Source organism: Gymnoscopelus braueri, assembly GCF_963280865.1.
Source record: "Gymnoscopelus braueri genome assembly, chromosome: 19".
NCBI lineage: Eukaryota > Metazoa > Chordata > Actinopteri > Myctophiformes > Myctophidae > Gymnoscopelus > Gymnoscopelus braueri.
The window spans coordinates 20,060,632-20,173,426 of record NC_137621.1 but is presented as its reverse complement, the minus strand read 5'-3'; the positions used below and the strand labels follow the sequence as shown (position 1 = coordinate 20,173,426).

At 43.9% G+C, this 112,795-nt stretch overlaps 5 protein-coding genes across 8 annotated transcripts; 2 read left to right on the top strand and 3 right to left on the bottom strand.

The window, feature by feature from the left end:
• Nucleotides 1-749: 749 nt before the first annotated feature.
• Nucleotides 750-2,606, bottom strand: six1a (SIX homeobox 1a). The gene is made up of 2 exons (XM_080414016.1): nt 1,861-2,606; nt 750-1,079 (listed from the first exon to the last, which is right to left on the bottom strand). Exons 1-2 carry the CDS (start codon nt 2,418-2,420, stop codon nt 785-787), a joined length of 855 nt encoding a protein of 284 aa, XP_080270142.1. The 5' UTR covers nt 2,421-2,606; the 3' UTR covers nt 750-784.
• A 6,373-nt stretch (nt 2,607-8,979) lies between these two features.
• Nucleotides 8,980-15,762, bottom strand: six4a (SIX homeobox 4a). The gene is made up of 3 exons (XM_080413728.1): nt 14,895-15,762; nt 12,388-13,058; nt 8,980-11,474 (listed from the first exon to the last, which is right to left on the bottom strand). The coding sequence occupies exons 1-3, from the start codon at nt 15,617-15,619 to the stop codon at nt 10,879-10,881; spliced, it is 1,992 nt and encodes a 663-aa protein (XP_080269854.1). The 5' UTR covers nt 15,620-15,762; the 3' UTR covers nt 8,980-10,878.
• Nucleotides 15,763-17,157: 1,395 nt separating this feature from the next.
• mnat1 (MNAT1 component of CDK activating kinase) lies at nt 17,158-67,781 on the top strand. Its single transcript, XM_080413245.1, has 8 exons — nt 17,158-17,326; nt 24,512-24,664; nt 25,147-25,220; nt 26,907-27,010; nt 28,591-28,731; nt 32,998-33,129; nt 49,740-49,861; nt 67,439-67,781. The coding sequence occupies exons 1-8, from the start codon at nt 17,238-17,240 to the stop codon at nt 67,557-67,559; spliced, it is 936 nt and encodes a 311-aa protein (XP_080269371.1). The 5' UTR covers nt 17,158-17,237; the 3' UTR covers nt 67,560-67,781.
• Nucleotides 67,782-72,508: 4,727 nt separating this feature from the next.
• On the bottom strand, nt 72,509-75,788 carry trmt5 (tRNA methyltransferase 5). The gene is made up of 5 exons (XM_080413657.1): nt 75,777-75,788; nt 74,316-74,941; nt 73,724-73,848; nt 72,923-73,562; nt 72,509-72,820 (listed from the first exon to the last, which is right to left on the bottom strand). Exons 1-5 carry the CDS (start codon nt 75,782-75,784, stop codon nt 72,765-72,767), a joined length of 1,455 nt encoding a protein of 484 aa, XP_080269783.1. The 5' UTR covers nt 75,785-75,788; the 3' UTR covers nt 72,509-72,764.
• A 1,690-nt stretch (nt 75,789-77,478) lies between these two features.
• slc38a6 (solute carrier family 38 member 6) lies at nt 77,479-102,552 on the top strand. 4 transcript variants are annotated; one of them, XR_013932160.1, is made up of 18 exons: nt 77,479-77,699; nt 81,663-81,793; nt 81,935-82,008; nt 86,089-86,141; nt 86,263-86,302; nt 90,607-90,685; nt 93,575-93,660; nt 93,786-93,844; nt 95,622-95,693; nt 96,348-96,404; nt 97,589-97,668; nt 97,795-97,895; nt 98,004-98,128; nt 98,548-98,692; nt 98,828-98,922; nt 100,793-100,882; nt 102,084-102,142; nt 102,331-102,552. XR_013932160.1 is itself a non-coding variant. In XM_080414743.1 (17 exons), the coding sequence occupies exons 1-16, from the start codon at nt 77,613-77,615 to the stop codon at nt 100,874-100,876; spliced, it is 1,368 nt and encodes a 455-aa protein (XP_080270869.1). In that variant the 5' UTR covers nt 77,479-77,612; the 3' UTR covers nt 100,877-100,882; nt 102,084-102,552. The 4 variants fall into 4 exon arrangements, 2 of the variants coding, with proteins under 2 accessions (XP_080270869.1, XP_080270868.1); XR_013932161.1 differs by having other exon boundaries at nt 100,793-101,198; nt 101,328-102,552; XM_080414743.1 differs by having other exon boundaries at nt 102,084-102,552.
• Nucleotides 102,553-112,795: the final 10,243 nt, after the last annotated feature.

Genomic DNA, 112,795 nt, shown 5'->3' with positions numbered 1-112,795 from the left:
CTTAGTTTCCATAGCCAGGAAGTTGCTATAAATTTTTTATCTTAACAAAATATCATAAATTAAGCAAATGGGCAGTCCAGTTAAGTGTTTCGTTGAGTTCAGAGTTTCATAAGGGAAGGGGCGGTTGTATTTTCACGGGAAGGTGGATCAGAGAGAACCTCCTATAGACAGCTATAGGATAGGTTAAGCGCTTAAAAAGAAACTGTGTTATATTTCTATCCAAATTTAACGACAGACAAGTCAGTCTATTATAATAGTGGTTCTCAACCTTTTCAGGCCGCGACCCCCCAAAATAATCATATCTGAACTGGGGACCCCCACCCTGATAAGCACTTGGAAAAGGAGTTGAGGCATTACATTTTGTTTGACTTGGTTCCACATATAAATATTGTGGCTCACAACGGCTGGCAACGTCAGGCGTTGTGAACTTGTAGATTGGCTATTTTTTGCCTCTTTCTTATATTATTTGTTGACAATTTGGCCAATGTTTGACAATTTTTATAGTGTAGTGTGTTGGTTACTTTGGATGCAGTAATGTTCTTTTTTTATTTTCTTTCTTTTTTTTAAGGTATTAAAAAGATCTTAAAAGTCCTTAAATAGTCACTTCACTGTTATCATGGGGACCCCCCAAAATCATGTGGGGACCCCCCTGGGGGATCCCGACCCACAGGTTGAGAACCACTGTATTATAAGGTACCATAGTGTTATTTCATATATGTAGTCAATCTGATACAGTCATCAGTCTCTGGGGGGGGGGGGGGGGGGGGGTATAACCGAGAAGCCTTTAAGAACCTAGATCCACAAGACTGGACGTTAGAGGTCCCAGCAACGAGTCCTGCAGTTGGTGCGGGTGTCCATGCATTCCGTGCACCGACTGCTGGGCGCCGAGGCCCGACATGGGGTAAGACGAGGCGCCGGGGTGACTCATGTTCCCCTGGAGCAAAAGCACAGAGTTCTGATCGGGACTTTGCGGAGGGGAGAACTCGTCCTCCGAGCTCGACATGAGCGACTTGCCTCCGTCGAGGGGAGACAGCTGGTTCTGTTTGTTGTTGCCGGAGTTGTTGTTTTCGCTGTTCTCCCTGGCGAGGGGAAAATACAGAACAAAAAAATTAGATAAACATTTAAACCTTTAAATATCCCATACATCACCAGTGACTTCGGTGAATTCGAAATGATGCATGAAACATTTGAAATTTAACAAATTCGCCAACAGATAGAAGATAGATAATCATACACTGTTTTATAATAACAAGCAATCGTGCTCTCGTATAATAATAAAAAATAGGATGCGATGTTGTTCCTTAGAAAACTTTCCTATTTATTGGCTATAATTCGTACAAGTGCCATTTTAGAAAGGCGTTGTGGTTCACACAGCCCTTATTAAATCAATTGCGTTCAGATAATTAATTGTGACCCATAATGTTATTATTGCTTACCAGTGTAACCTAATTTAACCTTTAATATTATAGGCCTATACGTAACATGTCAATCTATTCAGCATGGGTGTCATGAAATTGATACAGGCATATGGCCAAATTGTGGCCACATAAGTGTAGAAATTAAACATTTAAAGTGATTGATTTACTTTTAAACTAGGATTGTGTATTCATATAGGCCTACATTTTGAATTATAGCTAATTCAGCTTAGGTCATGGCTGAATAGAAATCCTTTATCAATTGTCAACAGTAGCCTATGACAGTGGTGTTTACGGTTCATTCACTGAAATCAGTTAAGGCCTGTTTTAGGATATAATTCCATAATTGTTAAATAATACCGATTTCGCATTTTATATGATTATATATAGGCCTATACTGTCTGATTTGAGATCACGTAGAAACAATCATGTGAACACAGCCTACCTCTCTTTAGCTTCTGCGGCTCTGTCTCTCTGGCGTCTGTTTTTGAACCAGTTGCTGACCTGCGTAGTGGTCAATCCCGTGGCCTCGGCTAGCTCTCTCTTTTCCCGTGGGGACGGATATGGATTGTGCGTGTACCATTCTCTCAGAACACCCCTGGACTTCTCCTTAAAGCAGTAGCTGGTCTCCTCGCCGTCCCATATCGTGCGAGGCAGCGGGAATTTCCTCCGTACCCTGTATTTCCCCACGGCTCCGAGCGGCCGGCCGCGCAGCTTCTCGGCTTCCACGTAGTGCGCTTTCAGCCACAGCTGCTGGAGCTTCGGGTGGTTGTGCGGCGAAAACTGGTGGCTCTCCAGTAGCTTGTAGAGCTCTCTGAAGTTCCCCCGGTGGAAGGCCACCACCGCCTTGGCTTTGAGGACGCTTTCGTTCTTGTGGAGGTGGTCGCACGCCGGCAGGGACCACAGGAAGCGACCGAGTCTCTCCAGGTTCCCTCCCTGTTGCAGCACCTCGCAGACGCAGGCCACTTGCTCCTGGGTAAACCCGAACGACGGCAGTATGGACATGATGTCTGTCTGATCTCGCTCCTCCTGCCCCGGCGATGCTATCCCAAAATGATGCCCGGGACTCTTCTCGTATCTTCACGGTGGTTTGTTGTTGTGCTCCGGGACACGGCGCAATCCGTCCGTGCGATATCCACTCCACCCCTGATGCGCACGGGAGATTCGGATGTTGATTGTTGGGACAATTTGTTCCTGTTGGAGATATGTCAGGCTTAAAGGGAGCCTGTGCGATTCGTTGATTGGCTCTCCCCCTGCCCTATACCCTGGCAGCCGAGCACAACTGAGTCTGCAGCTCCGTTTCCTCCCTAGAGGGAGTACGTCAGGGGCTGAAATAGGAGCGCTCCCACCCCCAAACCCTCTCCACCGTTAGCCGGGGGTGCAGAGGAACACCTCAATGCTAATCAATTATTACAGAACTCTTAAAGGCCTTTTTTTTTACGTGTTCTGATATTTAAATAAATGTCCAATATCATTGCATTGCAGATTTCATATATGCAGAGTTGAGACCATTGACGGCTGCATCTCCATACATTATCAATTATCATCGTCAACGCCCACAGTGTTAATCACATGCAGATTGCAGGCTAGGTGTATCTCTCATTTCATAGACTATTCATTATGAAGTAGTTTACTTTATGAGGTGTTATAATTTAATTACTTCCTATAACGGTTATAGGCCTACACGTGCCATTCAGGGTTCCAGTAGGACTTTATGCAAGTTATCTACCTGCCTGAAATGCTATGGACCATGCCAGTAGTAAGTACCTTAAGAGAGAGACTGAGAGACAGAGAGTGAGAGAGAGCGAGAGAGAGCGAGAGAGAGAGAGAGAGAGAGAGAGAGAGAGAGAGAGAGAGAGAGAGAGAGAGAGAGAGAGAGAGAGAGAGAGAGTGTGTGTGTGTGTGTGTGTGTGTGTGTGTGTGTGTGTGTGTGTGTGTGTGTGCGCGCGCGCGCGCACATGCACATGCGTGTGTGCGTGCGTGCGTGCGTGTGTGTGTGTAAGTGATGACTTAATATCTGCTGGTTGGAATTAGCCTATTATTTCGGCGAGAGAAAGTCGAGAGAAAGTCTAGTAAATAAAAATTATACCGCTATGTTCTTCCCATCATTTAGGCCTACAGTTAATTGCCCCATTTGTGCACGATTATAGCGAAATAAGACATTATGTCAAATGTAAGCCCAATATAGGCAAATTCTCTAGCAACAGGCACCAATTAACCCCCACACATAATAAACCTGTTTTAATTTTCATCCTTCAAACCCGTTAGTCTTTAGGAAATTAATAATTTAAAAAGTACATTGGAATAGTCCATTAATAACATAACACGGTGTGCCACACTATATCTCCATGCACAGTAGCCTACAATCCTCAAAGTGAATTGAGCTCTGAGTGTGTAAAATGGTCCCAAAATGGGCATGTCCGTTTGGATCCATGTTTAGGCATGCACTCGAAGATAAATTAACACTGTCTTTTATTATTTTCTTTTTTCTTTTACCGTGCACGCTGTTTTGTTTATTTTATACCCAGGCTATGGGCTATGATCATCATCAATAGACATCAGAAGTTTAGAATTCACGTGGCCCAGGCTATAGCCTACATTTATATTTCAGGGAACTCGCGGCTTAGATGGGCACCGTACTGTCTCGAATGTTTTGTGTGGGTGAAACACAAAACCAATCCATTAGTAAATGAGTTGTGTGTGTCAGTGGTTCTTGGGCGTCGAGTTGTGTTTTGAGGCATAGATCACGTTTCCTTATCTTCACCAGGATTTGCAACTTGATTCCCATGCAATATGTAAAGGAACAGGGTTAAGCCCAGAAAATATTATTTACTGAAAATTCCCTGAAAGCGTTTTAAATGGTTGACCTGCAGCCTATGCTATTTTGATTTTTTTCACGGGTTATGATGTTCAATGGAGCACTGGTTATTCCCAACCGCTGTTTTGTGACTTCAGACACCTGTAAAAACAAAGAGTTGGCTATATTCAAGTTGAAATCAGAGGCAGCTCTGGATAATTCTGATATATATATATATATATATATATATATATATATATATAGTAAAAGAAAAGAAAAAAAGAAAAAAAACTATCTTGTAAAATATCAGAAAACCAAAACAACTGGATGATGTTTTCAATTGAGTTTATAAGCCAGGGAAAATGAAATCATTTAGAAGTGGCCATTCCTTAGCATTTCAACATTATTTCACGTTTGGGAATTTCACATTTGGCAGTTGGCTGTGTGACTTCATGGAGTTAAATTTGCATAAGAATTTATGGAGCTGCTTTTTACATAAATATTACAGACTAGTCTATATAGGCTGCCTGGCCTACACATTTATGCTTAAATGGATTGGCTGCGGTTCGCAATGCGTATAATACGTGCTCACAGAAATGTTATAGTCAATAAAAGCTTTGTATTTCGGCAGAAGTACATTGTTTATTTGAATTTATTAGTATTTTTGGTGGACACGATTCACACGAACTATAAGCTATAGCCTATAGGCTATTATAGGCCAACATATCTCTCTCTCTCTCTCTCTCTCTCTCTCTCTCTCTCTCTCTCTCTCTCTCTCTCTCTCTCTCTCTCTCTCTCTCTCTCTCTCTCTGTCTGTCTCTCTCTCTCCCTCTCCCTCTCCCTCTCTCAGTTCTCTAAACCTCAATGTTTCAGCAAATGAGCTGTCTGATGAGCGGGTCTCGGGTTTCTCTAATATCTCTACCACATTGCACTGCGCCTCCTCCTTTAACCCGAGAAGCCAGGGGACGTGGCTGGAGCTCAGGTCGTGATTATTTCAAGATGTTGGTCTCCCTTCACTCTGCCCCCGGGCAACGATGACGAGTGGCGTGGCGACAACGTCTCTGCAACTGCACACAACTCCAGAGGAAAAAAAGAAAAAGAAAAGATAGACTCAAAAACACCTGAAAACACTTCATAAAAATGTCACCATCGAAAAGACTATGTTTGCCATTGGTGGGTTTAGTTTAAAAAAAAAAAAAAAAAAGAAAGGAAAAGAAATGGGAGAAAATAATGTGAAAGTCAACCAAGGGTGGGCCCGCTGGAACTTGGCTATAGCAGATGGTTTTCGCTATATCTAAATCAAAAGTGCTATTTCAGCTGTGCGCTGAAACAATGCCGATACTGTTTAAATTGACTAAAAAATGTCGAATGTAGTCCCGCGGCTTTCCTCTGGATTTCTGGACTTTGGCGAAACTCAAACTAATAATGTTACCAAAGACTAAAAATAAATAAAAATGCAGAGAAATAATTGTTGTAAATAAAGTAGGTAATTCATTTCTGTTAGTTAACTTAATTGATTTGTATTGTTATATCAATGTCAAAATTGGTTGAACATATATATAGGCTATCAGGCTATAGCTTAATTACCTACACATTAATTAACTTAGATAAATAATTGTCACTCACATACAGGCCTTTGGCCTTTTTAAATTGCCTATCTGAAACGTGCTTTTAATGTAGGCAAGAGTTAAAAGGGGTTTAGGCCTATAGCTACCGGCAAAAGGCACTGAAAAACTCTTCTCCTTCTCTCAAAACAAAACACAACTGTTGACATGAGTGAGTTAAATGAAATTGGAGCTGCAATTATCAGCTTAACAGAGTTTCCTGTCATGTTGGAAAATTAGGCCTCGTACAAGTGCGCTGGGGTCACCCCCCATCAAAATCATTACGCATTTCCTCAGAGGACCACCTCTACAAATATGCAATTATGGCCTCGGTTTTTACAGTTGTCTTTTTCGTAAACATGCCTGGGGCTTATGGAACTATTTGTAGTATAGGAAAATTATTTTTGCTCTGTGGCCGAAATAAGTAAACAACCCCAAGCCACCAAACAAATTAATAAACACAAACAAATCCTACAGGCTTCTCCTTGTGTGCCTTTCGGCAGGGAGGGGGCGCCAGGATATTAGCAACGTCATGATGTCATGAAAATATGATGAGCCGCAGAACACAGCCTAACATGAAGTAAAACTCGTGAAATGATCATGTAGCCCACGTCTTTAGGAGTCTTTGCAAACCACACTTTTAATCGAAAGTGAAGTTTGACATAATTAAATTAACTTTCGTGTTGATGGCAGTCGAACTATAAGCTTTTCAATGGTCATCATGCTATGAGCTGTATTGCTGCATTGCTCCTGTTACAAAGTGGTGTGTTTCTCCCTGGGAAATACCATTTGACCAGTGCGGTGTGGACATGATGCAGCCTTCCAGCTGGTGCCTCTCTCTCTCTCTCTCCTATATCCCATTTCAACTGTGTGTTTCAAACTGTGTGGCGCACGCACACACACACACACACACACACACACACACACACACACACACACACACACACACACACACACACACACACACACACACACACACACACACACACAAACAGTAAAACATGTATAGTGAGGGTAGCTCCAGTCCAATATGGGCTTAGAACATTATCCCACATATGGTAAACGTTGTCCTTATTGTCCAGAACCAAGCAGTGAATCGCAGTGGGTCACACCTTATACCCTTCCCATCCTAGATGATGGACTGGACATGTGCACAGTAGATTTTTCCTGCCCAACAACAACTCAATTATCTGAGGCCGAGGTGGAAAGGGAAAAAAAGTATATTTTTGAAGCTGCAACAAATCACGTAAATTGCTATTTATTCGACTACATTGTGGCCCATAGGAGCCTAATTAAAGTAAAATCCATTTGTAACTCTGAGTGCACAAATATAACCAGTTGCATTTGTACTCTCAAAGTTAAAGGAACACTGAGGATTTTACTATTGACGCTGAGAATGCCTCACCCTGTGTATTATGGGGCGACTAGTGGTGGGTCTGTGTGAGCCACTCGGTACCCGGCGACCCCTGCCCTCTCATTAGTGGGACGTGGAGCAACGGAGTACCGTGCTCCCCAGGTCATGTTACATATGGCTTGCAGTCTGCTGCGCCACATTAAATGTCAGCTTTGAAACCATCCAAAAGATCAGAGGTCAGCGTTTTTAATAAGGCCCGGGTTCTGGGTGGGGGTTCCCTCTTTTTTACTGCCTGCCCACGTATGTTTTATGTTGCACGTTTGAAATTGTGGACGAAATGATACATCTACTTGTTCCACCGTTTGGATATGGAAGGGCGGCCGTGTTTTTTTTTGGGGGGGGGGGGGGGTTTGCACCCCCCCCCCATTGTGTGATTTGCTCAATTTACTTTAAATTCAGTTGAATGCAGCATACCGAAAATAAACCTTAACGGATATATTATTTTAATTCATAGCCCATAAATAATATTGCTAATAAAACGTACTGCATAAAAGCAACTTCTGCTCCCCCCTCCCCCAACGTCTAATTTATGGGCACAATACACAGGTGGAATTTGGGGGTTTCTGTGCATGGGCCCCTCCCCGTGAGACCAACAGAATATGGGCTCCTGTTGCGAAAGGGACATTGTTCTGGGTTCCAACAAAGCTGTTTTCACCCTCTTCAATATTACAGGAGAAGTTACCCGATACCTAACAATCAGCTAATCCAATGCCCATGGCGACAAGGTCACCTGTGCACAGGTAACTCTATCCCGGTTGCCTGCCTCTCCTGCTAGTCTCTCCCATTTTTTTTTCTTCTTTCTGTCCTGCACAGTGAGCACAGACAAACACTCTCTGTTTATTTAGGTCACCGTTGGATCACATAAGTCCTCCGGCCAAGATTCACGTAGAGGGCAACTCCTATACCCCAGTCCAGAGATATTATTGTGTATGAAATCCCCTGCTGTTCTGCCATTTGTCCAGCTCGCTTCTCCATCTTATCTGTCCTTCCTGGTTTACTTGTTGGGGGGCCTGCTGAGTGAGACAATATTGGATGGAAATTCATGGATAGTCCCCCAAAGCTAGGAAAAGAGTGCCCTAAGTGAAATACTGTGTTAATTTAATGTAAAACGTGTAGTGTAAGTGAGAATTTAGTGTTCAAAATGGACCAAATGGGCTTTATAGGGGTAATTTTTGACACTCTCAGAGTTGAATTAAGACTTTACCGTGCAGGTTCTTTCTAGACAGAGACCCAGTGTCTGTGAGTGACAGTGCTTCAGATTCATTCTTCCACATGCTGGAACGGGGGGTCGAGGGAGGACTTGTTCAGCATTAGCCCAGGGAAAAGGCCCTTGGACTGGGGCTGTGGAGAGATGCAGACCCCCCACCCTTAAGAGCTCTACCTCTGGAAATCTCATTGCTGTTTATTTGAATTACAGGGGCTGAGATGAGAAAAGGAGGGCTAATGAACTCCAGGTTTCCAGGCATGTGCAAACGATCACTAGATTTCTGCAGAGAGCAGTTCTAGGCTTGCTGGATTACTGCATGCCGGGTTTTCCCCCATCCTTGCACAGTTTGGCTGCATAAGCCTCTTAAATGTTGGGAAGACGTACAGTATACTTTCATGAATTTAGATGCATTTAAGACATATTGTATGACTAGAGACTGAATGGATTAAGATGTCATTGTGCAGTTTTATCATCGCCAGGCACCATGTGTGGAGAGAAACTTGGGTTGGAAGAAGGAATGAAATATGCCAGTTTTATGTTTTTATAAATATAAACTTTTATTGCAGTATGTAGATTTAGAAAAATACATTCACATCATTTCAGATAACAAACGTTCAATTCAAACTAAGATAAAAAACAAAAACAAAAAAAACATCAACAACAATATGTTTTACTATTTGCCCATGGCTCATTTTTGGTATGATATCTGAGCTGAAGATATTTTCCAATGTTATGTTCATCCTATTCATTAACGAGGGTTAGGTCATGAAAACTGTTGAAGGAGAAAATAAATGCTACCATCGCTCCATGTTTGTAGACCTGTGTTGCACTGAAAAACGTGCATGTGTATTTCTTGGACATGAGGTTGAAATGCAATATTATGGTCATGTATGTCAGTGTAGATTTCAAACTTCTATTGTGAGAAGCACCAAATGCATTTTAGACAAATAGGCTTGGTGTTCTCTTGTCTGTCTCTCATCCGACAACTAACAACTGTGCCTTTGGTGCCTTTGAAATTGTTATGTGACTGCCAACACAAATCCAAGAGCAATGACAGAACTTACATTCAAGTTATTATTTAGAAGACAACTAAAGTACAAGGCACTAGGTTCCAGAACATTGTGATGTCATGCACAGGGACATTACTGGAATCCCCTCTGTTTATAGGACCATGAAGTACACACACTGTGTGTGTGTGTGTGTGTGTGTGTGTGTGTGTGTGTGTGTGTGTGTGTGTGTGTGTGTGTGTGTGTGTGTGTGAGCCAGCAAGCAAGCGCTTGTGTTTTCACTGTGAGCTCACTTCTATCCCTGTTATCCCATATGTTTGCATTCTGACATTGTATAAAAATATCCTTTGTGTTCATGGGCGTTTCGAGAGACAAATCAAAATGAAACATGATCTACTGTAGCATTGTCACGTACTGTGATACTATGAGCTGCAGCAGGGTTATAAGCAATGTAGGATGAATGTGTGAAAAGACAGCGTGACTTTTTGTTCATTTCCCTTGGTCTCACTACTTCCTAGTTATATCAGCTCAAACTTCATCAAGTGAAATAGTGTACATTTGTGGAGGTTTGCCCCCCTGATAGCCCTGTCAAAATCAACGCTGTTTGAAACATACAATTTAATGTTGTAGTGTTGTTATTGGTAGTGCAAACACCAATTCAGACAATTGCCGTCTGACATTCTACATAGCAGAAAGGCACGTTCATTAAAGTCCCATTAACAGCATTTGATATATAGTGTCGATAGAGGGTTTAGTAATGACTTGAGAAGCATTCAGAGAATTCATTGTGCCTATGAAGGACAGCTTTTGCATAAATCAGCAACCTTGTATGTCTAATGAGAGAGCGATTACTGTATGTGTGTGCAGTCCTTCAATAAAGCTATAGTGGTTTAAGTGGCCATTTTCACAGACACACGTTCCATCTTCCCCCTACTGAATGACCTTTTTGGTTCGACCCAGATGACGCATTTAGTTTGGAGGAACATCCTGGTCACATGACTTGGGGCATTCCAACACCTGCCTCTGTGGATCAAATCCACTCAACAGGAAGTAGCAGGTGTTGTCTATAAAAATGCACATTTAAACATGGCTCAAATGCATACAGGGACTTCTTCTATTTGCACGTAACAGTTGTAAATGTTTTGCTTCATGTCGAGGGCTTTTGAAAGACAGTGGAATTTGGTTTATGACAAATTGATAGCGGCAAGCAAAAAAAGGTCTTGTATCTGGATAGAGTGCATTGTAAAAGTCAAATGAACACAACGTTTGCAAATAATTTAACATTTAGAAGAAATGAATGGTAAAAAAAACACAACAACACACACACACACACGCACACACACACACACACGCACGCACACACAAGAGTAAAAAGATTCACCATATCGCTGCTTGGGAGGACATGAGTGCTTGTAAAAGTAGATTAGTCTCAGGTTAAAGATCAGCCATGTCCTCGTCCATCTGCACTGTCTGTAGTTTGGCCAGCTCCTTTCCTTCTACAGCCTCCATCTCCCCACACATTGCCCGCACCATCTCATTCACCCCACCCGAGCTAGAGCCATCCACCTTGTCCTCTGACATGCTCAGGTAGCTGCTGTTCATGCTGGGACCCAGCAGGTGTGCGGAGGGAGCTGACTGGGCCTCGTGGCCACGGAGATACTCTGCGGACTGGATGCGATGGTTGTTTGGGTCCGTGTGGGCCATCAGGGGCGTGCTGACAGTGAGGGTGGTGTAGACCTCCGGCTCGGGGCTAGACGAGCTGATGGTGGCTACGTCGGAACCAGAGGCGGGGCCATGGCTCGAGGGGACCTCTTCTGAGCTGGAGGTGTAGCTGATCTGGCTGCCGGGATCCAGGTGGAGCCCGTGATGATATGAGGAGTAGATGCCCCCCTCCATGGGCTCCTTCTTGACGCTCCCCATGCTGTAGAGAACCGTGCTGTGGTGCATGGGTGTCATTGTCAGCTTGTCCTGCTGATGGAAGGAGTCTTCACTGGATGAGCTGACTGCTACGTTGTTTAATGGCATGGTACCTGAGAAAACAAAACAACAATCAAAACTTACGTCTCAAACTCAATTCACATCCCTGTATACAAACATTGTACAGCCAAATCAATCCACCTAGAATAGAAGGGTCCAATTTCTTACACCTTCAGAATTAAATGAACGCTCAGGAGTTTACCGCACACGTGCTCCAAGTACAGCAGGATCTCTGCTATGTGTCTCATACACTTCATGCTTTTTAGGCATGGCCCTGTTGCACCCCAGAGACCAGAAGACTGATGTAAAAGCCAAACAAAGGGAAAAAAGCAAGCTTCTTTTCTTTTTTCAGTTTTTCCTTATTATTCATCCTGGTGTAGATTTTCTGCTTCATGTCAGAGTAAGTGGTGTAATGGCTCCTTTCTTGTTAGTGCATTTCTTGGCTCTCTGATTGTCTGAAACATATTCCCCCTCCTCCCTGCTGTGGAGATCAAGAGTGTAATGATGATGAGTGATGCTGACTTCAGAACCTGTGCTCTATTCATCTCCTGGGTTTGCAGAGGACTACCAAATTGTGTGTGTGCGCACGCATGTGGCGTGCACACCGTGCATGCATGCATGTGTGTGCATGTCTGTGTAGCCCTGCACTACTTTTATTTCTCTGTGTTATGTGCAGTATCACTCCTTTGGGCTAATGCTCAAAACACAGACATGTCAAGAATTCAGCAGCAAATTGATTACAATATATATATATATATATATATATATATATATATATATACTGGTCACTGGTATTCTAAATGTCTCATTAAAGTAGCCTCATAAGCCACAATCAAAAATGTGGCAACAAACTGTTCAATCTTACAAGCAGAAAATGGGGCCAAGAAGAACTCAGGTCAACACAGAGGAAGAAGACTGTTAACTTCCGGGTTCCTGTTTAGCAAACTAACATTTTGGTGAACCTACCTTGTGAGGCAGAGAGCTGCAGGGAAGGCAGACCCACATGATTGCCGAGTAGTGAGCTCCCATCACCATCGGAAACTCCACTGGGTACCTGGACCAGGCTATAGCCGCCCAGCTGGAGCGTCCCCGACGGCGAGCTGAACGTCAGCACGGAGGAGCCGCCATTTTGGCCAGCAATGCTGTGCACCCCCTCCAACTTCACCTCCGCCCCATTCACACAGCCAGAGTAGTACTGCAGGCCTGAGTCCTCAGCAGAACTGCCCAGTCCCTTCTCCTGTCCTTGATGCATAATGTCCATTCCAGAGCCCCCCAGCAGGATTCCCCCAGATGACCTCAGAGGGTTAAAGGCCAGGGGCTGGATGCCCAAATTCAACCCGTTGAAGAGGATGTTGCTAGGGGCCTGAAGGTACGATGAGCCACCGTTGTGGAAGACAGTTGAGGAGGTGTTACTGGTCACTAGGCTTCCATTGTAGAGCCCCCCACCGTTGGATCCAGGAGGCATCTTGATGTCCCCGATCTGCTGGATGACCACCCCACTGTCCAGATGCCCCGTCTGAAGAGGGAGGCTCCCATGGGTTATCGTCCCATCAGAGGAGTTGGAGAGGGGACGAGGAGACAACTCCTCCTGCCCTTTGCTAGACTCATCCTCTGTACTGTGGTTTCCATCTGATTCACTGTGAAAATCAATTTGACAGAAAGTGAGATGCTGTGAAATACAACAAGTAGTTTTGTGATGATGTCATATTCTGAAAGCAGAGGTCAAATATTGTATGTAATTAGATACCATAAAAATCACATTTCTTCAAAAATCATTAAAGTAAATAATTCAATTTATTTGAAACACATTAAAGATTTAATTCTGTCCCCAAATTGTGAAAATAAACGCTGGTGAATCTGCTATAAATTATATACTATAGCCTACTTTTTTAAAAACATTTTTTTCTACATCAGGCTCACTGGTTTGTGCGTTATTCCACAGCACTGGAGAGTAGGCAGTAGTTTGTGTATGTGTTGACCTGTTACCCCATGCAGAGCCCTCCCTCTGTTCATGGGAGGCCGCACTGAAAACAACCGGCCAACAACAGCGGAGGAGCGACCATTTGGCGCAATAAATTCCGGCTGGCGTGACAAATGCCAGCAGTGCTGGTGTGACAACTGACAACGCAAATGGCCAAAACACGTTTCCCCGTGCGAATTCATACAGTATAGTTTAAAATCTATATTTGTCTTTAGGCTAGGCTACTACAAAGCTGTAGATGCATTACTAGCGATGGACGTCGACAGCTATATAACTGTAACCCTCGGTTTCAAGAGTGATTCAAACAGCTGCATTTCCCCCCTTTCTTCAGCCCTCTCTTGTAGGAATAGAAAAATACATAACCCTGGGTTGACAAACATATTACTCCAGTTGTCTTTTTTCTTCTGCTTTTCTTTCTTTCTTTTCATTTTACAATTGTAGTTCATTATTCTTGTAGTCAAAGCAATAGGCCCTAACCATAAGCATTTCGGACTTATAGGCTAAATAATGTGTTTTTGTTTGTGTGTGTGTGAGAGAGAGAGAGAGAGAGAGAGAGAGAGAGAGAGAGAGAGAGAGAGAGAGAGAGAGAGAGAGAGAGAGAGAGAGAGAGAGAGAGAGAGAGAGAGAGAGAGAAAGAGAGAGAGAGAGAGGTCACCTCCACCAGGTGCACGTGAGCTTTGTTCACAAAGAAGGAAACATGAAAGGAGACAAGGATTATCAAATGCACCTCTGAAAGGGGCTTTTGAAATCCTTCATTGGATCTAACAAAAAAAAGGTTTGGACTAAATGATTTATGTGCTGCTGTGCACAACACACACACGCACGCACGCGCACACACACACACACACACACACACACACACACACACACACACACACACACACACACACACACACACACACACACACACACTACGCACGCGCGCACATACTGTACACAGGCCTAATCAAATAACAAGAATGGGATTGATTATTCTGGTCACCCTCCCAGACATTTATCTAAAATGTTTAATTACCCTACAGTTGCTCAAGTCCGTTTGCTTGACAAAGAATTCTCAACAATACGCATATCACGCTGTATAAGTTGTTTTGTTTCATATGGTTTCCATGCCCTTAGGACTAACGCACTTGAAATCCGATCTGAATGGCAACCGCTTCATATTTCAAAACATTAAAAGCGTGCTCCTAAGCCTTTTTACGCACACCTTTAATTCAAATATTATCAACAGTTAATCATTAACGCTGTCAAGTCACATTTCAAGTAAACTCGACGGGCTATTATGAAATAAGCATAGTGGCAGAGTAGAGCCATTGTGTATGCAACCTAGAACCAAACCAGCTCCACGCAAAATCCTTCAAAACGATTCCTGGCGCTTTAAACAAAAACAAAAAAAGAAGAACGCTGCATTTCAATGCGCCTTTACGCACAAAACCCCTAAGGAGGAAAGTTTGTAAAATGAATGAATTCTAAAGTTGCGACCCTCTCGCCTCACCTTTTCGACTGCGCTTCGGACGGATTCCTGTCCCTCTGTCTCCGGTTTTTAAACCAGTTGCTGACCTGGGTCAAGGAGAGTCCTGTGATCTTAGCGAGGTTTCTTTTCTCAGCCGGCGAGGGGTATCTGTTGTGTTTGTACAGATCCTTCAGCGCGTTGCGGGACCTCTCCTTGAAACAATACACCGTCTCTTCGCCGTCCCAGATAGTCCGCGGGAGAGGGTACTTCCTCCGCAGACGGTACTTGTCCACGGCGCCCAGGGGTCTCCCCCGCGCCTTCTCCGCCTCGGTGTAGCGCGCCTTGTACCAGAGCTCCTGTAGCGACGGGTGGTTGGACGGACTGAAGCTGTGGTTCTCCAGAATGCTGTAGAGCTCCTGATACCGAGCCTGGTGGAAAGCCACCAGAGCCTGGGCTTTCAGGATGCTCTCGTTGCCACGTAGCAGGTCACTTTGCGGCAGGGACCACAAGAACCTGGCCAACCGGTCCACATTGCCTCCCTGCTGCAGCGCCTCGCACACGCACGCCACTTGCTCCGGGGAGAATGCCAGCGAGGAGGTCGCGCTCACCAGTAGCTCCGTGTGGACCGCGTCGGAGGTTGCGCGCTCCATAGACGACAACTCCGCGGTGTCCAGCGCCAGAAGCCTGATGCACTCCCTCTTGTCCGTCTTCACATTTTCCTTCTTGATGTCTATTGCTGTTGTGACTTCTCCAGAAGCAGAAGACATTTTTTCAAGCCTTCCTGGTAAGTCACTCCTCCCCTGGTTTCGGCAAGCCTTTTTGGCCGATCAGGTTACCCCCTCGCCATGCGAACGCGATCGAATATCTGACAGCAGCTGTAAGTGGATAGCTCTCCCCTTTCGTTCCAACGTGACTTTTACTCTGCGGGAAGGGAGCTGTGGCACGGAGACACTGGGCTCTGTCTGCAGGAGAGCCACGCCATTGGTCGCAGAGGCTCCACATGGGAGGAGCGAGTGCGATTCTGTTTGGCTTCCAGCTGTCAATCATATAACCTGCCGTATATTTTATTGGCTCACCTGTGCAAGGTGAGTGCCTTTAGGATCCTGGGAACGGGATATCCTTATTGTCAGGAGCTCAGCCAAAAGTGGAATATGCATGCACATGAGGTTTTTTTAATTGGGGGTAAAAACCAAAAATGTGTTTAGCCAGATTTAAAAAAAAAGATTCTGACGACATGTAATTTAATCATGACTGAATTCAATTCAATTGAATTTAATAAGGAGGTAATTCCTTTGATGTTGTCGGTGGTGGAACACAGAAGCCAAAGGAGCCGTTTAATGTGAAAACCCCTCCCCCTTAACACTCAGACTACTTTCCTATTATAGCTCATACTTGCTACAAACTTCAACCTCATACTCTTTTTCAGCTTCTTGACCTCTAGAAAACCCACGGTTCAAAATGTCATATTGATAGAAATTACCCTGAGGGTGTCAGTTCATGTTGTAAGCATGAAAAAACATTTGAGTCCCTTTACCTTTAATTTTGACCACTTCTTTTTACATTTCGTTCAAAAGCTTTAGAATATTGAGTCAAGCAATACTGATGAATTGAATACACAGGACCTCAATGGAAACAAGCCCTTAGGGCTTTTTGTTTGATCCTTTTAGCATCATTGTATAATCATACCACTGTAGCCTATAGAAACCTGTTAATAAAGTATTCAATCAATTACAAAGCAATCCAGTACAATCTTTCACAACCCCAATAAATATAAAATCAAATATCACATGCCTAGATTCATAATTGATCATGGTAAAGCTTTCATTGAATTTTGTGAAATGATACGCCTACAGCAGATTTACCCCCCCCCCCACACACACACACATTTGTGGATATAATTAATTATTAATTCATTAATAATTATGCAATTTTTTTGATTGAATTATCAAGCAGACAAAGAAAAAAAGACAAAAAACTGGGAACCAGACATAATTTCAGATACTTTACAGCAACTCGGAAGATTATTGGTTTCAACTGGAATTTAGGATCATACAACATGATGGAAACGTAAAATAGCAATGGAGAGGGTGAAGACTACAGTGTTTAAAACAACAACAACAACAACAACAACAACAACAACATCATTTATTTTGATCATGTAGCCGAGCATATCCTGCACCCACACCGGAACCTCCACCACAATTTACCACTTTCTGAGCGTTGCAGCCTTGGCAGAACCAATTAAGTAGGAACAATTCTCATCAGCAGCGGTTTTGTCCGGGCCATATTCAGTGTGACGCAGTAGCATATCGCTGTGAACTGTCAAGAAACCGCCTGTTGTTGACATTTTTGTGCAGCTTTACAGTTTATGTTGTAGATGCAGAGATGGACGACCAAGGATGTCCAAGGTGCAAAACAACCAAGTACAGGAATCCGTCCCTGAAACTAATGGTGAACGTCTGCGGTCACACGCTGTAAGTAGTACACACATTTATTTATCACAACTCAGGAAGTCACGAGAAGTTTCCAGTTCTCTTCTTGCGTCTGCCGCGCCGGGTTGGTATTAAGATCATCAGCCAACAAGTTATGTATATCCTTCCTCCTGCGACGAGAAACCTAGATAACTGTACATTTTGTCCAGAAGGTGAACTGTTTGAGCTACATGTAGTAGCATAACATTAACTACCTGTGCGTCACACAGGAATTCACACAGTACTGAAAACATCAAATAGGAAGGGGGCACTGTGTGTAGCAGTACTCACATGTTTTACTTAAGTATAAGTATCAATACCGCAATGTAGAAATACTCCGGTGTCCGTTACAAGTAAGTCTGGTATTAAGAATTTACTTAAGTAAAGGTGCAAAAGTATTGACATCAAAATATACTTAAAGTACTGTACCAAAAGTAAAAGTACTCATTATGCAGAATGTCCCATTTCGAGTTTTCAAATCTTTTGAAAATAGCAGATTGCATTCTGAGCTTGTAGATTGGCTATTTTCAAATAGGCGAAATTTATCTGTATAGAGCTTAAGTGGTAATGTATGTTTTTTAATAATAATCAAAATCTACAAAGTAACTAGTAACTAAAGTTATCAAATAATTGTAGTGGAGTAAAAGTACAGTATTTGTCTGTGAGGTGTAGTGGAGTAGAAGTGAAAGTATAGAAAATTGGAAATACTCCAGTAAAGTAAAAGTACCTCAAAATTGTACTTAAGTACAGTACTTGAGTACATGTATGTAGTTACTTTACACCACTGGTTATACCTATGTGTCGCACAGGAATCCTCACAGTACAGAAAACATCATCAAATAGGAAGGGGGCACTGTGTAGTACTAAGTAGAATGATGTCCGTTATGTTGCATGATCCCACTTTTTAAGTTGGTGGGAAGAGCAAGTGAATCTATGCTAAGCAGCTAAAATGGGTCCAAGGCAATGCCGCCATGGACCCTCACTTTATATGTTTTTTTTTTTTACATTATCTCTGGGACTCCAATACAATCCTCAGTGTTACTTTAACTCTGAGGGTGTACAAAGAGAGCCCATAAGGTCCATTTGACAATTGTACATGCTAAAGAGTTACAGTGGTGTAAAGGTGCATTTGGTTCCTAATTATTAGTCATTGAGCAGGGGACCCCCTGGAACCCACCAAGGATCCGTGGGGGTCCCCGGACCCCACGCTGAGAACCACTGCCCTTATTTATGGCATTTGCTACAGTTTAACATTGGAAACACGAAAACAGACAATTGAGCTTGTAGATCTGCTATTTTTGGCGCATGACAGCAGTGTACGATGAAGCAGTGGTTCTCATCCTGTGGGTCGGCATCCCCAGGGGGGTCCCCACATGATTTGGGTGGGGTCCCCAGATGACAGTGAAGTGACAATTTAAGGACTTTTAATACCTAAAATAAGAAGGAAATAAGACCATTACTGAATCAAAAGTAATCAACAAACTACACTATAAAAACTGGTCAAACATTGACCAAATTGTCAAATAATATAAGAAAGACGCAATTATTTTTGAAAATAGCCGCTGTGAGCTTGTAGATTGGCTATTTTCACAATAGTTATCTGTCAAACTAAATTGAATGCCTCCTCAACTCCTATTCCAAGTTCAAATATGATTATTTTGGAGGGTCGTGGCCTGAAGGGGTTAAGAACCACTGCGATGAAGCATGAATCAGGCTATTGAGGGGGACCGTGATGAGACCATACGGAATGTTTGACCCTGTCCGTTTATTGACTGTATCATCAGGAAGTGGCTGTGCTTTGTCATCAGGTCAGCATGCTCATAACTCACTGTCTCTGCCCTGATGTGGGGGCACATGCAGAGAAAATTAAAATGATTTTGCAATGAAGCAATTTAGAGAGATGCCCTACTAGAGGAGGTCACCTTGGCGTTGATTCTTCTTAGAGCCCGTCTGTGAATAAATCTGTGGGCCTTTTTTTTGGCAACTGCTGCCCTCAGATTATATTGCACCTTTCTCACTGGCATCTTTTTAGCTTTTAGCTCTTTGTATGCAGCAAGGCTGTTTGAACATTTTATGGATATGTTTATACAATATGCTCTAAGTTCATTTCCCATTTGGTGCAACCGTGCAATCAATAGCACTATGCAAGTAATTGTTTTCCGTGTGCCTCCCGTCCATCCCGTTTCAGAGCTTTGTTGCTGTTTGATGTTATTAGCCACTTTGTGTTGGTTAAACCACTATTACGCCTTCTGTGCACTGACCCAGTGTCTTGCTGACAGCTGATGACACTGAGTAGCCATTCTAGTCTGGGGCTGAGTAGGCTCCCCCTGCCCGGGCAATGCAATGCAATATGGGACAGCTCCACCTCCGGTCTGGATCTAAATTTAAACCTCACCACAGCACATTTTGTGTCCCTGTCACCGGGGATGTTTGCTTTCCGTTATTTATTACACGCGCACAATGACGCAGGACCCCTGTCCTTTGGCATTTGACACAGGCTTCAAGGCACACAATTGACAGTAGGCTGCTGAGCACAGGCTTGGAAGGAGGAGTAGGATATAAAGGAGTTGATTGACTAAATTAACAAGTAGAAGCAAATCTGCCTACTTGTCGTTTTCCAGTGATAAATACAGCTAGTTGCATGACTGCAAGACTTTGTTTTATTCAACATAGATAGTGTAGTCTAACCTTGCATATAACTTCCTCTGCATTACAATTAGAAACACGTTATTGTCAAGTATGAGATTCAAGGAATTAACTTGGCACCTAGATGCATTGACAACCCACCATAATTAATTAATTCACAATGCATTGCGATGCACATAATCGCATATAGATCTATCACTATTTTAGAAGATTTTAGAAAAAAAATCGCCTATAATGAATTACCCAAAATAGGAATTCCCGGTTGAAAGTGGTTAATTCATTAATGTGTGGCGACTACACAAAGTAAATGGGCACTCTCAGGACTTGCAGAGTAACCACCTACATTACAGAGCCTGCATGGTAGACAATAGAATATACTGTACAGCACAGCCTGTGCAAATGGTAAAAATTGTCAGAGTTTTCCTGGCTGTGCTGTTGCTAACAGGTAATAGGTCACATGGCAGCAGGACATAGTCACTGCAGCAGGTTAGCAGTTGACACAAAGGCCGTTCCTGTCTCTCTGCGCTCAGGTGTGACTGTATGAGAGCGGCGAAGAAGGCAAAGGGCTCTATGAGAGAAACAGGTGAATCCAGACCCAATATGCGGTATTGTTCCTGCTTTCTCTTGCATAGGGAGAAGGAGGCAAAGCTGAAGGCAATGTCATGAAAAGGGGAGGGGGTTGGGGGGCGGAGGGGTTCTTTGCTGAGCCAGGCCCCTGTTTACCCTTCCTCTGCTCTGCCACCCCCTTCCCTGACCTGCTGACAGCTGCAGATGGGAGAGATATGAGCTAGGAGCTCTGGGCAGGACAGGTGAGAGAGAGGGAGAGGGTGAGAGAGAGGGGGGCGAGGGGGAGCGGATGAGAGAGGGAGGGGTCAGAAGGGCTCATTCAGTCACCACCCTACTGCAGAGACATCAGCAGCATCAGCCTTGGCAGAGATAGCAAGTTTAGAAGAGCTTTGTTTTTTTTGCCTGCTCAAGGAAGAGTGTACACTGTCACTGTTATATGTAGGAGATTCACAGCCCCCCCCCCCCCCCCCCCCATTCAGAGAGCTATACCGTGCAGAAGGCACACTCAAGAAGAAAGGTGGCAAGTTCACTCCCAGAGTCTCCTCCTTCCCAGTAGATTTTAGTAGTTCACCTCCATGCTCTAGAATTACACAGGATTTCCCCCCATGGAGAGTTTCTGTTGTGTGGTCCATTTATGGGCCAGGGGGCAAGCTACGCCCCTATCCTAGCCCTGCGTTGATGAATGAGGGGCTTTGTGGGCCTGTGGAAACAAGCCGAATCCCCCCATCCACCTCCATATGGTCAGGCCTATACATCTCCTGTAGCCTGGGGCCACAGTGAACATCTGCCCCTTCCAGGGTGCACTTGAGCAGGCACTCGTCTCGCTCCCAAGAACCAAATGGACAGCGCAGATGTTTTGTCTCTGATTCAGTTTTCGGGTTTATGTCGTCAAATCGAGGCGCAGCCAAAGTAGTGTGTGTGTGTGTGTGTGTGTGTGTGTGTGTGTGTGTGCACTGTGCACGCGGTTGTGTTGCTGTAGATGTTTGTGTTCATCGTCTTTGGCAGGTTGTACTTGTTTGACCCATATCTGAGACACTAAGCATAAACAGCCAAAGTCCACGACTCTGCAGTTTCTCCCATATCTGCTTTTCTTCTTTTTTTGAAACCTGCTGATTCAGTGAAAGTCTTCCTTGATGTCCCTTTCATTATATAGCTCTAATAGGCTTCCATCCATCCCATGAGGGCCTTTGACTTAGTAACATTGTCTCAGGTCCAAGCCTTGACATTGGAAACAAAATGATTCAACCATTCCCGCCAATGACACAGTACTGAGAAGAAGAAAAAAATCCCGCAACATTTTTATAATGTTGTATTAAAAAAAATACTGTCAGTATGCAAAACCAGATAGTGACATTTGGAAACCAGATGTTGTTCTGTCTTGCGAGGGTGGTCAAGGGCAGGAAGCCCACTAAAGGTGAATTCCTGTGGAATAAAGCTCCACAGAGACTTAATTAAAAGAGTCGACTGTGTAAACGTTTATCCAGCCCCACCTCCCCTCCAGTGTACCTACTTAGGGGGAGATTTAAGTCTGTTCCCATTGTCTTCAGCGCTCACTCCACATTTGAGTGTGACTGATGTGTAAACGCTTACACAGTAAAATCCTCAGTATTTACGGGCCCATTGGTTCCATTTGTACACTCTTCTGAGTTAAATTAACACCATACCTGCTTAAAGGTAATTGATAGGGGTGGGCTCTGCTTGATTCTATGCCAGATGGAGAGTGGAATAAACCTGGTTATTTGAACCATCTCTGTCTTTCTGTTCTGAGCCCGTTGGTCACTGATGATGATGGAAGCTCCTTGCTCTCCTTTGATTCATATATGCCAAGGAGCAAGTAGGTTCTCTGAAAAAGTCATCATTGATTTCCATGCGATGCTGCTAAGCATTTTTATCATGGCATGGCCTATTTTTCCATTATGTACTTGAAGTACTTATTTTTGATTCATTGCAGCCAGGGCTTCCAGTGCCTCTGAAAATATACCTTAAACTAGTGGTTCTCAAAGTGGGGTTCGGGGACCCACAGGGGTTCTTGTGGTGTTTCCAGGAGGTCCCCAGCAAGGCGTGACCGAGACTATAATGGCCGGGACTATGTTTTCACCCCGTGTATAGTATATAATGGGGATTTAGAATTAGAGAAGATTTTGTGTGGGATAAAATAACATTTTATAAGATTCTTTGTAGCCCTGGGATCATAACTGGTGAAACTATTCCACAATCTCTGAATGCTATATAAAGTCTGGAACTACACCTCCCGAAAGCCTAGAAAGGAAGCTGCCATCTGTTCATCATTTTTATTTATTTTTTCCATTTCTGATGAGCAGCAAGCTATATAGGCTTGGATTATCTTGATTTATATCAGGAAACATTTGCATGACTGTAAAGACGAAACGGAAGAGCGGAGGAGGCGTCACATCCACTTTACTCCTGGATCATTTTCAGAGCTTCCGTGCTCAAGACTGTATGACAGAAGCATTTGAAAATTGTGGGAGGCAAGCAACAGCCTAGCTCGCGAGACTAACGTCATGATAACATCTGTGGTGTCACTTTTTCTGAAGGGTTACTGCATTACAGTTCCACCTCTTTAGATGCTGTATTTATGTATTGGTGCTGCTTTCTAGCATTTACGGACGAAGAGATGGTTTCATATCGTTGCTGTCGGGCAGAAACCCTGTATCTCCCATATTTCAATGTTTGTTTCTTTTTTTTTTATTCATCATATAAGAGTGTCGCACAAAAGTAGACTAGTGAAAATAGATTTTAAATGTATTTAATAATAAACGGTTATGGACATATAAGGTTTCCACCTGACGGCAACGATATACTGTATACTGGAAGTCTGTTAAAGATTCAGGAAATTGGAGATAAAATCAAGAATAAGATGTAGCTTAACGAAACATGACAGGGTCTAATAATGGTGTGGCTTCTAATATGGATCTCGATATGGATCATGATGTGGCCATACTAAGACTATAACGTCAGTCATCTATGACGTATCTATGATTTATGACACCAACATTTGGGCAAGGTAGGTTTCAGCCTGATCCGACCACTGTTCACTTCCATCATAACGTTTAAGCTAAATATTTCAGAAAATATGAAACGTGAAAACAAACGTGTGGACTGTGGAGGTAGTTCCTTCACCTAATGGCAGCGTGCAAAATACATTTGGTGCTGATTGTAGCGTTTTGCGAGATTATCCGTGGACACACCCCCACACACACAGAGAGACCCTCTGCTAGACAGCTAGCCTCCTACAGAGCCACGTTGTAAAAACACTACATTGGCCTCAGATCACCGTTTTATAATGATAGATTACGTGAGGAATTATTGAAATAGATTTTAGTATGCAACGTGGCAGATTCACTGTATGAGTCCTTGTGAAATGAGAGGGAAAAAGTGTTTTTCCAGTGCTGACAGACACTCAACGGCAGGGTTTGTCAGTGTAATTTCCTCTTGTCTGAGTGTGGGAGTTTGCCTAATCGTCATTCCATTCATAATTCCAACACACTTTTGCCGCTTTGAGGAAATATTTATGGCCCATTATCACCTACTGGGCTCGATGATAACTCACAGACCTGTAAAACACAGACTTGTCTCGCTGTGAGGGGGGGGGGAAGTATTTTGATGTGCGCCTTCTTAACCCGCTAATAAGTAATTCACTGGTTCTCAACATGGGGTCTGGGGACCTCCAGGGGTCCTCTAGGGAGTTCCAGGGGATCCACAGCTAAATTATGGATAGTTAGGAAGTACACCCTTACGGATCTGTAACTATTTGTACAGTCGGAGTTGAATTAAAATTAAACACTTTACAGTGTAGATAAAAATATAGTGTCAGATCGGGGTCCATGGCCTAACTCGTATCAAACTGGGGGTCCTTGAAATCTAAAAGGTTCAGAAAATCACATCAGGGCCATGTAGAGAACGAGAGGGCTATTTTCTGTAAAGCCATAACTTACTATCCCCCCCCCCCCCCAGATGTGAGAACTGCGTGGACATGCTGTTCGTGCGCGGCTCAGGCAACTGTGTGCAGTGTGACACGCCCCTGAGGAAGACCAACTTCCGCGTGCAGCTCTTCGAAGATCCTGCCGTGGACAAGGAGGTGGAGATCCGCAAGAAGGTGCTCAGAATGTGAGTATGAGAGTGTGTTGAGTTGAATTGAAATTGAATTGTGTGGGGTTGGGGGGTAGGAGGGGTGTGTCTCTGTGTGTTTATGTGTGCTCACATGTCTCCTCCCACTTCTTAAGCGGCCTTTGTCTCTGTCATTACGGTGTTTGTTTTGTAGACAATGAATCTCCATGGGGAGGTGGGGGGTGAGGGGGTTGAAATGTGAACGCTCTTTATTTTTTTTATTTTATTTGTCTTTTCCTTCTCAGCCCCTCCCTGCCAGCGCCCTCCAGCCCTCTCATTTGTTCTTTAATAGGTCCATAATTGACATCTAATATTATGTGTACTGTATCTCTTACAGCATGTTAAGCTAGTATTATAACTATAATGGAAGATTTTGGGGTCCGATCACGATTTTGGAGAGTCCTAGCCCACCAGTTTCTGATGTTTTGACCGATATTCTGTCAAAAAGTACAACATAGAGTGTGATGTGCTTCCTTTCACAGATACAACAAGAGAGAGCCTAACTTCTCCACCTTGGAAGAATACAATGACTACCTGGAGCAAGTCGAGAATATAGGTGAGGCAGGCCTGAGGCCAGGGCAGAGGAGGGGTGTATGCTTACTCCCAGTATATTGATTTCTTCCTTGGCCCTGGATGCACAGACGGGAAGGTTTTTCCCAGTCATCGGTGCCAGCCAGGGTCACAGATCAAGGAGAAGACCTGCCAACACTTGCACACATCTTTAAGGTCCCTACACATTGGGGGGCTTTTTTTGTCTCTGCCAGGCCGAAGCGTGGCCGACACTATGTTTTGCCCCTTGTCCTTGTTTGATATGACCCCTACAGATTTTGTCCAAACGTCACGCAAATCGGTACACACTCACAGTATCTCTATAGTCATGTGATCAAGACGAATTTGTCAGATTTTTCATATTCCATCCTGATTGGCTTCCAAAGTTTGCAGGAGTGGTCCGTTTTGAACAAAATGTCTCAAATCATGAACGCAGCGTGCGATTGCCGTGAAATCCCACTAGGCCAAGGAAGAAATGCCACCCTACATTTTTCAAATCAGCCTCATGGTGGCGCTATAACAGGCTGATTTGCGTTTTTATCTACAACTGGACCAATCAGCGTGAAACCTTGCACCTGGCTTCCCTAGAGGGCCAATGATAAAAAAAAATAAAAAATTACTCCTACAGATTTTGTCCAAGCAAATCGGTACATATTATCTCTATAGTCATGTGATCAACACGTCACGGATCTATCCGATTTTTCATATATCATCTTGATTGGCGAATTCTGAACATAGCTGGCCCACAATAACCTACCTGACCTGGTGGAGACCTGTGCTCCGAGGAGCTGAGCACTTTTTCTAGTTTCTGTGTGAAATTACTTTGCTGCAAAATATATTGTTTGTTTGTGGCATCAGTACATTGACACAGAATGGAAATATTGCGAGGTGATCAATTGACGTAATTGTTATTGAGAACAAGGTCGATTTGTCAGAGCTTCCGCACCACGGATAAAGGTATCATCAAGCTGTATGAATGAGGCATGTTTTTAATACTTACGCTGAGAAATATTTTCCCGCGAATATTTAGCATTTTGTTTATTAATCAGAACTCCGTTGTGTAAATGCCTGTAGCCTGATTTATACTCGGTCGTATGTTGCTGTGCTGAAAATAGCAGATCTACAAGCTCTCCTCACGAAAACACGCCACGATGTAACGCTTTGTGAGCCTGGTGGATGATGACAATTATGACAATTTTTCTCACTGTCTATTTGGTTGATTTCCATGAGCGGCTTGCGGAAAAAAAGCACAGCCGTGTATTTTCAGCAGAGCACTCATGCTCGCCGCTTCTGTGAAATGGGTCTGGTGGAATCCACAAGCATTGTCTAGACTCCAGAGTGACTGCGATCAGGTGCAGCTGCCTCGTCAAGGCCAGAACTCAACGCTACTGCACCAGGTGGAATCTGAAGTTTTCATGGATCTCGTACAGTGGAAGCTGTCATTCAATCTGGCTGAGCCTGAGCGCACCCGTAGATCCACTCCTGGTGTGATGGAGTATGAATTTGGCATTTCTCTGACTCATTCCTGCTGGTTTGCATCTTCACAATGGGCTGGTGTAACCTCTGTAGCCGATACCGCGCATCTAGGCATACCTTGAATTTTCAGTAAGGATATTATGTGTAGTGTTCAAGGTTGAGATCCTGTGCCAACCTTTTAACGTGTGTGTGTGTGTGTGTGTGTGTGCTCGCGCAGTGTATAATTTGACCAACAACGTGGATGTGGAGAGCACCAAGCAGCTAATGGAACAGTACCAGCGTGAGAACAGAGATCTCATTCAGAAGAACAAGGCTAAGTTGGTACGTGTTCATTTACCCTCATGTGTATTTTTAAGATGATGAGACGTTGGCGATCAAGTTGGCGATGCACTATCCACAGAGATTCTGTCATTATCCCAGCTTGTTTGTCTCCTTTATGCTATTACATGTCTTTTACACCCTTACGCATCAACGTCTCCTTTTCTGGTCCTCATACCTTCTCCCAACATTGAGTCCACTACATAATCACAACATTCCTGACCTGTGTTGCTCTTCTTAACCCCTCTGTCTTCATTTTTCTATGTCTTTACACTGTCCTGTCGGAATTAAGCAAAGACTGACAAAAAATATAATATTTAAAGATAAAGTCTATAACGCAGGGTGCAATTGCGTCTGGGTGTTTCCAACTCCAGTTGTGGTGGCTAAATGGCGTGTTACCGGAGCACAAAGTGAGCCACACTGCGCAAAGGGGTTGTGTTTAGACTCCCAATAAGTCAAAGGTGTGTTTTGAAATTGACTGCTGGCTCCCATTACATTTAAAAAGCAGGTGTGCCTGCTCCATGCCCGTTGCTATTTAAATGATGGCTTCAGCAACTGGAGGAATCGTAAACGATTCTATGCTGAGTAAAATTGTAATTGCAATTGACCATTTACATGAGCAGCATCAATAATGTGCTATAATGATGTCAGGAGACACGGGGAAATAAAGCTCCCTGCCCACCAAAACATCAGATGGAGAGGAGAGGTGGACCACAGCTGTGGCCATGCTGCTGTGGTCAGAATCATGCCTTCCTCCTGTAAGTCCCAAACTTCAATCCTGTGTCCACAGAAAAACTGCAATTTAGTACTTACCATACAAAAAATTAATGATAATACCCAATTATCATTATTTAGGAGGAAATGGGACCGTGGCACTTTCTCTTTAAGGTCTGGTTGTATTTTATGAGTGTTTATGTTTATATAGTTTATTAGAGCTTGGACCTCATTGTTACCCCATAGTCCTGTGGTTTTCTCCATTATGTTGATATTCCTTCTTCTCAAACGCAAACTATCTTGTCAGTCAGTGTTAAAACATGTTGATAGTTCTTCCCACAAGGTCCTGTTTGGTATGGTAAATCCCACATTCTAACAGGTACCAAAAACCAACGAGAACTCTGAAGAACTGGACCCGTGAATGGGAAATCCCAGAAATGGGAATGGGAAATCCGGTAACTGGTCTACGTCTTATTTGACCAAATTTAAATTGTGCCCTGTACCAACAAAAGTGATGCACAAGAACAATGTTGGTTTAATTAAGAGATTCAGCAAATGTCATTTGTTTGTATGCATACATTTTCACCTACTACCCAACTTTGACACTCTTTATCAGTTTCACCTTTGCTTCACCAGGCATTTAAAGCTTTCATGGCCAAAGTATGGTTCTGTTTCACAAAGTTAAGCACAAACTGTAGCACATTGGTCTATGTTTGAGGGAACGGACAGATTTATACTTGGTTGTGTGCTGGTGGCACGCCTACGGCCACACCGTAATAAATCTGTGGTGTTTTGACTAGATTTCAGAATGTACTTTATGCTTTATGATCTTTTTGTCTTCTCTTCTCTTTTTTTCTCTGCCTCATCAGACACGAGAGCAGGAGGAGTTGGAGGAGCTGCTGTTGCAGGAGCAGCAGGGCAATGAGCAGAGACGCCTGAATCTGCTGCAGGACGAACAGAGGCAGCTGCAGGCCAAGAGGAAGAGTAAGCAGGCTCTACTGGATGATCTGGTGAGACACACGGGAACGCATCTGCTGCGTTTTAAGATTTAATTGGCTATTCAGAAATAGCAGATATACAAGCTCATAGCGTGGCACAGAGTGCCGCGCTAAGAGCTTGTAGATCTGCTTTTTAAATATTTTAATTTTGAATTATATCTTTGAATATATATATTTTTAAAGCGAACATTTGTAACTCTAATCTTTGCTTCTGGGGGGGTCCATGGAACTAAATATTTTGAGATGGGGGTCCGGCGGCCAAATACATATAAGTTTGGGTGTCCTTGACATGAAAACGTTTGAGAACCACTGATGTAGCAACATAGGTTTTTTTTGTTTTACTGTTAGGATTTAAAAGACATTTTGTAGAATCGGCCTCAGGTCTTAATGGGTTAACACATTTACTGTGTACCGGCAGCATCACTGATGACCATATTCACACGGTGGCCATTTTGCTCTAATTTACTGTACGTCACACCCAAGGTACGAAAACCCCACCTTGAATGTGCCAAAAAAAACTCATAGTACATAACCGATCACGTTGGAGAAAGACCAAATGATGATACAGAATTGTATGTGTGTTGTGCACACACACACACACACACACACACACACACACACACACACACACACACACACACACACACACACAGCTCCTGGGCTCACGACTTGGGAGATCATTAAGAGCTTATTAGCAGTCATTGCACTTCAGGGTACACTGTTGTCACTCTGCCATTCCAAAAGCCTCCAGGCTCCATTGTGTTGAGCTGCAGGCTTTGGGAAGTGATTGTCCCTGCAGAGCGACCTGCTGTAGGACCATCACAGATAGCAGGCTAAGCTGTGTGTTTGTTTGTTTAAGGCACAGGGCCTGTTGACTATAGGCAGATGAGATCAGCTCTTACCCCCTGGGGGCAGGACGGTGGGGGGTTCTCTCCTGAGCCTTGACATCTGTAGCGCTCTGTGGGTAGAGAGAGCTCTCTGTTCTCACAGGCAGACACTTAAAGCCTGATTTATACTTTGTTGTGCGGCGGCTTGTAGATCTGCAATTTTCACCGTGCAACACCGGCACGCAGCAAAGTATAAATCAGGCCATATACATGCACACAGATGGCAGTGCTTTGTTTCCATTTCCCAAAGCAGTGATTAACAATTGAATTAAAATACCTTCACCTAATCCAGCACTGGAAACTACATCACTACATACACTGAGTTGCTTACATTCAACAAACAAATAAATAAATAACATAAACTCACGCATGTATTTGAACTTGAAGACCCTGATACATTACCATAATGTTAGTACATAACATTCTGTGTATTCTGTAGAACCACATAGTACTGTAGGTCAAGGTTAAGTTGATTTATAAAGCACATTTAAAAACCAAAGTACTCTACATGCATAAAATAAATATCTGAAATAAAGGTAAAAACCTCAGTGCATGCCAAGCGTTAAGACGCACACACCAGTGTAAAAAGGAGTGTCTCAACACATGGAGGTTTTTTAAAACGGGGTACAGCCAGTGCCAGCGTTTTTTTACCGTTTATTGGTGATCTTTTTAGAGCTGCAGAACCCACAACGAGGACCCGGATGTAAACAAAAGGTGTCTGGGCGATGGCCAAGGGTCCCGTCTAACGACTGGAACAATAACATTTCTACCGCGATCCGCCATTGCAGAGAGATCGCGCGTCGAAAAGGGCTGGTTTTGACCACAAAAAAAAGATATGGAGATATGGACCTTTTTCTCAAGATCCCATCATTGGGGCGGATGCACGTCCGTTTGTTTGGGGGATGACGTCACATCCCTCCATTCCCTTTTTAAAGGGTCCTAGAATCATTCCTAAGTTGCGTTAGAGCGCCCTCGTTTACAAAAAAAACCCTAATATTATGTTAATGGCACTCCACAGATGTATTTGCAAAAACGTAATATTATGTTTATGGCCCTCATTGTGTTAATATGGGATTTAAAAGAGTTACCGGGGGGAAGACCAAATAAAAAGTGATAAACTATTCCAAAGCCTTGGGGTAGCATTAGAGGAGGTACAGTTGCCCTAGATGGGTCAGAGGATCTAAGAAGCCTGAAGGTGGAACAGGGGCAAAGGAGGTCAGAAACATATTGTGGTTCCAATCTACGTTGTGCTTGAAAAACAAATAATAGAACCTTAAACTGGATTCTGCATTTGATAGACAGCCATTTACAAGAGTCTAGTATAGGAAAGATATTGTCCCTCTTACTTCCGTACTTACGTACGTATTTCCCCGGAAACTATCTTTTTTCTACCAATCATAACACTTGTTTAATTCACGGAGAATGTAAACGGATTTGTAAAGCATCAACGTCATTTCCTTGGGTGGTACTTCAGCCAAATTCCGGTACTTTGGTTTAGACACTCAACTGGCTAGGTCTTGCCCAGCGTGAGTATAGTGCCAGTCAGGAGTCTAGCAGCTGCATTCTGAACTAACAGCAGCCCAGATGGAGTTAACTGACTGAGTCCCATGTAAAGGGAATTCAAAACAATCGATACAGGAGGAAATGAATGTAACACAATCTCCAGGTCCTAAGATGAGGGGAAAGCTACATTTTCCAATGGTTCTAAGCTGGAAGAAGCTGCCATCCACAGTTGTTTTGTAAAATTGTAGGTCTGAATCAAAGACGACACCAGAGGTTTTTGGCATGAGTATAAAAATTTGAGGACAGAGGTCCTAGTTTGGTGGCTAAACTTCTGCTGGAGGGAACAAAATATGATAACCTCCATCTGTTTCTTGTTCAGCTGGATGACGTTTTTAACTATCCAACTAATGTCGTCAAGGCAATCAAGGACAGACTTTTTGGAGCGATCATCAAGTTTCAGTGGAAGCTGTGGATCATCAGCGTAACAGTGGTAGGAAATACAATGCTCACAAAAATAGAAGATTATCCACTTAGACCCTCTATACTTAGTTAATCTGACCTACTTGGTGCGCTCTTTTTTCGACCTACACCAAATGTCTCCACCAAAAATAGCTGATCTACAAGCTCACAACGGGTCGCAACGCAGCGGCTTGTTTTTGTATTAACCTGATTGTTGATTTATTTGAGCCCCCTTTCCCCTCTCCCTCAAGAGGCCTTGCCTTTTGCCATGCTGCAGCCTTGCTTGGGTAAATAAAGGTTAAATAAAAGCTTAGCTTGTAGATCTGCTATTTTTGCCAAATGTTCCCCCGGAATAGGGATTTACTGTGGTTCAAGTGGTTATAGGGGGAGCATATACTGAGAAATTAAAATACCTGAAATAGAACATTGAGGTACTCCACAGGTGATGGGTGCCAACTAAGGAGAGTTCCCCATCTTAATTTAATTAGGATACAAAGAAAAATACTGTAGATCAATTACCATTTGATGGCATTCAGTTTATTTGCCATGCTAAGTATGGCTCCATGCTGTTCTACCATGGACGTGCATCCCATCAAAAACGTCCTGTTTCTAGTATGAATGTCATGCCTGGGTTTGTGTTCCTTGACCTCTACACTTGGCAGCTCTCCACCAGAGAAATTGAAATGTCCAACCTTGTCTTTTAATGGAAGTGAAGACGGTGCAATGACCTTGAAATGGTGTCCCCCCCACACCATGTTAACATGGCTTGCATCAATAATATGGTGGCTAAGCTGCCACAGTGAGTCCCATTCTGACAGCTATTGTTCAATCGCATGGCTTGTGTTCTCAAATCAAACTGACTACAGTCATATATGGAATGTTTCAATATAGACATGCTGCACATATTCAATTAAATTCTGTTTATGTCGTTGCAGATCTAACGAAATTAAAATGTGCAACTCCCGCATTAATGCACTCAAAAATAGTAGAAATTTAAAAACATTCAGAGGAATAATTTAGGAGAACCTATAATATTAAAGCAAGATGGCACACATAGGCATGGTGGCGCAGTCGCTGGCGCAGTCGGTAGCGCTGTCGCCTCACAGCTAGAAGGTCCCCGGTAGGACGCGCTACGTCCTACCGGGGAAACTCCCCCCTGTCAGGTGATAAGAAGCGTCCTGCTCACTCCTCATGCATTGAAGGAAGCATGAGCTCAGTTCGGGGCTCTCCCCAAGCTGGCAGAGGGAGAGTAGTGCCCAGGATTACATTATTAGGCAATTGGCACTGGGTGAAGAAAATGGGTTACAAAAATCGTGGGGTAAAATAAAAAAGATGGCACACTTATGTAGCAGCTTTGAATTAGCCTTTAAAGCACATCAACTTGCGCAGTGCACTGTTAACGTTTGATACAATTTGTATGTTTCCCCAGGAGCGCTCTCAGCTTCCTGCTACCCTCTTATTGGCCCAACACAAGGACCGTGCTGCCCAGCTGGAGTCTGAGATTGAGAAGCAGAAGCAGACCGTCAAGCCTGCCACTCTATTTTCTACTGGCATCCTTATCGTGAGTACAACAGTACAAGACATCTGGCCACGGTAGCTTTTTAAAAGCTTCTGTATAGTTGCCATTCAGTCTTCATTCATGAATATGAGCTCATACTTTGGCTGTCCAATCGCTAGACTGGACTTAAATGTGTAAGCATTGTGAACACTTAACACATGCCCTTGCTTTACCCATTACCAGCACATGGCTAGCATGCTTATACAGTTAGCCTATGCAGGTTAGCAGGTTGGCTGACTTCTGGGCCTGTGCAATTTTTCATCACAGTGCAATTTTAGATCTATGCTATTTGACTTTTGAGCTGTTCCATGCATGCACTGCAACACTTCTGGGGTCTATTCAGATGTTTTTGTGCACCTCAGACAGTTTTTAAGTTGCTTGATTCAATATACGTACGTATATATAATATAATTTCTTTCAAATATATTTTTGGTGGCTTTTCTGCCTTTTTATTTTGATAGTACAATGGTAAATGGTGCATTTATAGAGCGTCTTTATCCAAGGCGCTTTACAATGATTGTGCATTACATTCACCCATTCATACACCGATGGCGGAGGAAACCATGCAAGGCAGCAACCTGCTCATCGGGTGCAATTGTGGGTTCAGTGTCCTGCTCAAGGACACTTCGACACTAACTCTGGGGGAGCCCGGAATCGAACGGCCACTCTACCTCCTGAGCCACTGCCGCCCCCAGTGGAGGAGACACTGCCGCCCCCAGTGGAGAGAGACATGCAGCAAATATGCCGCCAGGATTGGGAATCGAACCCGGGACATGCTATTCAACTTAAAGCTCCACGTTAATCATGTTAGACTTATTGAAAACACACATCCCTGGTTGTGGTGACTGATATTGTCCTTTTAATGTATGAGGATATTTCATCTTATTTTGTAAAGAAAAATATTATTATTTTTAATTTTTAATTTTCAAATGAAAAAAAGTAATCGAACAATGAAGGGTGCCACATGCATTAGAAGGACAATATCAGTCACCAGAAAGAGGTACTTGTGTTCTCAATGAGTCTAGCATGGTTGATAAAGCAACAACTGTCTGGTGTGCACACAAAAGCCTGAGTAGACGTTAAAATGACCCCAGAAGTGTTTTAAAGTGAAATACACATTTAACTCATTCACTGCCAGAGTAAATAAATAAATAAAGCCCAGACTGCCTGCGATTATTCGTTTTGCTTACCTTTTGAAGTAGTCACAGAATATTTATCTCCAGTATGATCGATCCTCCGATCGTTGCTAATCACGGAGGGTCTCACTGTGCTTCCGCAAAAAAATATCATGTCATTGCGACCCCCGTTCGCTTGTTATAGGCCGTTGAATATAGCATGTCTCGTCAAAAATGCAAGAGTAAAACCAGGGAGGCGAGATACAGACGTTTTTCCAAACCGATTAACAAGGAAGTGAACGGTGAAGGAAATCTTGCGATCACGTGATCTCCTGGTTCTGTGTGTCTGAGGATGAAATGGTCACTCCTGTGTTAGCTAAGAGCGCCATCTAGGGGAAAAACTAAAAACACAGCAGGCGTCAAAAGACGTCTTTGGCGGTCTGGGCTTATGATTCACAAACGTCCAAAGGGAGGGAATGAGTTAAGGGACATAGGGCCCTCTGAATGCATTTTATTTTCACATGTGTCATGTTCTGTGGAAGAAAATGTTTAATAGAAGATTGCATCTGTCCCTCACGTCGTGAAGTGGGAGGAGCTAAGACACGTGCCTCCTGCACCCTCACCTAAAGACCAAACAGAGTGTTTCCAGGAGGTGAGACACGTCTGACACGGACAATCTCCTCTTGTGTGTTACATCTGTGAAAGGGCAACGCTGGACATTGTCCCGACCTGGTTCTCTGGACATTGTCCAGAGTTCATATATATGAAAACTAGGCTGATGCTAATGCTTCTGAGCTTCAAAGGGAGGATGTTCCTTAGTGTCTATTTAGTGCTCCTTTTTGTACGGGAACGGGCCCTCATCCTTCTCAGTCATGTCATCACATTCCTCCAGGCAGCCATCGGGGCCCAGAGAGGCTGTATGAGGGCTGAGGGTTCTGCCAGGTCCCTGTGTCGGCTTTGTGCTCATGGTGTCTGTTTTTCATTCGTTTATTTTCATTTTAGTGTGATGAGATAGTCTCGTGTCATCACCCCCTACCCCTGAAAACACACTCATTTTTGCACACACGCGCGTGCACACACACACACAAAAACAACCCTCATGGGGCGTAGCTGCCTTCCCACGGTGAAGTGGTGCGTGGGAGAGATATCTGCTGTAGTGCTTACCTAGGTTTGACTTGGAGCGACAAGCTCAAGGTTTTGACATACTTAAGTACTTTACTTAAGTGAAACCTTCACTTTCACCATTGTCACTGAACCATCCAGCCAATTTGATTTCAGATACATGCGATCCAAGCGACATAAACTCTGCTAACGAAGTTCAAAACGAAAGTTCTCTTGATGTAATTTCTTTTTTACCATCCACTGCTACCACGTCTTTACGGTATGGTCAAATGAAGGGGAGTGGCCAATGCCTGCCGAGGTGAAATTTGATGAACTGTGTTGAACTTAAATTTGAGGCACGGAACACAAATTTACTTCGCAAACGAAACATCCACCCTTTCACTTGCACTGAATGGAAGTGAATGGGACAACAATATTCAATTCGTGCATTTGTGACTGTATTCTTACTCCTCCAAAGTTAAAACGAGACAATGAGCCCATCCATCTTACCAAAAGTGGAAAAGAATCAAGTTCAGAAACTCTCGATTCAATGGAGGATATTTTTTTTCCTTCTCTGCCCTTGATATGCAGCGTGAAGTTAAACTTGCTGATGGAGAGAGAATCAGTATGATGGTGTTGCTCTTGGCTTCAACTAGGCCTCATTTTTCCTCACCCCCACCACCCCCTGTCCTTTTTCTCTTCATCTTCCCAGCTCTAGTTGCTCATGGTGGGGTACAGCTCTCACCATGTGTGTGTCTGTCTGCCTGGCTTCGCTGTGAGACTTGGGTCGGTAGGGAACGTGCGGTTTTGGATTTCCCTCCACCTCTGCCGGGTCCATGAGACTAACTGTTGTTTGACTTGGTGGGGATTCAGCCCAGAGTGGTGGATTCCTGCAGAACCCTGGAATTCATTTATTTATCTGTTAGTTTGTGGTCTTCTGTTCCAAGTAGGGCTTCAGTTTTTCATCAGCAGAAATTAGAGGGAGAGAAGGAAAAAACACCCCACGTTCTTAAAAGTCGGGCTGTGTTTCCATAAGACGTGTTTGTTCAGGGGTTAAGCTGATTCCGTGCACCTTTCTTCAGTGGTCATCGTAGTGTCAATACACTGCTGTCTTCTGAAGGACAAGTGCAAAAGCGAAACGGAGGGAATGTGATGAAGATTAATGGTTGGGGCTGCGACCTCTCGTCTTCATTTCGATGCGCTGCTGCTGGTTATGTAAGTTCACCAGTTGCAGAAATCCCCCCACACCCACACGCACACAAAACGCAGTCCATCCACCCCACCCCTGCCAGCCTCAGGCCCCCCCAGGCCAAGGTGAGCCGTCACAGGGGGAATGACTGATCTGTGTGTGTTGTTTTTTTAACCATCCACTCCATGGAACGTGAGGATGCTGGCTGCCATCGCACCTCCAGCTTGGGTCTTTAAATAAAATATGATCTAATGGTGCACCTAGCTGTGCCATGGTGTTTACTGGCCCTGCAGCAGACAGCGTAGCCTCAGCAGTGCTTGGCTTATCCAGGATGATCTCCTAGCACCGACCAGGTTGGTCTCCAACCAGGAGTCCTGTGTGTTGTAGAAATGGTGGTACATGTCATGTGTATGTTGGACTTGTTATTAGTCTAGCAGCAGAGGCCCTCAGATTTTGAGATACCTCCCCGACTTAGAACAAAACACAACCATGTTTTTTCTTATCTTTAGGGTCTCCCATTAATGAAATGAATTGTTGTGAACTTTTATTTTGGGGCAAAGTGTGTTTTTTTGGCAATTCTTTAGATCTACCCCAATCTCTGAAAAAGGCTGAATAGGGTAAAGGTGACAATAAAGCATATAGGGCATAGTAGTGGCGGCCATTTTCTGGTTCCACTCCAAAATAGTCAATGCATTTTTCCCATTGACATTTCCAAAAATATTTATATCAATTCATTTAAGCCTAGAATCAAGCCACCCAGGGTCTGGTGAATCATGACCATAAAACATTTTTTTCTGTGATTTATTTATTTATTTTATATTTAATTATATGGTATACTATATGTAATAAATACCCTTTGTTTTGCCGTTTTCAAAAAAGTTTTTTCACAGAATCAAACGTTTTATGGTCATGATTCACCAGGATCCTGGATGACTTGATTCTAGGCTTAAAATAATTGATATAAATATTTTTGGAAATGTCAGTGGGAAAAATACATCGACTATTTTGGAGTGGAACCAGAAAATGGCCGCCACTGCTATGCCCTATAACTTGAGAATGCTCACTGTAATCTTCATCAAATTTGCTGAGGTATGAACCAGGTTTCTACCCGATATCACCAAAGAATCAGAATGTAATTTACCTAAATAAATACTGAAATATATTCCTTTAAACATATCTTTAGTTTAGGCGTAAATTGTACTTTTGTGGTGATAGGGACTCCTTTACTTTATCTCATTTACAAGAAAAACATAAATTCCTGTGAAATATGCGGTTACTGCATTGCTTAGGATGCTATTAAACAATAACCAGTGGTTGTATGGAGATATCTAGTACAGTTTTATTTCAAATAAGATTTCTTTAAGTTTAGACATAGCCCTCCCCTGAAAAAGATTAGGTAATTCTCAATGGGAGTTAGGTGTTAATGATGGTCATCATTTTTGGGAAGGGAAAGTTCAGGTGGCTGTACTGTATGTACCACATCACCAAACATCTGAATATGAATATATCCCAATAATTACAAAAACACAAGTTATATGGCATAAATATGATTATGTTTGCATGTACATCAAACAATATCTCCTACCTAAATCCAAGTTTGAGCTTGTCTTGATATGACCAATTAATAAAAGTATAATAATAATAAAAAGGCTCTGTCAGCAGCCAAGGAATCTTACAATGTTACTTCCCCAGATCCATCCTCCAGCACCAGTTCACCCATCCACACCTCTCCTCCAACTACCCCTATCCCAGGAGGCTGCAGCTTATCACCCCAAAGACCCCTCCCTTTTGTGCACAGCCACACCTGGAGATAGCCCAACACTACCACACTTACCCCTCCTCATCACTGGGGAGATTTGAGAGACTGGTCCTGCTGTCTCCCAATGACAATTTGACACGTAGACAATTTACAATTACAATTTAGGCATTTAGCAGACTCTAGAGCGACTTACAGTAAGCAAGGACACAAGATAATACATCAATAATACATCAAATGCATAGAAAAAGAAAAAAAATCTAACTGCCAACTTATCAAAATGTCAACTTATCATGATACTAATAAAAATATTTATAAATTAAAAAAAAAAAAAAATACAAACGTAAACCAAGAACCTATCATCAGCCTGTACATTGAAACTATACACACTATAGATGCCAGGTCAACAATGACCTGGCATCTGTCTACATAATATGCTATCTAAGTTACATGTTAGCCTTTGCATAGGCCTGCATGGTCATCAAGTGCTACGGGCTGAGGTGGAGTCTGAAGAGGTGAGTCTTCAGATTATGGCAGAAGATTGGGAGTGAGTCTGCAGTTCTAATTGCAATGGGGAGTTCATTCCATAGTTTGGGAGCCAGAAGGAAGAAGAGTCTGGGACGTGTGGAGCGTCGTCCAGGGTGTTTTAGCGAAGGTTCTGACAGCTTCCCTGTGTTAGCTGATCTGAGAAAGCGGGAGGGGTTGTAGGGTTGGATCAGGCTTTGAAGATATGGGGGTGCCATACCTTTGGTTGCTTTGGAGGCCAACGTCAGTGTTTTGCACTCTGTACGGGCAGCAACCGGGAGCCAATGGAGGGAGCGGAGAAGGGGAGAGACATGTGAAAACTTTGGCTGGTTGAAGACCAAGCGTGCTACGGCATTCTAGATCATTTGGAGAGGCTTAAGTGCATATGCCGTGAGGCCAGTAAGGAGAGAGTTACAATATTCAAGTTTTGATATGACTGATGTCTGGATAAGGAGTTGGGCTGACTCCTGAGTGAGGAAGGGTCTGATCCTTCGAATGTTATAGAGTGTGAACCTACAGGATCGAGTGACCGCTGTGATGTGGCTCTTGAATGAGAGCTGACTGTCCAAGACAACACCAATGTTCTTGGCTGTTGGAACCGAAGTCACCAGGGTGTCTAAGACCTCACGACTTAGCTGGGAAGAAGAGAAGCTCAGTCTTGTAGACTGGGTAAGTCGAGGGCCGACCCAGCGACCTCACGATTCCCAAGGGAGCTGGTTCCAAAAAAGAATTGCCCAAAAATAAAAGTTCACAACAATCCATTTAATTAACGGGAGACCCTAAATATAACAAAAAAACATGATCGTGTTTTGTTCTAACTAGGGGAGTGGTATCTCAAACGCTGCTGGACTATATTGAGTCACAGCAGCAGCAGCAGAAGTCTTAATTCAGTGCTTAATTTACAGCCTATACTATCGCTCAAAAGGACTTATTTTTGACTGAAAAAAGTGTTGCTTTTTATGCCGTGGCTCCTAGACGTCTAGGACAGTGGTTCTCAACCTTTTGGGTCGGGACCCCCAGGGGGGTCCCCGCATGATTTTGGGGGGGGAGTCCCCAGATGTACAACATTGTTTTCTCACTCAACATTAAACAAACCAATATACAGTATAAGTGTACACAGGTATTTCTAAAGTGACAATTTAGACCTTTTTAATACTTCTAAAATAAAATAAATGAATACAAATAAAATCATTACTGTGTCAAAAGTAATCAACAAACTATACTATAAAAACTGGTGAAACATTGGCCAAATTGTCAAATAATATAAGAGGCAAAAATGGTAGATAAGCTATTTTCACAATACTAGAGGTTTGGGCCGCTACACAGCCCTCATGCCTACTTTGCACTCTGCCGATCCGACCAATATGTCTGAGTCATAGTCTCTTTTGTGCCCATATATGGAGATATCTGTTGCTGTCTGTCTACCTCTGTCCCTTTTATGCCCATATATGGAGATATATTTGTATCTGTCTGTCCTTGTCCCTTTTATGCCCATATATGGAGATCCATGATGTCACCAGTATATGCCCATATATGGGCATGCTGATATGCCCATATAAGGAGATCTCTGTATCTGTCAGTCCTTGTCCCTTTTATGCCCATATATGGAGATCTCTGTATCTATCAGTCCCTGTCCCTTTTATGCCCATATATGGAGATTCCTGATGTCATCATTAAATGCCCATATATGGGCATGCCCTCTTTTGTGCCCATGTATGGAGCTGACTCGTGGTTTGTTTATGGTTATGTTGTCATAGTGACGTGGCCGCGGTTTGTTTATGGCTGAGTCAGAATGACGTCAGACGTCTGCCGGCCAGCCGGTCCTCCCTTAAGCCAGTATTAATATAGGATGCTGTGAATTCATAATCTCTCATCATCCCTCCACATTTGAGTTTGAGATCAGTATGATGCCATTAACATGATGTCAGAGATCCACAGGGAAGTTTGATTCTGATTCTGATTCTTATTATACCTTCTTGAAATATATACTGTTTTCGTTGTGCGACAGGGAAAAGGGTCATGTGACTAGGCCTGTCACAATTATTACATAATCACCTGATCGCAATTATATGAGATAATCGCAATTATAATATCAGAATTGTATCCACTCATCTGCATAAATTCACTTGTTGAAAAATAGCAGAAATGTCCGTTCTACAAGCGCACGACATGTTTGTATTGTATATTGTTTGCATTGTATTATGTATACAGTATTTATTTCGATTATTGGTACCAGTCATTGTCGTGTGTGTGTGTGTGTGTGTGTGTGTGTCTGTGTGTGTCTGTGTGTGTGTGTGTGTGTGTGTATAATTAATTTTTTTTTGTCGTTATGCCAATTCTTCCCCACACACATTTTTGTATTGTCACTGCCCATAGGATTACATGCAGTGACAAATATCACCGTCCCTGTCCGACTTCCCTCCCCAACCATGGGCCAATTGTATTTGTTTAGACGCTCGACAAAGACCCTCGACTTGACCACTGCGCCATGTATATACGTTTTTTGTCATATCTGCCCTGTGCAATTTTTGTTAACAAAACTATTCATTTTGATTTATATGTTCAATCCCCAAAACACAATTATTTGTATGGCAATTAACTCTTTCAGTGCCACAATACGTCAAATACGTCATGAGGCCTGACGCCCCGTGTGCCACACTACGTCAAATACGTCATTAAAAAAAAAATCTCTTTTTTTTTTTTGAAAGAAATGCTCAGAACCCAAGATATGATGATTTGAAGATTTGCTGCTCCATTCACTTCTTGTTTAACTTTTTACTGAAAAAGGCTGTATCTCGGCTCCTAAGCACTTTTTTTTTTACAATTAATTTTGGTTGTGGCACTCAGAACCAAAATTCCATAAATAAGCATGGCATTGAAAGAGTTAATCGTCAACTAAAATGACATGATCGTGACAGCCCTACATGCGACAAAGTATAAATTAGCCTTTAGTTGCAGATGATTATTGTAATATTGTCTGTCTCCTGAAATGCTTGAGGCTTGGCCTCTCCTGAGGGAAAGTAATCTAGGTCCAGGTGTGATGTGAAGAGAGAGGTGGGATGGGCCTGGTCTTGCCTCAGGAATGGTCTGGAATCACTCAGAATAATCCTTCACTTTGTAGGCACTCTGTGGAACAAAGGCACATGCACAAATGTGTGTGTACACACACACACACACACACACACTCACACTCACACTCACACTCACACTCACACACTCACTTTGCCCAGCCTGGTGCAAACATCCTTTGAAGACCAAAGTGTCTTTTTAAAATAGACGTCCGCTGAAATCAAAAGACGGTGTGTCTTTGTGGGAGGGAGGCAGAGAATCACTGCTGAAACAAGCTGCTTGTTGTCTGAAACACACAGCATTGAACCTGAGTGCCAAGCATTGTGAAAAAGGCAAGTCTTCATTTACTTCCTTGTTGCGGCATGAAAAGAAATGTGGACATGAGTCGGGTTGCCGGATGTATTAGCATAGGGCATGTAAACCACGCAGATTAGCAGGAAAACCACACGTTAGTCAGTCTAATGGTTATGTGCCTTTGCTTCCATCATCTTGTCTGTTTGCCAACCACGTTTATTATGGTTTTCTAGTCTGTGGGTCCTCTGTATGAGCTTGTGAATGACACACAGCTGACACTGTGTCCCGTGCCTGCAAAAGCAGCTGACCTGAGGGGAATCTGTCCACCTTGGAACGGCTTTCAGCGCCACCTTAAATAAAAGGCCCCCACCCCCAAATACGTTCCTCACAACTGACGCTGACATACCTGACAAGGCTGGCGCATCGGCAGCTAATGAAAGAAAGATGCACACAAACACTCGCACATAAACAGAGGAAGAAATAACACACACACACACACACACACACACACACACACACACACACACACACACACACACACACACACACACACACACTCACTCACTGTATTCTGCCAGGTGCGGGTGAAAGTTTATCCCCAAACATAGATGCGTAGCTGGCTGAAATAACCCCTGGGTTCTCTTTGGCTTGTTTCCCTACTGCACTTAGGGAATGGAATTTAAGTACAAAGAAATATCAAATGCGAGCACGAACACACGAACACACACACACAAGCTGTGTGAGCGTGTTTGCTCAGGCCTGTTTTGCTTGGTTGAGCTGTCCTCTACGGTGACCTACGTTCGGTAGGCAGGCATTCCCGTCACTGCAGGCTAAAGCTTTGCTCCACTCCGGCAGACTGGCCCAACCTGTTCTGCATGGGAGGTTGTTCGCTACACCCCCCCACCCCCCCACCCCCCCTCCCATTCATTCTTTCTCTTTCAGTCTCTTGCTTCCCTGTCGGTCGTCTCCATACTTCTGTCTCCACTCTCTTGGCTCTTGGTTAAATTGCCGTCTCCAATTATTGCATACATCATTACTGGTGCCAGAGATGAAGATTTGTAGTCGAGTGCTAAGATACGTGTGTGTGTGTGTGTGTGTGTGTGTGTGTGTCCATTTACATACAAACATTGATTGACATTCATTCTGACTTAAATGTCATTCGTTGATCAAGAAGACGGGGTTGTTTTATGTGGGAGAGAGCATGACCCTTGCCCTTTTGGCCTTTGCTCTTTTATTGGCCTGTTGGCATGCGGGTCGACGGCTGCAGGGGCCTTGCGGGGGGGGGGGGGTCAACTCAGCGGGGTAAAGGAGAGCCCCTGGCCCTGATTGGCACTAGCATGTGTGGGCATTCACACCTCTGCCCCTGGCTTGGCCCTGTTTATGTCGGCCCCCCGGCTCCCTTTGCCGCAGCTAGTCTGGCCCGGCCCGGCCCGGTGCGACGGAAAAAGGAGTTGTCAGCTTTAGCGGCTTTGTGCCGGGGCAGCTGCCACCGGTCAGATGGTTATATTTAAACTTGTAAGGGAAGAGGAGGCACTGCGTGGGCAGAAGCTTTTACACTTGCTACTTGCTGCGCTGTGGGCCAGTGGGGGCACAAAGCTCTTTATCCACACAGAAGCACGGGTAGTGCCAGGCCAGGGGTTGTGGGGGGTGGGGTATGGGGGCTGAGGATGAGATGGCACTAACTAGGCTGGCTCCCTGACTGGGCTCATTAGATTTATCCCAGATACAATGATGATCACTGTGCACCGCTTTAATTAATGATGTGAGCCCCTCGACTCTACTTCCTCTGTGGCTCTTACTGGAATAACTGTGTCGACCCAGCTACAGTACTGTGTGTGTATGTTTGTGCCCCGCGACACTGTTGATGTTTTACCAGAGGTGCTGATCGCGGGTTCGTCTCTCATGACCTTGAGATGTCCTACAGAGCTGCAGAGTCAGGAGAGCGACAGGGACGGCCTCTGGAATGTCAGAACAATCTTGTGTGTGTGTGTGTGTGTGTGTGTGTGTGTGTGTGTGTGTGTGTGTGTGTGTGTGTGTGTGTGTGTGTGTGTGTGTGTGTGTGTGTGTGTGTGTGTGTGTGTGTGTGTGTGTGTGTGTGCGCGCATACTGTGTAGCACGTGTACCTGCCGGTAGTAAATTCCCTTTGACTGTGCCAGAGATCAGACCCACAACTGTTGATCCATGCTGGTCCTTTGAACAGTGGTTCACAGTGGACAATGGACACCCCCTTGTTTGACTAATACACTCCTTAACCCATATAGAGCTGAGGCCGATTCTAAAAACACCTTCTAAATCCTGATCTAAGTTTTCTGAAAAACTTCTAATATTTATTCAAAAATTACAAAAATGTATGTTGCTATATACTGTACATAGCAACAACAACCCCAAAAGGGGTTCTGGGATTGAAAGGTATAGTTACGTATAGGGGTTCCCGGTCTAAATGGGTTAATGTATGCACACACACACACACACACACACACACACACACACACACACACACACACACACACACACACACACACACACACTGTCCCATGAAATGTTGAGTGGATGGATGCATTGTTTAGCATTGCATGCTCTTGGGAGTTACTGGTATCCCACAAAGTAAAATCTAGAGTGTTAACTCTGAAAGTGTACAAATGTACTAATTACACTTTAAGAGTTAAACTAACAGTCCGGATTTTGTTCTGCACAACTGTGATACTAAATATAAACGTTTTCTCGTTTGGGCCCAGAATCCCAGAATAGCCTTGTACAAACGAATGCCCAATACACAGCTGTTAGATGGCCCAAACCCATTACTTACTCAGACAATCCAGTGAAGACGAACAGGAGAGTTGAGAGAATCTCCATGGCATCTCGTGAGACGAATTCAAACAAATGCGATCACAGAAAGCATTCAAACGAATTCCCTGGCGAGTGCCGCCGCAGCAGTCCAATCTGACTGCCACCGCGGCACCCTGCCGCGCTGTGCTTGGAACTGGAAACACATGGAGCTGGTGTTAACCAGCGAACGCTATTCTAACCTTATGAGGACCCGAGGTGGAGGAATACTCCCTCTGGTTCGTTGTGATTTCCTCAAGTTATCCTCCCCCGTGGTTTTATGAAGATGGATAGTCCCCAGAGTTTGGTTTTAGTGTCACAGGGGGCATTATCAGGGTCTTAAAAACCAGCAACACACACTCAGAAGCATGAGTGCAAAAATACACACACACACACACACACACACACACACACACACACACACACACACACACACACACACACACACACACACACACACACACACACACACACATTATATTCCATAGGTAGTGAGATGGGCCTCTGCAATGTTGAAAGCAGATGTTTATGTTGGCTCTTTTTAGTGGTGGAGTTCCAATGGCCCCCAAAGTCCCTCATGCCCCACTCTGCTCTGCTGGACTTAGCTGGGCCCCCCCCCCCCCCCCACTCTTTCACTCTGTTTCACCGGAGCATTTGGACAACAACAACAACACATATCCGGTGATCCACGCTGGCTTTTAATAGAACGCGATGAGTTCATGATTTAGAGTTTCAACACCTCCAGTGTGAGTTGGGGAGTGGGGCACTACTCCTCTCATACTGAACCGCAGCAGACAGACAACTGGTCCTATATGAAAGACAGACCGGTCCATTTTCACATTTTCAGAGGTGTCTCTGGGTGGCTGTAAAGATTTTTTACTGTTCATTAATTGTCACACATGACATGAAGTTATTAAAAACGTCCTTTTAATCATGAACAGAAAGGTTGTCGCTTGAGTGTGTGTGTGTGGGTTTATGTGTGGTGTGTTTGCGTTGATATGTGTGCCAATTTTCAAGGTGCTCTTGGAGTAGAATGCAACAGAATCGCCTCTAGAGTGATGGCTGGCTTAACTCTGCTCTGTCGTTTCAATATCTGCTTTATTATTGTCTCTTCTTGCTCTTTCAACTCTCTAAACTCTTTGTGTTTCTCCCTCTCTCTCCCAGTCTGCCTCTTTGACTGTCGTAGTGCTGGTGGTGGTGTGGGGTAATACAGTGCTGAAAGTTTGAAAGAAGACGGATGGAGGGAGGGGGAGAGAGAGGGAGAGTGACTTGTCTGGGTTGCATTACCGCTGATTTATACTTAGTTGCGTGCCGGTGTCTCGCCCTGAACATAGCCGATCTATAAGCTCACAACGCGTCCCAGCGTGACATGTCACGAGCTTGTAGATCAGCTATTTTTGTTTTGCGTGACACAATGCACAACTAAGTATAAATCAAGCTTGTGCATGTCAGCAGGGCTCAGCTGAGTCAGATGGACAGATCGGACGGGGGAGAGGGCCATCGGCACCAGAAGAGGTTAAAGGTTAAATGGGAGCAGTGGTGGAAAAGCATGTTTTTATGTTTGTATGTGTTTCAAGATTTTTCTTTTGTTTGTTTGTGTATTAAAATGTCCTTGGGTGGTCTGTGAGCGTCACAAACGTAACATGATGCCCATATATGGAGAATATTCTAAGCAACAGTTATATAAACCTTGCTGGTGTCACTGATGATGTCACACTGTGACATCGCTCTGTGATATCACAAGTTTGTGAAATCCATATTAAAATTGGCTACTGGGGAGGCCGGCGGGTGGACCACGGCCACGTCACTCTGACTCTAGTCTGGGAGACTTCGCCTCAGCGCCTGGACAGCAGGGGCGCGACCACTGCGTTCTGATTCAAATCAACAGCCAATGAAGAAAAGGGGGCGGGATCCACATGCAGTGGGTGTTGCATGTAAATAGGAGCGACGGGAAGCAATTTCTCCTTGAGAAATTGCGGCCGCCATTGTTGTGTACTGCTGTTTGCCTCTCGTCGGACTGTTTAGACGAGTTGCACAGCTCTCAGACCGGTAAGAGGCGTGTCCGCTCAGATTCTGAGCGTAAGTTACATCCCGCCCACAAATACCAGGGTTCTGGCCCAGAAGTTTCCTCGCCCCTCCCGTTTGTATGCGAGAGCTGGCGAAAACTTCTGGGAACTCATCAGATTACTCTGACTCAGACATAACCATATAAGTTCCCAGTGCAGCTATGCCCAAATATGGAGTGTGTTTTCTAACCTCAGTGTGTCTTCATGGCATCAGGCGCAAACAAATCAGTCAGCTCCACAAAAGGGGGCATGCCCATATATGGGCATATACTGATGACCTCAGCGATCTCCATATATGGGCATAAAAGGGACATGGACTGACAGATGCAGAGATCTCCATAAATGGGCATATTGGTCGGATTGGCGGTGCGACGTAGGTGTGAGGGCCTCGAGTGACTTTTTGACTCCAAATAGCAGAGGACATGAGGGAGTGTTTGGCATGAAGTCGGTGGGACCGGCGGTTGTCAAGAACCACTGATCCAACAGATATGCCCTAAATGGGACACAGACAGACAGACGGTACAACGGGTATTGCATTACCGGGTGAGGCAAGCATTCCCTACTTGCATCGCTCCCGACTTGCGTGGTCCCAGAGTAGGCCGGTGACCGGTCTAGTTTTTGATATAGGCCGTAATGAGGCTGTATCTGTTATTGTTTAAGTGCGCGTATCATTTACTGCTGGGTCCTATTTGTTGTTGCCCAGCTTTAGTTGTTTTTATTGTGCTTATGTATGCTTGTATGGGCGCAGAGCATGTGTGAGGGCAGGCAGTCGCTACGGGGCACATGTTACTCGTTTAGTTGGTTTTCATCAGCTCCCCTCTGCGTTCCGTTGTTTATACTCCACAGTTCTCTCTTTCTGTTGCTCTCTCTCTATCCCATTCCCTGCTCTCTTTATCTCCTCTTTGTCTCTCAGTTCACTCTTCTGCTCTCTCAAATAGTCTGCGTTTGTTTAGACCTCAGCCTCTTTAATTCCGGGTTCATTTCATTGTCATCGAGACTCCGGCAGGTCTTTTGGGTCTGACTGCTTCAATGTGGGAGAAAACACAGTCGCCTGAACCGCCGTGTGGAAATCCCCCCCCCCCCCCAGCCTTTTATCTGCACGGCCTCAAATTGAACAGTCCTACAGCGTCCAGAACAAGTATCGCGTTTCTCACTCAATAGCCACGGTCAAGGGCATGAGAAACTGGAGTCTGTATTTCCACCGAATGGCAGACAGATTGAAATCCCAGCCTTTTATTAATAATTATGGATTGGAGGAGGATTTTTTTTAAATAAAAGGTACAGTAGTAGCTTCTGTACTGGCAGTGTCATACCCTCGATGCATAGCACGATGACATCATTTCAGGTGTAATGTTAAAACGATCGTGTATAGGCCCCAAAACACACCTTGTAAAGACTGCTCAGTGCTCACAGTCTTTAATAATTTCTTTTTTTAATTTGTAATTTTCCCACATAGTTATTTAGTTTTTATTTTCTTTAAATGTTTTAATTATACCATACCCTTTTCTTAAAATACAATATGTTATCTCTTATTTGTAAAGTGTGTTTGAGTTTACTCAAAAGTGCTTATTAGAGGTATTATTGGGTTAGAGATCATTCAATTGAGGAATGGGATTAGTGTGGCTATGGTCAGTGTAAGGATCTGGGAGGGCTGTTGAGGGCCAGCAGTTGGCCAATGAGATATTGTGAGATCAAACTTGCTTGTAGAAATTGGGAACTGATTCCACCTTTTATAAAATGATCCTGTCTTAATATAAATTGAGTATAACCTCAGTGTAACCATGACTGAAATTATTCTCTAATTGGTGGGTAGCTTCAAGTGAACAGTAACACTCGGTGCAATTTAGGTAATGTGTTGGCAACTCCGATTGATGGTGTTTTAGATGCATGCGTGAAAGGATGCTGTTATGCTTAATTTATACTTTGCTGCATGCCAGTGTTGCGCGCTGAAAATTTGACAAAAGTTGACAACGCATCGCGACACGTTGTAGATGGGCTACTTTCTGCGAGCAACGTATAAAAAGTATTTATAAAAGTATTCATCAGGCTTTAGTTTGCCACTAAACCTATGCACAGAACACTATCAAGATACCCACACTCTGTGGTGTTGATTAATCATTTCTCTACATTCTTCATTCATGCATCATTACTTACCCAGTCTTTTAGAGTTTTCACAATGTGTGTTTGTAGCTATGTTTTGGTTTTTTCGAGCACCACAGGATTGTTCTTTTTCATATTTTTATTTCATCGTTTGCAGGGCCGGTGGGCTTTCCACACCACAACCCAAATTTCAACAGCACATTGTTGTTCTTAAAAAAAAGATTTCCATCTAAGAATCCTTGCAGCAGTTGATAAGTCAGCCAACACTGTGTATTGAACCACGACCAACATGCTCACTCACTGTTCTAGTTATGACTCTTCCCAAAACCAACTTCGCTGGAACTGAAAAATGTTGTCAGACTAAAGTCTCATTTCCAAACCAGTCAGTCAAGAACTGGTGGTTGTTACCTCTGAGGTTTGATTGACACTAAGCCACATGTCTTCCAAATGGTTTTTCCGTTGCTTTGTCATGCTGATTGCGCATTAGGCCATAGTTTCCAATACTTAACAGCATGCTAAACAGAGACAATGAAGATTATTGTGTTAACGTTTTCTCTCTGCTGTGGTTTCTGCAGGGTCAGACGGTGTCTCTCCAGCCTGTGGCCAGGATAGAAGAGATTCTCTATCAATACCATCCCATTCACATCGAAACATATGGGCCGCTGGTACCACAACTGGATCAACTCGATAGACTTGGGTATGAAGTCCTGCACACACTTATCTACACACTTAACTACACACTTCCGCTGAGGACATGGATGGGGTCATTTATCCGCTTCTTCAAACCACGAGAGTATAACAGAGGTTTCAGTTTGCGTTCTGAGACAGAAGCACAACGATCAGGTTCACTGCTCAAACAATAAACTGAAATCATGGGACTGATGGAATTTCAAATGGAGTTGGCTTCAAGCTCTTGTCTGTTGTTGAGTGCATTGCAAATGCAGAGCAGAGAGCTGCTACGCTGTTGGCCTCATCTGGGAAGCCTGGCTCCTCTCACTAAAGTCTCCCCTGATTAGCTGGGAGGGTGGAAGCAGGGTATGGGGGGTAGACCGAGAGAGAGAGAGAGAGAGAGAGAGAGAAGGAGAGTGAGAGGGAAACGACCGGTATTGCCATGCCAGAAGCCGCTACAGTGCCTCTGCAGGAGTGTCCATTAACACACACAGGAAGTGCTTTCCCCCCCGACGGCCCCCATGGGCCAATCAATCCACGACGCCATTGGTCCAGTCCTCACCAAACACAGGCCATCCATCAGACAGTTCAGCACCCTGCCGTCTGCACTGCAACTGGCTGGCACTAAAGCCTGCCCACACGCTGGGAAGAGCCTGCTTTTATTGGGTGAGAGAGGCAAATTTAGATGATTTTTCCCCCTTTTTTTTAAGACATTGATTGGTGGAAACTTTCTGTGATGTTTCAGCCTTACTGTAACCGGCATGTTGCTGAGATGTGCACATTTGAACACGTTTAAGCCCCATTTCTTCAAAGAAATCTGATGCACTCCAAACTATTTAAAAGCTTTTATTTTATATGGCTTAATATGCTAAAACAGGCCCAGTATGCTTATGGAACCCTTTATCCAAAGAGCACCCAACTATATATTTCTTGGACACGAGCTGTAACGCCTTCCAGACTATCTATGTTTCCTATATTTTAAGCTCTGTTGTGACTTTGCTAATTTTTCGTGGCACTTTTTCGTGTCACATAGTATTAATTCTGCACAAAGAATGCCACTATTTATTTTTGTTTCATTTTGTTTGCGTCTACCTAATTACGTGAAGAGGCACCTAATTATGGTGGCTGTTTTCCCCCATGACGGATTGGAGGAGTTTAGGTAGAATAACTGGCAGTTCTTTACATTATGTATGCAGCGGAATGCTGAGGTTCAACTTCTTTTGGCCAGGCTAATCAATATGCAGATGAAACGCATCACACAATGTTTGCTGCGTGCTGGAGCTGAGTGGGGGCAAAAAAGGGGACGGGGGGGGGGGGGGTTTGGCAGTAGGGCTGGGGGGTCCGGTGTCAGCAGTTCAGTGGTCCTGGTGGACCTGCACTGGAGAGGAAGGTCTTTGCCACTGAGATAAATGAGGCCTGGCTCAATGAGGAATGCCAGTCCCTCCGGCACACAGGCCGCAAGCAACGACACAGACTGGCCCAGTCTGACAAACCACAACTCCCAGGATGCAGTGTGTGTCTGTTAAGTACAACCCAGAAATACTGCTGACACTTCTGCGCAGTAGGCGATTTGCGATTTCAGCTGGGTTTGGGGTTTTGTGCATGCACACTCGAACGTAGAGTACATAAACGCACACATACTTAAGCACGCGTGCACGTCGTTCCACAGTCACTCAAAGCCAGTAGGACGTTTAGTGCCATACGCACTCCCACTCACCCCCATTGTTCCAACCCCAGCTTTTTGGCAACAATAGAACTCTTGTGTGATGTGGTAAGATTGAACAGCGTGTGTGCGGAGGAGAGCGAGAACACAGACCCAAGTTGAACGAGTGAAAGTGAATCCCCCTGTGTGAAGCGTCGAGGCTCCTATGACCTGTGAAGGGAATCTGGGTGAATGTGTGAGGGGATTGGGATGTGTCTACGTGTGGATGAGGTGAGGGGGCCACGAGGGGCCAGGCGCTTATTTTTAAAACAGGGCTGTTTGTCTTGGTCAGGGCCCACAGTGACAGCAGCACCAATGGTGATTTGTCTTGGACACGGGTGTCAGAATGGGACTGGAGAGTTGAGCTCACACACTGGGCTCCCCGGTGGCCCCCCGGGGCCCTCTGGGGGCCCCTCGGTCTCCGCACAGGATGTCCACTCAACACAGGCCCTGACCGGAGGCTCGCGTTTTTGTTTCAACTCCCTCTTTCGTACCACCGCACTCTTTCTCTCTCCCACTCTGTCTCACTGTCTGTCTTTTTCGCCTTGTCCCTTTGCCCCCCAAAAAACCGCAGGAGCACTGCACGCCTGCCAGGAAAAAGATCGGCCACGCCCCTCTCTCTCTCTCTCTCTCTCTCTCGCTCTCTCTCTCTCTCTCTCTCGCTGTCTCTCTCTCGCTGTCTCTAACTCTGCCGGCTGTACCTGAATAAATATGGGCTGAGCGGAGCTCTTATTAAAGACAGCTGCCTCAATACTGGAATAAAGAAAAAGGTCTGCGTTTTCAAGCAACAGGGGCCTCTGAAAGTGTCCATTCAGCTTCCAGCGCCTCTACCACACACACACACACACACACACACACACACACACACACACACACACACACACACACACACACACACATGCAATCTTCCATATGTTTCCCCTGATGTGTATAGGTGTGTATGATTTGCCACAGACTGTAGAACCCCAACAGTGTGAGGTTCCTATGATGGCAGCATTATGCTGTCCTCTTCATTGACTAGCACATACCTGTGTGTGTGTGTGTGTGTGTGTGTGTGTGTGTGTGTGTGTGTGTGTGTGTGTGTGTGTGTGTGTGTGTGTGTGTGTGTGTGTGTGTGTGTGTGTGTGTGTGTGTGTGTGTGTGTGTGTGTGTGTGTGTGTGTGTGTGTGCTGCACATGACACAAGTAAGAATAAAGGACTTCTGACAGCCCTTGATGAAATGACATGCCACGGCTTCTTGCTCTTATGTTGAGCATTCAAAGCCTTTAATAAACAAAAAGTTAAATTAGAAGCAAGTACTCTCCACATGTAAGTGTTCCAGTTATCCGTATTTATGTTGTCAAAGTACTGCCTAGGAGTCACAAAATAAAGGAGCTTGGGAGATGTTTACTCTGACATGGCTGTGATGTGAATCCCAGCACATAACGTAGCCACCCCACCCCCATCCCCACCCCCCTCCTCACGGACGCAACCTGAACAAGAGCACTTGTATACATCTCAACACATGTTACTATTCAAGTCACGTTCGCAATGTTTGTTAGGAGGGATGTTATTGTTTGTTTGAGCCCGAATGTACAGATTCCGGAGAACCTGGCGGAAGAATTAACTATCTGCCTTCTTTGTTTGTGTGCACGGATGAGCATGTGGTGTCTGAGTTTGTTTTCTACAAGGCTAGCTTCTTAAGATCTGGCTGCGTAGGCGATGAAAGACTAACTGGGATCTTGGACAAGGACAAATCATAGGGGGAGGTGGGGGTGAGGGGTTGGGGGTGGAAGAGGAATTGGCAGCGGCACATTGAAGAATTCAACTCAAACCTCAAGTGCTGACAATGAAAGCTAGAGAGAACAGTTGTTTGTGTTGGCACAGGGTGCCCTGAAATTAGTCCATCTTCCTGACAGGGGTTGCTCAACACGCTTCGCCAAATGCCAGTGCGGATAATATTTTGAAGTTTTCGCCTCCTCCCCCTCCCCGCCACGGCTCTCTATAATTGGTGGAAAAAGTGAGGTTTTTCTGCTGGGAGTGCTTGTCAAGCATCCGTCTCTCGTCGGCCCGGGTGAAGGGGAGCAGCTGAACGAGTCGGGGTGTTTAGTCTGGTGCTCCTCTCTCCTGGGGACTCGCTGCTCCGCACCGGAAAGTAGTGCTTCTTTTCTAGACTGAAGCAGAACCCTGGACACTCGACTGAAGGCTTACGAGGTGCAGATAACAGGGCTACTTTGCTGCATTGTCACCTTCACGAGATCATCACTGACAACATCCACTCTCCCCAATCCAACCCACCCCACCCCAATGTCACTGTCTAAATCTTTTTATTTGGCATAGCCTTTCCACACATCACTTTTCATGTACATTACAAAATAATTGCACGCCCACACAGATACACACATGCACACACACACTCACTCATATACACACACTCATATACACACACGCGCACACACACGCCTGCGCACGTGCTTACACAGACACTCACACAGACACATTCACTCACAGACGGGCAGTGTCTTAGGTACTCTGATTTGAGGCTTGCTTTGCTTCCTGGTCTGGATGGGAGCCAGAGGTTAATGGGTCTCTGAGTGATGTTGTCCTCCTGCCTGTGTTCTTTAGCGCTCCACCCAGCCCTTGGCTGGTGCGGGTATGTTTGTGTGCCCATGTATGATGCGTGTTATGACGGTGTCGATATTCCAGGCAGACTGCACTTCTAGCCTCACTTTCTGACACTGGCCTGGTTCCAGTTTTGTTAGTTCATTTTCCCACCACTGACCAGGTCTGTCTCTGTGAGTTGGCAAGCAAAGCAGCAGAGCATGGATGGACCTCACTTGACGACCTCTGAACCTTGTGTCTGCTATTACCAAACCACAGCACATTATATAAGGTCTAAGCTGCATACAATCATTACAATTTACAATTTGCCATTTAGCACTCTCTTATCCAGAGCGACTTATAAAGTACAAGATTGAAGTAAGTGGCATGAACCCTAGTCAACAAATGACAGTTGTAAATGGTCAAGTCAAAGAAGACTACAAAGAAGTGCTACAAAGTAACTATGATACCAGGTAAACATCAAACCTAGCATCTGTCTAAATAACATTATTAATTTGTGGTCAAGCAAACAGTATGGCTAAATAACACAACATGTGAACAACATACATATTGCATAGTATAACTATCAAAATGAATCATTATGATCACAGGATCAACATGGGAATGGCGTCACTCCAATGTGGATCTCAGACTTGGCTAAAATGTAGATCTCGGACTTCATGTGGCCAGTCTGTGACATAAGTCATCTATGATGTCACTCGTCAAAGACATATCTATGACATATGACTCCATATTTGGGCACGGTTTCAGCCCGGTCAGAGTCCCATTAGCCTGAGGCTACGAGCTCAATCCATGGTCTTGAAGGGCGGACCCAAACACAGCCGCCTGGATTTGTGCGTGGCTTCCTATTGCTTCACCAATCTATGTCCCCGCCTCCCCTCCCCTCCCCCCCTCGGCCTGTGCACGGAGCACGCTGACGTCACCAAATTTAGAGCGACGCCCCTCTGCACTCTGATTGGTTAGGAGATAACAAGGTCCAAGACCATCGTTCTTGCATCGCTCCCCCAGGCTTTTTTTCTTTTGTAACAAAAAAAAAAGCCTGGGTTTCCGAGGCTAGAGTCCCATTGACTTCCACCAGGCTGGGTGGTTTACAGAGAGCTGTCAGTCATGGGATTGAAACCGATAGGACCCAAGGAAGCTGTGGGGGGAAATTATGCTTCAATGACGTACGGTTTAACTTTTTGCATTTGTGGCATCCCTGTGGGCAAAATAGAAAGCCCTTTTGGAGGTGCACTCTATACTATAGAGCAGTGGTAACCAACCTTTTCAAGCCTGCGAGCACTTTTTTTATTCCGATGTGTAAGCCGAGATCTACCACTACAAGATGTTCCAAAAAAACACCATAAGTAAGACCTCATATGTACTTTTGCAATGTCTGACAGGCTCAATCTATTTGCATACATCCCCACAAAGGATAGTAGTCTAAATATGAATAAACAAAATTACACATTTTGGCGGCGAAATGTATACAAATTACAAAATATTTGGACATTTCTTTATAAAGTTGATTAAAACACACAGGGACATGAAATAAATTCCTATTACAGATATATATTCTTCAATGCACAATATTGACTTCCTCATCAATTAATATTCACGTTAGGTATTCTGTTCAATTGATTGATTGATTTTGTTTTTGTTTGTCATCAATTGTTAGGGATACATTTCACAATACAATATCGATACGATATAAACATTTTTTTCAATTATCAACGTTGGCCATCATCTTCAGTATAAAAGTGTTTTATTTATAAAACACATACAAAAAAGTTATTTGTTTACCAACATTGAGACTGGATGCACAGGTGATTGTTTCACGCAATCAATTCTCAACCTGTTGTTTTGGGGTGCGCTGGTTTACCCCCTCTTGTGTGTTGGCTGGTGAGGCGCGTCCTAGCGAGACCTGATAGAATGGGTTTCATTGCGCGCATACTGGTTGCACGCATACTGGTTCTTATCAGTGTGACGTCATCTGTTAAGGGGTCTATACTGCTTAAATACAAATTCCACTAACATTATAGTCATATAATATTCTTGTCATCTGGACTTTACCACCAAGTGTTACCTAGTTATTAACAACAGCTTGAACAAAATATCGAGCCAGCCCAGAGAGGGTCGCTAGATTTTTTATGGCTTTGATGCAATCTTAGATTAGATGATGTTGGCCTATTTGACAGTGCAGAAGAATAATTTCCTTGATGCATATAACATTAACGAGAGTCAATGAGCATCAGCTGGACACAGACACACACACACACACACACACACACACCTGCTCTCTGCAGTGCTCTAAACTGAAAGTCTAATTTCTCTCAAAAAGCCCTTGAATATGATGGAATTACTGTGATTATGGTAAGCTCTCATTTCATATCACACACACCATACAGTAAGAACTCCTGTGACTTTCACTAGCCCCCCCCCCCCTCGCAAACATATATCACCAAAAATATTTTTGTGATCTACTGTGACGGCTTTGATGATCGACCTGTAGATCGCGATCGACCTGTTGGTTACCGCTGCTATAGAGTATATACTACACGGCCTGAAAAGTTCGGGAACCCTTGCTCTATAGAGTCTATAGAGCAAGGGTTCCCAAACTTGTCAGACCGCGTCCCCAAAATAATCATATAAACTGGGGACCCCCCACGCTGTCAAGCACATATTGTAGGCATTACATTTAGCCCGAGTCGTTTCCACAGATATATATTGTGAAAATAGCCGAACTACAAGCTCACAATGCCTATGGACAACCGTCTATCCGACCCAACTCAACGCAGGGCACTGCACTCCCTCGGGTTCTCGCCGATGAGGCGAGGACTGAGGCCTGGACTTCGAAGATTTTGTCTCGAAGTTGGTCAGTCGGTCAGTCCCAGATAGGGGCATGGTCCTGGACAACGGGATTATATATAGAGAGAGAAAGATGGAGTGTCTTCCTTGGGCCGCTGGAAATGTGCATGCAAAGTTTGACGCCTCTCAGTCCAGTCAGTGGTGTCTGAGACTAGATGTGCACAGGCACACAGACGGATACACACATGGAAAGAAATGAAGACGAGTGATAAAAGGAATGAGGAGTGCCAAAGGGTGAGGTAGAGTCTGAAGAGGTGAGTTTTCAGACTGTGGCTGAAAATATGGAGTGAGTCTGCAGTCCTGATTGAGGGGGAGGTCATTCCACAGATTGGGAGCTAGGATGGGGAAGAGCCTAGGATGGGGAAGAGTCTAGGATGATTGAAGCGATGGCCAGCAGAGTGTCGTGGCGAAAGGGAGGGATAACGTCTGGGGACTTCTAAACGAGTTAGTTGCTAGAACAGCTGCGAGAATGGCCGCTAACAAACCCACGCCTACTGCTTTGGAAACTAATCATGTCACTGCCACAATTTTGAAGGACCGCCCTAAAGACTTTGATTGGTTCTGCAATCTGCAATGCTGTTTTTTGGGGGGGGCCAGGCAGTGCAAGCCTCGCGCTGTCAGTTCCGCATGCCTCAAATGATGTGCAATTGAAAGACAGTTGGAGAGAGTTGCATAACCTCTTGAAATAACCTAAAAATAATAATAGGCACTCTACATATTTATTTATATTTTTACACCATTTAGCTTTATACTACCAATGACCATATATTCATCGCAAAGCCTATTTTGCTTTGCGATGAATATATGGTCATTGGTCACCCTATCTAGTATCGCAGATGGGGCTGTGCCCCATGCGTGTGGGGTCTTAAGTGTGCAGGAAGGGGTGTAGGTGCCATGCCCTTGATTGCTGTGTGGGTCATCACCAGTGAATTGGATGCGGGCAGTAGCTGGAAACTAGTGAATGGAACGCAGAATGGGAAGATGTGAAAATGTACTCGCGTATCCGTCTCGCTCTCTCTTCCTCTTTTCCTTCTCTGTTGAGAGAATGCAAGTCAGCCGTGATATGGTTTTCCTTTTGCCCACAATATATAGAGAGCTGTAGCGTAGCGCGTGCCGGTTTGTGGACGGTCGCTCCAGAGGGACAGTTGGAATATTGTTTTCTTTCTTTTTTAGAGAAATGCTCCTCAATGGCTTTTCCATGTGTCCCAAGTTCTCTGATCCCTACAGGGATCATGTCCCATTTGATGGTCCCGGGGCCCGCCAGGGCCCGTGGGGGGGGGGGGATCAAGAGGTCATTGACCGCGGAGGACCCAGTAAGCAGTGCTGGGATGGCAGAGTGCTGAGAGAGGGGAGTCTTGACGGCAGCAGAGCGATGGCACCTCAGAGAGAGGGGCGCTCATGCTCTGGGCCTCAAGCAGTCACTCACTCTCTCTTTCTCTCTCTCTCACTCACACACACACACAGCTTTGATGCTTGAAGTTATGGGCTGGATGAAGGCGAGTGAGGCGCCGTCTGGTATGACCTCAGATGAACTCCCTCAAGAACAGAGGTCTTTGATGTAGTTTTACTACTATTAGATAATGTCTCAAGACACTTGTTTTGCTTTCATTCAGGCAATTAGAATGTTCAATCTTGTTCCTATAAAATGCCATTTATGAGAAAACGGTTCATGATTAATTGTGTGCGGCTTTCACACAACAATAGCCAATAAACCCCCCCCCCCCCCCTCCCAAGAAGAATAAAATCAACTTTTTTTGTTGCCACCATATCAGAGACCTCAAGCTAGTCTTGGGTTCTTGGATATCCGATACAGCGCTTTCTTCGACACCTTGCTCTCGTTGCACGTGCCAGTGTCGTGCGCTACTAGATCAAGCCTGGCCGGTAACCAAAGACTTCAAGGCATCTCTCCTCTTGGCCATTTATACGCCTCTACGGTTAACACCAGAAAGCTCGATGGCGGCAGCCGCGGAGGTGCACAGATTTTAACATTTGCATAGCCAAAAGAGGGCTACAGGTACTATAAAAGTGAGGCGAGTCTTGAGCCTTCAAGCTCAGCTATTTGACTTGCAAACCGGTCTGTGTCAACGGCGTGTGCTCCAGCTTCATTCTCTGTCCACAGAGTCACTTCCCAGCTTCGCTACTCGGCTTATTATAGCTGCTTACTCTCCTCATTACTAGCCAGGGAAGAAACAGAGTGGTGTGTAGTCGCTGTGCTGTACTGTACTGTACCAACCCCCCACATCGAAGCCATTATCCTTGTCTGTCTCAGTAAACAGACCATTAACAGACACAGTCAGCGGAGGCCAGATCCCCATTGTTTTTCCCTCCCATAGATCTGTGCAAATATTGATCTTGAGGCCTTTGAGGATGAGTCATAATAATAAGCGCATACTGTATTCGAGCATAGTACTCTGACTCTGTCGGGGAGGCTTTTTACTTGTGGATGAGTCATTTGTGACCCAGTGAAGGGCTAAAAGGAAATGGAGGGAGCAATAAATGGGGGTGGGGGGTGTTCCGGTCATACCAAAAGGAGGTCTGGTTTCTAGTGTTATTTTTTTTTTGCTCTCTGCAAGGCCGTGTGCCAGGGGTCAATCCAAATCCCCAGACAGACAGACAGACAGACGGACCCCGGCCAGGCTCAAACCAGGCCCCCCCAGTGAAGGGGGACACCGGTGGGGCAGGGATCTCCTGGGGTAGCGGCCTCCTCCTGCCCCCAGGTTTATTTTTTGTCACTGACTGCAGGCGGCCGGGTCAACAACACCTTGTAGAGGGTGAGGTGATGTCTTCTGACTATTTATACCTACACACACACACACACACACACACACACACACACACACACACACACACACTCATCTGTGTGTTTAGAGGTATGTAAAGCAGCCACTGTCAAAAATAGCAGATCTATATCGCGATGCAACACGTTGTGAGCTTATAGATCGCCTATTTTCGGCAAATGACTGTGCAACAAATAATAAATCAGACTTTAGGCTTGCATGCTTTGACTTGAGGACTCTTCCACTTTGTCCCTTTTCTCATGCACACACACACACACGCACACACCCCAACACAACTGAAGCCCTGCTTGCACCCCCTCCCCTTGCCCCAAGGGCAGAGGGCTCATTGATGTACAGAGGGATTATCAGGCTCATTTTCCCCTCTTAAGAGCCGGGAGAAAGAAAACAAACTCCCGTCATGTGGGGCTAGGCTGTGGGGACTTGCTTCACACACAACTAATTGTAGGAGTTGCCTCTCTACTATGATGTATGAATCCCCCGCCCCCCTCTCCTCACTCTACCTTTCCCTGCCTTTGTGTTGTGTTTTTCTCTCTCGCCCCCCTGGTCTCTCTGTTCTCTTACCAGCTCCTCTTGTTAATTGAAATCCTTGCTGCCTCTCCCTGATGCTCGAGGTGCTCCCGTAACCGATACCTGTGGAGGAGAATCCCCATGGGAGAGCTCTATTCTTCTTACGGTGCACCCGTCTTCTATTCCCAACATGTTACATTTATCTATGTATCCAGGCACTCTTGCTGTGTGTGTGTGTGTGTGTGTGTGTGTGTGTGTGTGCATGCGTGCGTGCGCTCGCTTGCATGCTATATGGGTGTGCCTCGTGCTAGCAGCCATTCACTGAACAGCATATGCCCTCTTCTATTGTTTACGGCCCCATTTGGTTAACGATGACACCGATATCATATCATTTTTCCTCACCCTCCAGTCCAGTTTGTTCACTCTGCTCTCTTTGGGGGGTGGGGGGAGTAATCAGGAGAGAGAGACACACACAGAGAGAGGGAGAGAGAGAGATGCTCCCTGTGTCAAGTGGCTAGCAGGGTGTGTGATGGCTCTACCAAGTCCATATCTGTGAGAGTTACTGTATGTTATACTTGTGGCGCTGTCAGTCAGTCAGCCAGCCAGGCAGCCTTTACTGCCCCCACCAGGCCAGATAGAGGAGGTGCAACTTAGGGGAGCTGCAGGGCAAAGTAGAGCTGTGTAGATGGGCAGTGACAGGTGACGCTCACACAAGGAAGTGAAGTTGTATTTGGGCCGGCTGTAGGCTGCTACACAAAAGGCCTTTATCGCAGGCCCTCAATAATGCAGTCATTCACAGATGCGAAAACAAAGCGTAGCTCTTGGCCACTGATACCAGCCAGAGGTTTCCATGAGGACAGCTTGCAGATTGTCAATCACTCTAAATGAGCATGTATTGCTATATGCGTTAATGTCAAGTGTCACCCAATGCTTGTGTTAACACTCCAAACGTGTTCTCCCTTTAACTAAGTGTTACTGATACCCTCTCTCTCTCTCTACCTCTCTCTCCCTCTATATCTCTCTCTCACTTTGGGATGCGGAGAAACAGACATAGGCTGTCAGCGGTGATGATAAGACACATGATAATGGATAAGCGGGCTGTGGGCTCACAGGAGTATGATGTCACCAAGTGCCCTCTACACACACATGCAGACACACACACGCACACATGCACACATACACGCAGAAATAATGTGACGGACAGCACGTAGTCTAATGGTTGAGGATCTATCTCACACTCTGGTGTCCCAGAGGAAACCGCATTCGATGGAAAAGAGTGTGACCTGTGACCCGGTGGTGATGAAAGGCTGCTGTTGACAGATATAGTATACCTGTGAGAGTCCTCTGTGTTTGGCTTGACTGCAGGGGCTTTGGTTTCTGCACCATAGGCCACAGTCCAACTCACACATTCTCCAATGGTGAAATAGCCTGCTGGTACATTGGTTTGCTGTTGGCGAGATGCAAACCACACCGCCGCCCCTAGGTAAACAATGTACTGAAATGCATGTGGATTGGGTAGACAAACACGAATATGGGCATTCATGCGCGCACACTCACATAAACACAATTCACTCAGTGCTGTGTGTTACAGCCCTGCACAGGGGTGCTTTTACACTCACGCTGTGTGTGTGTGTGTGTGTGTGTGTGTGTGTGTGTGTGTGTGTGTGTGTGTGTGTGAAGGAGGGGCAGATGGGGTAGCAGCCCTGTGAGTGTAACTGGAGCTGCCTTAGGAATGTGGGGTGGGGGGGGGTGAAGGAGGGGTGTTTTGGAGGAGCAGAGTGGGGGGCAGTGGGTTGGGGGGCAGCTTGAGGGGGCGGGTTGGGTGATTAGGGGGTGACAGCTGAGTGCTGACCCCTCTATAATGACAAATCATCTGGCAGGTGTGTGGCTCGGTAGCCCCCCCCCCCCCCTCTCATTCCCAGGCCAGGATTCCCAACCGCTGCTAGAGCGGAGCGCTAAAGGAAGGCTTCCGGACATCGACACTGGACTGCTGTCCAGTAGACTCATGACGCCTGGTCTTCCTGGCCTTTCAGAGTTATAAGTGGGATATAGCCTGTCCGGTATTTTATCCCCTGCCTCCTCCTTTTAGATGACTTGATGCAACAGGCTAAGCTCCTACATTTTAATAAACATAGTTAATGAGGAGGCTCTGTCCTCCGAGGTGCGACCATTGATTTGACTCTGTAGACAATGTTGTTTTTCCATGCTGAATTCGACAGAATACTGTGCGCGTCATCCCGACGTGCCCAAAAGTTGACAGACAGACAGGCTGAACCGGAAAGCCTCTGATCTTTGGTGCCGCAGCAACAACTGCTGTACCCGGATCAGAGATGGTGCTGTGGGAGTGGACAGGTGCCAATCTGATGCCTGGTCTGGGGTCAGCACTGAGACCTTTGAGAAGGTTGTGGATCAGGAAGGGAACATTTTAGAGCAGATGGCCATTCAATAGACTTTAATACTTTCATGTACATTAGTCTCACTCACAGAGAAACTCATTCATAACAAACAGGCCCATACAGTATACTGTTCATCCCATAGTCTGTGGAAGACTTTTTTTTCCCCCCGCTTCCCAAACTCATCTCACAGACTGAATTGAACCCCCTTTACGGGATGCATTTGGCCCATGGGCCGAAGGTTTGACACCCCTGTGAGAGAACAACCTGCTGTATAATACACACAGGCATGTAAAGTTGTCATGCATGTGGAGCCAGAATGCCTCATTCCACAATGAGCATTGTTTAAGACTGATTCAGATTCCTGCTTTGTCTCATGCGTCTACTTTGTGGTTTGGATGTTCATTAAGTGTCTGACTGCTATCTGAAGTAGCCATTGTTGCATTATAGGACTCTTTCCCCCCCCCCCATCTCCATCATGACTGGGCTTCCCCAGATCTTCTTACTTCAGCCAACACATGGAGTCTAGACAGGGGGGCCCAGACTCAGCCTGCGACTCCCCATCTGATATCTACTACTACAAACTCGGGCTGTTTTCCCTCCGGAGTCCTGACTCCCGACCTTGCATGCTATTTCCCCAGCAAAGAAGCCAAATACCCACCTACCCCCCCCCCCCCCCCCCTGGCTTCATCGCCCATCCAGACAATACAAAGAGGAGCCACACATTCTCAGCTGGAACTCACGCGGAACCCAGCGGAACATTTCGCCACTTATCTTTTCATTTTGAATTAGAGACGGGGCGGTGTGGTGTTTTCCAGGCGACGGGAGCAGGGAATACGTTCAGGGTACCGTCGGGGAAATCCAGGAGGATTATTAGCAGGAGACGTTGCCCAGGTATTGAGAGTTTTAGTGGAAAAATGTTTGGCCTTTTGAACGAGGAGGATGGTAGCATAGACGCTGAGGGTAGGGGATCCAGAATAAGGCTATGATAAATCAGTCATTCGCGTTGCAATTAAAAAGACACAAAACCCTTAATGTTGTCGTTCACTTTCAACATTGACATTGTTTGTTTCTATTTAACCCTATTTCATACTTTGACATAAAATGGTGTCGTGTGGAGAAAATTGCGGATTTAGCTAACGTGTCAAAGGTGCCGTTATAAGCTTGTAGATCTGCTATTTTTGAAAATCTTTTTTGAACTTTTTTGCCTATGATGACGTGCCCAAAATAGGGATGCCAGGTTGAAAGTGGTTAAGGATTATTACAATAAGATAAGATTATATATATAAAGAAAAAAGAAGGCACAGACCTTTTGCCTGGGAGAAAAAACATCCCACCAATCCATTTGAGCCATAGGGCATATATTACACAACATGATTGTGCACATGAATAGAAAACCCCCATGTGCCATGCTGACAAATTCAGTCCGGCATACACGCTGTCATCCTGTCACCTGCACTAGTCAATTTCTACTCCCCCCCCCCCCCCATCCCACCCCCGCCCAAAGCGACATAATGGTCCAGTCCAAAGTGACCCATATTTACCCAATAATACGAGGCTTTGAAAAGGCCCATATCGAGTTGCAGCTAATGCTCCACTGGGGCCCGCAGAGTGAAAGATGTTACCGGCCGAAACGACTTGGGTTTCAGGGCCCTGCGAACAAAAGGCAGGCCAGTCCTCAGAGAGAGAAAGAGAGGAAGGAGGGGGAGGTGTGTGTGTGTGTGTGTGTGTGTGTGTGTGTGTGTGGGGAGGTGGCGGTGAGGAAGAGAGGTTTAAGTTTGAACTTATTCTTCGTACACAAACTTACAGGATGAGCTGAAACAGTAGCAGCAATGCCAGATCTGTGCACCGTGGAGAGTTAAAGCTGCGATCCGTAAGTTTTATGTCCTACCCGGCATTTGAACCCGGGTCTCCATCATGACAGACCAAATTCCTCTAGCCCAGACAAGAGGCAATCCCCGCTTGGCCAGGGAGAGATATTGCGCTTATGAGCTCAGGCAGTACTAGTTGTAGACCAGGAGGTGTCCTACCCGACACCAGGGTCTACATTTTTCAAAGGAAGAGTAGGGCTACCACCTGCAACTACTGCAGATGTGCTTATTATATTAATACAATTGTATTCATTAAAATAAGTTCTGGATTGCAGCTTTAAAGCCTAATTCATAGTACCAGTATTAAGCTGATTCAGACTTATGTCGTGCCTGCGTTGTGGTTTTTGTCTGTATATGTGTCCTTTTCTCTCAGGAGGAAGTTTAAAAGAAACACAAAAGCCACATCTGCCAGTTTTTACAATCAAGGATACAGTTCACATTAATGCATTTCAAGTCTCTGCATGTGTGGGTTGTCAGCAGTCATTTTTTTTCTTTCAAACAGGCATTGTCAAAGCACAGTGGTCGTGTGAGACATATCAAGTTTATCTTCCTTCATTTACAGCCGGTGTGTGTACCCGTGTCATGTATATGCATGCATCTCACCGTTTGGGAGAAGATGCACTTACAGCAGCAGAATTAATGGGGCAGAACTGAACTAAGCTTCCATGTTAGGGGTGAAAGGAGGGCAGATGGAGTGGGTTTAAGAGAAGACGGTTGGTGGTGGTGATACCCAAAGGTGATTTTACTTCATATCCTCTCCCCGTCTCTCTCCATCTACTTTCCACCCCCCACTTACACTATTCAACCCCCCCCCCCCTCCTCCTCCTCCTCCTCTCTCTCTCCTTGGGGGCAGGCAGGTATAAAGTTACACAGAGCTCTCAGCTTTCTTGGAAGGCATGACCACATGAGTAGCTTGGGGATTAGATTAGCAGGAAGAGCAGACTTAGCTAGGCCGTAAATAGCCCACTTTTTCACCGTTAAAAAGGCCCAGTACAATATAATCAATAGACAGCACTCATCTCATGCAGGAAGCCATCTGAGAAGGCCTCCCTCAAGTGCTCTGTGAAGGACACGCTACAGCAGCTTGGGCCTAATGAAGTTATTATTAATCACTGGACCCTGCTGTTTTGAACTTGTGCATTGTCGCTCTAGTGGTTGATGAGTGGTATTTGTGTATGCGTCCTGATTGCTGTCTCCTCGTTGCTCTACTCACCTTTCCGCCGTCTATTCTAAGGCCCTGTGTTGTTAAATTGTGTAAAATAAATGATCATTTATGATGACATAGGTCAATTCTCCACAGATATGATAGCTACTGTTTGTTGCAAGGGAAAACATAACATTTCAGTTTACAGTACCGCATAGAATCACTAAGAATTCCAAAAGGAAAATAAATGTTAGATTTAGTATGTGCACTCTGATCATCTTTCTCTTTCACATACAGTACATCTCTCTCGCTCTCATTCATTCACACAGTCTCTTTGAGCCTCCCCACAGGTGTTGAGTTACTCTGTAAAGCATCTCGAGTGGTCGTAGAAATCAGAAGGCTGTCTGTGCCCTTGATTCCCTCTTTCACTTTGAAGTTTTCCAAGCTCTCTGGAACAGGGAGCCACAAAGCCTGACTCGTGTGAGGGCTTTAGACCTCTCTGCTGGGGCTATGAATTCTGATGGTACTGAGGAAGGGAGGAGGGGGGGGGGGGCTCAGTTGCTTGAGGACTGTGTTCGCTTTGAGGCCCCATTCGTGTGCGGGGTGCTGCTCTCCCAGCACACACTCTCTTGATGGTTAAAGATTGTATGAGCATGTTTGTGTGTGAAAGAGAGGAGGAAGGATTAGGATAGGTGGGGTCCACAGGTCAACCTCCGCCCCTCCCACTTCTAAGCGGAGAGCACCCGTCACTGTGAGGACAAGAGGTTGGAGGCTTTAATTGACAGCTCGACTGTTTTTCCATCTTCGGCTCAGAGTGAAAATAAACAGTGACTCTTGCCATTGCTTGAGAACCTAAAAAGGGGGGCCTTGGCAGGGTACAGCTGTAAGCACTTAAAAAATAAAAGACACCTATAATACTTTAATAGAGGCATGTTGGAGAGGTTTTTAGGCCTTAGGTGTTTGAGTGTGGGTGTACGAGTAGTCCTGTCTTCATCTGTCCCGACAAGGGGACAAAGGGTTTTGGAGAGCCAGGAATAATAACTTGAGTGTGGATTTGATGAAAACTAAACTTGCTCGAGCTTTTCTGACGACTACAATTCTGGAATCTGTAGGTTTTTTTCTGCCGGCATGGAAAGAGTACTAGAATAATGTATACTCAAGTAGAAGTGCTATTACTTGACTTATTACTCAAGAAGAAAGTACAGAATTTGTTATTTTGAAGACTACTCAACAATTGCTTATGGCCACAAGGACAGGGCCAAATGACTGAACCATTTCAATATGAATAGACCCTGCTCCCTCCAATTCAGTGATGCTCTCTAGAGTGATTTTAGAAGAAAGCTTTTATTTGCATTATGTGAACCTCAATCTTTATCATTGATAAAGATTTCTTAAATATTTTATCATCCTGATTGTGTCATAACAGCAGACTACTGTAATTCCTTTACAAAACTAGTAGTATATAATACCTTATCTATATTTAAAAAGTTAAAGTAAAATTACTGATTATAGAATGTACTCAATATACATGAGTTGCTCAGTTACACTCACAACTACTTGTAATTAGATACTTTTCACCTTTGCTCTTTGATTGCCGTAGGTATCCAATACTGTAGGTAAGAGGACACTGCACAGTCGATGACAGAGTGCCACCAATACATGACACAGGCCACAAAGTAATTTACAAAATGTATCTGTGCTGTAACGGAGTCCTGATGCAGCATTTCTCTTCTTCTTCTCAGGTATTTGAAACATGTGCGTGCTGCCATGCCCGGGGACACGGCTGGAGGATACACCTCAGGGTTGGCATGTCATCGAGCCATCCAGGACGCCTTCAGTGGGATGTTCTCTTCCCTGGGCTGACCCCGTCTGGAGCTCAGACAGCACAACCAGTCAACCACCAATGCAGTATTTGTAGTCCAGTGACTCAACGTGTCGAGCCAAAAAGTTGGACTACAAATAACCCACTGCCTTGTTGTAAAAGGGCTAGGTTGCTCCGACTCATATTGGGCCAGGATGTAAATTACTGTTCTCTTTTTATGTTAATTTTCTTATTTTGTATTTAAATAAATGGTGTTAAAACTGTCTGTGCCTGCTATTTTACAGCTTTATAGCTTAACGTCCCACTTTCTTGTGACTTTAAACACTGGATAATAACAGCTGTGGTGCAATTTGTCAAATTGAATACAGTTTCTTGAAGTTGTGTCATGATTTATTATGAGATTTTACTCATTTACAGTCAAATCAAACAAGAATGCATAGTTTGTAAAAAGACAGTTTTCTAGCACGCTGGTTGTCAACGTGGGGTCCAGGGTAGGCCTGTCACAATTATGACAATCGTCTAATCGCATTTTTTTTTTGCATAATCGTCAACGTTTCCATGTTGAAAGATATTCACACATTTTCAAATATAAAAACAATAGATCTACAAGCTTACAATGCATCATGAAGCTTAGATCAGCTATTTGTTATTTAATATGTCTCTTTGTATGTTTAAGTTGTCATATCTGCCCTATGCAGTTTTTTATTACGGAGCCTAAAAGGCAAACAGAAATATTTTCTTTTTGACAACGTTCAATGTCAAACATACAATTAAATTGTTTATCGCAATTATTTGAGTGACAATTAATCGTCAACTTAAATTTGTAATCGTGACAGCCCTAGGTCCAGGGGTTCCAGGGTGCGGTTCCCAGCTAAACGACTGATAAGTAAGCAAATGGTGGACGTTAACAATAGTTAGGGAATTTTAGCAATATGTGTGGACCATCTGTGAAAAAATTTACTACCAATAGCTTTCTTCACCAATGTGTTCTTATAGGTGTCTAGAATCACCTCTCAATTAATATAAACCCAATTCCTCGTGGAAAATCCTGGAGAGCCAATCAAAGTCAAGGAGCCCAGAGGGCTTGGGTGAAAAATATGAAAAAAAGTAAAAGTCTAAAATCAACTTGTGAGGTGTCTAACTAGGGGTTTTGAGGGGTGCTGAATCCATTCCAACCATTATTTTTGAGTAAAAATGTCTCCCTGGCCATATAATATTGGTATATTGGTTATTGTTAGTGTATAATCAGTGTATAATCAACGGTAGGGGATTGGAGTGTTGTTGAATTGATTCTATTCTGAAAAATAAAATAAGAAAATATTGCTAAACACTTGATAAGAGTGTACACCTACTGTGCACATGCTCAGTGGGATACACTGTCTGCATGTGGGGACTTAAGGAGCCCCAAGGGCTTCGGTGAAAAAAACGAAAAGTCTAAAATTAACTCTAACTAGGGGTTTTCAGAGGTGCTGAATCTAATCCAACCATTAGTTTTGAGTAAAAAAAACAACTCATTTTCCATAACAACATATTTTATTACATATTACAAGAAAAATGTAAAGTAAGAAATGTGCATTATTGATGAAACCTGGTGTCAGTCTTACTCAGCCAACACCTCATCTTCCTCACTCCTTTTCTCGTCTGCCTGGTTGATGTTCTTGCATTCTCCATTACACTTGCCACAAGCAGATATACACTTGACCCCCTGCTTTTTACAGCAGCACCTGCGTGTACTACAGTCTCCCGCACAGTTGCAGCTGATGAATTTCAGTAGATAGTCTGGGGCAATGGGGTCTGTGGTAGGGACTGGTGCATAGCCTTCTCCTCCCAGTTTCCACCCGTAGTCGAGGACATCCAGTGATGGACTTTGTAGCAGTAGCCAGTCTCTGGTTTGGAGATATGCCCGGAGAGAATGCTGTGCTGCAGCTGCTGTAGTCGGGGGCAGTTTCTCTGGTCTGACATTCCCAGCAGCAGCATGCTTGCTGAACATCTCAAATCTCAAGTCCCCCAAGTCTTTTGGTGGTTTCCCGTGGTACATGAGTTTGAACAGTTCACAGCCGGCTGTGATGATGGCTTCTTTCTGGGCTTGGATGTCAAGAAAAACGTCCATGGCTGCCTCGCCTTGGTCTGTCTTGCAGAGTTTACTTAGTATAGTTGGTTTGCCAAAACCAAAAATTGCAGACACAGTATCACAGCCCGAGAAGCTGTGTAGGAAGAGCAGATACTTCCTGTATTTCTCTGGGAGGGCTTCTTGGATCTTTGCAACATCATAAGATACATTTTTTGCTGCTGTGATGAAGATGGAGTGGTCTGCTTTATGATGAATGAGCATAACCAGGATGTCCGTATCCTCAGCTCTCACCTCAACAGCAGACTCTCTTGCTTCATCTAGAGCTGCCTGGACGATAGAAGTGTCTGCATCATCGGAGCATTGCTGTACACGGATTCCACTACTACTGAATGTCTCAGCAAGTAGCAGGATGAGCTGGGCCTTGTTACTCTTGTTGTCAAGGAACTTTTCTCTAGGAATGATGTTTTGGATGTCTGGACGAATCTGGATGTCACAGCATGCATGCTTTGTACGTCTGACATGATCATGGTCCTTGGTCGAGTTAACATATCCGTCAAAGACCACAGTGATCCGGAGGTGCTGGCTCCCCATGGCCTTCACAAACCGGAGGTAGTTCTCAGCGATGTCCTTCCAGGTGAGGTTAGCCTCCCACTTGACATTGTGCAGAAGCCAACCACCATCGATCACAAGGCTCGGGCATGGGGGTTGCTCGACAGGTTCCACAAATGCCTTCAGGAACTTTGCTAGGGCAGCCTTGTCTGGCTTTCGCATCTTCTGGTTTCTGTCAAAAAGAGACATCGGTGTTGGCGTCAACTCAAATTTCAGAGCTTCTTTGGTCTTGACTTCACGCTCACAGATGATGATTAGGCGGTTGAAGAGCCTGAGTGAGTCAATAACTAGCTTCTCCCCACTGACTTTCGGTCCAGATCTGAGGGTTGCTAATGACTTCACCTTGTACTTGGTTTGCATTGTATCAAGAACAGTTTTCCCATCCATCTTGGCCTGCATGGTTCTGCCAATCTCCTCTGCCTGATCCGCGTTTACTGGATCTCCAGGAGAGCTACTAAACCCTGTAGAGAAAGACACCAGGGTCTTCCTGTCCCGTGTGTTATCGAAGGGGTTTACTTCTTCCAACCATCCAACCATGGCATTGACAGCATTGTTGTCTTTTTGCATTTGGGCTCATGTGACATCTGTATGGAAAGGTACCCCACATTTGTTCATCACTGTGGTCTTTGACGGATATGTTAACTCGACCAAGGACCATGATCATGTCAGACGTACAAAGCATGCATGCTGTGACATCCAGATTCGTCCAGACATCCAAAACATCATTCCTAGAGAAAAGTTCCTTGACAACAAGAGTAACAAGGCCCAGCTCATCCTGCTACTTGCTGAGACATTCAGTAGTAGTGGAATCCGTGTACAGCAATGCTCCGATGATGCAGACACTTCTATCGTCCAGGCAGCTCTAGATGAAGCAAGAGAGTCTGCTGTTGAGGTGAGAGCTGAGGATACGGACATCCTGGTTATGCTCATTCATCATAAAGCAGACCACTCCATCTTCATCACAGCAGCAAAAAATGTATCTTATGATGTTGCAAAGATCCAAGAAGCCCTCCCAGAGAAATACAGGAAGTATCTGCTCTTCCTACACAGCTTCTCGGGCTGTGATACTGTGTCTGCAATTTTTGGTTTTGGCAAACCAACTATACTAAGTAAACTCTGCAAGACAGACCAAGCCGAGGCAGCCATGGACGTTTTTCTTGACATCCAAGCCCAGAAAGAAGCCATCATCACAGCCGGCTGTGAACTGTTCAAACTCATGTACCACGGGAAACCACCAAAAGACTTGGGGGACTTGAGATTTGAGATGTTCAGCAAGCATGCTGCTGCTGGGAATGTCAGACCAGAGAAACTGCCCCCGACTACAGCAGCTGCAGCACAGCATTCTCTCCGGGCATATCTCCAAACCAGAGACTGGCTACTGCTACAAAGTCCATCACTGGATGTCCTCGACTACGGGTGGAAACTGGGAGGAGAAGGCTATGCACCAGTCCCTACCACAGACCCCATTGCCCCAGACTATCTACTGAAATTCATCAGCTGCAACTGTGCGGGAGACTGTAGTACACGCAGGTGCTGCTGTAAAAAGCAGGGGGTCAAGTGTATATCTGCTTGTGGCAAGTGTAATGGAGAATGCAAGAACATCAACCAGGCAGACGAGAAAAGGAGTGAGGAAGATGAGGTGTTGGCTGAGTAAGACTGACACCAGGTTTCATCAATAATGCACATTTCTTACTTTACATTTTTCTTGTAATATGTAATAAAATATGTTGTTATGGAAAATGAGTTGTTTTTTTTACTCAAAACTAATGGTTGGATTAGATTCAGCACCTCTGAAAACCCCTAGTTAGAGTTAATTTTAGACTTTTCGTTTTTTTCACCGAAGCCCTTGGGGCTCCTTAAGTCCCCACATGCAGACAGTGTATCCCACTGAGCATGTGCACAGTAGGTGTACACTCTTATCAAGTGTTTAGCAATATTTTCTTATTTTATTTTTCAGAATAGAATCAATTCAACAACACTCCAATCCCCTACCGTTGATTATACACTGATTATACACTAACAATAACCAATATACCAATATTATATGGCCAGGGAGACATTTTTACTCAAAAATAATGGTTGGAATGGATTCAGCACCCCTCAAAACCCCTAGTTAGACACCTCACAAGTTGATTTTAGACTTTTACTTTTTTTCATATTTTTCACCCAAGCCCTCTGGGCTCCTTGACTTTGATTGGCTCTCCAGGATTTTCCACGAGGAATTGGGTTTATATTAATTGAGAGGTGATTCTAGACACCTATAAGAACACATTGGTGAAGAAAGCTATTGGTAGTAAATTTTTTCACAGATGGTCCACACATATTGCTAAAATTCCCTAACTACAAATCTGTAACTCTGGTTGTATGTACACATGGAAGCAATGGGACACTTAACTTAGAAGGGTTCATTTGTACACTGAGTTAAATTAACACTGAGGATTTTAAAGTGTAGATTGGGTTCCCAGAGACAAATCGTATTGAATGGGGGTCCGTGGCCAAAAGTATATGAAACTGGAGTGGGGTCCTTGAAATTACAAAGGTTGTAATTGAACTGAAGTGATGCCAACTAGTTTGTCGTCTCTTCACACTTCTGTCTCTTTGGGACTGGTTCTGCTGTAAGGTCTGTGGAGAAATAAGCACCTTGTTCAATATTTGTGCTATTCACTTTTGGTGAGAATAAATGCATCCAAATCCACCCTTAGTCATTTGTAAATGGATGCTTACCTGTCTGTTCACTGTCACTGCTGAAGAGCACCTCTTTGGGAAGGGTGAAGCTCACACACATCATCTCCTTGTTTGGAGATACATTTCGCACCAAATGCACAGAGCATCGATCCTCCAGGGAGAACCCAAGGCTAGAGGAAGCCCTTTCCACTATGTCCTTCTTAGGGTTGTCGTCTTTAGAGAACCCGTAACAGTGCACTATGGGCAGGTTGTTCTCACAGGAAAGCTCCTGGCTCAGGAGGCCTCTGAACGCATCCAGAAACTCCAGAGCCAAGGCGGGCAGGTTCATAACCACGTGAATGCTGGCTGTTCCCTTCAGCAGGGCGGGAAGCTCCTGCTTCATAGGTCCCTGAATGAAGGCCCTGCCATCCAGGTTGAAGGTTCTGACCTTGCTGTCCACTTTGTTCAGCTTGCTGTTGTGCTGTAGCCATCGGTAGGACTCTGGGTTGAGGTCATTGGCAAGTACGGTGGCACCACGGCGGGCAGCAGGGAGGGCAAAGGGTCCCACACCTGCAAACACATCCAGTACGGTGTCTCCGCGTTTGAGGAGGTTCACCACGCGCTCGTGCTCCGTGCTTAGCCTGGGGTTCCAGTACACACGAGAAAAATCAAACTCGTAGGTCACCCCATTTTCTTTCACCTGTAACAGGAAACAATGATTTAAGTGATTAGAGGAGTCCCATAACAGCCGAGGTTAAGATCAGCGCATACTCTACTTTTGAGTGACTATTAAAAAAGAAAGAGATGCTATGTATCACAATAACTACGATTAAATAAATTCACATTCATGATTTAACCTACTTTAGCCACCATATTCTCCTCTCCAGCTAGCACCTCCATCTTGAAGTTGCGGTAAGTCGAGTCGATGATGTTCAACTTATTGACCACACAGGTCACCCCTGGGTTTTTGTCCATTATGACTTGGCCTGGCATGGGAGCAGCAGCGAAGTAATGTTATGCAATGCAATGAGGAAAGACAAATTGAATCAGCTCACTATGTATCCACTTACGCATAATGTAATTTATCTGTGATTGAACATCCAGACATTCCATTCGTAAAGAGTGTTGTCACATAACAGTAGGCTTCTTCCCATGCAAAATTAAGAGCTTTGTGCCAAAACCAGACATACTTACCTTCAAGTACATCCTAACAAAATTATTGTGGCATGACATGACAGCAGAAGTGATTACTATAATTTTCCAAAATACAGTCACCTATATTTTTGAAATGTTTAGCATTAAGTATTGGGTATTTATTCTATAAATAATTAAACAAATAATTGTACATGAATTAAAACATTTCAATGTGATGGGTTGTTGTGAGCTTGTAGATCTGCTATTTATGACATGCACAAGTTAATGTAACTAAGTATAAATCAAACCTGATCCTTACCTATGAGGTTCCTGTAAGGCAGCTGATGGTCTCTCAGGTTCATGTGTACGATGTGTCCGACTCGACTGAACCCTGTGGTGACGTCTTGGCCCTCAGGAAGCACGGCTCGTAACACCTCCTCACTCTTCAGGTTATCATAGGTCAGAGGCAGCACATAGTACTGGAGCTCCTGAGGAACATCAAATGAGCGCATGGCCTCAGCTTCAGCCTCACTGAAGGAACTTGCAGAAGACACCCTGCCGGGATCCAACAGCAGTAAGCGGAAGTTATCCGTCTCACTGCTTTTCTCCTCCTTCACAACTCTGGGGACCCCTGAACGCGGGATTGCACATCTTTTCAGACTTTTCACAACTTTGTTTATCACTCCTTTGGGAACACGCAGGGCTGGGACTATAACTGTCTGGGCGAAAGCCTCTTTGTCTAAAGTGGTCATCCCACGGACCTCTGGAGGGGCCCTGTAGAACTGTGGCTCCATCTGGCTGTGCTGGGAATCAGTCATAGCCTTCAGAACAAACTCAGGATGGGCTGAGACTCGGTGTGAGGCTGCAGAACAGAAGCTGTGCTGCAGGGTGGGGATGTTCACCTTTCTTAGAGTGCACACAAGTTTGAAGACCCTGGTGGAAATCCTGCAATGACAAATTAGTTATTATTATCACTGCTCAGTGCAGGAGCCTACCTCTTGTCAGAGTACTTGGTGGTCAGTAATCTAAGTATTATGACATCAGTACCCGTTGTCAGAGTACTTGAAGGCTATAGTGTATGACGTCATGTCACGTCGGTACCCGTTGTCATGACTACCGGAAGGCAAGTCAGTCTCTCCACGTCAGTCACCTCCATGTTGGGCCATATCGAGAGACAGACAGATGTAGGCTATGTAGATTCCTGAAAGTATATAGATTGCCTCCCGGTGCGAATTTGTGTGTGTCTTTTAGCAATGACTTTGCATGCAATCCTGCAAAGTTCTGGAGAACCGCTGATTCGACCGACTTGACACTTATAATCACAGCATTTGTTGTCACGTCGCTGTTGTATTTGTATTGTTGACACTCAGTCCCCACGGTGTCAACAATACAAACGCCAAAATGTTTAGGCGACAGGTTGGACGTGGTTCTAGATATGCTAAAGCAGGGGGTTTCAAACCTTTTAATTTCAAGGACCCCCATAGACCCCCTCAAGGATCCCAGGTGGTCCCTGGACCCCTCTTTGAGAACCACTGTGCTAAAGGAGGAGACACATGCACTCACATAAACAGCTTGCCTTGGTCCAAGACGGGCATCATGACAGTCTTGTATCAAGGATAACACACACAGCCTATTTGCTGAATATATAGATCATTATTGACACGCGTTTCAAAAGTATAAACGTATTTGTCCGTCAGGATAAAGTTTCAGTAGGTATTTAACCACCGGTTCGATCCCCGGTGTTATTAATGCCCCAAACCTTCTCACAACAACAACTCACCTTAACATTGCCTCTGTGTTCTCACACACACACACACACACATGCGTCTGAATGGTCACGTCATCACTCGTGGACTGTGGCATTGATGCTGATTGGTCGACTGGACCGAGAGCCGATCGTTGATTGGACACTGACGTTGGTGACGATGAAAATGCGACGGAGTGGCTTGTCATGTGACATGATCACTGGACATGATCATCGGTGTTGCCATGTCCGCTTATTATAAGCGACTTTGGGCTAGTTTTTCTGTAAAGTTGCTTGATAGACCAATTATTTGTTTACCAACATTGAGACTGGACGCACAGGTGATTGTTTCATGCAATCAATTAGATCGGGTGAATTCCCAATCCCAACATATTGTTTCGGGGTGCGCTGGTTTCAGTTCATTCAACCTCTTGTGTGTTGGCTTGTGAGGCGCGTCCTAGCAAGACCTGACAGAATGGGTTTCATTTGGTGCCGCCGGCCTGCGCGCGCATTCTGGTTCTTATCAGTGTGACGTCGTCTGTTTGCAGGTTGCATGTTTTTTTTGGGGTCTTGTTTCTAAATAGTCAGGGGATATTAGCAGAATATTTTCCAATCTTGGAATAAATTCCTTACCAAAAAAAATCTTCGCCAATGTGTTTGTAAAGGTGTCTAGTAACACATCTCACAAAGACTGAAATGCAGTCCCCCTAGGAGAATTTTTGACAGCTCCTTAAAGTTGGGGTACCCACCATAACCTTGGTTTAAAAAAAAATCTAAAAATAAATAAATATAAATATAAATATAAATTTAATTCTGTTTTAAGTAGCATGTGAGGGGTCAAACTAGGGTGTTTTTATTATTCTGAATCCATTGCAAGCATTTGTTTTGCACCAAAACCACTCCTTGGGCTAAAAACGGCCATAGCCATCCTTTTCCAGGTATACTTTTTGTGTAAAAAGCCCATTGAGATTGGGCCGTTTTTAGCCCAAGGAGTGGTTTTGGTGCAAAACAAATGCTTGCAATGGATTCAGAATCATAAAAACACCCTAGTTTGACACCTCACATGCTACTTAAAACAGAATTAAATTTAGATTTTTTGGGGGATTTTTTTTTAACCAAGGTTATGGTGGGTACCCCAACTTTAAGGAGCTGTCAAAAATTCTCCTAGGGGGACTGCATTTCAGTCTTTGTGAGATGTGTTACTAGACACCTTTACAAACACATTGGTGAAGATTCTTTTTGGTAAGGAATTTATTCCAAGATTTTTTTAATATCCCCTGACTAAAAGTGTAGTTGCTTATTTGGGCTTTTTCCTAATGTTGTTTAAACCAGGGGTTCTCAAACATTTTCATGTCAAGGACCCCCCAAATGAATATGTAATTGTCTGCAGACCCCCCCCCCCCCCCCCCCCCCATCTGAAAATATTTTATGCCAGGGACCCCCCCCCCCCCATACAAGATTTGTGTCGTTAAAATGTTTCGAAAATATTTCACATTTTTTTCACATTTTCTTAAAGATTTTATGGGGGGAAATAGCAGATCTGCAAGCTCACAACGCGTAGATCTGCTATTTTCAAATAGCCAATGTACAGTATCATGTTTAAAGGGCAACCGGGCTCGCTTCTTCTGGGCTTGTTTTCCTAGACCTGGTTGCTTGTTTCTCTCACTAACCTGGCAACTCTGCTTGTCATGTGACATGATCACTGGACATGATGATAAACATCAACAGTCAGCAACTATAAAGTTGGTTAGAGTTGTTAGTAGGATTACAGAAGATGACAATTTGAAAACATCAGGGCTTTTGTGTCCCGAAATTATCGCCATCATTCCATTGTGTCTGTCGTAGTGAAGATCCTTTTAGTAAAGAATCAAGATGAGTTTCTATCCACCTATCCATGCTGTGGTTAATGGGACCCCCGGCGACATGGAAAGCACTGATACAACCCCTTTATTAGGAAATGTAAGTATGCTACTCTCTAACAAGTGTTATCACATGTATCTTGAGCTGTATAACCTTAGTAAACATGCAGTGCACGATCACCAGTCATGCAGCAAATTAAAGTAGCACTAGGCAGTGGTGGAAAGTGACTATAAGTACATTTACTCAAGTACTGTACTTGAGTACAATTTAGAGGTACTTTTACTTTACTGGAGTATTTCCAAATTTTTATACTTTTACTTCTACTCCACTACACCTCAGTGGCAAATATTGTACTTTTACTCCACTACAATTATTTGTAAACTTTAGTTACTAGTTACTTTGTAGATTTTGATTATTAATTAATACAAAACATACATTAACCCCTTCGGCCCTACAGTATATACATTTTGATATATATACATTTTGATACATTTTGATAATTTTACTTAAAACACTTTTCTACCACTGAGTAGCAGTGGGCAACTTTGTCAGGCAGTCAACATGTAGATTGATCACATGCTTGCCCTTCAACTTCCCTCATTTACATGTGTGGGTTCACTGGGTTGTAAGACCAGTCTGGTGTAAATTGTTACATCGTTTCCACGTTCCTGCATGTTGATAAATGTTATACTAATTATAAAAATGAAATTAGAAACTATGCAGGGAGTTCACTTCTATTTGGAAGAATGTGGCTATAAAAATAAGCCCCATGGTAGCAGTATTTAATTTAAACGCCAGGAACTGCTCAACTGTTTTTGAATAATAAATGTGATGGAATCTAATCTTCAATATTCTATTACCAGTATATGCCACATTTCTAAGCACAACTGATAATGATTTATTTTGAAATGCTCATTCTGTATTTTTCTCTGGTACATTTTATAATTATAAAATGTTACAAAAGTGTAATCCAAGGGATGAGTCTTTGGCCAACAGTTCAATACAAGAGGGTTGTGGCGCAAACATCAGGCCTTCCCTGCTTCCCCTAGGACAGGGGTCTTCAACAGGGGGTCCCTGACCCCTAGGGGGTCCTCAGAGTTACTACAGGGGGTCCGCCAAATCCTTGTGTGATAGGATATATATTTTTTACAGCAACCACTTGAACCCTAGCATCCCTTTTCTGAGGAGAACTTTAGCCAAAAATAGCAGATCTACAAGCTCACAACGCCTCGCAGCGCGAGGCGTTGTGAGCTTGCAGATCGGCTATTTTTGGCAAAGAGGTATAGGTGTAGAGAAAAAAAGAGCAGAAAAAGTTTATCTGAAACACAATTTTATACAATATGGAGGGGGTCCCTGCTTCATCTCTCTCTCAGCTAGGGGGTCCTTGGCCTGAAAACGTTGAAGACCCCTGCCCTAGGATATACCCTATAGTGCGTGCCAAAAGTCCTGAAGGGGGTGTCAACAAGTATCATTTGGTAGCGGCGTACATCTTTGTGGGGTATAAACAGGTTGACTTAACATTGCCCCCCACAAGTATGTCTGCAGCTACTATGCCTCGCCCCCCCCTGTGGTGACGACACGTTGGCACGCACTATAGCAGTGTATATCAACCTTTTTGGTGCCAAGGCACACCTGGCATAGCCAAAATATCCCAGGGCACACCTAGATATACGGTGTGTGTGTGTATACATATATATATATAATATATATATATATAATATAATATTATATATATATATATATATATATATATATATATATATATATATATATATATATATATATATATATATATATATATATATATATATATATATATATATCTCAAAATATTTACTCTCATGTACACAAGATGTAATAAAGAAACCTTGAACATTACAAAATGTCTTTGGCCTACAAATATATAAACTTGGGTCAGTGCAATGAATGGAGAAGATGAAAAAAAAAAGGAAAGAGACAGTGCCTCAGTTTCACTGATTTATTTTTGGAAACATACAACTTGTTTTGCTTTGATGTCATAATAAAGAAACCTTGAACTAAAAAAACAGCACACACATGTTCAATTTGGCCTACAAATATATAAACTTTTCGGTGCAATGAACAGAGGAGTTGGATTCACCTTCCCAGAAAAATACTTTAAAAACTCAAAAAGATTTGAAAAAAAATATATAGGAAAAATTGGCCACAATAGTCTTAGTGTGAAACTGTTTTAGAAAAAAACAAAACTTTTTAAGCCAGTACAAATGTCTTTGTTTGAAACTTGAGTCCTTTTTAGAAAAATACTTTAAAACTCAATAAAAAAGATATGTAAAAAGAAAAGAAAAAATTAGGTCACAATACAACTGTCTTAGTGTGAAACTTGAGCTTGTTTTGCTGAACAGAGTTTGTATCCTGGCTGGGACTGATAGCTGGTAGCTAGCTTCCAGAGCTCTGTCATTAACCTTGGTGCTGGTGGTACTGCGTAACAATGCAGTTGTCTGTTTTGCGTTCTGTTTCGCCTTAGTAGCTTTCAAACTCACAAAATAGTCTTTGTCCTTTGTGGCGATTTCTCCATGGTGGGTCTCAAGGTGACGTTTCATCTTACTGGGAACCATAGCACTGTTTGCAAGCTTGTCTCTGCACACGATGCACAGTGGAATAGCATTAGATGGGTCCCCCATTAAAGTGAAGCCAAACTTCATGTAGTCATCACGGTACAGTCTGGCTTTAGTCGTCTTGCTTGTCGCCGTTGTTGTTCCCGGCGGCACGGCGAGGACGCTGGCGGCGGTGCTGTTGTGTGTGCTGCTGTTGCTGCCCTGTGCGGCCAGCTCGTCGGCAGGTCGAGGTGGCCCGGACACACCGGCAGCGCTGCTTGCAGGAGGATTTGGCGGCGGCAATGTCTTGCTGATGACGGCGAAATTTAGCGTCTTCTGGCCCTGGGTGCATCTCTTCTTTGCTAGTGGAGCTCTCATCATGTAGTAATAATACTGAGTGCCAAAGCATGTACCCCTGTGCCCCTTTTTACAGTACCAGGTAGGACAACATATTTGCATTCCTATGGGTGATGGTCGCTAGACTGAATGGACTCGGCTCGGGCGTGGCTGAGTGTGAAACGGATGATGGCCGTAACGATTGACGGACGATTGCCGCTCGCTATTGTTCTCGAGGGGCTGAGTTCACACTTACTTCAAACGGCGCGGAACACCTCAGCAGTACTCGCGGACCAAAATTGGGACGTTTGCCAGGGTTGATATTCACTGCACTATAGGTCAAACCATTCTGGGCAGTGCCCCTTATCCTTAGCCCAGGCAGCTGTCCCTCAGCCAAGGGCTCAAATCCTATCCCATCCATTTCATTTCTAGATCCCATATTCCGTAAATCCGCATTGCTTTTGACCAGTGGTTCATAACACTGTTATAAATATTTACAGCAAAGAATCAGATATGGTCAAATAATATTAGCTTTGTGTAAGTTGATGAATTGGACGTTTGTCATAAAGCTCAGGTTCTGACGATGACGATCAATACAAGATTTAAATTAGGGCCTGACTGATGCCAGAATTTTGGAGAGTCCTAGACCACCGATTAGGCTATTACAGATGTTTTTACAGATATTTTGTCAAAAGGTGCTTAAAAAAATAAAAAAATCTAATTTCTCTAAAACTTTGTGATTAATTTGAAAAACTTAGATTTAATTTAAGTTCCTATTTGAAAACATTTAGCTCTTACAAGCACACAAATATATTATATATAACATTTTGATTCAAAATAAACACATCAAGTTAATTTTATTTAACCACTTAAGCCCTGTTCAGACATTTCCTATATTTTATGGAAAATAATAGTTTTGGACCTGTATTAACTAAATAAGTGGTTCCCCAGTGCTTGTGTTAAAGAAAAATTACTCTGTCTTTATGTAATGCAAAATTTTTATTCATAATTTTTTTTAGTCCACGACGTCCTTTTTTACTTATTTGTTATTATTATTTGTGGGAAATTTAAAATACAGATGTGGGCTTACGTCATCTTCACAGTCTAGACTTCCCCTCCTCCATGCATCTCTTTTGTTGTGTTTTCTGTGCAGCGAGCAGAAGAACCCAGGACCAAAGGAGCCTCTTTTGCCTTCTCTGTTTTTAACCTGATGAATGCCATCATGGGCAGTGGCATACTGGGTTTAGCATATGCTATGGCCAGCACTGGCATAGTTGGCTTCTGGTGAGTATGTCACCCACAATCATAATGCTCTTAAAACAGCCGCTATTCTTTCATGAAGAGCATAGATCCAAATTAGGGCTCTTGTTTTACTGTTAAGTTGAACATTGGTGTGATTTCATATTGACTTCCATTGCTCTCTAGTATCCTCTTGCTGCTGGTGTCCAGTCTGGCTGGCTACTCCATTCATCTCCTCCTGAAACTATGTGACCAAACAGGTTAGAGGGTTGTTGATTGCATTTCCTCTTTCTTTCTTTCATCTTCAATCTGTCAATCAATACAAAAATCTCTCATTGTGTCTTATCTCAATCTGCTTTGTCGATTAGTGCAGCTACGTGTGATGTTTATTCCGCTGTCATAGTGCTGATGTCAAAGATAATTTGGTGTTATCACCCAGGACACAGACGTACAAAAATGCCTTATGAATTAACCACTTATTTCCAAAATATTGAAAATAGCTGATCTACCAGCTTCTACACATCTACACATCTAATTTCTTTTAGGAAAGAATAAGAAAGTAATTTGCATGACGGAAATTACTTTATTTTACTTTACTTAACTAATCAAATAATGGGTTAAGTTATGTAGCTTGTATTGTAAACATTGTGCTGTTATTTGCAACTACAATACCAAAATGTGAGAGCTGGTCTAGTTTCAATCTCAACCCTTAACTGTCCTTATTGCTGAACTCCTGATTAAATCTCTGTAGCTGAAAGGCAGCTGATGTTTGTTTGTAATACAATGATCTGTGTCTCATTCTCCAATCTTTATCTCATCACTGACTGACACTTAATCAGCTACTGTTGTTTTGGTTAGACTCCAAATAAGAGAAGAGGTGTGAATGCTAAAAGGCTAAATAAACAGAGAATGAGCCTCATTCACATGGAGGGCCTTCTTATAGATTCAGTTATGGCTGCAACTAATAGTTATTTTTTTTTAATGTATTGTAATTTTTATGTCATCTATTCATCTGTACATATTTTTTTCCCCGGATTATTTGATTCATAATAATAATAATAATAATAAATTTTATTTGTAACGCACTTTATATTTGAAACAAATCTCAAAGTGCTACAGGATTAAAAACATAAAAAGAAAAAAAGAAAACAACAATAAAAGTAAAACAGTGAAATGAATAAACTTCAGATCAAGTCATCAGGCACAGTAGAAGTTTAAAAGGATAAAACAACTACATCTCTGTCTAAGCAAATGCCTTGTTAAAAAGGAAGGTTTTTAGGCCCTTTTTAAAAGTGTCAATCGACTGTGGTGCTCTCAGATGGTCCGGGAGGGCATTCCACAGTCGAGGAGCAGCTGAGCAGAAGGCCCGATCCCCCATGGTGCGGAGATTCGTCGTGCGGGGCTCCAGTACGTTTGAGTTTCTGGAGCGGAGTGAGCGGGTGGAGCGGGTGGAGTTCGGGGGTTTGATGAGTTCCTTTAGGTAGGAGGGGGCATTGCTGTAGATGCACTGATGAGTGAGGAGGGAGACCTTGTATTCGATTCTGACGGAGATGGGGAGCCAGTGTAGTGAATGGAGGATGGGTGTGATGTGTTCGTATTTCCGCACTCTCATCAGGATCCTAGCAGCACTGTTCTGGATGTACTGGAGCTTTTGGATGCTCTTGCTAGGGATCCCGATGAGAAGTGCGTTGCAGTAGTCAAGCCTTGAGGAGACAAAGGCGTGGATGAGTTTTTCGGCATCTGGCAGAGTGAGTGTGGGGCAGAGTCTGGCTATATTTCGGAGGTGGAAAAATGAGGTTTTACAGAGGTTTTTAATATGGGAATCGAAAGTCAGGTGGGGGTCCATTTTAACACCGAGGTTGGTGACTACGGGTGAGAGTGAAAGGATCTGGCTGGAGAAAGTGATGCTGGTTATTGGGGATGATTTGACCTGGTGTGGGGTGCCGATTAGAATGGCCTCTGTTTTTGTACTGTTTAGTTGTAAGAAATTTTGAGTCATCCACGCCTTGATCTCCTCAAGGCAGGTGGTCAGTGTGGATGATGGTGTTGAAGATGGTGACGGCAAGGAGGCAGAGTGGATTGGGTTGGTCCTGATGTAAAGTTGGGTGTCATCAGCGTAGCAGTGGTAGGAAATCCCATGCCGGCTGATGACACGACCAAGGGGGAGTATGTATAGTGTGAAGAGGGTGGGGCCGAGAACAGAACCTTGGGGGACGCCACAGGTGACAGGCTGTGTCCGGGAACTTGCCCCTCCCAGGGAGACACGCTCGGTTCTGTCTGTGAGGTAGGAGGTGAACCAGTGTAGTGCGGAGTCGGAGAGTCCTATGGTGGAGTGAAGACGGTTGAGGAGAATATTGTGGTCGACTGTATCAAAAGCCGCCGAGAGGTCCAGGAGGATGAGGAGGGAGGGGGAGCCGGCATCAGCTGCCATCAAAAGGTCATTAGTGACCCTGACCAGCGCCGTTTCTGTGCTGTGGGCTGAGCGGAACCCTGACTGAAAAGTTTCGAAGAGGTTATTGTGTTGGAGATGTTGTTGAAGTTGAGTGGCGACAACCTTTTCCAGCACCTTGGAGAGGAAGGGCAGGTTGGAGATGGGTCTGTAGTTGGTGAAGACTTCCGGGTCAAGGGTGGGTTTTTTCAGGAGGGGTGTAATGATGGCAGTCTTTAAAGCAGGTGGGACGTGGCCGGCTTGGAGGGAGTGGTTAATGGCTGTGGTGATGAGAGGGCTTATGGCACTGATGTTGGTTTTTACCAGGGCTGTGGGGAAGGGGTCAAGGGCGCAAGTGGAGGATTTCATCTTGCGGATGGTGTCCTCAACCTCTCGCTGTGTGATATTAACAAAACAGCGGAGAGGCTGGGAGATCACTGGCTGTGGGGCAGCAATCAGGACAGGTAGAGTGGGGGAGGCAGAGAGAACAGAGCGGATGGTATTTACCTTTGATCTGAAGGAATCCAGGTAATTGTTGCACTGATCCTCTGTGGTGGCAGTGTGGGTGGGTGATTGTGGTTTAAGGAAGTTATTTATGGTGGAGAAAAGTTGCTTGGAGTTACCGGAACTGTTATTGATGATGTTGGAATAGAATTTTGACCGTGCGTCTCTGAGGGCCGTTGAATAGGCCTTTCGGTGCTCTCTGTAAATCAGCTTGTGGACAGTGAGCCCTGTCGCCGTGTAGCGGCGCTCAAGGATACGGCCTGCTGCCTTCAATTTCCGCAGCTCACTGGTGAACCAGGGGGAGGAGCGTGAGAAAGAGACTGTTTTTATTTTGACAGGGGCGTGAAGATCCAGGAGGCGGCTCAGGGTGTTATTATACAGGTCAACTGCTTCAGTGGCTGATGAGGGGGTTGCAGAGGAGAGGTGATGGAGGTCCAGGGCTATGGCGTCAGGGTTGATGTTTTTTATGTTCCTGAAATGGATTTGGCGTTTTGGCTTATTGTGGGGGGAGGGGAATGGGAGCTCCATTGAGATGACCCTGTGGTCCGACACACCCATGTCATACACCTGTAGGTTGCTGATCAGGGCAGAGTCACTGATGACAAGGTCCAGTGTGTGACCTTTGTCGTGTGTTGGGACATTAACGTGCTGTGTGAGGTGGAGGCAGTCCAGTAGTTGTAGTAGTTCGGATGCAGGGGGGGAGGAGGGGGAGTCAACATGAATGTTCAGATCGCCTAATATCAGGATATTGGAGGAAGTAGTACAGAGTGTTGTGAGGAGATCGTGCAGTTCAGAAATAAAAAGTGAGTTTGGTTTAGGTGGCCGGTAAATAAGTAAAACTGTCATAATGGAAGGTGGTTTGCATTTGAATCCAAGACATTCAAATGAAGAAAGTGCAGGCAGAGGGAGGGGGGACAGGTCCAAATCGGTCCTGTACAGGATGGCTAAACCACCACCTTGACCAGTGCTGCGTGCTTTCTCCAGGTATTTGTAACCTTTGGGGCAGGCTTTGTTGAGGGAGGAATAAACACCTGGCTGAACACCTTCATATCTGCAGTTACTTAAGACCATAAAATGATGATAAAATAAGGCAATAACGTTCAGAATTATGGTAAAAGGTCAGAAGTTAATTGAACCCAAAAATAGTAATGATTTTTTATTTGATAATATTGAACAAAAAAACGCATTCACATTGTAAATATCTCTATGAGAAATGTTAGATTATTAGGTTGCTAACATTTAATTAGATACAGTTTATTGATTAATCAATTATTCCTTTAATCCGTTCACCTGTTAAGCCAATACATTGTAATTACTGCTGTAACACTGGAATTTCCCTCTAAGGAACAGTAAACGTTTATCATAAATAAGCTGGGTGTGACCAAGGTCGGTTTGTTATATTTTTTAGGTATCAATTCATATGAAGAACTTGGAAATCGAGCTCTGCAAAAGCCAGGGAAAGTGAGTATCCTGTCTTGGATTAGCATGGCTTTACATTGTCTAGAAAGCATATCCCGACATAACTAATTAAGTCCTTCCACAATACCAGGAAAACATATTAACATTAACATTTATTTTTCAGATTCTGGTTGGAAGCACTATTCTCATCCAAAATGTTGGTGGTAAGCTGACATTATTTCACTAAAGCAACACCCATCCATTATATTTGACATATTGAACATCCACACCCATTTAGGTGTTGTTTTCGTTTTCTTTTTGAGGGACAAAGTGATGAAAAATGTGTGGAGTATTTCAGGGTTACACTATGCCCAGTTAATTTAAGAGTCAGATAGTGCCTCCTACTGGAGAACAGAGGGCTCTGTGCCATAGTAGTGCCTCTCTCTGCTGTGAGTCCCTTACCCAGATTCCCTGATAACCTTTGACCCCTAGCCGCAGTCCTCCGAGCCGCCCTCCCACGGGCCTGAAACCTGACTTCGCCTCTAATTGATCACTGATGGTAAACCCACTCCCACCCTCCGTGTGATGAGTGACCTAATGGGATGCCCCCCCCCCCCACTACACCACACCACACCTCCCCTCTCTTCCTCCTCTCCAATCTCCATCCATCCCTCAGCCTCAGTTCCCCTCACACAGTTGAGAGCTGAGGTGATAGCTCCTCTGCAGTCATTAGTGGTGGCGAGGCTGAGTGGATTACTGCAGTGCCCTCTGGTATGGTTGTGGTTTTGCACCAGCATGGGGCAGTATGTGTGAGAGTGTGAGCAAGCCAGCATGCCCGGTGCATCCGTCGACACCCTGGGCCCCTTTTTATAGGCGTGCAATTAGCCCCACTCTGGGTAAACACTCATCTATGCTGCCAAAGGCTGGTGGGCCAATTGACCTTAATTGTTGGCCAGCCTAGGGCTGTCACAGCCCGCCTCTCCCTGTGCTCTTAATGAAATGAAAGTGACTTAACTTGAATACGCTCTCCCACTGTGCTGACTTTGTTGGCCACACACAGATAGTTTACTCAAGATCTTCTTGAATTTTATATGTTTATTATTAGGCTGTGTTATCATTCCAGTATTGACTGTGCCAATCTTCTTTGTTTACTCAAAGGGCCTTTTGTTTAGAAATGTAAGTATCATTACACCAGGAATTTCCATTGCATTTAATGGCTGTGGAAATATTGCTGCACTCATCATAACCAACTGTATGAAACTAAACTATTACATCATGCTTGCAGTGTGATGCCTGTCATTGTGAATCCACTTGCGTGGTCTAAAAGTAGGCCCTTGTTTCCTTGACATTGATGGATGAAATGTCACACTGTAACAGTAGTCACTACAGACATCCCCACAGCAATGTCTGGTAGTCTATTAGCTCCATCAAATATTCTCGTATAAGCAGAGGCTAGTACTTAGTAATGGCATTTGACTAGTGACAGTGAGTCAGTGTCTGTGTGTGTGCATCTGTGTGGGCAGTAGTGTTACTGAAGGAATTTTCTAATGAAAACAATTACGGGATCTTGAGGATTAGGGTTTATGCTGGTTTAAAGCAGACTCGAAGATCTGCCCCAGGGGCAGTAAGGTCCCAGCTAACCCTGGATCTGCCTGGCTTCCCAAAACGAAATCCTCTAACATTACCTCCCTTTACCACTGACTATAATCTGCTTCAGAGTCTCCATTCCACTCTGGCCCTGCCCAGGTCCAAACATTACACACATCTCCTCCTATGCCTCCTCCACCCTGGGTTTCTCCCTCTTTCTGATGTTTTTGGGGGGCCACACATTGACCCGCAGGAAGTGGCCATAATCCCCTCTCTGATTGGTTGTCTAAGAAGCGGGAGGAGCCCCACAGGAGACGTGTGTGATTTCCTGTTTCCCTATGAAGGCAGAGAGGGAGGGAAATACCTGGATTAGCGTCAGGGATCATTATTGTTAACATTCCTGTCCGTACCGTTCCTCTACCCTGGCTTCTACCACTGCTTCTGCTCAGTAGTTGGAACATCTGCATAATGTCTGCTCCTCAGCACAGAGGCTTTTGATGGGTGATCCCTGGAGCAGCCTGTCACACCCGAACCCTGTCTGTGTGACCTCAGAGCTTTGGGCTCACACAAGCCCACGACCCGTCACATCAGCTGCTGTTTTTGCTATTCGTTATATAACGATGTATAGGGCTTAAGTGGTTAACAAAAGGTAGGGTAAGTGATTTTCTACTGTTAAAGTAAGTGTTAAATAGCTTTATATTCTGATAGTACTCATTGCTATAGAGTGTTTGTTCAGTAACAGGAGTCTCCATGTCTCTCCTGCTCTTTATTAAACAGAACATTTATTTTCAGATCAGGATGCCAATTTTATCGAATCAGGACAGAGAACTCAGACAGGATACAGATTAAACAAGTGAAATTGGAAGTGATGACACAAAGAAATGAGCAGAAAGGATTGGAACTGGAACACTAGAACGCTGATAAATGGGTACTCTCTCCTGATTGGCTGAAATGGTGTCACCTACTGTACCTGAAAATGTATTTTCTGTCTATCAAAGAGCTGGAGAGACAGAGAGACCCCCTGTTACTGAACAAACACTCTATTGCAATGAATGAGTACTATCAGAATATAGTGCTTTAACCTTTTAACAAAAAACTTTTTGTTTTAACCAAAAAATATCACTTACCCTACCTTTAACAAAACCAAATGGAATTATTTTATTCAATTATTTGAATGAATACTTCAAGTGAAATTATATCAACCTCAGAAACAATATCAAACCAAGCCCCTTTCCCTCATACACATTGATAATAACTTTATAATGAAAGATAAAAACGGTTTCATTTTAATGTAGTCAATATAATAGGTGTTGAGAGATTGTGGCAGTCTGGTAGATGACAAATCAGAGTAGATGGCAAATTGCTTAGAAACACAGCTACCAGAGCATCCAGGTGATACAGGTGTAAAGTGCCTGCCCACCTGGGGTTCGAATCCTCCGTGCTTGGCCGGCCGTCCCAACGAACACAAATGGCCGTGTTCGCACGTGGGAAGGTGGCGTAGGAGGGCATTAAACCTCACTAAACCTACTGTACATACAGGTTGGTTCGGGACCTGTTAGAGATTGGAAGTGGGAGGGATAGTGTGTTCTGCTGCATGTATTACGACGTTATACATGCACATACATCCCGGTGAAACTCCACTGTCAGGTGGAGAAAAAAGAGTTGTCCGTGACACAAATGGGTCCTGCCCCAGTGTTAGGGAAACACTGGGTCGGGACCCATTTGTGGGTCGCGGACACATTTTTATGGGTCGCGAGTAAATATATATTTTTTGTAGACACTTTGTACATAAAAAGAAAATCCAAAGAAATTCCATAATTTGTATTCATTTTGAAACCAAACCCAAACTAGTGAAAATAGCAGATCAGAAGCTCACAATGCGCGTTGTGTGAGTAGATTGGTTATTTTCACTAGTTTTGGTCCCGGAGAGACATCAAATTTCTGTTTTGGGTCCAGAGCTAAAACGTTTGTTAACCACTGGTCTACACCCTCCCCATGACCCTCAAGCATGGGTTGGCAGTGGCAGGGACTGTACAGGGGAGAATTGGCAGTGACTAAATTGGGGAGGAAAAGAAAAACTGACGTTTAGAAAGAATTACCAAAAAGGGCGTGCTAGTCTGGGTCTGTAGTCACCCAGTTATTTATAGGACAATCACAAGATTGGAACATTTTACCTTCTTTAATTACATTCACACAAAACAAAGTCACCATCAAAAGGTGTCTTCTCATGTAGCTGACCATATGACCGGACTTCCTTGTCTACAGTCTTGCTTTCAATTATTAATATTACTAGTGTGCACCATCCTACTTGGGAACTCTCTGTTACCTTTATGCCTATATATGGAGTTCCGTGTCAGGCATGCCCAATTATGGTGTCCAAGCCATTGTCTATGATGCCAGTACTACGTCATTTTGATGACTTCAAGTTCAGGGTAACTCCATATATGGGGATTTGCGGTTTTATCAATATTCCTTTGATATCCGCTGACCCGACCAACTTTCGAAGTTGATTGGTCCCATATGGGCAAATGGATCGCCTCGGCGGTTCTGAACAACAGAACTCCATATATGGCTATAGTATATAAGCAAATCGGTTAGATCTGCAGTTCTGGACAACCGCCTATCCGACCGACTGGACGCCAGCCCTTTCTCCGTCGGGTCCTTGGCAACACGCACGCCGAATTGGAAATTGGTCGGTCAGACGGTTCTCGAGATGACACCCAGTTTGGCTGTGCTGACAGACGCACACACACACACACACACACGCACACACACGTACACACAGATTTTGCGCGTTGGATTGTTTGTCACATTGTAATGTCTGTGTACAATGTGTATTGGTGTTTGATTATGATTGTACACTTGTTGGAGCCTACTGCTCTTTTTAAAAACAAATTTACGTATATTTTCTGACCAACCCTCTCTTCTTGTGTCTCCTCAGCGATGGCGTCCTATTTGTTCATCTTGAAGGAAGAGCTTCCTGCTGCCATCAGCAGCCTCCTCAGCCCTGATTCCCCTGGGTAGGTATACTGTAAGAAGAAAACTAAACTAACCCAATTAACCACTTAACCCTAGTGTCCCTATCACTTAGAGTGGAGGTAATGTCCGACCGAAGCATTCTTCAGTCTGATATCAGGTTATGAAAATAGCGGGGGGTAATAGCTCTACAACTCACAATGTGTTGTGGTGCGACGTGTTGTGAACTTGTAGATCGGCAAGAGATTTGGTGTAGAGGGACAAAAAGGAGGGGGCCAAGTGCAAACCCCTGGGGGACCCCGGGCAACGAAGTATATAGTGTTTAAGAGGTTAAGGAAATCAAGTCATGTTGATCTTGGAATCCACATGGAAATGGCGTGGCTCCAATGTGTATCTCGGACTCCAAGTCAGCCTGTGACATCAGTCATCTAGATTTCAGCCCAAACGGAGCCTTGTTGACTTCCATTATAAAGTTAAATTAGTCAATAATAATTAGTGGAGGTAATTCCTACTGGCAGTGTGCAGTAGACATTTGTTGCTTGTCGGTCCAGCGGTATGCAAGATTAACACAGAGACACACACGCAGACCCGACCCTCTGCTAGACCTCCAGCCACGCTGTAAAAAAAAACAACATGATTCTACAGCCAAGCAACAGCATGATGGGTCCTAAATTTTACACTATGACAAATAAGCAAGTCACTTCTGCCCATCCCCCCCCAAAATTTGACAATGCTGTCCACAAGGCTGCACTGATACAATCCGATCTGAGGCCAGCCAATGGGAACAGTATGAGAAATGTGATGGAGGATGTCTCGCCAAACCACAGTACACTAATACACTGTCTGTGAGCGATTGGAGGGAAGCCTGCGCTGGGTGTTGTGTAACGCAGAGCAGACCTAGAGGAAGTGTGTGTTTTGAGAGAGAGCCATTCATCACCCATCAACAGCAGCCAGTGTCCTTCACTGGTCCTGCACACAGCACAATGCTGAGTGTTATTTTAACCACATTAACTCTGGCATCCCTATTTTAGGGACATTTTATTTATTTATTTATTTTCAACAATTGTAGTGAAGATAGCAGACCTACAAGCTCACAGCACGTTGCATCGCAACACGTTGTGAACTTGTACATCGACTATTTTCACGATGAAGTATATACAGTAGGGCTTAAGTGGTTAAAGTGTAAAAATTGACCCTTATGTGTGTTGGTGCATGCCCCCCCCCCCCCCGCATTTCCCCTCGAAACCTCTGACAATGCCTCACACAGAGCAAGTCCGAGGCCAAGAATGTAACTATCACTTTATTATCAGGCACACTGATTTAAGCGAGAGTTGTAGCTGCTCTCGGTCCGATCTGTCAACATCTGAATCTTCCTTCACACGCAGCTGCTTTGTATTAGCGCGGCCCCCCTCCCCCTCCCCCCTCCCAGTCCCTTCACCCTCAAATCTCTCACACATGTTCTCCCGGAATCAGAGTGATACAAGGGGATATCAGTTTTGCCATTCTAATTGCGGCCCACTGCTGAGGGAAACAAAACAAGCGCTGTTAATGAGTGGCTTTGGGTTGTTAACAGACTTCATATTCAAACCCCATCAAAGCCTGAATAAATGAGTTGCTTCATATTAAGAAGCTTTTCTACTTTGCTGGCTCATTTGTCTTAATATGGTGGAGCGAAACGCGGTTGTGCTTCGTCTTTCAGTGTTGGTCTGTGATGATGATGATGATGATGATAATGGAATGGTTGTATGTCCTGGTTAAGTTTGTCTTGTTTAAGCTGGAGGGATGGGGGCTAAGGTCATGGACAGCTGTGATGGCTTTGTGCTGCATTGGCCAGATTTATGCTGATCTCCAACACTTGGTGGAGATTGACTCATTGGCAGTGTTCCTCCAGCCTTGAGGGAGCACTATCCTGCAGCTTGTTAAAGCGTGAAATGCACCACATTTCATGGGTATTCTAGGTATCCTCTTTTCCTCCCCCCTTACAGTAAACTCCATTCAAGCTCATCGGGGTGGATCCCAGTGTTAGTTGGAGATTGTATTAATTTAGCAACCCCTGTATCGCAGGACAATGTGTAGCAGTGGGCTGGAGGCTCGGGCTAAGATTTGAGTGGAGGGCTGGTTTTGGGCTACTCCAAGGTTGGAGTTTAGGAGCTGCAGGAGAGGCGTCACAGTGAGAGTTGTGGTCAGAGGAGCGCCGGCCTCTGTGACATGCAGTTAAGGACCAGAATCTGTGTAGACAGCGAGACGAGGCCTTCAGCGCCTATGGTAACCTCGCAGCTGTGAAGCTGCCAAACGGGGGTCAGTGGGTGTTGATGCGGTTGGAGCAGGTGCTGCCGACTATGGGAGCCCCATAAACAGTGCTGGAGCCAGTCCCTCATGACCCCACGCTGCGGGCCGACACACAGCAGCGCCGAGCCGAGCCAGCGCCCCTCCCCCGCCCGACCCCAGCGGAGCCAGCATGCCTTCCACATGTGTCACCACTAGCCCCCCCATACTCCCCCTCCTCCCCCAAGCTTCCCTAGCCTCTATCCTGAACAAACCACCAAGGCTATCCCTCAGCGAAGGAAAATATTATTCCCCCTCTACCAAAAACCCCAGCAAGTGAAATCTGGCCTCATCTGACGGAGCGACAGAACGTTTGCATGTGAATTACATAATTGTTATGGTTTGCGAGAGCTAAAGCCCTTAATTCATACCACATGATGGGTCTGTCTCTCTGTATTTGAGCACGAAATGGAGACAAATTTTCAGGGCCAGCCTGTTTCCAGGCACTAGAGATCCATCTCCGCTGTCCTCATCATGTCAGAGCTCCGGGATGCTGTGGTGGGAAACATGGTTTGATTCAGCATCAACATTTGCTTTGTTATTTCATGTCCCTTCCCTCGTGTGCTGTGTCTTCTTCTTCCCCCGTCTCCCCTGTGGTGCTTTTCCAGAGATGCCTGGTATGAAAATGGCAGGACACTTCTGATCCTGGCGACGCTGTGTGTGGTTCTACCTCTGGCCTTATTGCCCAAGATTGGTATGTGGACCTAAACCTAATTTATACTTCTACTAGGGTTTATTGTAACATGCTCTGACCCTGATCTAGGTGTAATACTGTATCTTTCTAGATATTTATATCTCTCTCCTCTCTCCCTCTCTCAGGGTTCTTGGGCTACACCAGTAGCATTGCGTTCCTCTTCATGCTATACTTCGCTGTCGTGGTGAGTTCTGCAACACGTCATCCTTGTGTCCTTCCTCTCATCTCGGGACTTATTTTTATAATGAATAAAACATTGTTTTAACCAAACTGTGTGATAGAGTATGTTAATACAATTAACTAGTCAGCATCTTTATTGCAGTTCGGACATCGTTGCAATTCCGTCAGGAGAGGAAGACAACGGACATAAAACTTAAGAACTGTAGCTTTAAAGTGTATTCCACCTCATGGTGCCCAGCCCACATGTGCTTACAATAATATGTTAAAGCTGCAATCCATAACTTTCAAGTCCTACCCGGGATTCGAAGTCTGTTACCTGCGAGTGCAGAGATTTTTATGTTGAGCGAGAGCACGTTTGGGATAGCGAGTTGTTTCGAATTGAGTTTTATGCAATATCTCTTGTCAACCAGTAGTGGTCCAGTAGAAAAGCAGGGAGACCACCTCCAACCACCCTGCAGTTGTGTTAATTATATTGTATTAACATACTGCTATCATACAGAGTGGATTGAATCACTGGTTCTCAACCTGTATCCAAAAAGGTCAAAAGGTCACTGGTAGGCCACAAGGGTATTGCAAGTGGGCCCCTAAATAATTGGCAAAAGACAAAGATTTTAATGATAATATAACATTAATATTAAAAAGTGACACCAATAAATAAGAACTTAAAGTATACTACTGTATAGCCATGGTTCACATGACGCTTGTATACAAGCGTCATGGTGCCGAGTCCCCCTGGTTTATAGCAGTGTTCGATTTTTGTTACATTGCCAACTCTCACATGTACATAAACGTTCAGATTTCAAATATAAAGTGCTTACCCCCGAGCCACGGATGTTACAAGGCGACCCGGACTGCGATAAGTACCCGTATCTCCCGTATTGTTCAATAAAAAGCATTTTAATCCGATCGCCGGCCATTTTCTCCAAATTGTCTCCGATACTTTCAACCATGCGACACTAATGGTTGGGAGGTGTATTGCACTCTGATACATTACAAAAAAGAAAAACAATGGCCGGCGATGGGATTAAAATACTTTTTATTGAACAATACGGGAGATACGGGTACTTATCGTGGTCCGGATCGCCTTTTAACATCCGTGGCTCGGGGGTAAGCACTTTATATTTGAAATCTGAACGTTTATGTACATGTGAGAGTTGGCAATGTAAAAAAAATCTAACACCGCTATAAACCGGGGGGACTCGGCACCATGACTGTCATGGTATGACAGTCATGTTTCAGGGCTAACTACTGTAGTTCCCTTGATCCAAGGTGAAACACAATCGATCGATTGATCATAAAAAATAAACATACTCTGAAAATGCATGCGGCCCTGATCCAGAAAATGTTGAGAACCACTGGATTAAATAACCTTTTTATTCACAAAAAGTTATAATAGAATTTTTTTAAAGCGAACATTTGTAAAATATTGTGTTCCAGGGACCTCCAGAAACTAAGATTTGAGTTAAAAATGTCCGCCAAAAAAAATTATATATATGTGTTATATATAAAATAATAATAATAATAAAAAAAAAAATATATATATATATATATATATATATATATATATATATATATATATATATATATATATATATATATATATTATTTTTTTCTCCAATCACTCACTCTGCGCGCTATGAGCTTGTAGATCTGCTATTTTTGAATAGCCAAAGAAATCTAAAATGACAGAGATGCGTTCCCGGTCTTAATGGGTTAAAGCCAGTACAAATGATCATATACCAACACAATCTTACAGTAACTTGTGTTTTCCTCCCCTGTAGGTTATTGTTAAGAAATGGTCCATCCCCTGCCCTCTTCCTCACAATGTGACGATGCTACCAGGCGCCTACCAGGTAAGAACAAACATACTTTTCTATATTTTCTATATTCTTATTTGCATGTGCACATAGCACATACAGACAGACAGACAGACATACATACAGAAAGACAGCACCATGGGTCACCGCAACCTGAGGGAGGTATGCCAGACCAGACAGTCGGGGATCAATCTAGGAGATTGAGTTTACTGATTGAGTCAGTTGTGCCTGATGAGGACCAGAGAGAACCCTGCTCTGTGAATGGTGCCAGTCCTGAGGGGAAGGAAGTTCAGGTCACCTCGCCAGAGCCGGGGAAATGAACTTTGACCTTTTTGGATATACAGGCAGTGCGATTACTTCCCTGAATGCAGCCTTAGCGTGACTTAACACTTAAGCCCTATTCAAAGATTGTCAAAAAATAGCCAATCTACAAGGCTGCCTTACAGTAAAGTGACACACCGTGGGCTTGCAGATGGGCAATCTTTTTATATTATAGAAGGTTGTTTTAAAAAAGGTTGCCTATAATGACATACCCAAAATGGGTGTGCCAGCTTGAAAGTGCCTAACTTGGATGACTGCTTCTCAGACCGTAACCCAGGACAATGGAATTTAATTTAACCTTGCCCACCTTTGCAGCATTCTTGCAGAACGTCATCTCTGAAATAATGCTCTCTCTCTTTGTTTTCCCAGCTATCAAATTCCTCTGACTCAGACTGCACGCCCAAACTCTTTGTCATCTCCAGTAAGGTGTGTATACAGTTTTGGGATAGATCTTTTCAGCCCTCTGCAACAACACATGCAGAGCATGTGAGGCAGTATAACGTTGTCAAGACTATGAGCGCTACACGCTTGTTTGACACCAGTGACATTTCCCAATCATTAAACATGGACTGTGTATAAGGACCACCACATGCTCCAGTGGAACATGCAGCTGCCAGTCACATGTGCTTAAATGTCTGTAAAGAGCACATGTGTGCATGTGTGGTGTGTGCAGAATTACACCAAGCACATGGCGGTTTCACAGTACGGTACAAACAAGTTAGAGCATTAGCACATGCACATTTTTAGGTATTTTCTGAACACGTTTGATCAGATAACGTTGCATCTATAACTTTGCTTCATCACCTGTCACACTCTGCATGGTACTAACTATTAATACAACTAACCCTCACCTAGGGCTGGGCAATGTGTTGATATTAAATTAATATTGTGATAAGAGACTAGATATTGTCTGGGATATTGGATATCGTGATATTGTGATTATATAAGTGTTGTCTTTTCCTGGTTTAAAAGGCTGCCTTACAGTAAAGTGATATAATTTCATGAACTTAACTGACTGTTCTAGCTGTTGTATAATTTCCCTTTTATATAGGCATTACTGGTGATTATTATTTCTAAGATTTATTTATTGTGTCTGGGACTCCGGGTAGCTCAGTCAGTAGAGCTCTCGCATTTGGACCACAAGGTCTTGGGTTTCGATCCCGGGCATCGCCAACTCAGCGTATGAGTAGGCCCAGATCCTCCCCCCACCCTGTCCCCACAATGGTACACTACTCAACTTTCAATATTCAATATTAACCACAACACCTTTTGACAGTATCAGTTTAAACAGAAGAAAATCAAATCAACTATGAGGAGATATTGATGGTAGAACGTCAAAGAAATGGCCCCAGACTTTTTTGTATATTGCATTTTTTCTCCTAACATTGTAATTACTGGTGACTATTCATCAAAAACCTCATTGTGTAAATATTTTTGAAAGCACCAATAGTTATCCCCACAATATCATAACAATTTTGATATCAAGGTATTTGGTCAAGAATATTGTGATATTTGATTTTGTCCATATCACCCAGCACTACCCCCACCCACTACCAGATAACAGTATAATCTGTTAAGTTGTTAATGATGCGTTGATGTATATGTTGCAGAGTGCCTACGCCATCCCCACTATGGCCTTCTCCTTCCTGTGCCACACAACCGTCCTGCCCATCTACTGCGAACTGGACCGGTCAGCATTACAGACTTTTCAGCCACATCCTAATTTATCTTAACATCAGTAATCAAACATATGATGTGCTAGTAGATAGATGAAATAGATATGAAGTGCTTGTTGTCTCCTGATGTGTCCTTTCAGACCTTCAAAGAAGAGGATGCAGAACGTCACGAATGTCAGCATCTGTCTGAGCTTCATTGTTTACCTGCTCTCTGCCCTGTTTGGCTACCTCACATTCTATGGTAAGAGATCAGGGACAAACTTAGACTTAATGGTGTGCCTTTAGCAAAAGCACTTGCGATAACTGTCATGTCAACCACAGTCTTTCTAATGTTGTCCATCTCTTGTAGCCCACGTGAATTCTGAGCTGTTGCTCAGTTATGATTCCTACATGCCGCGGGACGTCATGGTGATGACGGTTCGTCTGACCATCCTCCTGGCTGTGTTGCTGACTGTACCCGTCATCCACTTCCCTGTGAGTAGACAACCAGTCACTACCACCCAACGGCTATGTAGATTGTGTGCAGGCTGCCTATCAATACAGTCTCATTGTCCTTGAAGGGGCCACTTCGCGGGGGGTAAAGTACTTGCCCACTTCCACGGAGACTGTAGCCGCTGCACTAGTGGGGGAAAAGTAGTTAAAAGTAAAGTACTTGCCCACTTCCACGGATACTGAAGCCGCTGCACTAGTGACTCGTACTTGACTCGTACTTGTTGGTTGTGGGTTCTGTACATACGAAGTCAGTATGGCCCCCTGGGGGAAAAAATGCTGCCCACCCCTGCTCTTGAGGGAGCAGACACCATTGGCTTCCACCCAACCGTCAGCCCCAGTACTGTAGGTCTACTAACTAAAGTAATTGTGTCTGATCTGACCCAGCGTTCTATGTATTCCAGGCCCGTAAATCTTTGACTGTGATGGTGTGTGGAGGAAGGCGCGTCTCCTGGCTCACCCACATCTTGGCAACTGTAACAATCCTGGGCGTGGTGGTGCTGCTCGCCATCTTCGTTCCAGACATCAGAAACGTGTTCGGCGTTGTGGGTATGTGCACGGCTATTTTTGTAAATCACTATGTGCACGGGGAGTGGAGTTACATCGCATGTAAAGTGTATGGTATCCGGGTTCAGTCCCGAGGTCAGGCCTAAAGCCCCACTTTCCTGTTTGTCCCCCCCCCAGGGTCAACCACATCCACCTGCCTCTTGTTTGTTTATCCTGCTATTTTCTACCTCAAGATCAGCAGCGGACCTCTCAGATCCCTGGAGTCTGTTGGGGTAAGCACACGCTTCTCCAATATAGGATTTCTAACAAGTCTTTTAACAAGTTTGTATGAGTCATTTTACTCATTGTTGTTTTGCTTACTTTCTCTCCATGTGGGCCGTATTATGACACGGTACAGCTGGTCGATATATCAATATAATATCATTATAATAAATATATTGGGATATTAGGCAATATCACAATACTGGAATTATAGTCTTTTCCTGGGGCCAAATGTATAAAAGTGTGTATATTTATTTAGGGGTAGGTATGTATTTGTAGTATGTGTAGGTAGTTTGTATGCACAAAACAGGAAACATGCATGCTCTTTGTCAGATTTATAAAACACCACATAATGTCTGTTCCTAAGTGTTTTTTCCTGATAAATCTCAATTATCCTGAAATTGCTCCAATTATATTTGGGAAACTAGACATTACTGTAAACTGCGTTCTGATGTTGGCCTGTTCACCCTCAGTACAAGGAAAAATCCATGAACATATACGATATAGTCAGGTCAATAATAAAATGTAACTTAAAATGGAGAGATGGACAAAATATAATAATAATAATAATAAACTTTATTTATATAGCACCTTTTTAAACAATGTTACAAAGTGCTTAACAACTTAAAATCAGACAGTGAACAATGAAATACAATTTTACAACAATAAAAACAACATACAACAGTATCAGTGAGTAAATGAGAAGCACCGAGATTCTGCTGTTAAGAGGTTAAAAAGGCCTTTCTATAAAAATGGGTCTTTAATTTGGTTTTAAAAATGGCAATGGAACTTGCAACCCTAATGTCCAATGGGAGGCTGTTCCAGAGGGTAGGGGCCCTGACGGCAAAGGCCCGATCGCCCTTGGTCACCAGCCTAGATATAGGGACATCTAATAGGGCGGCGTCAGAGGATCTTAGGCGGCGGACAGGCACATGGGGAACGAGCAGGTCAGTGAGATAATGTGGTGCCAGGCCATTAAGAGCTTTAAAAGTTAACAATAAAATCTTAAAATCTATTCTAAAAGTTACAGGCAGCCAGTGCAGTGCCGCCAGTACCGGGGTTATGTGCTCAGATTTCCTAGTTCCGGTAATGAGTCTGGCGGCGGCATTCTGTACTAATTGTAGACGGTGTATGGAACCTTTATTGAGAGTGGAGTATAGGGCATTGCAATAATCTAGGCGGGATGAAATAAGAGCATTTACAACTTTGTGAAGGTTAGGGGTGGAGAGTATTGGTCTGATTCTATGTATGTTCCTAATGTGAAAAAAGCAGGTACGAACCACCGTTTTTACCTGAGCCTCAAGACGGAGTTCAGAGTCCAGTAGTACGCCCAGATTCTTGACTATTGGTGTGACATTTGCTGACATGGAGTCAAGACAGTTGTGAAGTTGGGATCTAGAGGTGATGGGGCCAAACAGGAGAATTTCTGATTTGTTAGAGTTGAGTTGTAAAAAATTTGCAGACATCCATTTTTGGAGGTCGGCCAGGCAGGTTTTAAGGGAAGCTAGACAGTTGGGATTTGAGGTGTTGAGTGGCAGGTATAGTTGGGTGTCGTCGGCATAACAGTGGAAATGAATGTTATGTTTTCTGATTATTTGACCTAGAGGAAGCATATAAATAGAGAAGAGTAGTGGACCAAGAATTGATCCTTGCGGCCCAGGCCCAGTTATTGCAGCAAACCTAAAGAGAAATGTATCTGTGCTGTACACACAGGAGATGTGATTGAGATGATATGTACACTCAATCGTAACCTTGATATGTTTCACAAATCGCACATCATGTCCTTGATATGTTTCACAAACCGCACATTAGGACATTAGGACCATGAGCCCCATAACCTCCCGTGTGGTTCTGCTGACTGATGTCCTCTGTGTTTTCTAGGCTGTTGCTCTGCTGGTGTTCGGACTGATTGTGGGAGTGCTCAGCTTCTCTGTCATTGTGATCAGTTGGGCACAGAATGCCTGAAAACCAGTAAGCCAAGCACCAACATCACGTAAACCCAAGACTGCACAAAGGGATAACACGTGCCAAATAAAAGGGAGAGAAACACTAATGGATGAAAGAAAGCGAACAGAGGGGTTGATCATTATTTGCGCCAGTCACTAATGTTATCAACATTTTCATTGCAATAAAGATTGTATAAACTGTTTACAATATGGGGCTGTAGAGATTTTTCAATTATATGTTTTTAGAGGATCATTTTAAATTCATTTTTGTTGTTTTCTGATTCACAAGCCTCATTTACACGTGTAGAGTCACAGTCTACAACAAATCAATCCGTTTTAATGTCCCCATTTATTCATCTGTGCATTTTAAAGAAGTATTCTACACACACAGTGCTAATTACAATATATTTTAATTTGTGGCAAACTCCCATTTATCTGGTTCTTTAGGGGTCCAAATGGCGAAGGTCCAGGAACCCTATTGTTTTTGTTATCATTATTAAGATCTAGAATTACCAAAATTGGCAGGTGGGTTGCAAATTCCACCCTCTACCCAGGCACATAAATACGACGCACTTCATCATTTTCTCTCTCAAGTCATCTGCATCTGGTCTTCTGCTCTAAAAAATTCAATCAATTCAATTTGGGTATCAATTTGGGTATTTTGAGCTAAATTTTCTCAAACTTCTTGACATCTCCTAAGAAACCGCACTGGGTCAATCTACGGACTTTACTGACCTAGAAATGGCAATCCGTTTTGATCAAAATAGCAACAAATGTAGTAATGTGAAACACGTCTTTACTGAGGTAATTTACCTCATATTGCAATGACCACGTGAATTATTTTAAAGAAAATCAAGAGTTTTTCTTCTTCTCCATGTAATTAAAAGTGTCTAAATTCATTGCCACTTCGGCTATATTTTTATATTTTTATCTATTTAACCTTTAATTTAACCAGGACTCATTGAGATCTCTTTAGCCAGAAGTGACCTGGCCAAGTTCGGCAGCAGTGCAAGTCGTTGCATAAAGATTTACAACTACTTACATGGCATTAGATAAAATCATGATCATGATCAGAAAGTCAAAAACATAGGCAGGACAAAGAGTTTACCTCTAAATAATTAATCAAAGATGTAAAAGCTGGAAGTGTTCTGCAAAGTGTTGTATATTTTGTAAGGAATTCCATGTAGAATGAGCAGAGTGCATGAATGTCCTTTCACCCGTCTCAGTTCAGTAGGAAGAATAAATCCTGAGAGTGACAGACATAACATGAAACAATCCCTGAAAGGTATTTACAAATACTATTTTAACCCACTTCTGGACCATAACATTATAAATGGAGAAAGGCCTGGCTTTTCATTCTGTCTGTCAAACCTTGTTAACAGTACACCAAATGGTTTACATGTCACTGTGACCTTGATATGTTTCCTATTGTTATTTTTCCTATTGTCATTCTGCTGGATTTTCTTTTCCTAGCTCCCGGTTGTATTCTTGAAAGAAATCCACTTCTTGAAGGACTGTTTAAATATCACACATCAGGTTCATATAATAATGTAAATGGAAAAAATAGCTGCTGCTGCTCATGTTATTTATATTTGCTCTAAGACCAAAGACTATGAACTCCAATTTGCAGGCATGCAATGTATTTGTTTACAATGTTAAGATTATGTTCAAAATGGCTGATCAATAAAAGGGATTTTTTTTTACATACAGTAGGCCTATGAACTGTTATTTTCTGACCACCACGGCGTCTAGATCGGCTAATCAGTATAGCATGTCATACAGCCATGTGTTTGATTGGCAGGCGTAGTACTGACATAAGGACAAGCTCCTCAGTGTCGGGCTGGGGGTTCTGTCTGCGGCTAATGAAAGCCAAATGCTTGGTACGTTTCTAATCACGATGCTGTTTAGATTCTCTTCATGCTAGCTCTGGAACCTATGGCCACCCCACTGCTGCTTTTAATCTAAGGAAATTATTGCAAATGTATACTTTGTCACACGACGGCATTGCTTGCCGAGAGTAACAGATTTTTAACCCATTAAGATCTGAGGCGATTCTTAAATTATTATTATATTTTTTTAATCCTAACAATTTTATGGAAAAAAAATCTAATTTTCAAGATTTTTTAAAAATAGCAGATCTACAGCTTGTATATCTGCTATTTTTGAATAGCCAAAGAAATCTAAGTGACACAGATGCGTTCCAGGTATTAATGGTTTAAGATGACAGCGCCACATCAGCTTGAAAACCTGTTATTTTTTGGCCAGTGACAAAGTATAATGATTTATGCTCCGTCGTACGAGTGTAGGGCTTGGTAAAAAAGCAGATCTACAAAACTCACAGATGCAATGCTTTGTGAGCTTTTAGATTGTTTTTTTTTCAATGCGTGACAGTGTGACACCTTTGTACGATAAAATACAAACCAGGCTTAAATTTGGGCTTTTAACTGACCCACCTCCCCGTCCTCCTGTAAAGCAGTGCTTTCCCACCACGCCTCACATGAGGTTCCTCAATCCACAAGATAACCCTCTGACCACCGTTCCTAGGTTATTCCTATGTTAGAGAGCAGCCCTCTGTGATTGAGTTGAGCTTCGCCTCTATCAACACTGGTGTATTTTGCCTGCTTTGGCTTAAGCTTATGCATGTTTGATAGCGCAGGGAGGATTTTCCACAGAGCATGGCTGTAGTGTAGACACATACATAGATGTTAAATGGTTACAGACGCCAACAGTTTGGAGGTTGGCCCCCTGTCACCATTGTTGTCTTTTGGTCAGATCACAAAGTCTTCTGAAGTGGTGATAATCAGGAACACAACAGCACCCTCGTCTTCCAGACCATAGGATGCTTCTTCCACACGGGTTCCATCAACCGCTGAGCAAAACCCAAATACTACACAAGATTACCACCTAGTGTTGGACCCCGTCCATAGCAGCCCATATCTCTGTTCCTCCCCACTTTGTTGACATTCCTTGCTTGGCTTATCCAAGCAAGAGATATATAACCAGATGCAGCAATTTTCTCCCGGCGTTATCACGTGTTGGAGATGTGCATGTTTAACGCAGACCAGAATTGTTTTTATGGAGGCCGGGACTGGGGCAGGCCTCCACATTGACTGGGAGAGTGTTTTTGTTTAGTTAAACTCACTCACACTCTGGGCCTTTGTCCAGTCGTATGACAGCACCATCTCCCAGGGCTAAGAGACGGAATGGAGCTGAGGAACGACGGTGGGCTGAAATTAAACCCCCGTTGGCAGCCTCCACTCTGGTATTATTTTAAGAGGTGTCGCTTGTGTTCTTTGAAAATTGTTTTCTGTTGTTGTAAATCAGGACTCTGGCCTGGCTGTTTGGTATCCCATGAACCTACTTTGACCCTTGTCTATGTTAGTGTTGACGCATGCACACCACTTGAACGTGTATACTTTCCTGTAAGTGCGTTTGCAGATGAAAATCATATTTTAACATCACAGTCCTGTTCACAGTGACTTAAGTCTAATTTATAATTTGTCGTACAAAGTATAAATTCAAGAATGTTGCAACTGTCCTTCTCACATGAGCTCTCAAACAATTATGTATTATGGTTTAATGCTTTTTCCTTGTTAGTTATTGTTGTATGATGCAGGTACACATTGTCACTGATGGGTCATGCAAGAATCCTGTCTTCCTCTGCCTCCATTTTCATCTACCATGCCGCTTTTCTGCTCTTAATCGATTTCCATGGTCTATCTGTAAACATGCTTTTCATGTCACAGTAAGAGCATTCCTCACTCTGAGGACTCTTTTTAAGACCACAGATGCCCTTTCATTCACAGCGCTCCAGTCATGGTACCATCTACTCTGGTGTGAAGCACAAGTGCTCAAATAAATGTTGTTTACAAGACTGTATTGATAGAAGGTCCACAGTCAGAGTTTCAGAGAAGACTACTTGGTGGGGACAAAGGAATCCCACAGCACCCTTCAAGGACATTATCTTTCACAATAACAGTACATACAGTACATAAACTGTAAATGCATTGTGACTTCTGACACTGTCATGTTGCCAAAAAAGATTGTTTACTTTTACATGTGTAGACGATGAGTGACGACCTCTCCTTCACACGTTCTGGATATCTGAGTGAGATGTCCTCCACAAAGTTCCCTCCACCTTCACCTTACCGCATTGACGACTCAAGTGCGTAACCATTCTAGGCAGCAAACACAGTGCTGCCTTCAACAGAGACTCTTAAAATGGCTTTCAGGGAGAAATTGCCTGACTGCCTGCTCATCACTTGTCGGTCCACAATCAGGGCATGGGACACAATAGCAGCATCACAATAACATAGAATAGACTGACTTCAACGCTGCGGTTGCCATAGTGATGGAAACATAATAAGCCCTGGGAAAAGAGAAAGACCATTTTGATTTTTGCCAACACACCGAAAACCAAGGTCAATGTTGGAGCAAAACAAAACAGCCTTCACTAAATAAGCAAGACCCTGTTCACTTGTGTCTTTGAGAAGTATTTCTATCCACACAGTCATTTCAGAAGGCGGTGTGTGTACTGGATAGAAATGGACACTGAGTGGAAAAATGTGTCTGTGAGCGCTCCAAATGAACACTGAGGATTTTACTGTGCAGAAGGTAGCGCCTTGCTCAGTGGTCATCAGCAACATGGAATGGGACTTTGTGCAGCCTCTACTTTGGAGGTGGCGGGGGGGGCGGGGTTGAGTTCGTCTCTCTGCAATCCCATCAGCCCTAGACTGAGCCCTTAATGCGGCCCTGACGCCTCACTGGCGTAGGGGCCACGCTGCCTCACATCTGGAGCCAATTACCCAGGAGGGGCTGTGACAGACGACCCCCACCCCACACTCTCTCTCTCCTCTCCTCGCTCGCTCTGCTCTACTGTCCAGCACAGGACCCACCATTCTCACACTTACATTCCTCCACTTTTCACAGTACCCACTCTTTATTTCTGCATACCCACTCTTTCTGCTTCTGATCTCATGATACACCTCCCTTTCTCTTCCTGGAAAGTGTCCTCTTAAGTGGCAAGGTAACTTCCAGACTTATCTTATGTCTCTCTCTATCCCTTGTTGTAGAAATATATAAAAATATATCATACATAACTAACTAAACTCAACCTCCCTTCTCCAGTCTCCACAGTGCAGTAAACCTACATAATGTTTTCCTGCAGCAGAGCACTAGCAGTAAACACCACTTGTGAATAAAGGGACATTTAGTACCGAATCAGCTTTTATAGGTGTGATTTATGGACTGCTTGTCCACTAAGGACCCTGGGGATATGCGTGTGTATGCGCACGCACACACACATTTATACTGAACCTTTGCATGTGTGTGCGCATGTGAGTGTGTATACTGAATGTGTATATTTGTGTACTGAATGTGTGTGCGTAGAGTATACTTAATGTGTGCGTGTACAGTATGTGTACTGAATGTGTGTGTGTGCGTGTGTGTGTGTGTGTATACTCAAGGCCTCATTTGGCTCGGTTTAGTTTGTAGACATGCGTACAGGGCTCTACCTGTGGAGGGGTCAGTACCAGTTGAGTAAGCGCTATAATGGTTAATTTATACTTTGTCACATGCTGGTGTCGCTCATGAAAAATAGTTATTTTTGGCGAGCGTCACAGTTGTGAGATGAAGTATAAATTAAGCTTAACCCAGTGACCGATGGGGGTAATTGGGTTTGGGATGGTGTAGTGTAAAAGGTATGGCGCGGGTATATATACTAGTCCCTTGGGCTTTTACTCACCAGGGTTAGCTCTCACGAGCGGGAGAGAGAGAGAGAGAGTAGTGAATGGGCTTTGCCATACCTGGCCAATATTATTCATATTCCCTACTGTCTTGTTTGGCACTGATGCTATGGTTCATTAGATGCAGCTATAGGGTGTAGCCTACCTGGGCAGGGAGCCAGACAATAGAGCTGTCTGGCTTACAGAGACATAAATTGGAGTGTAGACCATGGAGGGAATGTGGAAACACTACAGGTGGCAGATATTCAATCATTTACAGAGGATTACTAGAACCGTGTGTGTGTGTGTGTGTGTGTGTGTGTGTGTGTGTGTGTGTGTGTGTGTGTGTGTGTGTGTGTGTGTGTGTGTGTGTGTGTGTGTGTGTGTGTGTGTGTGTGTGTGTGTGTGTGTGTGTGTGTGTGTGTGTGTGTGTGTGTGTGTGTGTGTGTGTGTTGGCTACCCTGTAAAATGCTATTTTGAGTAATTGTATCAGAAGTATGTGTGTGTCTGTCTGTCTATGGGTGTGTTTTCAATGAGTTAAGTTGATCTATCTGTAGTTGCAGACTACTCCCATAGGAGCATAATTCAAGATATTGTCCATGACAACCAGCAAGCTGACAAGGCTGTGGAGAGAAGCACGAGAGGGAGCTAGTTAAGAGGGACACAAAGCAGGGGCAGATGGGAAAACAGAGGGACTTGAACAAATCATCCAGGATCGTAAAAACGTCAGCTCTGGCACCGGAGGAATGACAGGAAAGAGCAGGCAGACAGAAAGTAAAAAAATGAAAATAAAAAAAGAACTTGATCATGATTGAGAGATAGACCAGAGAAGAGGTGTGAAACAAGAGAATGATGACATGGATTCAGCAGTCTCATTCTGCCCTCTGCTGGACAGAAAGAAACCTTTTTTTGTTTTTAGTAGTTTAATAGAAATAGCAGTTGTCCTTGGTGACTAAATTACAACCTTGCAACCTTTAATCATTGCTCCTATTACTCCTTTAACGTTTCTCAGATATGTTTAAATGTAACACTGTTATTACTGCATTTCACACATGCATGTTGGCTGCATGTGGGAGTTAGTTATATTAAAGTTACAGTGAAACATATCTGTATAATGAGTTGGATTTACATCACATTGAGAGCATGCAGACAGAGACAGTGGCTGAAAGCAAGAAATGTTCAGAATGTTTCTTTATGATTTTTACAATATTTTACTACATAGACATAGGAGCCCCATGATTGCCAGGCACACCTCCTCCCCACCCTCTCTCCTATCTTTACTGTCATTCTCTAACAAAACAAATATTTCTGCAAAGAGGCTCTGCAGACATTTGTTTTTCCAATTTGGTTAAAGGGTACATAATTATAAAGTGCAAGTGTACAATATTTACTTTAACCACTACCACTTAAGCCCTATTTCAGAAATAGTGACAATAGCCTCACAACACAGCGATGCGAAGTGTTGTAGATCTGCCATTTCCCCACTTTTGAAGATTTGGGGAAACATTTGCCTATAACGAATATAATGAATGAAAGAATGTACAAAATAGGAACTTAAGGTTGAAAGTGGTTAACAAACCATTTAAAAAAATCAATGAATGAATACCTACATACATACATAGCCTAGTCTTATCTTGATGCAGACAATAGTGAGCACCCTTGCTTCCCTCAAACATGCACCAAATTGTTCTCCTATCTACAAGTGTTATCATGACGCCCCTGGCCTCTTTTCTCACTAAGGTCATGTCTAAGAGGTTGTTTACAAGACAGTCTCTATCCCAGGGATGTGTAAGATCTGCAGCCCGGCCTCTTTATTTGAAACAGCTGGAAGAGGAATATGTGGTGTGCTGACATTTGGCTGAAGGGGGTGAGAGGTCAAGTCTAACACCAATAAAGTCAAGACTTTGATCGTGGCATTTATGGATGGACTACCCTCCTCCAAGCAGAGAGAGAGAGAGAGAGAGAGAGAGAGAGAGAGAGAGAGAGAGAGAGAGAGAGAGAGAGAGAGAGAGAGAGAGAGAGAGAGAGAGAGAGAGAGAGAGAGAGAGAGAGAGGAGAGAGAGAGAGAGAGAGAGAGAGAGAGAGAGAGAGAGAGAGAGAGAGAGAGAGAGAGAGAGAGAGAGAGAGAGAGAGAGAGAGAGAGAGAGAGAGAGAGAGAGAGAGAGGAGAGAGAGAGGAGAGAGAGAGAGAGAGAGAGAGAGAGAGAGAGAGAGAGATGGCCCAGTGGCTCTATCACAGGCTGTAACGCCTAGGAGTTCTGATTGCATGTAGACTCATCATTTTTGCATGTAATAATGTTCATACTTCACCCATTCATAATATTCCTCTACTACTCATGTCCAGTACATCCTGAGATGTGAGATGAGATGAACTCCCCAGAGTCCCCAACTAACATCAGCCCAAGCAGCCCAGGTATAAATTATTTCACCATTCAGCTGTTTTTAAATTATCACCTTCAACAAAAGGCAAAGAACCCAGTGGTGCAGAGAGTAGTCTGCTGCAAAGATGGCACCAGTAGAAAATGGCTGACAATGACATACAATGAAGAATGCAATGTATTGTTTTGCTTCGTTTGTATGGCCTTTGCAAAGTCCACTGACAGCAGTCTATTTATTACTGCAAAGACATTTGAGGCATGTGCTGTGCAACAGCGCGTAAAGGAGCATGAGCAGAGCATAGCACATAGGAATTGTACAGAAGCGTATTTCTTACAGGCTTCCAAAGCTTTGCACGCGCGCATCGAGGGGGGCCTAATTGGAGGGGGGCACGATTTCGGAAATCTTGTCCCCCCACCCAAGAATCCTGTCGGCAGGCCTGGGTTCTATCGTCACACAAATTTTCAAAACAACGGTCAATTCTGTCATATTCAAGATTCCATTTCCAGTGACATTCAGAATCCCGGGATGTTCTCAGTTCAGAATCAGATCAAGCACATCACCTCTCAGGATCAATGCACATTCTGAGATATGTTATTGATATTGCTGATGAGAGGCTTATTGTAGTGGTCAAATAAGGCCACACTGCCATAGAAAAGGAGAAGACAGGGAAAAAATGACTTGTCTGGAGAGATGGCTCATGATGATGAGACACTCTCTGATGAGCATATGAGGTAAATATGAGGTTTCTCTCTGGTACCTCAGTCTGCCCTCCAAGAGTTCAGCAAGTGTTTACTCAGGTTTGACAGCAGGGCGGTGGAACACTTCTATTGGGAGCTGAAAGGTTTAGCTGGACAGTGGAAAATACAGAAAACTTAATCACTGGATGAGTACATGTCCAGGGCAGTGCCAGTGGAGGATGGATTTGGTGAAGAAGAGGATGAGATTGAATGAGTGAACAAAAGCTGCACTTTCGGCAAAGATTGTCCACTGTGCTGCTACCAGATACTCAGGTGGTTCAGCTTGCTAACAGATAACATGCCATATGTCATTGTATACAAGTATACATTGTATACATTGTACACGCATACAACTTTCTGCTCACGCTGTCCATCACACAGGTTTGCTGTGAATGTACATTTTCAACACTGAAATTCATAAAAAGCACAGGACCACTTGGAGGCTTTCATTTTGATGCTACTGAGAAGGACATCCTCATGACCCTGGACAGACACAGATACTGTGATCGACTCTGAGGAAGGTCGAAAGACCGAAACGTCGGTCAGTCTTGTTACTTGCACTGTAACAATAAAAGGCTTAAATTGTCCGTGTTGCTCCAGCGTTCATCTCTTATGCATCTATTGTCCCTACCCTTGTGACGCACCGGACTGGCCGTTTAAGGCTGAGGCGCAACAGTAGAATCCCTTTGTTAATATGTATTTGTCCTCAGACCCTCCCATCTGAAAATATTTTGTGACCCCCGTACTAGATTTATGTTGTTGGGTCCAGTTCTAACCGTAGCAAGGCTGAGAGTTTCACGATCAAAGTGGGTGATGATGTTAACACAAGAAAGGAGGAAATTACCTACCTGGGTTCCATCTTGGAGGCAAACCTCTCCGGCAACAAAAACGCCGAAAGAGTGATCAAAAAGGTCAACCAAAGAATACGCTTTTTGTACAGGATTGGACGTCTAGTCAGTAAGAATACTCTGAAGATTCTTGCAGGGGCCCTCATACAAGGTTATTACGATTATGCATGCTCCTCATCATGGTATCACAACACCTCCAAGGCCTTAAAAACAAGGCTCCAAACATCCCAAAACAAACTAGTAAGGCTACTTCTTGGCCTCAACCACAAAACCCATCTAACCCCTGCTCATTTTGCTAGGATTGGATGGCTTAGGGTTGAGGACAGAGTACAGCAACTTGCTATAGGCCTGGTCTTCAAGATACACCACAACATTGGGATCCCCCTGTATTTGTCAAAATACTTCCAAAACGTTAATGAAGTCCACGATCATAACACCAGAGGCAGCTCCACAAATCATGTTCAACCCAGATTTGGCACAACAAAGGGAATGAACTCGTTCTCATGCTATTCATCAAAAATATGGAATGCCCTACCTAAAGGAGTGTAAAACCCTACTCACTTTCAAAACTGCCCTAAAGATACACCTTCAGGAGGCTACAATTCGAAAATGGCCCCTGTCCAAGTCTTAACCTACCCCCCCCCCCCCTTTTTTTTCTTCTCTTGTACATATTTTTTCACTCTTCATACCAGTAACCTGTAAGCTGATTGTATGACGTTCTGTATAGTAGTGTGTATATCTGTCTGTCACTTATATGTCATCATGATTTGTGTACATGGGGATCTCATCTTAAACAAGCTCAGTGCTTAATGAGTCTTCCAGTTTAGTAGACCTTGTATTGTGAATTTGTACTTCCATGTACTGATGTTCTCATGTCTTACTAAATAAAGTACATCAATCAATCAATCAATCGACAGAGTTGCAAAGAAGAGTGCACTGCTGACTAAACAGGTATAGTATACTAGAAGTATAGTAATCATAATCATTAATATTATTGTTATTATCATTATTATGACATGATGTGACTCAATCATTGTCTCATGCTGTGTCTCTCTCTCTCTCTCTCTCTCTCTCTCTCTCTCTCTCTCTCTCTCTCTCTCTCTCTCTCTCTCTCTCTCTCTCTCTCTCTCTCTCTCTCTCTCAGGCCTTCATTTGTTTGAGGAGTTGTTCTCCTACTTGTTTGTGATCTTCTCTATGAAGCAGGCAGTCACGGGCCATGCAGCATTTTTGGATTCAGTGAGTGTTAAAATAAACAATATCTTTGGGTGATGTTCCCATTTACAGGAACAAGTTGAATGTTTAGTTTAGTATTGTACTGCGCCCTTGTGGCCAGAGCTACAGAAACATTTAATACTCTAATTCAAATGGCTCCTACAATTATACTATATCCATTATTATACTATCTATCCAACACTCTTGGATCGAGTGTCACACTTATTATAGACTGAAGATAAATGCAATGTGATCATTTGACTCAATCCTTAGTCTCTCTCTGACTCTCTCTCTCCTATTTGTTTGAGATGTTCCCCCTCCTGTTTATGAAGCCTAAAGCAGGGCCATCAAGGACCAGGCAGTATTTTTTCATGTAGTGAGTTAGTATTAACTATTAAGCCCTGAACCCTATAGACTTAGTGAAGCATGCATGTGCAGGGCTGCCAACATTAGACTGTCAGAATCCAGGAGATTGGTTGGGGGCGTGGCTAGCGGGGGGTCTGGGGGTCCTCCCCCCGATTTTTTAAAACAGAGTAGATGTAATTTCCTGTGTTTTGGTGAATTTTGTGAGTTTGATACTTTTATCAAACTTGCTTTACTAGCATTGGAAAATAATGGGTACAATTTCATCCAATAATAAAGTAGGCCTACAGAAATTGATTTGTTGACTGAAGCAATGTAAGACCCATCTTTAATAATAACATTCATTACTTAAAAGTTAATATCTCTGTATGATGGCATGCACTGAGCACACCCCCAAACCGGGGGGTCTGGGGGTCCTCCTCCTCCCCCAGAAACTATTGAACATAGTAGATGTAATTTCCTGTGTTCTGGTGAATTTTGGGAGTTTGATACCAAATCCAGGAGAAAACCAGAAGAAATGACGATCAGGAGAGTGTCAGGACACGTGGTCAAAAACCAGGAGACTCACATGCGGGATCCAGGAGTGTTGGCAGCCCAGTGTGTGTGTGTGTGTGTGTGTGTGTGTGTGTGTGTGTGTGTGTGTGTGTGTGTGTGTGTGTGTGTGTGTGTGTGTGTGT

Excerpts from the sequence above, each read along its gene's own strand:
- six1a (XM_080414016.1), bottom strand. The coding sequence starts at position 2,420 with ATGTCCATACTGCCGTCGTTCGGGTTTACCCAGGAGCAAGTGGCCTGC. Across the intron at positions 1,080-1,860 it reads GCCGCAGAAGCTAAAGAGAG|GGAGAACAGCGAAAACAACA; the intron begins GTAGGCTGTGTT and ends TCCCCTCGCCAG.
- six4a (XM_080413728.1), bottom strand. The coding sequence starts at position 15,619 with ATGTCTTCTGCTTCTGGAGAAGTCACAACAGCAATAGACATCAAGAAG. Across the intron at positions 13,059-14,894 it reads TCCGAAGCGCAGTCGAAAAG|TGAATCAGATGGAAACCACA; the intron begins GTGAGGCGAGAG and ends TGATTTTCACAG. Across the intron at positions 11,475-12,387 it reads GCAGCTCTCTGCCTCACAAG|GTACCATGCCATTAAACAAC; the intron begins GTAGGTTCACCA and ends TTGTTTTCTCAG.
- mnat1 (XM_080413245.1), top strand. The coding sequence starts at position 17,238 with ATGGACGACCAAGGATGTCCAAGGTGCAAAACAACCAAGTACAGGAAT. Across the intron at positions 25,221-26,906 it reads GGAGCAAGTCGAGAATATAG|TGTATAATTTGACCAACAAC; the intron begins GTGAGGCAGGCC and ends GTGCTCGCGCAG. Across the intron at positions 33,130-49,739 it reads TTTCTACTGGCATCCTTATC|GGTCAGACGGTGTCTCTCCA; the intron begins GTGAGTACAACA and ends TGGTTTCTGCAG.
- trmt5 (XM_080413657.1), bottom strand. Across the intron at positions 73,849-74,315 it reads GCCTTACAGGAACCTCATAG|GCCAAGTCATAATGGACAAA; the intron begins GTAAGGATCAGG and ends CTCCCATGCCAG. Across the intron at positions 72,821-72,922 it reads CAGTGACAGTGAACAGACAG|ACCTTACAGCAGAACCAGTC; the intron begins GTAAGCATCCAT and ends ATTTCTCCACAG.
- slc38a6 (XM_080414743.1), top strand. The coding sequence starts at position 77,613 with ATGAGTTTCTATCCACCTATCCATGCTGTGGTTAATGGGACCCCCGGC. Across the intron at positions 93,661-93,785 it reads GGCCTTATTGCCCAAGATTG|GGTTCTTGGGCTACACCAGT; the intron begins GTATGTGGACCT and ends TCCCTCTCTCAG. Across the intron at positions 93,845-95,621 it reads TGCTATACTTCGCTGTCGTG|GTTATTGTTAAGAAATGGTC; the intron begins GTGAGTTCTGCA and ends CCTCCCCTGTAG.